At 35.5% G+C, this 110,411-nt stretch overlaps 5 protein-coding genes, 1 long non-coding RNA gene and 3 pseudogenes across 6 annotated transcripts; 4 read left to right on the top strand and 5 right to left on the bottom strand.

Moving 5' to 3' along the window:
* Positions 1-4,655: 4,655 nt before the first annotated feature.
* Positions 4,656-5,030, bottom strand: LOC142644166 (sister chromatid cohesion protein PDS5 homolog D-like). Its single transcript, XM_075818839.1, has one exon. The coding sequence runs from the start codon at positions 5,028-5,030 to the stop codon at positions 4,656-4,658; it is 375 nt and encodes a 124-aa protein (XP_075674954.1).
* Positions 5,031-23,589: 18,559 nt separating this feature from the next.
* LOC142644167 (uncharacterized) lies at positions 23,590-24,129 on the bottom strand. The gene has a single exon (XM_075818840.1). The coding sequence runs from the start codon at positions 24,127-24,129 to the stop codon at positions 23,590-23,592; it is 540 nt and encodes a 179-aa protein (XP_075674955.1).
* A 25,234-nt stretch (positions 24,130-49,363) lies between these two features.
* Positions 49,364-75,807, bottom strand: LOC142644168 (L-type lectin-domain containing receptor kinase IX.1-like; annotated as a pseudogene).
* Positions 62,556-65,866, bottom strand: LOC142642809 (ABC transporter E family member 2-like). The gene is made up of 3 exons (XM_075817239.1): positions 64,637-65,866; positions 63,303-63,513; positions 62,556-62,675 (listed from the first exon to the last, which is right to left on the bottom strand). Exons 1-2 carry the CDS (start codon positions 64,964-64,966, stop codon positions 63,457-63,459), a joined length of 387 nt encoding a protein of 128 aa, XP_075673354.1. The 5' UTR covers positions 64,967-65,866; the 3' UTR covers positions 62,556-62,675; positions 63,303-63,456.
* Positions 75,808-81,105: 5,298 nt separating the features above from the next.
* LOC142644169 (protein FAR1-RELATED SEQUENCE 5-like) lies at positions 81,106-82,593 on the top strand (annotated as a pseudogene).
* Positions 82,594-92,965: 10,372 nt separating this feature from the next.
* Positions 92,966-96,344, bottom strand: LOC142642461 (alcohol dehydrogenase 1-like; annotated as a pseudogene).
* A 4,495-nt stretch (positions 96,345-100,839) lies between these two features.
* Positions 100,840-101,624, top strand: LOC142642422 (uncharacterized). Its single transcript, XR_012845655.1, has 3 exons — positions 100,840-101,054; positions 101,151-101,241; positions 101,412-101,624. It is a non-coding gene; the product is annotated as an uncharacterized LOC142642422 (long non-coding RNA).
* Positions 101,625-101,723: 99 nt separating this feature from the next.
* Positions 101,724-102,955, top strand: LOC142644170 (uncharacterized). Its single transcript, XM_075818841.1, has 3 exons — positions 101,724-101,810; positions 101,939-102,763; positions 102,863-102,955. Exons 1-3 carry the CDS (start codon positions 101,724-101,726, stop codon positions 102,953-102,955), a joined length of 1,005 nt encoding a protein of 334 aa, XP_075674956.1.
* Positions 102,956-104,755: 1,800 nt separating this feature from the next.
* Positions 104,756-108,273, top strand: LOC142644172 (protein PIR-like). The gene is made up of 7 exons (XM_075818842.1): positions 104,756-104,836; positions 105,046-105,123; positions 105,716-105,835; positions 105,923-105,993; positions 106,125-106,217; positions 107,886-107,955; positions 108,148-108,273. Exons 1-7 carry the CDS (start codon positions 104,756-104,758, stop codon positions 108,271-108,273), a joined length of 639 nt encoding a protein of 212 aa, XP_075674957.1.
* The last annotated feature ends 2,138 nt before the right edge of the window (positions 108,274-110,411 follow it).

The following is a 110,411-nucleotide window of genomic DNA, read 5'->3' on the forward strand; positions in this document are numbered from 1 at the left end:
ATTTTTTATATTATATATTTTTTTTATTTCAAATATATATATATATATATATATATATATATATATATATATATATATATATTAGGGAAAATTACGCTTTGCTCACTTGTGGTTTGCTCAAAAAAACACATTGTTTACCTATGGTTTAAAAATTAACACTTTATCTACTTGAGGTTAGCTTCGTTTGTCTTCCATTACCCACCTTTGTTAAAAATATGGGTAAATTTGTATTTTTGTTACCCTTTTATGTCTCTCTCCTTTCAAAACATAAAAAATTAAAAAATCAAGAAAAGAGAAGATCTAAAAGCTAGGTTTTGTAAAAATTAAAATCTAACTTTTATATCTTCTTTTCACATATCAATTTTTAAATCTTCTATTTTAAGCATTGAAAATTGAAATTATGCGTTTTTATGGTGATATTTTCCGGTTCCCAAAGTACAGATCCTTATTTGCTGCTGCCCTTGGTTCTGGCAGCTAATTGTTCACTCTGTAAGGATCTTTTTATTTTTATGTTTTGTTTAGATTCACGAAGCTTAGTTTATCGCATCATTATCCTAAATGCCCTCTTCATTCCTTGTTTGTATTTCTAGCACTGTCTTCATTTTTATGCTTGTGTTGGTTGGTGTATTTTATCCATACAATTGAGGAGCTTTGTTTACTGCCTTGGTAGTTACATATGCACTCATGTCTGGGATTGCAGGATACACATCATCCTCTTTCTATTGTTAGCTTGAAGGAAAGAACTGGATTAGTCTAGATGAATTTTGTGTGTGAATTTAGCTTTAGGCCGTGGTGCTTCTTAGAGTAAGACCCGATAAACTTAATTGATTTTTTTTTTTCCATTCTTTGGTTTAGGTGAGGAAACACATAATTTCAATTTTTAATGTGTTAAATAGAAGATCTAAAAGTTGATATATGAAAAGAAGATATAAAAGTTAAGTTTTAATTTTTACAAAACCTAGTTTTTAGAGCTTCTTTTCTCTTGATTTTTTTAGTTTTTATTTTTTTTATATTTTTTTTAATGTTTTGAGAGGAGAGAGACATAAAATAGTATTAAAAATACAAATTTACCACTGTTTTTAAATAGAGGTGGGTAACGGAAGACAAATGGAGCTAACCTTAAGTAGGTAAAGTGTCAATTTTTAAACCACAAATAGACAAAGTGTTTTTTGGGAAAATCATAAGTGGGCAAAGTGTAATTTCTTCTGTATATTATAAATCAATCAATCATTAATCATCAATATCAATATATATATATATATATATAAGTAGAGACCGCAAGCGAGAGTGTATGAAGTCCTGCCAAGTGGTGCTTTAATTTTTTATTTAGCATTTTTTTAAACCTCTTTCATTAAGTATTTTTTACTATTATCCAAAAGTTCACATTAACTTGTTTAACAGCTTTCTCAACAAACAAAAAAAACTTATTTTACTGTTATCTTATTAATATCTCATTAATTACCTAAGTTTACGCCACATATTTCTCTACTATTTATATCTTTTAGCATACCTACTATTTTAGTATTTTAAAAAAACAAAAAAATAAGTAAGAACTAATAGTAATAACTAACTAGATAAGGCCCTAAAAAGAGATAGAAAGACAAAAATGTTGTGTATTGTTAAATAAAACACACTATTTCACTATATATTACCAAAACAAAAAACCTAAGGCTAAGCATTCTCATCAAAAGTATCAAATGCTATAAATGCTATTTTTTAACATCTAATTTTAAAAAAGCACACTACATCAAAAGTGCTAGATGCTATAAATTTTGACATTTAGCTACAGTTGGTTGTTAGAGATAGCAACCCACTGTAGCAAGATGTTAAAAAAAAATTATTTGTTTAACGAAACACGTGTGCCCCTTTTGCACTTTTCTTCACACACTCCACATTTTCCCTTATCTTTTCTGCCTTTTCGCACCTATTTATTTTTGGTTTTCCCTCATTTTTTTTCCTAGTCCTTTCTTCTCCCACGCCTACGCCTACGCCTCTGCCTCCTCTTTTTTTTTTTTTTTCTTCGTTCTCCCTCAACCCAAGCCGCTAGTTCCCTTCCCTCAACCCACGCCACCAAACCCATCCGCGCTTCCCTGCTCTATTATTCATGTCTTTTAGCATACCTACTATTTTAGTATTTAAAAAAAAAAAAGTAAGGACAAATGGTAATAACTAACCAGATAAGGCCCTAAAAAGAGATAGAAAGACAAAAATGTTGTGTATTGTTAAATAAAACACATTATTTCACTATATATTACCAAAACAACAAACCTGAGACTTAGCATTCTCATCAAAAGTGACAAATGCTATAAATGCTATTTTTTAACATCTAATTTTAAAAAAGCACACTATAACAAAGATGCTAGATGCTATAAATTTTGACATCTAGCTACAATGGGCTGTTAGAGATAGCAACCCTCTGTAGCAAGATGTTAAAAAAAAAAATATTTGTTTAATGAAACACGGGTGCCCCTTTTTCACTTTTCTTCACACGCTCCACCTTTTCCCTTATCTTTTCTGCCTTTTCGCACCTATTTATTTTTGGGTTTTTTTTTGGGTGGTTCTCTCTTCTCCCATGCCTACGCCTACGCCTCTGTCTCCTCTCTTATTTTTTTATTTTCTTTGTTCTCCCTCAACCCAAGCCTTTGCTTCCCTTCCCTCAACCCACGCCACCAAACCCATTTGCGCTTCCCTACTCCCTCTGACCGAACCCACCATCACAAACACAACCTCTTTTCTTCTTCCTCTAACTGAACCCACAATCACAAACCCAAGCATTCTCTCCCTGATCCAACCCACAATCACTAACCCAATCGCTTAGCCCCTGTTTGGATTTTTTTTGGTCACCACTCATCACTCCTCACTCAATTTTCGTCACTCATCACTCATCAATCATCACTTAAAATACCCCAATTTTTCCAAACCCACCTAAACGACACTCATCACTCAGTTCTGTTTCAAAAAAAAAGAAAAAGAAAGAAGAAAAGTCAAGATATGCGGTTGAACAGTGAGAGATATACGGCTGAGATTTGTTTCAAAATAAATAAGTAAATTCCAGAAGTCAATCATTGCGGCTGAACAGTGGAGAGATGTAAGTTTATTTACGAAAATGCCATTGAAAACAGAGTTTTGGAAACTGAAAACACCCAAAATGTGTTTTCAGTTTCCATAACTCATCACTCAAAAATCAGAGAATTGAGTGATGGAAACAAAATCAGGAAACAAATCCAAACAAACATTTTTTTCGTGGGTCCCATTTATTTTGAGTTATAGGTGATGGAAAACACAAAACTAAACAGCCTCTTATCTTCTTCCTTTGACTGAACCCACTTTTCTCTCCTTGACCGAACCCAAAAACCTAGTCTATAAAATTTTGCTAGGGTTGTTTGGTTTGTTCTTGCTTTGTGAATTTTGGTATATTGGTATTGTGATTTTGTGTGTGATTGTTCACTAGGGGTGAGTTGAGATGAAGGAGCAATATGAGCTATTGAAGGACCTTGGTGTAGGGAATTTTGGGGTGGCAAGGTTGGTGAGAGATAAGAAGACAAAAGAGCTTGTTGCAATCAAATACATAAAAAGGGGAAAGAAGGTAATTTCAATTTGGAGTAAAGTTAATTCAGTCATGCTTTGAGTTTTGCAAATGTTGGTGCTAGAAGTTGCAGTGTGTGTCTTCTTTCTTATGTTTTACTTCTTGCTTGATCTTAAATTGTGGTCATTCACTCAATGCATTCTCCATGAAGGTGTATTGCCTGGCTAGATAGGTGTGACCTATGACAAGTGCTAGTGCTACAACCTTTGTCGATGTTTGCAATTGTTAGAAAGGAAACAACTCCTCACAAGGTTATGACCTTATCAATCACAAGATTGTGACTGATGCAGGATAACTAGAACAAAACTGAAACAACAATAAAATAAAGGGATATGACCTAGGAGTTAGCACCTAGGCCTTCCTTGGAGTCAGCACCAAGCGGGGAAACCACTAGGAGTCAGCACCTAGGGTAGACCTAGAGTCAGCACCAGACCAAAGAAAGACCAAACGACCATTTTTTTTCATTCATCAAAATATCAACTAACTCCTCAAGGAGTACAGTAGGTTGCTTATAAAGGATTACTAAACCCTAGTTCTAATTGGCTAGAAAACCCTAATTGCCTTATTACAAAAATAACCTTGCTTCCAAATTAAAATACTAATAGCCCAATAAACTAATAGGACCTAAAATACAAAAATACAATTGATTTGCAAACATAAATAACACTAAATAATAATCTTCTTGCATCTCTTGCATCATTCTCCTCTGGTTGGAGAAAACTCGACCTCGAGTTTTAAAGTATTGAAGGATTAGGATGCTGACAAGTATCACTTGCTTCAAGTCTGGAATCACCTTAGGGAGCATAGGGAAGAGAAAAACCTTGAATTCCACCACATCAAACTCATTTGGAATAACAAAATCAATGTGTGGAATCATTATAATCTCTTCTTGAACCTTATGAACCATAGGAAGCACTGTGGTTTTAACCTCTTCGACTTCACCAAGATGTAGATCTTCAAGGACTGTGAAGGGTTGATCAGAAGCATGCTCATCAACTTCAACTTTTACATCATGTGCACCCTCAAGTTTGTTGGGTAGTTTTTGAGTGGGTGCCATTATCTTTTCTAGTTAGGCATTAATCCTAGTGATTATTTGCTCCCCCAATGTCCATGAAATAGGTGAAACATTTTGATTTTTCTTTCTTATAATAGCAAAAAGTGAACTGAGAAGATCCAAGGAAATGTCTTCACTTTCATCTATGACCAGATTCATAATTGTTACCATGGCTGAAAGTACAGCAGGTGGATAGTTGGACCTAATTATCTTCAAAAAACTTTGAAACATCTCAACAACCAATGAATCACACTTAAGATCTAGCATCACCAAGCATAGCTTGACCTTTGCAATGGTATCAAGAATTGAAACCACCTTCTTATAAGAGTGAGTAGACACATGAGGCATATTTTCAAATGCTGCCACAATCAACTGAAATATTTCCTTCATTTGCTCATATATGGGGCATCTGGTGCTGTTATTCTTGTAATCTCAATAATGCAAGATACAATTGAAACCTTCACATCCATGTCAGCATGTCTCAAAAGTTTATTATTGATTAGAGTCTTTACTGAAGGAAAAAGTGGACCTCACACTGATTTGGATGGTACTTGCTTCATGTATGCTAACAAATTTTCAACTTCATCAAGGAGTGTAAGGAGGTCATTAATGGAGGAAGGAGGGTTAAGGAGTTTATTCCCAACCTCCTTAAGTTGCTTCTCAAGTTCACTATGAAAGGAAGTCATTTTTTTTTTGGGTATACACGTAAAAGAATATATTGACAGTACTAGCAAATTAAACCAAAAGAAAGAAACTTCAAACCCAAAGTTGCGTGGCCCACTTAATGCTGATGGGCTGGCTTTGTAAGTGAACTCATGTGTTTGCCTTGTGCTAAGGTGACTAATAAACACAAACAACAAAACTTGGCTTTGTAAGTGAACTCACGTGTCTGCTTTGTAAGTGAACTCAGGTGAGGCTTGCGCAAGAACAACAGCAGCTTTGGTTAGATCTGCATCGAAGTGTGGTCCGGCAGTGGTGCATGAGATGTAGGGCTTTTGGCGGTGCAACACTGACAAGGATCAGGATCAGGCTTGCGGATTGATGGAGATGGTCTGGCGTCGATTGGAGCAAGTGAGCAAATGGCGGTCTGAAGTCTGGATCGTCGTCGTGGTGGCATTGGACAACGAAATTGGAAGTTGCCGGCGTGATGGGAACACTGCTGGTGATGGAGGCTGGTGGCGGCGTTGATTTCTTGTGGATCTGAATTGTGATTTGATGGGATGAGAGACACGGCAATGATTTTTTTTTTTAAATGCTTTTCTGGTTTTGTGGTGAGGGTGTTGATTTTATGGGTTTTGGCAGCTGGTGAGTGATGGGTCTTGCGTGAGTCTCCTCTTCTTTTTTATTTATTTATTTATTTATTTATTTTTTTTGTGGTGGCTGGCTTTTCTGGCAGCTAGTGTGGTGCTTCAACGGTGGCCAAGATTGACAAATGGGGTTTGTTGGTTGTTGGGTCAAAGGGCTTTGGTTGACGGGTAACCTTCTGGTGGCTTGATGGGTATTGAGATATGGTTTTCTGATGTTGGTCTGGTGGATATGTCGTGAAGGGATTTTGAAGGTGGTGTGGTGGTTGGATTTCTGTTGGTGGAAAATATACGGTGAAAGCTTCCTTTTTTTTTGGTTCTGGATTGACTGCGATGATGCTTCAAACAGATCGGAGTTTGCTCTGATACCAAAATTGATGCAGGACAACCAGAACAAAACTGAAACAACAATAAAATAAAGGGATATGACCTAGGAGTCAGCAACTAGGCCTTCCTTGGAGTCAGCACCAAGCGGGGAAACCACTAGGAGTCAGCACCTAGGGTAGACCTGGAGTCAGCACCAAACCAAAGAAAGACCAAACGACCATTTTTTTTTTCATTCATCAAAATATCAACTAACTCCTCAAGGAGTACAATATGTTGCTTAAAAAGGATTGCTAAACCCTAGTTCTAATTGGTTAGAAAACCCTAATTGCCTTATTACAAAAATAACCTTGCTTCCAAATTAAAATACTAATATCCCAATAAACTAATAGGACCTAAAATACAAAAATACAATTGATTTGCAAACATAAATAACACTAAATAATAATCTTCTTGCATCTCCTGCATCAGTGACCTTGCATGAAGGGATGGGTTTGTGTTTATAAATGAGACACGAGGACTGAATGATAGATTATCAAGCCATTCTAATTCTCCATTTCTAGGACAACATTCCTAGATTTGATTTCCATCCACATAAGACTACCTTTCACAGTCCTTATAATGGGACCAACACTTTCCTGTTCCCATGCTTGTGTGTTTGCAGATGGATATATGCAAAATTCCACGATTTTTCCAGCCAAAAGAACTAGTTAGTTTATGGTGTTTCACTACTACATTATCATATTAGTTTAGAAAAAGAAGAGAAGAAATTTATCTGTGATATTTTCATAATTTATTAACTGATATGTAGCCAGGCCATGGTTAATAACTTGATAATGCATAAAAACTTTTTCCTTCCGACTCATTGGGCTCCTCAATTGTGGATTATTTGTTTGGTCCTGGAATTTCTTTCTTACCTTTTCTTACTTTCTATAGCTTGTTGACTACTTCATATCACAAGATGTAATTATTGATTTAAATGAATAAAGAATAAAAAAAGAATATTTAAATAAAGTGGTAAAATAATAGAATTTTTGACGTTGGGTGTATTGTAAAATAAGTTGTTAAAATAAATAAAATAACTTTTTGATATGCTAAATGCTATATTTTATAGCATTCTTGATGAGAATGCTTAACAAAATATTTGAAAGAGAGAAAAAGAGGAATATGAGGAGTCTCCACCTCCATTTTACTAGCCTTCCACCACCATCAAGACGTCGAAACCCCTAAATATGATTTAGGTTTAAGTAATTTGGTTGGATAGTTTTTGTTTTGGGTATGTAAATAGAGATAATGTAAAGTCATATTCTATCATGATTTAATTTTAAATCATTTATAGGACACATGCATATACAATTGCCCACACCATGTCTTAATGTCGCACTATCAGTGAGCGGAAGATGGTTAGAGAGTTAGGCATACTTTCATTTCATGCTATGAAATATGTGAACATAACACAAATTAGTTGATTTTCATGATCTTGTTACTCTTTTACATTTATTTTTGGTTTCATGATTTGAAAAAAAATTAAACTTATCTTAAGAAGGTTACAAATATTCAGTGAAGTTATTAAATTAATTTTTAATATCTCAAAAATGTATATGTTTCTTTACTCTAATTTAGTTTACTTTTTCTTTCTAATATATGTACAACATTATTAAAAAACGTCTTACATAAAATATCACAAAATTATCCGTATATCGCACGGGCAACTTACTAGTTGTTGTTGTTGTTGTTATTATTATTATTATATACAAACTGAAGTGTACCATTTATTGTTGCTACACTCTAGTTGAGCCACATTATCATCCACATATTTCGTTTCATTTTTTTCCTTTTTTTTTAATCCCTTCCCCTTCCTTTTGTAAATAATGTTTTGCTCTTCTTTGAGTTCTTTCAACTTCCCATTTCTTTTCATTTTTCTCCCTTTTTATTATTTATTTATTTATTTTTATCTCTTCCCCTTCCTTTTGTAATTACTGTTTTGCGCTTCTATGAGTTCTTTCAACTTCCCATTTCAATTATAAAAAAAAAATTTCAATTTGCTTGAACTTTCCCATTTCATTAAAATTTTGTCTCTTCTCTCTCAATTAAAGATTATGGCAATATTAAAATAATATCTTCTCCAAAAAAAATTAAAACAACACTATAACTATGAAATTCAAATCTTTTTATTAAATTACCTCTTTCATACATATACCATTATATATTGCTACTGAAGGAAAATTTTATTATATGTTCTCCCCTTTAAGATTTGGAGAGATGACACTCCACCCCAAACATAAGGGGAAAAAAACATTTTTCCCACTTTGACATCTGTTTGACCAAATTTTATTAAATTAATATTAAAAATATTGTGTACTAACTTGCTCTTTTCTTAAGGGAATGGTTCCAAAATTATAGGAAATTTAATAATTAAAATCCATTGTTTTAAAGTTTTAATTGTAGTGTATTTTAAAATATTAAGTATGACCTTTGCTCCTTTTTTTTCTTATTTTTTTTTCTACGGGTTATGCAAGTGTTTTGGTGCTTAATAAATTTTTATTCTAAATTCATCAGTTGAATTTTTACTAATCATGGTTACATTTTTGTAAAGAGATTCTTATAAAAATTTTAAATATTTCATTACTAATATAAATAGAAAGGGGTGAGTGTTAATTATTTAAAATCTCAAGGGAGGGGAGTGTTTTTTCCCTTCATGTTTGAGGTGGAATGTCATTCCCCCAAACCTCAAGGGAGGGAGAGGGAAATGTAATTACCTTAATGCAAAATACTTTTTTAAAATAACGCATGCACTATTTAACGATTTAACCTATACAATTTATATTATACTCTATTATAATTATGTAACATTTTCCCATGTATCACGTGAATCTACGACTAGTTCTTACTAATTAATAAGACTAATTCACCTAAAGTGAGCTTGCAATACTTACTATGTAGGGTTTAAAAACTGACATATCACCAATAAAAAAAAGTATTCAAAACATTCATTTATTATATAGTTTGAGTGACACCGATCATATTATTGCCATATCAGTTTGTAAGTTTTTCGCCATAAAATTTGTATTAATTTTAGCATTTTTCATTCACTTAATGGTGAATTGGTGATTGTGTTGTATTTCTATTAATTCATATTTTTTTTTTGTGCGGGGAATATGTTAAAATTACTATAAATTTTACTATAAAAAATTTATAAATTGATGTGACATTTCAATAAAAAAAGTAAATGATTATTGAATTACTCATTATGATTGATAACACATCAATTGATAAGACCTTTAATAAAAAAAAAATGCAAGTAACTCATTCTTTTTTTTTTTTTAATGCAAGCCATTCCTTTGTGGCTCAACTCCAGATAAAAATAAAAAGAGAAAAAATCTATTGCACACGTTGCCCAAAACATTGGTCATGGGTATTTGCACATGATGTATGTAATAAACACTATCTAAAGTAAAATTTATATAAAGTTACTAACCCAAATAACAGTGGTAGTTTCAGAAATTTTTTTTCAAAGTAATTGTTAAGAAACTTAAATTAAACAAAACTTAATAAAAATAAACACTTGAATATATAGACATAAAAAAAAAAAAAATCTCAAATACATAAATTTTTAAAATTTCCTTCTATGAATTTTTCATATTTGAAATTTTAGTATGATAACTTTATTATTAATGCTATCAATTACTTCTTTTTCAATATACACAACCAAGTAATCATTAAACTGGTAAAGTCTCTAATAGTTGAATAAGAGATCTGGGGTTCAATCTCCACTTACACCAAAAACTGATTGGTGTCTTGGTGTGATGATAAAGAGCTATCATCAAAAGCGGATGTCATAGGTTGAAACTCTCTAAAAAAAGAAGTAATCATTAAACTACTGATCTCCCATTTAATTACCAAGATCTTGCCTAAATAGGTAACAATGTAAACAAAATGCATAATCTTTTTTCATGATATATATGTTCCAACAAATATTTTATATTTTTTAAACTAGTCCAAATTAAATCAGTGCAATGCTTCAATAATTTCTTTTTTAGGAAAGTCATGGCTAAGAGGTTGACAGGAACATCTTTGTAAATAACCTTTTTTATATTCTCTCCTGATCATTAATTAGGATGAAAAGATGAGACCTTTTCTCATAGCTTAGGATCTGAAAAAAGATTATTCAAGTGAATAAATATTTTCTTAGAAGATAAATTTTGGGATAAAAGTAATTTTATTATAGGAATTTTGTCCATAATGCTAACAAAAGAATAAAGGGTAAACTATAAGTTCATTTAAAATATTCAACTTAGGTATTAAACCCTTATATTAATCATGTTCAATAAAGTATTGAGACATTATTTTAGTGCATGTGTATGGAAAAAATATCACATTAATTCAATAAATTCAATTAAAGACTAAAACAAGCACTAACCAACTAACTATTAGAAAATAAGCATTTTTTTATTTTTTAAAAGTAGCAATTTTAAAATATGCCTTTTAAAATAACAATTTAAAATATCACAATTAAACATTTGATTTGGGGTTTTATGCTAATTTATTTTTTTGGACAATTTTTTAGAAATATTACGTCCACAATATTTTCACAATAAATCCTAGTTGACAATTTCTACCAGTTCTAATTTGCATATTACTGAAACTGTTTTTTTGTCCACCAATTACAACTTGCTATATAGGATTTGTTGTAAAAGTGTTGTGAAAATGTTATGAACATTTCTCGCAATTTTTTGGTTCAATATTCAATTTTTTTTAGGGTGGTTAAGCTTTTATTTTTCATTTTTTTATTTTAGGGTGATCAACAACCCATATTAACTTAAAATTCATTCTTCAAAAGTATAATCTTTTTTTCCAAGTTCAAGGTGGTCCTGTATGTACTCTAAATTGTACATAGGGCGTCCCTGCCAAATAATGATGTTATCTTTTTTTTGGGGGGGGGGGGGGTTAGGCCTTGAAATCTCTCTCTTATTTATTCAATAATTATATAGGCTCACACCGTGATTCCCTTTTAGAGACCCATTACAGCTCTAACTCCACTATTTTGCGGGCCATGTCTTTAATTTCTTAATAATAATAATAAAAATGGCAATACTTACGGATTGCTGCTACCAGTGAAGTTTTCTACTTCGGGGTAGATCAACAAACAAAATAACGTATCCAAGATCTTTTAGTGACTGTTTAGTAGCAGATTTTAAGTATTATTGTTCAAAATGATATGAAAATTGTGTTTTAAAAAGTGTTGTGAAAATCATAAGCCTTTGTTGAGAAAATCACAACTTCGTATAAACTCCTGGACTACCAAGCATCTCTCTATTGTTCAGGATTCAAGGGTACTGGCCTAGGGTTTTCATTCTCCCTAAAAAAGTTATTAAGAGCTCGGACAGTAAGTTTAACAGTTTCTTAGGAAGGAAAAGGATGAGGCAGCTGCACGTGCAAAGTTGCTCGGAGTTTGATGTGCGTTCCAAAGAAAGAAGGGGGCTTGAGGATTGGAATAAAGTTGTCATAATGAAGCACATTTGAAATCTTTTTGTCCTTACCGGGATGAATTTGGGTGGCTTGGGTTAATGACAATTTATTGAAGGATAAAAGCTTTTGGGTTGTTACAACTTAAAGCTCCTGAAAATTGATCTTGGGGTTGGAGGAAGATTTCAAAGTAAAGGGAAGTGATAAGGCTGTTCATTAAGCATAAGGTTAGGCATGACTATAGTATTTTTTTTTTTTTTGGTTGGATAATTGGCACCTAGATGGTGTTTTGTATTCTAAATATGATATATGGGTTATATGATTCAGCAAGTACTTCAGATGCAAAGGCAACTTCAATTCTCTCTCATGATGGTTGGTGGTTTCCAAGATCCAAGCATCTAGTTGCTTGGAAACATTCCAAACTAATCAAAAAAATAAAATAAAAAATTCCAAACCACAACTTTAGTTGTCGGCTTTCCTAGGGGAATAGACTGTCTACAAAGGATAGAATGATTCAATGGGGTTATCAAGGGAATACTTTGCGTGTTTTCTGCAGAAGGAAGCACGAGATCAGGGACTACATTTTATTTGATTGCTCCATATCTAGAAGGATTTGGCATCAAGTCAAAGTTCAGAGTTTGATGGAGGACTTTGGTTATGACTAGGGTGAGGTGCTTCAATGGAGTAACAGCGCTTGAAGAATAAAAGCTTTGAAGTGCTCTGTCAGCAGGCTTGTCTTAGCTGCTACCGTGTACCACATCTGGTTACAGAGAAACACTACACATTTTTAGGAGCAACATTAAATCTAGAGTTAGGTTCCGCATGAAAGTGAAGAATTCTATGAACAACAGGGTGATTTGTTGCAATTGGACGTTAGCTTTTCTGTGTTTAATAGAAGATGGAAGCAGGAATGCTGCTTCCAGTTTCTAGTTTCATTGTTGTAGTCTAGCTGCTGTTTAGCTTAGTTTTTAGTTTTTTTTTTTCGGCTTGTTAGTAAGCTCGCCTGCTTTGTGTAGTGTTTGTAATAGGCTTTCTTTTACTGTGCAGTTTTGGGCTGCTGGGGCTGTAGAATTTCTGTACTTTTTTGCTTTTAACAAAATCTCCCACACTTTTCTAAAACTGAGAATTTGAGATTGCTTGAAACATTGATGAGAATACTGAATGTGAGAGGGTGATAAGAATTGTTTTGCTTCAACGGAGAATTGTTTCGGTGAGTATCCACCATAGGCACTGCGCTGCTTTGGAATATATATAATCTTCAGCTCGCCAGTAATCTTAAAATCAATAATTTCATATATTTTGTAACTATGTATTAACCTATGTTTGCACTAAGTGTATCATTTTATTTGATGAAGAATAAGTGTATCATTTGGTAATTCAAAGAGACAATAAAACATGCGAAAATTTCAATACAAATTCACCGAGTATTTTGATTTAAATGATCTGGAAAATAGAAATTTCAATTCTTTTACAGCACTCTAAAGAGAGACACGAGACTTCGCTCCAAACTATCCTTCAAATAAATTTTTTTTTTTTTTGAAGGTCTATGTGGATTACAAAGTCCACATAGACCTTCAAATTTTTTACCCAAAAAAAAATAAAAATGGATTACAAAGTACAAACTGTGTGAAATTTTATGATTAAGTCAAAAAGTTGCATTATTTCATGCTTTGGGAGAGCATATAATAATTGGGTTGTGGGTAAAAAACATAAGCTGAAAACTAGGGGCCCGTTTGGTATATGTGTTTAAAAACTGAAAATTATTGTTTGAAAACATTGATGAAAATACGTGTGGGTGAAAAAATGTATGAAAATGCATGAAATGTTGTTTAAAAACTGAAAATAGTTGTTTGAAAACAACCACCAAACACCCCTCTAGTTTTCTCTGGCCCAAGATAGTTTGAGAACTAAAGCAAAATTTTTAAAGGGGCTCCCATAAATAAAAAAAAATTTAAAGGGGTCTTTTTTACATCTAAATATTACTTAAATAATATTTGGTTTATTTTTTGTATAATAATTTTTTATTTCAAATCTATTATTAATCTATATATATATATATTATTATCAATATATATATATATATATATATATATATATATATATATATTATATCATTATATATAATCAAAGTTGGGCTTCGATGTTGTGGTTGCGCTTAGTGGCAGCACCAAACTGAAGAAATTTTGTTAGATTTTTAGATTTTAAAAAGAAAAAATGGATATAATTTTTTTTTCTTATCTTTTTCTTCTAAAATTTCTAAGTTGATTCTTAATTTGATTACAATCTTCATCTTCATTTTCATCTAATCCTTTTTTTTTTTTCATTCAAATTACTACACCTATTGCTACACGTAAAAAAAATAAAAATAAAGTGATATTCGTGATATTTAATTGAAAAGTTGAATCCAAGAGAAATTGAATTAAACTAAAACTCTAAGTCTACTAAATGGATATAATTTTTTTCCTTATCTTCTTCTCCTCTTATTTCAAAGTTGATAAAAATCTTAATTTAACTACAATCCAAATTCTTTTCTTTACCTCTATTTCTTTTAATTTGATTACAATCTTCATCTTCATCTTCATCTCATCCTTTTTTTTTTTTTTTTTTTTTTTCATTTAAATTACTACACCTATTGCTACACGTACATATAAATAAATAAATAACTAAAACAGCACCATGATATTTAATTGAGTTAACGTGATTATTTTTTATACCTCCACAAATTAAGTAAAACTCTACTAAGTCTACTCTATTCTACTATTTACGAATTAATTATTAGTATTATTTGTATTTGTTAAACATTGGCATAGAAGAACGGAAGCCCTAGTGGATGATGTATTTACTTTTGGGATCTTTAGTCACATGCATCTACAGAATTGGAGGAGTTTTTGTAAATGATTTGAAGCTTGATTTTTGGCTGTCATTAGAGAGTATGTCATCGTCTCATGGTAATGTATATTAGATTCTTTTAGATTTGCAGTACTTCCACAGAAAGCGGCATCAAGTTTGCTATCTCTTGGCATAGTAATGATGAATATCTTTTAATTTATGAAATTTTTATTTTGGTAAATTTTTTTTCACTGAATCTATTTGGGATGGAACTCATCTACCATATGAAATTAGGGGATTTATGTGAGAAGATATATTCTATTTTTTTTTTGAGTATCTATTTAATAATTTCTTAAATTATATGATTTTTTAAAATTTTTTTTTAGATAATGCAATTCAACTTGATTATTGATATAATTCTTTGATTTGGTGTTCTTAATTGACTAGGCATATTATTTCCTCACTTATGGCAACATTAAAATGACTATGACCGGTTATTTAAAGGTAAACATTTACATTGTAATCTAAATACTTACATTTTTGTAATTTATGGAATTTTTTTTTGGTTATTTATACAAGAAATTTATATATGATTAGCACTTCTACTACTATGCATGCATGTTAGCAAGTATAATGGAAATATTTTCAAGTGCTATATATATATATATATATATATATATAAAATTACAATTTTACTACTAAGAGCTTTTAAAAATTTAAAACTTATCATAATTTTTAAAAATATTTTTACTATTTTTTATTAGATTTGATTATATTATCAATTTTTTTTTAAATTCATATATAATTTTTTTTATTAAGCCGTGCATAAAAGTTGAGATTATACGCCGTGGTTGTGCCAAGTGACTTCACTATATTGCAGATTTTTTTTTAATTTTTAGATTTAAAAAAAAAAAAAAATATATATATATATATAATTTTTCTTCTCCTATGATTTCTAAGTTGATAAAAATCTTAATTTGATTACAATCCAAATTATAGATATCAAAATTTTTTCCCCTCTTTTCATGTGTATAAATATAGTTCATTTTTATAGGATAGCTTTATAACTATCCTTGATGATATTGAAAATTGTCAGTAAGCTACACAGTCCTCACTTGCCCTAGACAAGACCTACACAACACAAAGAGAAGAAGAAAACCTTACGAAGAGTACCGGTGTGGTACCGGCCAAATACCCTCTAAAGGTCAAGTCAAAAAATTTTCACAACTCTAGAGTGCTAGAGCTGGGGTGGATTATGCGTACCTTGATCTCTAAGAGTTTTGAGTTTTTATAGTAGTGTGGAACCGACCTTAGTTTCTTGGTGAAGAGGAATATTTCCATTTAGAGAAAATCCTCATAAATGTGCATATTTTACGAGATCATTTCCATATAGAGATTCTGTTGACTAGGTTTAATCGTAGAGCACAAGTCGTTTCCATTTGAAGTTTCTTGAGGACCAATTAAACCATGTGAGCGTCACGTGGCATTGCCACCATCCACTACATATCCGTCTACCTCCCTATCCGTCCAACAAGGGTAATCCGTCCACATACTACGCGTATCGTCGTGCTGCCTTCTCTTTTTGTCCGTCAACCCACTGTAGTTGTCCAAGGTTGTTTTTGTAAAATTTGACCGTCTATCTCAATTTCATCCTTTTCAGTTGCCCCCTCACTCTATGGGTCCGTCGCCATGTTTCCTAGACGGACCCATAGAGTGACGACTTAACACAACTTTTTAGGAAATATGCCTTGATTAGACAGGCTAGCCAGGTGCATTTAATGTAGTAGGGGCACGTGGCATGTTCCTATTGGTTAATTGCTCGAACCAAAACGTCCCTTTGTCTTCCGTGCCGTTCTCTCTCTCTATATATCTGTTGCTTGCCCTTCTCATTTTTACTTTTAGTAAATTTTCAGAGCTAGAGTGATACCGTCTGCTTCCTATTTTAGCTTTACCTTTTCCATCGCTTCTCTATGACCATTCACTAGTTTCGTTTGTTAGCTGTGTTTGTTTCCTCTTTGAACCGTCAACCGGTAAGCATCCGTTGCCTCTTACTTATTTTTAATTTCATCTTTTAGTTTAAATATTGTTAGCCTGTCATCTTGATAGACCTGTAGAGAGTCTTAGGGGTTTACCCATCACGTGTAGGTGACAAATGTCTAGTGAGGCGTCGAGTGACCAATCGTGGGTCCGCAAAGGAGCGGGCTACAATGAGGTGTACCCGTCTGGTCATGATGACCCCGACACATCTTATGATGAAAGGGATCCGTCTGCTAATTATCCTTCAGAGGAGGATAATGATGTGGACGTGGTCGGATTAGAGGGAGGTTTAGGTGGTGATTCAAATAGTTCCAACATCATCTACATTGATCTTCCCGCTCAGTCTATCGTAGGTCCAGATGGCCTTAGGGAGTTCATCCTCCTTCCCTTGTGGATGGTGAATGATTTCAATTCATCCGTCAAGCAAAGGCATTTCAAAACCCTTAGGGAGAGGTACTAGATCCCCGCCAACATACCCATCCGTCTACCTTTCAAGTCTAAAAAATGTTATTACGATGGGGTCAAGGACGTCGGTATTTATGAGCAAATGTTTAAAGCGGGACTTTGGTTTCCACTAAGTGCTCTTCACCGTCGCCTTCTTCAGTACCTCGAAGTTGTCGTCACCCAAATCTCTCCAATCGCTTGGAGGGCCTTCCTTGGTGCTGAAGTTCTATATGGAATCTTGAGTGACGGGGAGCAAAAGATGATGATGGAGGATTTCTTCCACTATTACCGTTCGTCAGAGATCACCTAGTCTAAAGTTATGTACAACTTCCTACCAAGGAAGCTTGTACTTAAGCTGGTGTGCGACACTCCAGACTTCAACAGGAACTGGAAGAGTCGTTACTTCTTTATGCAGGGTGACAACTGGATGTGTCACCCTAGCGATCAGGAGTTCATGCCTGTAGACAAAACTTAGGGCATAATGCCTCCGTCTGGTGAGAATCTGTCCTCTTTAAATTACATCTTTTATTTACCGTCTCTGGTCTAACCGTCCCTTTCTTTGCAGCTCGAGACCGTCTACAAGTGAGCTTGGAGCAGTGGAGCTTCTTGGAGAAATTTTTTGCAATTAAGTTGAAGAAAAGGATGTGGGCTAAGCTTGTCACCTTGGAGACAATCCATTGATACTACGATAGTCTAGAACCTAGTGAAGCTTCCCGTCGCTACAACAATCAAGCCCGCAGACGTAAGCCTGTCTCTCTTTATATTAGTTTCTTTCTAATTGTAATTTGCCTAACTCTTTCTTTCCATCCACATTGATATAGAAATTGAGGAAGGCAGAAGGAGAGCTTACATAAAGCAGCAAGCTGTTGTGAAGAAGAAACAGGAGGGCACCTTGCCTTCTAAGTCTGCCACCAAAGTTCCTCCGTTAAAGAAAAGATCGTCGAAGAAGTCTGACCGTCCTCCTAAAAAGCCTAAGGTGGCAGAGTCAGCCGTCGGGGTGAAAGCTAAGAAAAAGAAAACGGCGACGCTTCCTGGTTTGGGAAAAGGCAAGGGTTTGATGACGGGTTAGGTCCCCGTCGCCCCAAAGCCACCCATCCTCCTCTACGAGGACCCTCAGTACGCCTTTGAACAACTTTCTTCCATCATCAAGGCGGATGATTATGAGGACTTGAGTAATCATATGATGGAGGCGATGGGGGAGACGGGTCTCTTTAGCGTCGTATAGGTAAGTTTTTTTTTCCTTCCATTTCCTTTTGTTCATCAAAATTGTCTCTGTCTCCCTTTTAAATCCCTTTTTTGGTTTTGCAGGGCTTGGTAATGATGAAGGGTCTAATGGACCGTTGCCTTTCCTATGAGACAGTCTTGGACTAGGTCAGGGCAAGGGCAAAGACGAAGGTAGTGGAGCTGGAGGAGTTGCAAGCTTGGAAGGTAGTCCAGGAGAGAAATCTTGAGGCATCAGAGCAGCTCCGGGGTGAACTGGAGAAATAGAAGGAGGTGTTGAGAAAGGTCCTTGAGGACAAGGAAAAGGAAATCATAGACACCAAAGACCAACTTCGTTAGGCTAAGAAGGATGAGATACAGAAGTATTGTGACTCCGACACCCTCCTAGTGAAGCTCGGCAGCTCGTTTCCTAATGATTTTGATGACTGTTTCTGTCAGGTGAAGGTGTCCTATCTTAACTTGGATCTTTCTCACATCTCCATTGACCTTCAGGCCTAGACACCACCCCAGCCCGTCTACTCCAAAAGCACCAACGAGCTATTCAATGATGACATCGATGCTGACCCCCATGGTGAAGAGGAGACAGCTCCAGCAGATTAAGCCACCCCTATCGGTGATGACGCCCGTCCACTCGATAAGTATAGCTCATCCCTTTAAGATGAACCCGTCCACTTGCGTGGACTCAGTGATTAAAACTCATCCTTTTCGGATGATTCGTCCATTTTTATGGACTTGATAAACATAGCACATCCCTTTTGGATGAACCCGTCCACTTTTGTGGACTTAATAAGTATAGCTCATCCCTTCAAGATGAACCCGTCCACTTTTGTCGACTCAATGATTAAAACTCATCCTTTTAGGATGATCCATCCATTTTGAATAACTCCTCTTATTGTGATAAATATGCAAGTAGAAATCGTCCTTTTGAAAATAAGAAAATCATCCTTTGGGCCACAAAAAGTACTGTAGATAGTAAAAACTAAAAAAGAAATAAACTGGAAAATGAGGAGTGTCGTTGCTTGTGATATTTGTCTACTGGTAGTACTTCTTTAGGAGCTCCATGTTCCATGGGTGGTGCAGCTTTTGCTTGTCCAATGTATCAAGGTGGTAGGTGCCCTTCCTATGCCATGATGTGATCCTATACGGTCTTTCCCAATTGGGCCCTAACTTCCCCTAAAAAGGGTCTTCTATAAGCGCCCGTTACTTCCTTAAGACAAGGTCCCTGACTTGGAAGTCCCTGTGTTTCACCCAGGAGTTGTAGTGTCTGGCCATGAGGTTTTGGTACCGCACTAACCTTTGTTTAGCTGTTGCCCTGACCTCATCCACCATATCAAGCTGCAGGCGTAATGTGTCGTCATTCTTTTTCTCTTCATGGTTCGCCACTCTGTAGCTTGTAAGTCCCACTTCAACCGGGATGATCGCCTCACTTCCATACTCAAGTCAAAACGGTGTCTTTCCTGTAGGCGTTCTTGCTGTCGTCTTGTACGCCTATAGTATGCTTAGCAATTCTTCCAGCCAGATACCCTTTGCTCCCTCCAGCCGGGTCTTGATGATTTTAAGCAAGGATCGGTTCGTGACCTCAACCTACTCGTTACCTTAAGGGTGAGTAGGTGATGAGTAGTGGTTCTTGATCCCAACCTGTGAGAAGATTTCTTTGAATGCGCCATTATCGAACTGCTTCCCATTGTATGAGACCAGCACTTTAGGGATACCATACCTGCAAATGATGTTTCTCTATATGAAATCACGTATATTCTTCTTTGTGATGGTAGCCAAGGCTTCTGCTTCTACCCATTTGGTGAAATAATCTATATCGACCACCAGGAATTTAAGTTGCCGAATAGCCATCGAGAATGGACCCATGATGTCCAAACCCCATTGAGCGAAGGGCCATGGGGCCATCATTGGGGGTGAGTTCCTATGTTGGTTGTTGAATTATGTCGCCAAACCTCTGACACTTGTCGCAAGTTTTGATGTATGCAAGGGCATCCTTCTGCATTGTGGCCAGTAATATCCTGTGCGGATTAGCTTGTGCACCAATGACCAAGATCCGAAATGGTTTCTGCAGATTCCTTCGTGAACTTCTCGTATGGCATAGTTTGCTTCTTCAGGGATAAGGCACCTCAGGTATGGCCGGGAGAAACCTCTCTTGTATAAGATATCTTTGATTAGTACTAATTGTGCAGCACGGACCTTCAACTTCCTTGTAGCTTCCTTATCATTTGGCTGTACTCTGTCCTTTAGGTAGGAGGTAATTGGTGTCATCCAGTTGTTCTTAGAACCTATCTCCTGTACACTGACGATGTTTATCAAAGGTGAGGCCTAAATAAAAAGAAGTACCTGACCAAGGAAGATCATTTGCTCTATTGATGCTGCCTTGGCAAGATGGTCGACCCGCTCGTTCTCCTCCCTTGGGGTTTGAACAAAATTTTCATTGAGGTTGCTCATCCGATTCTTCACCTGCTCAAGGTACTTCTTCATTCGTTCCCATCTGCACTCGTTACTATCATTAACCTGACTGGTGACCACTTGGGAATCGCAATGCATGATCACATTCTTGGCTACTATTGCTTGTGCGAGATCCAGTCCTACTATCAAAGTTTCGTATTCGGCTTCATTGTTTGTTGTGGGGAAGTCAAGTCAGACCATGCACTTGACCTCGTCTCCTTTCGGGCTGCGGAGCACTACACCAGCACCTCTTGCTTGTTCATTGGATGATCTATCCATGTGGACCATCCATTGGGGGTTCTATCTTGCCCCCTATTCATTCGTGTGGGTGAACTTTGCAATGAAATCGGCAATGGCTCACCCTTTTATGGCTATACGTGGGCGATAGTGTATGTCAAACTCGCTTAGCTCAATTGCCCATGGTGCCATTCCTCTGGCTGCCTCCAAACTGTTCATTGCTCTTCGCAGGGGTTTGTCCATCAAGACAACAACAGTATGGGCTTGGAAATATGGCTTGATCTTACGCGCTGTAATTACCAGCGCAAAGACAAGCTTCTCTATAGGGGATACCTCTCTTCTGCGCCTCAGAGCGCTTAGCTCGTGAAGTATACAGGCTTTTGCACCCTATCTTCTTCCCTGACTAAGGCTGTGCTGACAGCGGCTATGTATACAGCTAAGTAGAGAACACAACTCCTCTCCTGGTTTGGATGGGCTCAGCAAAGGTGCGGAAGAGAGATATGCCTTCAAATCCTTGAATGTGCGCTGACACTCGATCGTCCATTCAAAGGCCTTTTTAAATGTGCGGAAGAAGGGTAGGCATTTATCTGTTGCTCTCGAAACGAACCTGTTTAATGTAGCGATCTTGCCGTTCAAACTATGTACCTCCTTGATGGTTTTTTGTGGAGCTAACTCCATGATGGCCCGTATCTTGTCTAGGTTGACCTCAATACCCCTTTAGGAAACCATGAATCCCAGGAATTTTTTCGCCGTTATCCCGAATGCACACTTGTTCGGATTTAGCTTCATGTTAAAGTGCCGAAGGGTTTCGAAAGTCTCTTTGAGGTCGTCTAGGTGGTCGTCCTGCTGTACGCTTTTTATCAGCATGTCATCCACGTATACTTGGACATTCCTCCCAATCTGATGCGTAATCATTTTGTTCATCAATCTTTGGTATGTGGCACCTACGTTCTTAAGCCCAAACGACATTACTCTATAACAGAAGAGACCCTGGCTGGTGAGGAAAGAAGTCTTCTTCTAGTCAGCTTCATCCAGCTTAATTTGGTTGTAACTAGAAAATGCATTCATGAAACTCAGCAGCTAATGTCTGGCCATTGAATCCATCAAGATATCAATCCGAGGAAGCGGGTAGTTGTTTTTGGGGCATGCCTTGTTCAGATCTGTGAAATCTACACACATCCTCCACTTTCTGTTAGCTTTTTTGACCATCACCACATTGGCTAGCCAGTCGGGGTAGTGTACTTCTCGTATAAACCTTGCTTCTTGCAACTTACAAACCTTTTCTGCTATGGCTTTGTCTCACTTTGGAGCGAATATCCATTTCTTTTGCCGGATGAGGGAAAAAGTGGGTGATACGTTCAGTTTGTGGACCATGACCGAAGGACTGATTCCAAGCATGTTCTAGTGGCTCCAAGTGAAGAAGTCCTTATCCCTTATAAATGAGATTAAGGCTTGACGAACTGGCGGGCTAGCGAGAGTTCCTATTCTTTTCGTTCGCTTGGGCTTAGAATCGTTAAGGAGTACTTCTTCCAATTTTTCCACAGGTTTTGCCCTCGTCTGTTGTTCTTCTATGCACATCGTCGATAAATGGTCGTCCATCTCTAGCATGGCGATGTAGCACTAGCGTGCCTCTATTTGGTCTCCTCATACCTCTCCTACTTCATACTCAGTGGGGAACTTGATCATCAGGTGGTAAGTGGAGATTACGATCCTTCACGAATTGAGGGTAGAGCGGCCCAGGATGGCATTGTAAGCGGATGAATAGTCTACTACTAGGAATGTGACATCCTTGGTGATCTGCTGAGGGTAATCGCCAACGGTGACAGGCAAGGTGATCGCATCGAGTGGGTACACTCTGGTTCCTCTGAATCCAACGAGTGGTGCATCAGTTAGAATCAACCGTTCTCTTTTAATCCTTATCTGCTGGAAGGTTGGGTAGTAGAGTATATCAGCGGAGCTGCCGTTGTCCACCAAGACCCTATGGGTGTTGTAGTCACCAATCCGTATGCTCACCATAAACACGTCATTGTGTGGATGATGGAGACGTCAAGCGTCCTCCTCTGTGAACCCTGATTACTGGGTTATCGATGTGTGCTATCTTCAAAACCCAACTTGTCAGCTGGACGTTTTGAACCATTTGGAGATTGGTCTTGCTCAACAGCTGATGTTTGGCTGTTGAATCCACTAAGATATCAATCCGAGGAAGTAGGCAGGTGTCTTTGGGGCATGCTTTGTTTAGATCCGTGAAATTGACGCACATCCTCCACTTCCCGTTGGCTATTTTGACCATTACCATGTTGGTCAGCCAATCGGGGTAGTGTACTTCTCATATAAATTTTGCTTCCTGCAACTTGCGAACCTCTTCTGCTATGGCTTTGTCTCACTTTAGAGCGAATACCCGTTTCTTCTACAGGATGGGGGAAAAAGTGGGTGATACATTTAGTTTGCTGACCATGACTAAAGGTATGATTCCAATCATGTCCTCATGGCTCCAGGCAAAGAAGTCCTGGTTATCCCTTAGAAATGATATTAGGGCCTGATGGACTGGCGGGCTAGTGAGAGTTCCTATTCTTGTTGTTCACATGCTTAGAATTGTCAAGGAGTACTTCTTCCAACTTTTCCACAGGTTCTACCCCTGTCTACTGTTCTTCTATGCACATCATCGATAAATGGTCCTCCATCTCTAGCATGGCGATGTAGCACTCGTGTGCCACTACTTGGTCTTCTCGTACCTCTCCTACTCCATACTCGGTGGGGAACTTGATCATCAGGTGGTAAGTGGAGGTTACGGCCCTCCAAGAATTGAGGGCAAGGCGGCCCAGGATGGCGTTGTAAGCAAATGAACAGTCTACTATAAAGACTGTGACATCCCTGGTGATTTGTTGAGGGTAATCGCCGACAGTGACGGGCAAGGTAACCACACCGAGTGGGTACACTCTAGTTTCTCTGAATTCAACGAGTGGTGCATTAGTTAGAATCAACCGTTCTCTCCCAATCCTCATCTGCTGGAAGGCTGGGTAGTAGAGTATATCAGTAGAGCTGCCGTTATCCACTAGGACCCTATGGGTGTTGTAGTCACCAATCAGTATGCTCACCATAAACGCGTCATCATGCGGATGATGGAGGCATCGAGCGTCCTCCTCTATGAACCCAATTACTGGGTTATCGATGCATGCCATCTTCGGACAGCTGGGCGTTCTAAACCATCCGAAGATTGGTCTTACGTGCCTTTCGGTCAAACAGGAAGTCGTGGTGCCCCCTACGATCATCCTTATGTCTCCTATAGGAGGCTTGGGACGCTCGTTCTCCCTTTGGGGGCCATGCTCTTGCGGTTGTACATCCTGTCTTTGTTAATGAACTTCTGCAACTTTTCTTGTCTGATCAGGGCTTCTATCTGCTGCTTCAAATCGTAGCAGTCGGACATATTGTGGCCATGGTCTTGATGGAAGCGGCAGTACTTGTCTTTGGACTTCTTGTTGGGGTCACCTTTCAGCTTGTCAGAAAACATCAGGGATCTTTCGTCTTTGATCTATATAAGTACCTAATCGATGGGGACGTTCATTGGGGTGAAATTTGTGAATCTTCTAGTAGGGGGTTTGGAGCGTCTATCTGTAGGATTAAACATGGTTTGTATCTCATATAAAACATACGCAGCAAAAATTTAACGAATCTACTTCATTCACAATCGATAACATGCACTATGTAAGTTTCAAAATTCAAGAACAAGAGAGCGTACCTTAGTATGGTGAATTTCAAAATAAAGATCGTAAGCACTTGTGAATACTTTTGATCTTCACTCTAATTCCACTTTACGCCCAAGATGTGTGGTCTCTCAATCAGTTTACAAAGGGAGAATGTCAAAGTGTCTAACACTTTGCATACACACCACTTCTCAATGATGTTCTTGTACTTCTCTACAGAAAATTCTATATGTTTCTCCATTTGTATCTAACTGATTATCTATTCGGGCTAGTCTTTTGGGCCTTTCCAATTGGGCTTAAGTGTGTAGCTTGGAGTGAGACCAAAAGGGACCATCAAGACACTAGCTCCAATGGGCCTTGGGCTTTATTGTCAACTCTTGACAAGTCCAAAGTTACCATTAATTATATTTAATACTACTATATAAATATAATTGTACTCTAGGCCTTATTATAAAATATATCCCAAGACTTTATTGTACATGCAACCCCTTCATAAAATATTCTTAGTAATACAAAGTTATGAATATAGACTGCTACTTTGTAAATTACTACATCTTATCCTTGAGTACTCGATTTAATACTTTAAAGTTATTCAACATATATTTATGAAATCCAATCTCATAAATATATACTTTAATAACTTCTTACCAAAGTGGTTAGGCCTAACTTTCTGAATAACTGAACCCATTCAACTTATCTCAAAAGAATATTTTATATCTCCGTTAAGAGACTATGAATTCCATCTTGAGAATACATGTTCCATCAACACTAAATGTGGCTGCCCAACATACTGAGGTTTTGACCGTTACCTTAGATCTCACTCTTGATATATTAAAGCAACCTACATTTCATCATTAGGTCCAATATTCTCTCAGTATTAAGAGTTCATGTAAATAGAAGTATTGAGATTTATTATTCAATTGACAGTCGTTAGGAGAATAATAAATCTCACAGCGGTCCAGTTCAATATGTCTTAACTCTTAAAATATATCAACACATCAACTAGAAGTCTCCACTTCCATGTCAAGACAAATCATCTTAGTTGATATGTTATAGTCTTCGCAGATGAAATGCCAAATTTCATTACCAACTACGAACTAAAATTCTAAGTTTACAAAGAACTTGTGACTTATATCTTCTGTGACTAAATCACATAAATTACATATTATGCATCTCATGGACTATATGATAATATCCAAATATTCATATTACCATTATTTTAGATTATAATAAAAAAACTTTATTAATCACAACATTAAGTCATACATAATGTCATACATAATAATATACATAGCATCATACAATAGGATTTAAGGGCACTAATCCTAACAATCTCCCCTTTGCCCTAAAGACTATTGTGCATTAATCTAACTCCCATCTCCTCCAAATGTGACTCGAAAGTCTTTTGGGGCAAGGTTTTGGTAAAGGGATCTGCTAGATTCTTTGCACCATCAATATTTGCTACAACCACATCTCCTCGAGCAACAATGTCTCGAATGATGTGGTACTTTCTTTCTATGTACTTTCCTTTCTTGTGATTCCTTGGATCCTTGGATTGTGCAACCGCTCCACTATTTTCACAGAACAATGTAATAGGAATTTGCTCAATTCTCACAACACCAAGATCCAAAAGAAAATTTTTGAGCCAAACAGCCTCCTTTTCCACCTTACAAGTAGCAACATATTCGGCTTCCATGGTGGAGTCAGCAATACAAGATTGCTTAACACTCCTCCAACTTATGGCTCCACCTCCCAAGGTGAAAACACTACCCGACGTGGATTTTCTAAAATCCAGATTCGATCGAAAATTTGAATCTATATAACCAATGGGAATCAAATCCTCACACCGGTAAACAAATGTATAATCTCTTGTTCTCCTAAGATACTTGAGAATATGCTTTACAGCTTGCCAATGTTTAGGTCCTGGATTTGATTGATATCGGCTGACTATGCCAATTGAATAACAAATATCCGGTCTAGTACAAAGCATGGCATACATAAGACTTCCCACGGCCGAAGCATAAGGAACTTGTTTCATCATATTTTCTTCCTCTTGAGTCTTAGGCCTTTGGTCATCAGACAGAGGAACTCCATGTCTAAAAGGAAGTAATCCTTTCTTGGAGTTTTGCCTGCTAAACCGTTCTAGAACCTTATCTATATATCCAGTTTGTGACAAACCCAACATCTTATTCTTTTGATCTCGCCAAAGCTTGATCCTTAGAATATAGTTAGCTTCGCCCAAGTCCTTCATATCAAATTGGCTAGACAACCAAACCTTTATTGATGACATGACCCCTACATCATTCCCAATGAGTAGAATATCATCAACATAAAGTACTAGGAACATTACTACTTTGTCTTGATGTCTTCTGTACACACATGGTTCATCAAGATTTTGTTCAAAACCAAATGACTGGATTGCTTGATCAAATCTGATGTTCCATGACCTAGATGCTTGCTTAAGTCCATAAATGGACATTTTCAACTTGTATACCATATGCTCTTGGTTCTTTGCTATGAAACCTTCCGGTTGCAACATGTAGATTTCTTCTTCAAGGTTGCCATTAAGAAATGCAGTCTTGACATCCATTTGCCAAATCTCATAATTGTAATGAGTAGCAATGGGTAAGAGAATTTTGATAGATTTAAGCATTGCTACTGGTGAAAAGGTTTCTTCATAATCAATACCTTCTTTTTGTGTATACCTTTTCACCACTAGCCTTGCTTTAAAGGTTTCAACCTTTCCATCTATCCCTCTCTTCCTCTTGTAAACCCATTTGCAACCAATAGGTTTAATGCCGTTAGGCACCTCTATAAGATCCTAAACTTGATTGGAATACATAGAATCTAATTCTGATTTCATAACTTGAACCCAATGATGTGTGTCTATATCATTCATTGCTTCATCATAAGTGTAAGGATTCAATTCAGCCTCTTCTGAGATAGCTTCATAAGTTTCTTCCAAACCTATGAATCTTATAGGAGGCCGAACAATTCTCCCACTACGACGAGGCACCTGAGTACTAGGCATCTTATGAGTAATGTCTTGTGGTGTATCTAATACAACCACATCATCCCTAGTTTTATCCAAAGGTTGTTGATTTATAGATTCATTCATTTCAGCCAATACAACTATACTTCTAGAAGTAAAATTATTCATATAGTCATTTTCCAAAAATATTAGCAGTTGTACTAACAAAAACTTTACTATCATTTCGACTATAGAATAAATAACTCCTTGTTTCTTTTGGATAACCCACAAGCAAACACATTTCCGATTTTGGTTCCAATTAATCAAGCTTCCCTTTTAATACATGTACTGGACAACCCCAAATGTGAAAATATTTCATGCTAGGCTTACACCCACTCCACAATTCCATGGGTGTTTTGGGAACAGATTTTGATGGAACTAAATTCAATAGATGCATTGCTGTATCTAAGGCATATCCCCAAAAAGACATTGGTAAAGTTGAGTAACTCATCATGGACCTAATCATTTCCAAAAGAGTCCTATTCCTTCTCTTCGCTATACTATTTTGTTGAGGAGTTCCAGGTGTAGTCAATTGGGATACTATCCTATTTTGAATTAGGTAATTCTTGAAATCCCTAAGAAGGTATTCGCCACCTCAATCAGATCGAATGGCCTTTATGCATTTACCTAATTGATTCTCAACTTCAGCCCTAAACTTTTTGAACTTTTTAAAGGTTTCAGACTTCCGTCTCATTAGGTACACATAACCATATCTTGAGTAATCATTCGTAAAAGTGATGAAATACTCATAACCTCCTTTTGCGTGGGTTGACATAGGACCACATACATCTATATGAACTAATTCAAGCAACTATTGGGCTCTTCTATCTTTTGCATTGAAAAGTCATTTAGTCATTTTACCTTCCAAACAAGATTCGTAAATAGGAAATTCATCAAAGTTCATGAGCTGTAAAAGTACATCTTTGATTAGTCTTTGAATCCTATTTGAATTAATATGACCCAAACGCAAGTGCCAAAGATATGCATCATTTCTAGAAGGAAACTTTCTCTTTAATGATTTTACATGAGAGCTACTATCTAATTTAGAATTATGTAATTCATGCTTATCAGGAATTAAAATATAAAGACCATCTACGATATTGCCAGAACAAATTAACATTTTATCCTTTTTTATTACAACATTGCCCTTTAGGATAACACAATATCCATGTTTACCTAAATAAGTTGCAGAAATTAAATTCCTACGAACATTAGGTACATAAAGACAGTCCTTTAATATTAAAACCCTAGACTTAAAGCACAAATTTACAACACCAGCAGCATCAATCGGAATTCTGCTCCCATCAGCCAAAGTAAGAAACAATTTCCCTTCACTCAGCTTTTTGGTCTCTTAAAACCCCTACAAAGAATTGCAGATATGATTAGTACAACCTGAATTCACACACTAGGAATCTGTGGGATTCTGTACCAAACATATTTCAAGAAGAAAGGAAGTTTTCATACCCTTGTTCTTGACAGCCTTAGACTTTGGAAAATTCTCTTCCAATGTCCTTTCTCACCACAATGGAAACACTTTCCTTTGGTCTTCTTTTCTTTATCAACAACCCTTAAGGTAATTCGTTTACCCTCTTGCTTAGTGAAGTCATTCTTCTTCTTCTTCTTACCCTTGCCTTTCGACTTAGGTTGAGAAGTAGAAGCTTCACCCACATTAGCTTCAACACTAGAAGTACCAAGGATGCCTTCTGCCGCCACTAACTCATTCATTAATTTAGAGAAAGAATAAATATTTTTGTTCATTTTATAATTAAGTCTGAATTCCTTGAATGATTCCGGTAGTGACTAAAGTATATATCCACTTGGGATTCTCCATCAATGTCGGCACCTAAAACCTCTAATGTATTCAGATTAGAGATCATTGTAAGACAATGCTCTCTCACTGAACTATCTTCAGCCATTTTGGTATTATAAATTTGCCTCATGGTTTCTTGCCTTGCTGAACGGCCTTGCTCACCAAACATCTCCTTTAGACTATGCATAATGTTCGAAACTAGTTCTACATCCTGCATTTGATGTTGTAGAACATTTGAGATAGATGCTAGGATATAGCACTTGGCTATCTCATTAGATTTCTGCCAACGATCATATCGTTGTCTTTCTTCAAAAGGAGCATCTAATGAAGGAAAGCTAGGACATGGTTGAGTAAGCACATATTTGTGCTCTTCAGCAGTCAAAATAATGTCCAAATTTCTTTTCCAGTCAACATAGTTGGATCCAGTTAGTTTGTTTTGATTAAGAATAGAAACAAGTGGGCTAAATGATGCCATATTCAAATCTGAAAATAATAAACATGAATATAATAAGTATATTGGACATTATCAATTTAGCATATAAGCATATAATATGGAACCTTAATAAAACCATAAAATAATATATGCAACGACAACCCAATCCCATGTTTAAAATTCCTTGGAAGCAAATAAATTATAAACACTATGATTAATTGAGAACTATTCTCATTATTAGTGCTATCATGATAACTCTTATCAAACACTAATAATATGCCTTTTTCCTTTAGCCTCTAAGTAATAATGACATAGCTTTGAAGGGAGGTTAACATTAAACTTAGTCTAGTGTACACCATTGATTGAATTCTATGTGAGTCATTAAGTAACTCCACGGTAGCGTGGTCGTTCTTAATTTAAAAACACATATTATCCATCATTAAGAAGTTTAACCTGTAGTACCATGAATTAAACACCCTCCGAAGGGAGCAAGGCATATACGCCAAGGCAAGGTGTTTAATTACACTACTATAAACCGACAATGGAGGTCGTGAGATCCAACCCTTGTATTTCTCTCCCACTAGATGTTTTAAAAAAACTTGAAAACACTTTGAAAAATTCAAAATTTCATTCTTTTGATCGATCGAATGTGCCCCTCGATCGGTCGAAAAAAATTAAAGAATTCGAACCTGACTGTCTGCCTTGCTTGATCGGTACTCGATCGCTTCTCGATCGGTCAAAAAATTAAATTTGATCGATCGACTAGCAATCAGGTATCAATTGAATCAAGCAGAATGGACACCAATTCACCCGATTGATCGAAACTCGTGAACTTTGAATTTCTAGAATTTTTCCTGAAGCGTTTTCAACGGTTTTTCATGAACAAACAACCATCATATGAACATAAGAGACAGAGATTGATGTATAAACTGATTTCCATTGATGTTAAAGCCTTAAAGTTCAATTTAACATACTTAATATCAAACTTAAATAACATCAAAACATCAATCTCAGTTTTCATCAAACCATAGTTTCAATCACCATGCTAAAAATCAATCAAATAACTTTCTAACATCATGAAACTATCATTCTTGATTCTAAAACTCACAAACATGTACAAAATGGAAATTGAAGACCGCTCTGATACCAATTGTAGGATTAAACATGGTTTGTATCTCATACAAAACATACGCAATAGAAATTTAACGGATCTACTTCATTCACAATCGATAACATGCACTATGTAAGTTTCAGAATTCAATAACAAGAGAGCGTACCTTAGTGTGGTGAATTTCAAAACAAAGATCGGAAGCACTTGGGAATATTTTTTATCTTCACTTCAATTCCATATTATGCCCAAGATGTGTAGTCTCTCAATCAGTTTACAAAGGGAGAATGTCAAAGTGTCTAACACTTTGCATACACACCACTTCTCAATGATGTTCTTGTACTTCTCTACAAAAAATTCTGTATGTTTTTCTCTTTGTATCTAACTGATTATCTAATCGGGCTGGCCTTTTGGGCCTTTCCAATTGGGCTTAAGTGTGTAGCTTGGAGTGGGACCAAAAGGGACCAATAAGACACTAGCTCCAATGGGCCTTGAGCTTTTCTATCAACTCTTGACAAGTTCAAAGTTACCATTAATTATATTTAATACCACTATATAAATATAATTGCACTCTAGGCCTTATTTATAAATTATATCCCAAGACTTTATTGTACATGCAACCCCTTCATAAAATATTCGTAATAATACAAAGTCATGAATATAGACTGCCACTTTGTAAATTATTACAGCTTATCCTTGAGTGCCCAGTTTAATACTTTAAAGTTATTCAACATATAGTTATGAAATCCAATCTCATAAATATATATTTTAGTAACTTCTTACCAAAATGGTTAGGCCTAACTCTCTAAATAACTAAACTCATTAAACTTATCTCAAAGGAATATTTTATATCTCCGTTAAGAGACTATGAATTCCATCTTGAGAATGCATGTTCCATTAACACTAAATGTGGCTGCCCAACATGTTGAGGTTTTGACCGTTACCTTAGATCTCACTCCTAATATATCAAAACAACCTACATTTCATGATCCGGTCCATTATCCTCTTAGGATTAAGAGTTCATGCAAGTAGAAGTCTTGAGATTTATTATTCAATTGACAATCGTTAGGAGAATAATAAATCTCACAGTGGTCCAGTTCAATATGTCTTAACTCTTAAAACATATTAACACATCAACTAGAAGTCTCCATTTCCATGATCAAGACAAATGATCTTAGTTGATATATTATAGTCTTCGCAGATGAAATGCGCAATTTCATTATCGACTACGAACTAAAATTCTGAGTTTACAAAGAACTTGTGAGTTATATCTTCTGTGACTAAATCACATAAATCACATACTATGCATCTCATGGACTATATGATAATGTCCGAATATTCATGTTATCATTATTTTAGATTATAATAAAACAACTTTATTAATCACAACATTAAGTCATATATAATGTCATACATGATAACATACATAGCATCATAAAATAGGATTTAAGGACACTAATCCTAACACTATCCTCTCGCCCGTCTCCTGTCCTCGTGGCCTTCTGTCCTCTTTCCTGTCGTGTTTCTTCTTATCTTTCTCTTTTCTTGGGCTTCTCTTCTCACACAAGCAGCACATCTTCTGCGTTCATGTATTTGGTAGCCTTGTAAAGTACATCTGACATGGTTTTCAGGTCGTTCTTGTATAGGAAAAACAAAAACTTCCCCTTTCGTAACCTATTGGTGAATGCAGCCACGAGTATCTTGTCGTTAGCTTCATTAATTGAGAGGGCCTCCTTGTTGAAGCAGGTGATGTAAGACCTTAGCGTCTCATCCTCCCGTTGCTTGATGTTCATCAAGCATGCCATTGACTTCTTGTACCTGCATCCCTCGATAAACTGCGAGGCAAACTGGGCACTCAACTCCTTGAAGGTATTGATGGAGTTTAGCATCAACCTACTAAACCATACTCTTGCAAGACCTCTTAGTGTAGTGGGAAAAGCCTAGCACATGATCTCGTTTGCTATGCCTTGTAGGTGCATGAGGGTCTTGAACGTCTCCAAGTGGTCCAAAGGATCCCTTAACCCGTTGTAGGCTTTAACTTGTGGCATATGGAACTTCAGCAGGAAAGGGAGCGAAGTAACGGGTGCAATGAAGGGTGAATCCGTCTGGTGCACCAGTTCATCGAGATCACTTGATACTCATACCCTGAGGGCATTCATCATCAGGTCCATTTGTTCCCTCATCATCTGCATATCTGCGACCAGGTTCGAGGGGGCGATATCTGTGGCTGTCGGCCTATTCACGATGTTGCTGCCTTCTGGCCCTTCCCTATTCTGCCTACCGTTAGTGTGCTGAAGGCTGTCGCCCTCCTACTCCTCTTGATTTCAAGGCTCGGCGTCTCTTTGGCGCAGCTACTCTTCTAAGTCATGGTTTTGCTTGGTGAGGTGTTCAACGGCCGCGGCAAGAGTCTGGATCTGTCTTTCAAGGGTCGCGATATGGAGCTTGTCTCCTTGGTTGTTGGTGGGTGTTGCCATCGAGGGAGTAAGCACCATGCAACTTTTTGTCCGGGAAGCAGTAGTATGGCTTACCTAACTTCTCACATGCGGCGCCAACTGATGATGCTGAAAATCGTCAATAAGCTACACAGTCCTCACTTGCCCTAGACAAGACCTGTGCAACACAAAGAGAAGAAGAAAACCTTACGAAGAGTACCGATGTGGTACCAGCCAAATACCCTCCGAAGGTTAAGTCAAAAAAATTTCACAACTCTAGAGTGCCAGAGCTGGGGTGGATTATGCGTACCTTGGTCCCTGAGGGTTTTGGGTTTTTATAGTAGTGTGAAACAGACCTTGGTTTCTTAGTGAAAAGGAATATTTCCATGCAGAGAAGATCCTCATAAATGCGTGTATTTTACGGGATCCTTTCCATATACAAAATTTTGTTGACTAGGGTTAATTGTGGAGCACAAATCGTTTCCATTTGAAGTTCCTTGAGGACCAATTAAACGATGTGGGCATCACGTGGCATTGCCACCGTCTACTTCGTATCCGTTTACCTCCCTGTTCGTCCAACAAGGGTAATCTGTCCACTTACTACGCGTGTCATCGTGCTGCCTCCATTTTTTGTCCGTTCACCCAGTGTAGTCGTCCATGGTTATTTCTGTAAAATCTGACCGTCTATCTCAATTTTATCCTCTTCAATCCTAAAGGACCTAAACTACATTAAAAGAAACCCCTAAAAAAACTACATAAAAATTTTAAAAAACATTAAACTTACAATATGAGGGAAGGCATAAGTTTGAGTTTAAGTTAAACTCTATCAACTAAAAAATTGCAGTAAATTTTTTAGATAGAAACAACACAACCTAATTATTTTTATCAACTTTCTAAAAAAAAACTATATAGTTATTCTTATCAACTTTTTCTCTATTGTTTTATTAATTTTTTAGATAAATACAAAACCTTAATTGTGGATAAGAAATTTTTTTAGAGATAATTACGTAGCACTACTACCAGAAATATAATTTAATCAGGAAAAAAATATGTAATCACATAAATAGTGTTCTATATGTAATAAGTTTTTCTTTATTCTTATATTCCAAATTGTGAATCCCCGAATCCCCAAGGAAACGCCTCTTCCTCTAGCTACAAAGGTATGTATTTCTTTTCTTTTCTTTTCTTTTCCATTTTTTTTTTCACAAAGCTGCATTCTAGTTCATGAGTAAGGAACAATAAATTCAAAAATGTTGTTTTCTACGAGTGTATGTCTTTGGTACATGTATACATATATATTGAATCTTATATTGTTTATAAGACCTTTTGCTTTCTATACTTTGTGTTGTCTTACTCTTATTATGAGCTAGAAACCTAGAATTTGCATTTTATGAATTTGGAAGGACAAATTTTTAAACTCTTTTAAGAAAGGTAGATTCATATGTTGGCCTACTTTCTAAATCATGAGTTATTCTCTTTTGATAAATAATTCTCTCTCTGTCACTCACACACACACACAAAACACACACACACACACACACACACACACACACACACATATAGACAAATACACACATGTTGTGGTGGTTACCTAATGATGTACAATATTTTTTATTCAAACACACTATATATATATATATATATATATATTATGTATTAGGATAAGTAATTTAGAGTTTCAAGTTTCTCACTACTTAATTGGTAGAGTATTTTATAAATAAACCCCCTTTTTTTACATTCAATTCTAATTAAAACAATTTTTCATTTTTTATAATCTATATTTAACATCAAAATATATATTTTAATTTATATATGATTTTTTATCTAAGACATTTAATTCACATATGATTTTTTTTATTAAACCGTGCATCGCACAGGCATAATACTAGTGTGTATATATATATATATATATATATATATATATATATATATATATATATATAAAAGCAAAGACCGCATGCGAGAGTGTTGTGGTCTTACCAAGTGGCATTCTAATGTGTTAGGTTTAACTCTTAAGTCTTTATCACAAACACTTTGGGAAAGTCACATTGAAAGTGTAAAAGCAATAAAATTCCAAGCTCCACAAATAAGAGGTGCTTTGTTACAATTAGCTCAAACAAGTGAAGATCCTAAAATAAAAAGTGAAGCTAGTTGTATAGCAACATATGAAATTGAAAGCTTTGAGTTCTTATTGAATATGACTATTTGGTATGACATATTATTTGTTGTCAACTCGTTAGTAAAAACTTACAATCAAAAGACATGCACATTGATGTTGCAATAGATCAATTAAAATGTCTCATTTCTTATTTTAAAGAATATAGAGAAAATGGATTTACATCTGCAATGAATTCATCTAAAAAAATTGCATTGGAAATGGAAATAGAACCTGTATTTCGTGAGAAACATATAATTCATAGAAAGAAACAATTTGATGAAAATGTTCATAATGAGACAACACGTTCTGTTGAAGAATCTTTTAGAATTGATTATTTCTTATATATAGTAGATAAAACAATTAGTTCAAGTGAGAATAGATTTGAACAATTTCAAATATATGAAGATATTTTTGGTTTTCTATTTAACTTCACAAAATTGAAGTGACTGGATAATGATAGTTTAAAAAAATATTGTCTTAAACTTGAAAAGTTTCTCAAACATGATGTTTATTATGATATTGATGGTTTAGAGTTATTTTCAGAGTTAAACATTTTAAAAGAAATGTTACAAATAAAAGATTATACTCCAATTGACATACTAAATTATATAAAAAAAATTAGATTCATTTCCAAATATATGCATTGCTTATAGGATTTTACTAACAATACCTGTTATAGTAGCTTCTGCAGAAAGAAGTTTTTCAAAATTAAAATTAATAAAATCATATCTAAGATCGACAATGTCCCAAGAAAGATTAAGTGGATTAGCTATATTATCAATTGAAAAGGAGATATTAGAAGAACTTGAATACAAAATTTTAATTAGTCAATTTGCATTTCAAAAGGCAAGAAAAATAGATTTTAGATGAAATATATTATAATATAAAAATATTAAATAAACATTAATTTAATAAATATATAGGTATAAAAAAGGCTCTACTTTTGGTTCTCGCCTTAGGCCCCAAAATGTCTAGGGCCGGCCCTGCCAACAAGGGACAAAGAGTTGAGATCATCATAATAAATGGTATATTTAAACAACAAAGAAATGGAAAGAAACCCATTGAACAATCACATGACTAAAACTAGGAAACAACAAGAAGATCAACAACAAAGAATGTCAGAAAAAATGAAGACATGTTTTTTTACTTTTCTTCGCTCTTTCTTGACTTTGATTTTTATCACAGACTGCTTTAAATTCGTTATGGAGAGATGGGTATGCTCTATGAGGGTATATATAGCGTTTAGAACACAGAGGGTTCCCATATTTGCCTTCCAATAAGGTTCCAACTCCGGGATTCAAAACCATGATGTGGTACCGCTGGTTTTCAAAAGCCAGCAACCAACAGCTCTTTGTATGTTTCCTTTTCTTTATATTACTTTCTAGCATCTGGTTTTCTCAATTCCCAGCATCTGGTTTTGTCTACAACATGCACTAATTGGTACTTCTCTTTTTCTTTTTCTTTTTTTTTTTGATATGCGATTGGTAATTTGGTACTTCTCTTGAGTCTAAAGTCTAGACAAAGAAATAATACTAAAGAATTATATATGAACCCCGTTGTTTAAGAGTGTTACAGATTAAATAGCATCATTTTAAAGTAGGTCTATCTATCATCTTATCTATGTGGATTATTTGGCCCAAAAATAAAAAATAAAAATTTGAAGGTCTATGTGGATTACAAAGTCCACATAGACCTTCAAATTTTTTACCCAAAAAAAAAATGTGGATTACAATGTACAAACTGTGTGAAAGTTTATGATTAAGTCAAAAAGTTGCATTATTTCATGCTTTGGGGGAGCATATTATAATTGGGTTGTGTGTAAAAACATAAGCTAAAAACTAGTTCTCTCAGGCCGGCTCAAGATAGTTTGAGAACTAAAGCAAAATATTTAAAGGGGCCTTTTTTATATTTAAATATTACTTAAATAATATTTGGTTTATTTTTATATTATAATTTTTTTTTATTTCAAATCTATTATTAATCTATATATATATATATATATATATATACATCATATTATATATAAAAAAACTTGGGCTAAGATGTTGTGATTGCGCCTAGTGGCAGCACCAAACTGAAGAAATTTTGTTAGATTTTTAGATTTTAAAAAGAAAAAATGGATATAATTTTTTTTCTTATCTTCTTCTTCTAAAATTTCTAAATTGATTCTTAATTTGATTACAATCTTCATCTTCATTTTCATCTAATCCTTTTTTTTTTTTCATTTAAATTACTACACCTATTGCTACACGTAAAAAAACGAAGAAGTGATATTCGTGATATTTAATTGAAAAGTTGAATCCAAGAGAAATTGAATTAAACTAAAACTCTAAGTCTACTAAATGGATATAATTTTTTTTCTTATCTTCTTCTCCTATTATTTCTAAGTTGATAAAAATCTTAATTTAACTACAATCCAAATTCTTTTCTTTATCTCTATTTATTTTAATTTAATTACAATCTAAAATCTTCATCTTCATCTAATCCTTTTTTTTTTTCATTTAAATTACTGCACCTATTGTTACACGTATAAATAAATAAATAAATAACTAAAACAGCAACGTGATATTTAATTGAGTTAAGGTGATTATTTTTTACACCTCCACAAATTAAGTAAAACTCTACTAAGTCTACTCTACTCTATTATTTAAGAATTAATTATTAGTATTATTTGTATTTGTTAAACATTGGCATAGAAGAACGGAAGCCCCAGTGGATGATGTATTTACTTTTGGGATCTTTAGTCACATGCATCTACAAAATTGGAGGTGTTTTTGTAAATGATTTGAAGCTTGATTTTTGGCTGTCATTAGAGTATGTCATCGTCTCATGGTAATGTATATTAGATTCTTTTACATTTGTAGTACTTCCACAGAAAGCAGCATCCAGTTTGCTATCTCTTGGCATCAGTAAAGAAGAATATCTTTTAATTTGTGAAATTTTTATTTTGGTCAAAAATTTTTCACGGAATCTATTTGGGATGGAACTCATCTACCATATGAAATTAGGAGATTTATGTGAGAAGATATATCTTCATTTTTTTTGAGTATCTATTTAATAATTTCTTAAATTATATGATTTTTTTTAAAAAAATTTAGATTATGCTATTCAACTTGATTACTTTGATTTGGTGTTCTTAATTGACTAGGCATATTATTTCCTCACTTATAGCAACATTAAAATGGCTATGGTTGGTAATTTAAAGGTAAACATTTACATTGTAATCTAAATACTTACATTTTTGTAATTTATGGAATTTGTTTTTGGTCATTTATACAAGAAATTTATATATGATTAGCACTTCTGCTACTATGCATGCATGTTAGCAAGTATAATGGAAATATTTTCAAGTGCTATATATATATAATTACAATTTTACTAGTAAGAGCTTTTAGAAATTTAAAACTTATCATAATTTTTAAAAATATTTTTACTATTTTTTTATTAGATTTGATTATATTATCAAAAAATATATATATTTTAAAATTTATATATAATTTTTTTTATTAAGCCGTGCATAAAAGTTGAGATTATACGCCGTGGTTGTGCCAAGTGACTTCACTATATTGTAGATTTTTTTTAAAATTTTTAGATTTAAAAAAAAATATATAATTTTCCTTCTCCTATGATTTCTAAGTTGATAAAAATCTTAATTTGATTACAATCCAAATTATAGATATAAAATTTTTTCCCCTCTTTTCATGTGTATAAATATAATTCATTTTTATAGGATAGCTTTATAACTATCCTTCATAATGCTGAAAATTGTCAGTAAGCTACACAGTCCTCACTTGCCCTAGACAAAACCTTCATAAAACAAAGAGAAGAAGAAAATGTTACGAAGAGTACCGGTGTGGTACCAGCCAAATACCCTCCAAAGGTCAAGTCAAAAAATGTTCACAACTCTAGAGTGCCAAATCTAGGGTGGATTATGCATACCTTGGTCTCTAAGGGTTTTGGGTTTTTATAATAGTGTGGAATTGACCTTGGTTTCTTGGTGAAGAGGAATATTTTCATTCAGAGAAGATCCTCATAAATGCGCGTATTTTACAAGATTCTTTCCATATAGAGATTCTGTTGACTAAGGTTAATTGTAAAGCACAAGTCGTTTCCATTTGAAGTTCCTTAAGGACCAATTAAACCATGTGGGCGTCACGTGGCATTGCCACCGTCCACTACGTATCTGTCTACCTCCTTGTCTGTCCAACAAGGGTAATTTGTCCACTTACTATGTGTATCGTCGTGCTGCCTCCTCATTTTGTTCGTTAACCTAGTGTAGTCGCCCATGGTTGTTTTGTAAAATTTAACCATCTATCTCAATTTTATCATTTTCAGTTGCCCCCTCACTTTATGAGTCCGTTGCCATGTTTCTTAGACGGACCTGTAGAGTGACAGCTTAACACAACTTTTTAGAAATGTGCCCTGATTAGACAAGCTAGGTTGGTGCATTTAATGCAGTAGGGGCACGTGGCATGTTCCTATTGGTTAATTGCTCATACTGAAGTGTCCCTTCGTCTTCCGTGCCATTCTCCCTATATATATCTGCTGCCTGCCCTTCTGATTTTTTACTTTACGTAATATCCTGCATGGATTAGCTTGTGCACCAATGACCGGGATTCGGAATGGTTTCTGCAAAAACCTTCGTGAACTTCTCGTATGGCGTATTCTACTTCCTCAGGGATAAGGCAGCTTAGGTATGGCCAGGAGAAACCTCTCTTGTATAAGATATCCTTGCAGCTTCCTTATCGTCTGGTAGTCCTCCGCCCTTTAGGTAGGAGGTAATTGGTGTCATCTAGTTGTTCTCGGAACCTATCTCCTGCACACTGATGGTGTTAATCAAAGGTGAGGCCTGAATAAAAAGAAGTACCTAACCCAGGAAGATTGTTTGCTCTGCTGATGCCGCCTTGGCAAGATGGTCGGCCTGCTCATTCTCCTCCTTTGGGATTTGAACGAACTTTGCATTGAGGTTGCTCATTCGATTCTTCACCTACTCAAGGTACTTTTTCATCTGTTCCCCTCTGCATTCGTAACCGCTGTTAACCTGACTGGTGACCACTTGGGAATCGCAATGCATGTTCACATTCGTGGCTCCTGTTGCTTGTATGAGATCCAGTCCTACTATCAGAGCTTCGTATTTAACTTCATTGTCTATTGTGGGGAAGTCAAGTCGGACCATGCACTTGATCGCGTCTTCTTTTAGGCTACATAGCACTACACCAGCTCCTCCCGTTTGTTCATTGGATGATCTGTCCATGTGGACCATCCATTGGGGGTTCTGTCCTTCTCCCTATTCATTCGTGTGGGTGAACTTTGCAATGAAATCGGCAATGACCTATCCTTTTATGGTTGTATGTGGGTGATAGTGTATGTCAAACTCATTTAGCTCAATCGCCCATAGCGCCATTCATCCGGCTGCCTCCGAATTGCTCATTGCTCTCTACAGGGGTTTTTCTGTCAAGACAACAACAGTATGGGCTTGGAAATATGGCTTGATCTTACGTGTTGCAATTACCAACGTGAAGACAAGCTTCTCCATAGGGGGTACCTCTTTTCTGTGCCTCGGAGCGCTTGGCTCGTGAAGTATATAGGCTTTTGCACCCTGTCTTCTTCCCTGACTAAAGCTATGCTGACAGCGGCAACAAATACGGCTAAGTAGAGAAACAACTCCTCTCCTAGTTTGGACGGGCTCAACAAAGGTGCAGAAGAGAGATATGCCTTCAAATCCCTGAATGCACGTTGACACTCGGTCGTATATTTAAAGGCCTTTTTTAATGTGCGGAAGAAGGGTAGGCATTTATCCATTGCTCTAGAAATGAACTTGTTTAATGCAGCGATCTTGTCATTTAAACTATGTACCTACTTGATGGTTTATGGTTGAGCTAGCTCCATGATGGCCCGTATCTTGTTGGGTTGACCTCAATACCCCTTTGGGATACCATGAATCCCAAGAATTTTTCCGTTGTCACCCCGAATGCACACTTGTTCGGATTTAGCTTCATGTTATAGTGCCGAAGGGTTTCAAAAATCTCTTTGAGGTCGTCCTACTACATGCTTTTTATCAGCATGTCGTCCACGTATACTTGGACGTTCCTCCTAATCTGATGCGCAAACATTTTGTTCATCAATCTCTGGTACGTGGCACTTGCGTTCTTAAGCCTGAACGACATTACTTTATAACAGAAGAGACCCTGGCTGGTGACTAAAGAAGTCTTCTCCTGGTCAGCTTTGTCCAGCTTGATCTGGTTGTAACTTGAAAATGCGGCCATGAAACTCCGCAGCTAATGTCTGGCCGTTGAATCCACCAGGATATCAATTCGGGGAAGCGGGTAGCTGTCTTTGGGGCATGCCTTGTTCAGATCCATGAAATCTACGCACATCCTCCACGTTCCGTTAGCCGTTTTGACCATTACCATGTTGGTTAGCCAATCGGGGTAGTGTACTTCTCATATAAAATTTGATTACTGCAACTTGCAAACCTCTTATGCTATGGCTTTGTCTCGCTCTAGAGCGAATACCCGTTTCTTCTACTGGATGGGGGAAAAAGTGGGTGATACATTTAGTTTGCTGACTATGACTGAAGGACTAATTCCAAGCATGTCCTCGTGGCTCTAGGCAAAGAAGTCCTAGTTATCCCTTAGAAATGATATTAGGGCCTGACGGACTGGCGGGCTAGTGAGAGTTCCTATTCTTGTTATTCGTGGGCTTAGAATTGTTAAGGAGTACTTCTTCCAACTTTTCCACAAGTTCTGCCCTCGTCTGCTGTTCTTCTATGCATATCGTCGGTAAATGGTCGTCCATCTCTGGCACGGCGATGTAGCACTCGCATGCTGCTACTTGGTCTCCTCGTACCTCTCCTACTCCATACTCGGTGGGGAACTGAATCATCAGGTGGTAAGTGGAGGTTACGGCCCTCTACGAATTGAGGGCAAGGCGGCCCAAGATGGCGTTGTAAGCGGATGAACAGTCTACTACCAGGAATGTGACATCCCTTGTGATCTGCTAAGGGTAATCGCCGACGATGACAGGCAAGCTGACCGTGTCGAGTGGGTACACTCTAGTTCCTTTGAATCCAACGAGTGGTGCATTAGTTGGAATCAACCGTTCTCTCCCAATCCTCATATGTTGGAAGACTGGGTAATAGAGTATATCGGCGGAGTTGCCGTTCTCCACCAGGACCCTGTGGGTGTTGTAGTCACCAATCCGTATGCTCACCACAAACGCATCATTATGCCGATGATAGAGACATCGAGCGTCCTCCACTGTGAACTCGATTACTGGGTTATCGATGCGTGCCATCTTCGGAACCCAACCCATCAACTAGATGTTCTGAACCATCAGAAGATTGGTCTTGCACGCCTCCCTAGTCGAACAGGAAGTCGTGGTGCCCCTCACAATCATCCTTATGTCTCCTATAGGTGGCTTAGGATGCTCGTTCTCCCTCCGGGGGCCTTACTCTTGCGGTTGGTCCATCCTGTCTTTGCTAACGAACTTCTGCAAGTTTCCTTGTCTGATTAGGGCTTCTATTTGCTGCTTCAAATCATAGCAGTCGGATGTATCGTGGCCATTGTCTTGTTGGAAGTGACAGTACTTGTCTTTGGACCTCTTGTTGGGTTCACCTTTCAGCTTGCTAGGAAACGCCAAGGATCCGTCGTCTTTGATTTGTATAAGTACCTGATCGATGGGGGCATTAAGTAGGGTGAAATTTGCGAATCTTCTAGTAGGGGGTTTAGAGCGTCTATCCTCCCACCCGTCTCCTGCCCTCTTGGCCTTTCGTCCTCTTTCCTGTTATGTTTCTTCTTGTCTGTCTCTCTTCCTAGGCTTCTCCTTTCGCGCAAGCAGCGTGTCTTCCGTGTTCATGTATTTGGTAGCCTTGTAAAGTACATTTAACATGGTTTATGGGTCAGTCTTGTATAGGGAAAACAAAAAATTCCCATCCCATAACCCATTGGTGAACGCAGCTATGAGTATCTTATTGTCAGCTTCATTAATCAAGAGGACCTCCTTGTTGAAGCGGGTGATGTCAGACCTTAGCGTCTTATCCTCCTGTTGCTTAATGTTCATCAAGCATGCCATTGACTTCTTATACCTATGTCCCCCGATAAAGTGCGAGGCAAACTAGGCGCTCAACTCCTTGAAGGTACTGATGGAGTTTGGTGTCAACCTACTAAACCATACTCTTGCAGGACCTCTCAGTGTAGTGGGAAAAGCCCGGCACATGATCTCGTTCGCTACGCCTTGCAGGTGCATGAGAGTCTTGAACGTCTCCAAGTGGTCCAAAGGATCCCTTGACCCGTCGTAGGCTTCTACTTGCAGCATACGGAACTTCGATGCGAGAGGGAACAAAGTAACCAGTGCAGTGAAGGGTGAATCCATCTGGTGCACCAGTTTGTCGAGATCACTTGATACCCGTACCCTAAGGGCGTTCATCATCAGGTCCGTTTGTTACTTCATCATCTACATATTTGCGACTAGGTTCAGGGGGCGATATTTATGGCTGTTGGCCTACTCACGACGTTGCTGCCTTTTAGCCCTTCCTTATATTGCCTACCATTTGCGTGCTGAAGGCTGTTGCCTTCATGCTCCTCCTCTTTATTTCGAGGCTCGGCGTCCCTTTGGCGCAACTGCTCTTCTAAGTCATGGTTTTGCTTGGTGAGGCGTTCAATGACCCCGGCGAGAGTCTGGACTTGTTTCTCAAGGGTCGCAGTATGGGGCTCATCTCCTTGGTTGTTGGTGGTGGTTTCCATCGAACGAGTAAGCACCATGCAACTTTGTGTTCGGGAAGCAGTAGTATGGATTACTTAGCTTCCCACATACGGCGCCAACTAATGATGCTTAAAATTGTCAGTAAGCTACACAGTCCCCACTTGCCCTAGACAAGACCTGTACAACACAAAGAGAAGAAGAAAACCTTATGAAGAGTACCGGTGTGGTACTAGCAAATACCCTTCGAAGGATAAGTCAAAAAAAGTTCACAACTCTAGAGTGCCAGAGCTGGGGTGGATTATACGTACCTTGGTCTCTAAGGGTTTTGGGTTTTTATAGTAGTGTGAAACTGACCTTGGTTTCTTGGTGAAGAAGAATATTCCCATCAGAGTAGATCCTCATAAATGTGTGTATTTTATGGGATCCTTTCCATATAGAGATTCTATTGACTAGGGTTAATCGTGGAGCACAAATCGTTTCCATTTGAAGTTCCTTGAGGACCAATTAAACCATGTGGGCATCACTTGGAATTGCCACCGTCCACTTTGTATCCATCTACCTCCTTGTCCATCCAACAAGGGTAATCTTTCCACTTACTACGCTTGTCGTTGTGCTGCCTCCTCTTTTTGTCTGTCAACCCAGTGTAGTCGTCCATGGTTGTTTCTGTAAAATATGAGCGTCTATCTCAATTTTATCCTCTTCAATCCTAAAGGACCTAAACTACATTAAAAGAAACCCCTAAAAAAACTACATAAAAAATTTTAAAAAAAACATTAAACTTACAATATGAGGGAAGGCATAAGTTTGAGTTTAAGTTAAACTCTATCAACTAAAAAATTGCAGTAATTCTTTTAGATAGAAACAACACAACCTAATTATTTTTATCAACTTTCTCAAAAAAAATTATATATTTATTCTTATCAACTTTTTCTCTATTGCTTTATTAATTTTTTAGATAAATACAAAAGCTTAATTGTGGAAAAGAAATTTTTTTAGAGATAATTACGTAGCACTACTACCACAAATATATAACACTACTACCAGAAATATAATTTAGTCAGGAAAGAAATATGTAATTACATAAATAGTGTTCTATATGTAATAAGTTTTTCTTTATTCTTATATTCCAGATTGTGAATCCCCGAATCCCCAAGGAAACGCCTCTTCCTCTGGCTACAAAGGTATGCATTTCTTTTCTTTTCTTCTCTTTTCCATTTTTTTTTCACAAAGCTACATTCTAATTCATGAGTAAGGAGCAATAAATTCAAAAATGTTATTTTCTACGAGTGTATGTCTTTGGTACGTGTATACATATATATTGAGTCTTATATTGTTTATAAGACCTTTTGTTTTCTATACTTTGTGTTGTCTTACTGTTATTATGAGCTAGAAACCTAGAATTTGCATTTTATGAATTTGGAAGGACAAATTTTTTTTTAACTTTGTTAAGAAAGGTAGATTCATATGTTGGCCTACTTTCTAAATCATTAGTTATTCTCTTTTGATAAATAATTCTCATATATATATATATAGACAAATACACACATGGTGTGGTGGTTACGTAATTATGTACAATATATTTTATTCAAACACACTACATATATTATGTATTAGGATAATTAATTTAGAGTTTCAAGTGTCTCACTACTTAATTAGTAGAGTATTTCATAAATAAACCCCCTTTTTTTTACATTCAATTTTAATTAAAATAATTTTTCATTTTTTATAATCTATATTTAACATCAAAATATATTTTTTAATTTATATATGATTTTTTTATCTAAGACATTTAATTCACATATGATTTTTTTATTAAACCGTGCGTCGCACGGGCATAATACTAGTATATATATATATATAAAAGCAGAAACCTCATGCGAGAGTGTTGAGGTCTTACCAAGTGGCATTCTAATTTTGCATTTAGTATTTTTTTTACCTCTTTTATTTAGTGTTTTTTACTGTTACCCAAAAGTTCAAATTAACTTATTTTACTATTATCTCATTAATATCTCATTAATTACCTATGCTTACACCACATATTTCTCTATTATTCACGTCTTTTAGCATACCCACTATTTTAGTATTTTTAAAAAAGCAAATAAAATAAATAAAATAAGTAAGAACTAATAGTAATAACTAACTAGATATGGCACTAGAGAGAGATAGAAAAACAAAAATGTTATGTATTGTTAATTAAAACACACTATTTCACTATATATTACCAAAACAACAAACTTAAGACTAACAAAATATTTGAAAGAGAGGAAAAGAAGAATTTGAGGGGTCACCACCTCCGTTTTACTAGCCTTCCACCACCATCAAGACGTGGAAACGCCTATGGGTAATTTTTTTTTCTTTTTTTTTTTTAAATTGGGGGCTTAAATATGATTTAGGTTTAAGTAATTTGGTTGGATAGTTTTTGTTTTGGGTATGTAAGTAGAGATAGTGTAAAGTTATATTTTACCATGGTTTAATTTTAAATCATTTATAAGACACATGCATACACACTTACCCATACCATGCCTTAATATCGCACAATCGGTGAGTGGAAGATGATCAGAGAGTTGGGCATACTTTCATTTCATGGTAAGGGAAAATCCTCTTGAAAAGGTCTGGATCAAATCCACGACTTGCTTGAAGCATATAGCTTTTCATTCGATTATGGGACACCAACACAAAAATTAGTTGATTTTCATGGTCTTGTTACTTTTTTTCATTTATTTTTGGTTTCATGATTTAAAAAAAAAAAAATCTTATCTTAAGAAAGCTAAAAATATCTAGTGAAACTACTAAACTAATTTTTAATATCTCAAAAATTTATATGTTTCTTTATCCTAATTTAGTTTACTTTTTCTTTCTAATATATATACAACATTATTCAAAAACGTCTTACATAAAATATCACAAAATTATCCGTGCATTGCACGAGAAGCTTACTAATTGTTGTTGTTGTTGTTGTTATTATTTTCTATATAATAATAATAGGTGAAGCTAAGAGAAGCTCAAATTAGAATTCCAAATTAGAGTTCCAATTTTGCGTCATGTGTCCTAAATTAATTATTTTTAAAGAGTTTGATTTCTTAATTTTAGAATCAAATGTAGAACCACATTATAAATATTCATCCAAGTGAGTTATTAAGTACAAAAACCAAAGAGTCTAGAATAAATGAATCATAAAAAAAAGTGCTTCACAATATTTTTTAAAAAATATGGACAATTTACATTTTATACCTAATAATATCCTTACAAATTTTTTTAAAGAGTTAACAAAATATAAAAATGACTATCAATAGTATTAAATTATAGGGATAATTACAGATTACCCACCTGTGGTTTAGCACGAATTAAACTTATCCACCCTTGGTTTCATTTTTGACACTTTACCCACCTGTGCTTCACTCTGTTACTACTTCATAACTCACCTCCCTTTCAGACGTTACTCTAACACATATTTTATCAAAAACAAAACTCAAAATAGATCAAACACTCCTCTCTCCCAAAATACACTCCCATCCACATAAGGCAGATCTACTAATTTGATTGAAAATCATGAGTACATACAATATGAACATCTTAACATATCAATAATTATGATAAAGTCAAGAACATCTGAACTGAAAGATGTACCACAGAATCAGCAACTTGCGCAACAACAAAAAGGATAAAAGAAGTCACTAGCCATTGTGAAAGATGGGTTAATGCTCTTAAAATTGAGAATTTTTTATTTTTTTATTATTTATTTATTTATTTATTTCTGTGGTTTTGTTGTTTTCCTTTGAAACTTGGGGTTCTTCAAAAAGACTTGGGGTTTGTTGACAAAAACTATGGTTAAGGAAAAGAAAACTGCAAATCTTAATTCTTAAAGCTGGGTTTATAAACTAAAAAGACCCACTTTCTGAATCTTCAAGATAAAAAAAGAAAGTGGGAATTTGGAAACTGAACTTTCAAAACATCTAAAACACGTTTCAAATTCCAAACTTTTCCCAGAAACCAATCAAAAAATAAGAAAAATTGGAACTAAGATGTTAACTCTTCCATTCTACTCTCTAATTTGGTTGCCAAAAGAAATTGGTAGGAAAAGGAAAGGAAAAAAAGAAGAAAAAAAAAAAAAGAAATTTGAAAGTGGGTTCTTAACCACAAAGAAGAAAGATTATTTCTTTATTAAAACAACCTTAAAACTGGGTTTTACCATTGATCTTCTCAAGGTTTCTAAGAAAACAAACAAAGAAAAAAAAAATTAAAAAAAAAGGAAACTTTGACAACCTAGAAAACGTACTTGGTTTCTGTGAATTGCACTAGTTGATTCCCTAGAAATGGCTTCTCTGATTGTGTGTGTGTGTGTGTGTGTGAGAGAGAGAGAGAGAGAGAGAGAGAGAGAGAGAGAGAGAGAGAAGGACAAAAGATTATGTATAAACGAATCCAAATTGGTCATGTGACATAATTGTGACTTCCTTAAGGTAAAGTGTGAACAACTAAATGACATGTAGTAAGAGACACATTTTATTTCTTAGTTCCAAAGCTATAGTTGTTTACACAAAAACTCTAGGCAGACTTCAGTAAAGGTTCAAGCTCTTCTCCCTCCTCTTTGACAGCTTAAATGCATTATGTTCCAAGAATTAATTTACCTAGCATCAACAAAGTGCGAGTATAGAATTTATTAAGTAGATGCATAAGCTTCAGAATATGCTGTGAACTGTGAAGAACCAGTGTTGCTACCAGGGCTTATAAGAGATTTGCTAAGAATGAAATTCTTATTAACTTGCTTAATGATACACAGGATTGATCCTTATATAAAATCAGAGGCTAAGTAACTAACTTAACAACTATAACAGCTTCTTAACAAAAAAACTAAAAGCTCGCACGTGCACAGTCACGTGCATCACTAAACTATTTACAAGACTAACTAAACTACACACAATTTAAGCTATATACAATACATAGACTAAAACTACAAGTAGCTTAGCCATGTACATCTTCATTGCTCTGCCTCTTCTTGCCCTGAGTCTTGATGCTTTGACCTCTGATAGGGCTAGATGACTAAGCGTCGTGGTTTCCTGAGTTACTAGTTGAAGATGTTGATACAATAATTGGAGGGGTAAGAATAGGTAATGTAACTTCAAAATCAACCGCATGAATGGTTTTTCTTATTGACGGTATGGCATTGTAATCTGGATGAGCACACCAAAGTCCAACAACCATCAACCGTTCCATTTGCAGCTCATCAAAATCTCCACCCAATCTAGGATCAGCTGCCTTAAGAAGATTCCTTGCTCCATAAAGCTCCCAAACCCACTCTAACATAATAATTTCATATTGTTTTGCATAGGGTTTAGCTGGTTTTCTTCCACAAGCTATCTCCAATGCTACAATCCCGAAACTATATACATCTGTCTCCTTGCTGGCCCTGCCCGAGATAACATATTCAGGGGCCATATAGCCTATGGTCCCTGCCAAAGTTGTGGTTTGTGATCCTTTTACATGGTCCACAAGTCTAGCTAAGCCAAAATCCCTAAGCTTTGCATTTAAATTTGACTTGACTTTATGTCCCTATGCAACACGCATTGTTCCCATTCTTCATGCAAGTAATGCAGTGCTGATGCTAGTCTTCGAGCAATATTGTACCTCTCCACCCATGTTAACAAGCTTTTACCTTTGAAAAGATGCAAATCTAAGCTGCCATTTGACATGAACTCATAAATTAGAAGAATATCATTTTTCTCGTGGCACCAACCAATAAATTGCACCAAATTTCTATGCCTTAGTCGACCAATAATCCTCACCTCAGATATATACTCCTTTATCCCTCGTGCAAATCCCCTTGAAACTCTCTTAATAGCAACATAGGAATTTATGAACCTTAAATATCCTTTATAAACCCTACCAAACCTTCCTTGTCCAAGCTTATTTTCCTCTACTTCGTTGCAGAAACTAATTCGTTGTAAGAAAACTTCTTTGGTCCAATACCTTGTTTGAATTCATCATCCATTGAATGATCAAAGCCAAGCTCCTCTTCTTTTTCTCCTTTCCCTTCACGACACTTTTTCCTATACTGTTAAAGCTGCAAGTCCAACTCAGCAACAAAGTACAGGGTAGCAATAGAGTATAAGGTGCGGCATGGCATGCACTAGTCATTAGGACGAGCTGCAATCACGTGTAGCACAAAGTGCACTACATCATCAAAGCAGTGGGCTGTCATGTGCAACACAAGGACAGATACAATCCAGTGCAACATAGCCTATATTGCATCATCAGGTTGAGCCTAAAAGGGTAGTTACAACAGGATTGACATGTGGAATCATAGAGGATTTAATAGAATCAATTCCACACTATGATCAGATTATTAGTTCTATGGTTTGATCTATGTACACGTGTAAGATTAAGTTGGAAGTTAATTGTAATAACTTTACCTGATAATGTGGAAGTAGTTATCTTTCTATTTTAGCTTTAACTTGTATATAAGATAGGATTAGAAGCAAATTGTAAATAATTCATTCATTATCAATAAAGCTCAATTTCTATTTAGAGAGAGAGAGTACATCTTATATATGGTATCAGAGCTTATTCATCTTCTAGAATTTTCTACTTTGTTCGTTCTCTCATCTTTGAGGTCCTTCAATGGCTTCCTCAGAAACTGCTGCTCCATCTGCAACTCACAACATCCAATACACACACACAAATACACATTCTGCCAGTGAATCAAATGCTCCTAATCTATATTTCCTTAATTCTAATGAGAATCCAGGTAATATTCTAGTCACTCAACCTTTGCTTGGTATGCGAAATTATCACTCTTGGTCACAAGCAATGGTGCTTGCTTTCACTGCCAAGAAGAAAATTGGCTTTGTGAATGGCAAGATCTCAAAACCAGAGGATGATCCACCTTTGTATGAGGATTGGGAGAGCTACAACACCATGGTACTTTCATGGTTGATTAATTCCATGCATGTTGATGTCTCTAGTACTATCATTACTGTAAGACAGCAAGGGAGATGTGGCTGGAATTGAAGCGCCTGTTCTCACAAGGAACTGGACCTAAAATTTACAATTTATAGAGGGAAATCTCTCACATTGCACAGAATCAGATGACAGTTAGTGAATACTACACTAAATTCAAGCGATTGTGGGATCAATTGCTGAATTTTAAGCCACTGCCAAAGTGTTCTTGTGGTGCGATGAGGATCTTGAGTGCTTCACATGAGAAGGCCTATGTGATGAAATTTCTCATGGGGTTGAATGAGAATTTTGAGACTTTACGAAGTGAGATTCTCATGTATGATCCTTTTCCCTCAATTAGCAAGGTCTATTCTTTGGTACTTCAAGAAGAATCACACAAGAACATTGGGCATGGAAGCTCAATTGCCTCACAATCCGATTCAATGGCAATGTTTACCAATTCCAGAGGAAATTCAAATTGGAATAAAAGAAATGCTAAGAAAGACAAGCCTTATTGCACTTATTGCAACATGCAAGGGCACACGATTAAGAAGTGCTACAAGTTGCATGGATATCCTCCAGGTTATAAACCGAGAGGGAAGGCTAATGTCAATCAAGTTTCTTGCAATTCTGTCAATGGGGCAGAGCATGCCTTAGTGCCATCCAATCAGTGCCTATCTTTAAGGCACAATGTGAGCAGTTGCTAACTTTTCTCAAATCAGGTGCTGCTGCTGGGGATGGACATCATGTTGCAAGTGTGAGCACTTCTTGTTTAGTCACTGGTAGTGAAGGAACTTCTAGTGCAGCCTCTGAGATGTTTAGAACTTCTGCTCAAAACAATCTCAACTTCAATTTAGCTCTAATGTCAGGTACTAATTCTATTATGCCTTTTGTTCCCAATTTAGAGCATTCTATTTTTTCTTCTAAAACTATTGATAGGAAAACCTTTAGGGAATATTGGATTATAGATACAGGGGCCACTGCTCATATGGTCCATTCTATATCCTATTTTACTTCTATTATTGCCACTCTAAATACCTTTGTTAATCTTCCAAATGGTGAAACAACATTGGTAACACATGTAAGGACTGTTAAAGTGTCCAACACTCTTATACTTACAAATGTCCTGTGTGTTCCCTTTTTTAGTTTTAATCTTCTTTCAGTTAGTCAACTAGCTAAGACCACTCTTTATTGTCTCATTTTCTTTGGGACTATGTGCTTCATCCAGGACCTTGCTCATTGGAGCACAATTGGTCTAGGTAGAGAGTTCAAAGGCATATACTTGCTGGAAGAGAGTTTATCAACCTTAAGAACTTGTTTTCTGCAGCTGGTTTTGTACATAACTTTGTAAATACTCTTGTTGCTCAGCCAAATATTTGGCATCTCAGGTTGGGGCATCTGTCAAATGCCAAATTGGCTTTGATAAGAAATAATAATGTACCTCTTTCAACAAATAATAAAGATGTTTATTGTGAAATCTGTCCTTTAGCTAAATAGAAAAGGCTTCCTTTTCCATCTAGTACTCATGTTTCAATTGATTGTTTGATTTGATCCATTGTGATTTGTGGGGTCCTTTCTCTACTACTATTGATGGTTGTAGATATTTTTTAACCATTGTAGATGATTGCTCAAGGTGTACTTAGGTTTACCTACTCAAGCATAAATCTCAAAGTTTGCACTATGATTGAAACACAATTTTTAAAAAAGGTCAAAACAATCAGGACAGATAATGGTATTGAGTTTATCATGGCTGATTTCTTTGTTAAAAGAGGTATTTTGCATCAATTAAGTTGTGTTGAAATTCCACAACAAAATGCCATTGTGGAAAGAAAGCATCAACACATCTTAAATGTGGCAAGAGCTCTTATGTTCCAATCCAATATGCCTTTGCATTTTTGGGGACATTGTATTCTTACATCAGTTTATTTGATAAATAGGACTCCTTCATCATGCTTAGATCATAAAACTCCTTTTGAGGTTCTTTTTGGTCATGTTCCAAATTATGGTCACTTAAAGGTTTTTGGATGTCTTTGTTATGCATCCACTCTTTCACATAATAGATCCAAATTTTCCCCAAGGGCAAGGAAATGTGTTTTCTTAGGATATCCCTTTGGTGTTAAGGGGTACAAACTGTTGGATTTAGGTACTAGGACTGTTTTCATATCTAGAGATGTTATTTTTCATGAAACCATCTTTCCTTTTGGTACTACTGAACCTACTGCTGTAGATTCTTTTATTTCTGAGGTTGATAACACTTCTGAAGGGTGTTTAGGACATTTTGTTACTCCTTATAGTGCACCTGATATGCATAATGACCAATTTGACATAATTCCTTCTTCTTCATCAGCTCCTATATCTACACCTCATGTTCATTTACTTGATCCTTTGTCATCTGATTCTACTTCTGTTTTACTGGATTCTATACCTTTTGTTAGTACTAACATTGTAGATGAAGATCAACCACTCAAAAAATCCACTAGAGTACATAGACCGCCAACCTACTTGCAAGATTATGCTTACAATGCAGCCTCTGGTTCATCACTTGCTTCTGTAGATTCTCATCCTTCAGGGTCTCCTTATGATCTATTAGCTTGCCTTACATATTGCCATTTGGATCCTCAATACAAATCCTTTCTCATGACTGTTAGCCAAGGTCATTCCACTCCTCAGTATTTTTCTCAAGCTGTCCAAGATCCCTTGTGGAGGGCAGCCATGGATAAAGATTTTCAGGCCTTGGAAGCAACTTAGACTTGGGTTCTTACCCCTTTACCTTTTGGTAAGAGATCCATTGGTTGTAAATGGGTCTATAGGGTGAAGCTTATTCCTGATGGTAGTGTGGAAAGATATAAGGCTCGGATAGTGGGTAAGGGCTACACTCAAAGGGAAGGACTTGATTTTTTGGAAACTTTCTCTCGTGTGGCCAAAACAGTATCTGTAAGGGTTCTCATTGCTCTTGCCTCAACTCAAAAATGGCCTTTACATCAACTTGATATCAATAATGCGTTCCTTCATGGCGATCTTGAAGAGGAGGTCTACATGGATTTTCCTCCTGGTTATCACAGTAAGGGGGAGTGCACTTCATCAGTTCCTATGGTTTGCAAATTGGTTAAATCACTTCACGGATTGAAGCAAGCATCAAGGCAATGGAATGCTAAACTTTCTGCTACTATTTCAGCACTTGGTTTCAAGCAATCACAGGCAGACCACTCACTCTTTGTGCATTCCAGTGGTTCTAAATTTACTGCCTTGCTAATATATGTTAATGACATGATAATCAAAGGTAATGATGCAGCTTGTGTGGCTAATCTAAAACAGGTGCTGGATCAAAAATTTGGTATCAAGGATCTTGGTTCACTCAAGTATTTTCTAGGACTTGAGATTGCTAGAGGTGCTAAAGGAATTAGTATAAACCAAAAAAAATATGCACTTGATGTGCTTAAGGAGGTAGGTATGCTTGGATGTAAGCCAACCAAAACACCAATGGAGCAGCAACTAAAGTTGTCTAAGTTTGATGGAGAGGTGCTCAAAGATGCAGGACAGTATAGGAGATTAATTGGGAAACTAATGTACCTAACCTTGAGTAGACCAGACATAACCTATGCTGTGTAGAGGCTTAGTTAGTTCTTAGCTCAACCTAGAGTACCACACATGAAGGTTGCAACCAGGATTCTCCAATACATCAAAGGCACACCTGGTCAAGGAGTGTTCTTTCCCACAGATTCAGACTTGCAACTTAAAGCATTCTGTGATGCAGATTGGGCAGGCTGCCCTGATACCATAAAATCCTTGACAGGTTATTGTGTCTTCCTTGGTGATGCTTTGATTTCTTGGAGATCAAAGAGACAAGATATAGTATCTAGATCTTCTGCAGAGGCAGAGTACAGATCTATGGCTACAACCACATGTGAGGTGACTTGGTTGTTGTATTTGTTAAGAGATTTATGTGTTCCACATCACAAACCAGTGCTACTTTACTATGATAACTAGACAACATTACATATATCAGCTAATCCAGTGTTTCATGAGCGATCAAAGAATAATGAAATTGACTGTCACATAGTAAGGAATAGAGTATTGGATGGAACAATTAAAACTTTCTATGTTTCATCTAGATCACAATTGGCAGACATTTTTACTAAGGCACTGGGTGTTGAGAATTTCCTAAGGCTGCTTAACGAATTGGGAGTTATTAACATTTTTAGTCATCATATTCAGTTTCCTAATACTACAAAGGAAGCTGGTGAAAGTAAAGAAAATCAACCAAGAGCTTTGCTCTTGAGGGGGAGTGTTAAAGCTACAAGTCCAACTCAGCAACAGAGTACAGGGTGCGGCATGGCATGCACTAGTCATCAGGACGAGCTGCAATCACGTGTAGCACAGAGTGCACTACATCATCAAAGCAGTGTGCTGTCATGTGCAACACAAGGACAGATACAATCCAGTGCAGCACAGCCTATATTGCATCATCAGAAAGAGACTAAAAGGGTAGTTACAATAGGATTGACACGTGGAATCATAGAGGATTTGATAGAATCAATTCCACACTATGATCAGATTATTAGTTCTATGGTTTGATCTATGTACACATGTAAGATTAAGTTGGATGTTAATTGTAACAACTTTACCTGATAATGTGGAAGTAGTTATCTTTCTGTTTTAGCTTTAACTTGTATATAAGATAGGATTAGAAGCAAATTGTAAATAATTCATTCATTATCAATAAAGCTCAGTTTCTATTGAGAGAGAGAGAGAGAGAGAGTACATCTTTTATATATACACAAAGCAAACCAACACCATACCAATAATTAAAATGGGCATTTTTTCATAAATAACTAAAGAATCCAAACTATATCATTAGTAAGCAAAGGTTTGAAACAAATTTGGTTTCTAACAAATCGAGTCCATTGGACTCGATTTTGGGCTTATAAATCAAGTGCCTTGTACTCGATTTCCCTATCGTAGCACCGGCTAACCTGGACAAGGAGTCCACGTAGGCACAAAAATCGAGTTCATTGAACTCGGTTTTTGGTCCGAAAAATCGAGTCCTTTGGACTCGATTTTTAATTTCCAAGTATACCACAATTCACACTTAGGTCACGTGCGCACTTTAAAGGAAATTGAGTCCAGTAGACTCGATTTTTGGTCCCCACCGCTTTTTGGGCACGTGGACATAACTCGAGTAAAGTAGACTCGATTTATATGCTTTTAAAAATCAAGTCTACTGAACTCGATTTCTGTGAATGGTCCCCAGCTCATCCACGTGTCATGTGGGTCCCCAACTGGGACCTTTTTCCCCCCTTACCCGGCTCACACTCTCTCTTCTGCTCTCACACCTCTCTTCTGCTCTCACAGCTTGCCTCTCATCACTCACACAACTTTCCTCTCATCACTCACACAACTTGCCTCTCATCACTCACACAACAATCACACTCAACTTTCATAAACTCTCAGGTAATGTTTTTACAATATTGATAATATTTTTTGTTAGTTAATATAGTGGTTATTTGCTAGGTTATTTTTTTAAGAAACAATTAGAACATATTAGGAAAATTTTTGTTTTTTAGTTTGAAAATTTTTGTTTTTTTGTTTGTTAGTGTAAATATTGTGATTAATTTATTTGTTAGTATATTGTGGGTAGTTTATTTGTTAGTATATTGTGATTATTTGTTAGTCTTTTTTTAATTATTATTATGATTAATTATTGGGAATACTTAGTACTAAATATTGTGATCAATGTTATTACAACATATTTGGAAATATTGTTCTTTTTTTGTTAGTGTAAATATTGTGATTAAATTATTTGCTAAGTTTTTATTAATAAGTTTTTTTAAAAAAATTAATATTGTGATTAATTATTGGGAACTTTTAGTACCAAATATTGTGATTAATTATGTTATTACAACATATTGGGAATATTTGTTTATTTTTTGTTAGTGTAAATATTGTGATTAAATTATTTTCTAGGTTTAAAAAAAAAATTAATATTGTGATTAATTATTGGGAATATTTAGTATTGGGGAAATATTTAGTACCAAATATTGTGATTAATTATGTTATTACAACATATTGAGAATATTTTTTTTGTTAGTGTAAATATTGTGATTAATAATATGATAGGTTTTAAAAAAAATTAATATTGGGAATATTTAGTACTAAATATTGTGATCAATTGTTAGGAATATTTAGTACTTTTAGGTTTTTGTCATTGGTATGAAATGGATTATGAGTTTGATGCCTAAGACACCCATTATAGTCTTTTTAGCATAAATTATTTCAAGATATAGTTGTTTCAGATTTGTAACAAAGATTTTAATGGGTAACTAGTTGCTATAATATTTTTGTTCATCATATCTTATTTGAATGGGTTTTGAAAGTCATGCCTCTAGAATGATTTGGATGTGAGTATATGCAAATTTGGTTGAGGTTAGCATTGTTGGCATGTCATACCCAAAGTTTTGTGATTGATGTTGATTGAGAGTTATAAATTTGTCACTAACACAATTGCACTTGATGATCTATAGGTTGATAATGATTTATATAAATATATACTACGGTGGATAACTTAGCAATGCCAACCCTTATGACGGATTTCCATTTCAGGGTCCGGGTATCCAGTGCTGTTATATGATGATATGCCATAAGTTAAAGACTTTGAGTGATTTGAAGATAAAAATTATGGAAGAGCTGCAACTGAACCCTGCTTTGCATGACATACATATTACTTTCCGTTCTCCACATGAAGTCCTCAATCAATGCATTAATTACAGATATATGGCGATAACAGAAGACAAACATGTGAAGTTCATGTTTCACAAGATGCGTCAATGGGAACAAGTAGCAAATTTTGAGTTGTACGTCACTTTGGAGCTGCGTGCAGAAGTCGGCGCAAAGGATATTGTACAAACAACTACATCTCTACAGTTTGCAGTCTTAGATGATCAATGCACCACGTTGGGAGGCTATACACCCCCTTTTCAAGAGACACCAAGAAAAATTGAGAGCGAACCTGGCAATAGATATGAAGATCAATTTTGTACACATCGAGGTGAATCCTCTACACTTCCAGTATTTGAAGATGAAGACGAACATTGTGTTGGGGAAGATCTTGACGATAGAGATGAGTACGAAGAGAGGATTGAGCGAGGTGACTTTGATAGGGGTGTTGATGACCATGAAATTACTCTCAATCCTAATGTTGATGATATGGATGAACGTGATGAAGATGATGCAAACCCTACTGTTAGAGTTTAACATGATTCAAATGCGACCCCCGTTTATGAACCTCCCGCATTATCATTTTATGAAAATACTTGGGAAAATATGGTTGATCCTAAAGTTGGTGAGCAAGCATTTGCTTCTTCTTGGAATGCAGACATGAATTTTTGTATGGGGTTGATTTTTGCGAATAAAGAAGTGGTGAAACGTGCATTAACAATTTATGCCGCAAAGCATAACAGAAACTTTCTGACTAATAGGTCGACCAAAAGTAGACTGTATGTGAAATGCATGGATGGGTCATGCAAGTGGTACGTTGGTGCAGTCATGAAGCCTAAACAGGGAACATGGATGGTCACATCTTATGGAGGTCCTCACAGTTGTATGACCCTTGGCATGGCTCTTGATGGTAGAATGATGGATTGTAATTTTCTTGCAGTAGAATTTGTTCCAACGTTCCGAGAAAATCACACGGCAACAATTCAACACCTTAGAGATTACATCAAAGGGAAGTATTATGAACATAAGCTTTCTTACTATAAGATATGGGGTGCGAAACAAAGGGCTATTGCAAAGATATTCAGCGATTGGGAAGAGTCTTACGAAAGGTTGAAAAAGTTATTGTTGGCATACTTGGATCAAGAAGTTGGCACCCGGTACTGGTGTCTCATTGAACCGAGGGAGGAAGGTGTTACTATATTGCGATATGTATTTTAGGCTTTCACTCCTTGCATTGAAGGATTTAGACATTATAAGCCAGTAATTAGTATTGATGGGACCCATTTGTATGGTAAATATCGAGGGGTGTTGATGATTGCAATGGCCACCGATGCCAACAACAAGGTTTTGCCTCTCGCCTTTGCTGTTGTGGACAAAGAGTCAGGGCCTAGTTGGAGGTGGTTTTTAGATTGCGTCAGGTTTGTACTGGGGGATGTGATAGCAAACAAGGACATCTGCATAATTTCTGACCGACATAAGGGTATTCGAAACGCAATTGCAAACTGGCCTAGAGATGATCATGGACGAGTACGAGTATACCACAGATATTGCCTTCGACATGTTGCTAGCAACTTCAACACGCATTTTTAGGACGCCACTTTAAAGTCATTGGCCTTGAAAGCGGGGTATGCTACTCAGGAAGCTAAATTTGAGTTGTACATGCAACCTATCAAGGAAGTCGAGATCGAGGCCCTTAGGAAGAAATCAGCCACCGAACAACAGGTAAGTGAACCCGACCCATCCATCATGCCATACACATATCTAATGAAAGAGGATATAGACAAGTGGACCCAGCTACATGATGGTGGATACCGTTATGGGGCTATGACAACCAATGTCTCGGAGTGCTTCAATGGAGTACTCAAAGGTGCCCATGGCCTGCCCATTGCTGCACTGGTTGAATTCACTTGGAGCAAACTTGTCGCGTATTTCCATAATCGACAAAAAAAAATTACTCATGATCTCTTGGAGGGCAAGGTGTGGAGTAAATATGCCTTAGAAATCTTTGATGCAAATCTGAAAAAATCTAAAACACACCAAGTAAGGCCGTTTAATAATGTCCATGGTGTATATCAAGTAACGACTGCGTACAACATCCATAGCTCTGGAGGGGGACAACATAGTCATGAAATAAACATATTGGCCAGAACATGTGGTTGTGGAAAGTGGAAAAATCGAAAGATCCCTTGTTCACATGCAATTACAGTTCTTCATTCCTTGGGGCAAGATGCAAGTGCATATATTGACCCATGTTATAGTTTGGAGAACGCCATTCACACCTACTCACACCAATTTGTGGTGCCAAAGTCAGAGTCATTGTGGAGGGATGTAGAAGGTCCAAAGTGGGTGCCTGACCCAGACTTGTTGCAGGCCAAAGGTCGACCTGTGAAGTCTAGGATACGGAATGAGATGGATGGGGTCCGACGAAAACCGGGAAGCCAAAAGCCAGATTCTGACTTGAGGGAGATTCAACAAAAGCAGAGCTGTGGACTGTGTCATCGATATGGGCATAATCGTAGAAGATGTCCGCTTTCCCGTGGGACTTCGACAAGCAATATTGACCCAACCTAGGTAAGTGATGCTTTTATATAAAATTTCATGATTGTATCAATTATCCAAGTTACATAGATTAGTACCATTGTTTTGGCTGTTGGTATCTAACGACAATATTTCAATTTTTCTCAGGTATACAGATACTCGATTTTGGAATGCCATTGTAGATGTAAATTGTTGTTCTCTTTATTGTGTATTCGAACTTACTACTGGGTTGTATCGGCACAATTATTATTTTCTTTTATCACTGAATGCACTTGTAATCGAAGTATTCTGTATCCAATGTACCTGTTTCTATATTGTGATATTATGAATGGTTAATTTTATCTTTCAATCAGTTGTTAATTATTTCTATTAGCTGTTATACTCATCTGTGTTGGTGCTTCTTGTTGAGACTATAAGGAAAAAAAAAAAAAGGAAAAAAAATAAGAAAAAAAAAACAGAAAAAAAAGTAAGCAAAAAAAAACGGAAAAAAAAGTAAGCAAAAAAAAGGAAAAAAAAAGTAAGAAAAAAAAAGGAAAAAAAAAAGGTAAGAAAAAAAAAAGGAAAAAAAAAGTAAGAAAAAAAATGGAAAAAAAAGAAGGTAAGAAAAAAAATGAAAAAAAAAAGGTAGGAAAAAAAAGTAAGCAAAAGAAAGGAAAAAAAAAAAGTAAGAAAAAAAAAAGGATACGAAAAAAAGTAAGGAAAAAAAAAAAAGGAAAAAAAAAGTAAAAATCAACTTCATAAGGATCGAGTTTGTCCCAACTCTCTGTTTGGAAACTCGAATTTTTGGAAGTCGAGTACTCAATGTAGAACTCGAGTCCATCGATCTATAAGTCCACAGAAATCGAGTTCATAGAACTCGATTTATAGGTTTTTTTTTTTTTTTTTTTTTTTTTTGAGTGGTTTCCTGTCAGGCCCTAACTGAATCCACGTGTCAACCTCACAAAAAAAAATTGCCCCATTCAGTCCTCACTATTATCCTCATAATTTTATTAAAGAATAAGTTGTCCAAAAGGCTGTGTTAGAAAGTGACTTTTTGATGTGCCAAATGCTAATTTTTTTAAAAGTGTTGATGCTAGTGCTTTAATACCTTTAGCATGAACCATGACACCTTTTGTTTTGCACTTAAATGAATATACCGTTTAACCTTCAACTATAACTTCTAGTTGAGTCTTCTTTCATAATCAAAATCAAGAGATCATAGATGACGAAGGGTAGTGCTGAAAAGCCACCAGCTCAAGGCTCACGTTTTTACTTGAGATCATGCCCTCTACATCCAGCTACTCACCCCAACCAATTTTTAGGAACAAAAAATCTTCCTAATTACATTATGTAGGAGAAGAATTAACAACAAGAAGAATTTTCATGGGGAATATATGAAGTACCACAAAGGAGAATTTTCACAAAAACAAACAATAGAAAAGGTCATGAAGCTGTCACAACCCAAATCCACATAATCAAAGTACATAACTAACTTACAACGTCAACTAAAGTTAAACCTCAAATATAATAAAATTCCAAATAATCTCCCATAGCCAATAAATATTCATTACTGAAAAAATCTACTGCTCTCAGTTAAACTTTACACTGAAAGTTATCAATGAAAGCGAGCTACACAGCTCAGTAAGTGATTGACAACACAATGGAAATGAGTCAAGTTACGCACAAATATTTTGAATTTGTATCATATAAGAAGATGTGACATGATTTGGAGGAGCAACCTGTAAAGGGCATGCAGTTTTGATGTCATCCTCCATCAAATTGTGCAAATGCTACCATGATTCAAATCTCACTGCCTTTACCAAAGAATTGCTACTTCCAATGACCCCCCTTGCATCTTGATCATCAGATCAATAATAGCTTTTACAAATCACGCTCTTGAAAGAAAGAAAGGAGGGAGGGATTTAAGTTATTGCCATCAAGGAAGCGAGAAAGCTTTGACAATTATCAATTATAGCTTCAATATTTTTCCCAAAAGAAAAGTACATAGTTTCAATTACCTCTGCACATTTAGCCATTCTTAGTCTTTGTAGATTTCTTTTCTTTGGTACTCCAAAAATGTGCTGGTAGGAGGGCCTTTTGAGAAGGTAATTCAGCAATGAAAAGCATAGTTTGAGCCCAACCAGCATACTTGCCATATTTGCTCTCAAATGCCTCTGACACACGGCTGCAGAGTTTAGGTGTCAGTCGGACACCTGCAAGCTCTGGTAATAGGTCCCTTGTAGCAATCTTCCCAAAGATAACTTGGAAAGATGCAGTTTAGTTATTCAAACTAAAGCTAATGCAAGCTTCTATGTGATACCCATTCCCCCCCCCCCCCCCCCCCCCTTTTTGGGGAGATGGGGGGGCGGTGGGGTGGGGAGAGGAGGGGTTGTCTTGTGGTCTCATACATTTCAATATCTTGATATTTTCTTTTGTCCAATACCATTACAGAAAATGCATTTATAAAAACTGTACCCACATATTAGAAGAAAAATTAATAAACTAAACATTAACAAGATCAGTGACACAGCATTCCATGGTTGCAAATGGCTAAACCTGCAACTTCACATAATAAACTAAGATTTATTTATTTATAACAATCTGACATTTTTGAGCATTCCATATTCTTCTCAATGTTTATATGTGTGTGTGTGTGTGTCACAAAGTTAGGCCAACAAGATACTTAGAAAGTAGGAACTTTAATTCCAAAAAGAATTTGTTGATTTCATTTCAATCAAAATCATTATCTTGGTTATAACACAATATAGCCACATTCCAGGTATTGGTGAAACGTAGAACACAGGACGCATACCTGCCACATGTGTGTGTCAACGGGAATGGCATGGTGTTGATCAAGAGAGAAGAGAGCAATGCATGCTGCCACCTTAGGACCAACTCCAGGTAGAGTAGAGAGAGCATCAATAACCTCTTGAAGATCCATATTACGAAGAGAAGCAAGCCATTCTTCACCTCCACCAGGTTTTGATTGCAAAGCACTTACAGTGCCAATAATGTATTTGGCCCTGCACATGAGCACGTCCAAATCATGAGTGAAATAAAAGGTCAAGATTGTTCTTAGCAGATAAAGCAAACATTATAAAGCCAAAAAAGCTATGCATCAGATCATTGACGTAAGAAAAAAATTCAGAAATGAGCAGGCATGTATTCCAATCCATATAAATATGTAAATGAATATCGTAAACTGATATCGCCGTAATAAGTCAACTGAAGTTCATAGTTATGAAGCACAAGACACATGTCCAGTCCTCAAGGGTAGTGTCAATTTACACCTATCCATTAAAATTTTCTTCTGCCTCTCTATTCTTCTAAAAATACATACTCCACCAGAGTAAGATAACTTACCAAATTCAGGAACTGAATGCAACAAGTCAAAACATCAAGCACCATTTTAATTTTACCAAGTCATCATAATTCACAACCATGCCATGATCAAATTCTATATTTGTTTGTTCCACAACATTGACATACACAATCAATTACTTAGAAAAGCATTTTAAGCCAAAATGCACTAAGAGTTAGTGAAACAATCAAGATACACGCAATGCATAATAATAACAACAACAACCAAGCCTTATTACCAAAAAAATTTCTCAAACTTATTATTTTCTGTTGATTTATTCTATCTGAAGCCTTAACAATAACAACAACAACAACGAGGACGACAGTCATGTCAGCCACACCAAATGTATTCTTTTTTGTGTATCTGAAGTCATACTCTCCTCTCCGTTTATCTGAAGTCAAGTTCCTTTTTTTTTTAACTAACTAAAAAAAGGATTCGATTGAAGAATAACAGCGACCACACCAATGATTATTTGATGAATGATAATAAAAGCCTTTATAATATTGACAACAGAACACATGCAATAGAATTTACCCAGAATTATCTGTGCACAGCAAGCTAAAAAATCTATATATGCTTTTATCGTACAAGCATAGAAATCAAACAAAAAATAATAATGTCTAATCAACAATAGGCCAAGAACCGAAAAACACACAACTGTATACATATTTATTGTACAATAGTTGACAAAAACTACTCAGTTATTTACATTCTAGCACAATTAATAGAAAGTATACATTTTCATTTTTAAAATTAAATAAAAAAAAAAAAAAAAAACTTATTACCTTCCCAAGGCAGAGGCATAATGCAACTCTTTGCAACTCTCCACCAGAAAGATTCACAACTTCTTGATCCATTAATTGTTCAATAAGAAGAGGCTTCATAACATCCGACACAAACCTGTTAGGCCTGAGCAAAGAACGGACAACTTGAGCAGCTTTAAGCCTCTGTTTTACATCAAGGTAACTTGAAGGTTCATCAAACATATATATTTCTGCATTCTGTACAGCAACAACAGCAATAGCAAATCTCTGAAGCTCTCCTCCTGACAAATCCCCTACATTACGGTCTATAACCTGGTTCAGTTGAAGATCAGCGCAGAGTTCTGACTTCATGTCTCTCTCATCCTTTTGGTCCAGCACCTGCCCTACATTACCTTGAACAGCTTTTGGAATGTGATCAACATACTGGGGCTTTATAATGGCCTAATAAAAAATATATATACATTCTTAGTAGAGAGACAAAGGTTAAACAAAGGTATCTAATATCCAACCAAAAGACAACCCACAAAATGATCAAAATCATGGGATCCAAGTACATACAGCATATTAAATTCAGCATTAAACTAATAAAGACAACTTCCTATGCTCGTGAGTCATACCCATCAAACGTTCTTATAATTAATATCTCCATCCACGAAAAAAAAATATAAATAAATAAAAAAGGTCTTTTGCAGTTTCATGAAGTCCATGGGCTTGGTACACCAAGTGGTCAGATACAAATTAACCAAGTTAATGCAAGCATTAAGTTAGACAAACCACACTGCATTCCTGCAGAACTGAGGGTAGGAAAAAAATCAATGGCGCAAATAGGGAAACGGGCCAAACCCTGGGCTTCAACATCTAGGGATGCTAGGAATCACCATCAAGCTGTAGAGCAACATCTAATCAGAAATTTTTCATTCAAAATGCATTGCCTCAAACTATTTCTAAAGCCTCCTTTTAATAGGCTTCTAGGACTACATCAACAAGGAGAGAGATATAATCAAGCCATAATTAAATCCATAAAATCCTCAACCATTATAAAGCCCAAACAAATTCAAGAATGAAATCAACTATCTCAAACAAGAACAAATATAGAACAAATGGTGCCATCAGGCGTTGTTTTGGGTTTCAACAGTGGGTATGGATCATTTGGGTATCAGCAGCCTTGGAGTTTGTTTGATGAGTTCTGGGTGTGGGATTGTGGATTTTGTGTTTCAGGTATGGATTGATACAGGATGCCTTGTCTCCAGTTTGTAGATAAGAGTTGTATTTTCTTTTTGATTGGTACGCTACACGTGCACCTGATCAGCCTTGAACCCACGGCCATGACCCCACCCTCCACCTAAAACTTGTAAGGGGAGGAGGTGCCAGTTGAGCTAGAGCTCATTGAAGATGCTTTTATTCCCAAAGTTATAAACTCTGTCTGTTATGTAGCTAATATAGCAACTACAATGCCATTTCACCAATGCTGGTCTAGACCAGCTACTTTGTAACAAACTCCCTGTTTTGTCCCTTTGAATGGTATCAGAAAAACAAAAAAAACAAAAAAATTGTCAAAAAGAAGAAAAACAAATAGAAATGGGTTCTATTTTTGAGGTAAATATAGTGATTGTTCTTCGCATTTTGGATCAATGCAAAGCTAAATTTCTTCAACAAGAGAGAGGCCTTTTGCACTATCTAGGTGCTCATATTATGTGAGGCCTTTTGCACTATATAGGTGCTCATATTATAAAAACGCTCTTTCTACTTGATTAACTGTTTTGATCGAAAAACAAGTATTACATGACCACAAAGGCTGTGAACTTATTATTACTCATACAATAGCCAAGCATGTAGAACATAACAAAAACTTCAATAACACAAGCTAAAACAAACCCAATTCACATCACCATAAAAGAAAATTTTAATGTATATATGTCCAAGAAACAAACAAAGCACTCATTGTACATTAAAAACAATGTTCATAAAAATTGGGTGTGAAGGGAACTAACTTGTGCACAAATAGTTACATGCCCTGGCCCATGCAGTAACAATCTCGTGACCAGGCCACATATAGTTACATGCTGACTTGTGCATAAATCACCTCTGACAGGACTTGTTTTGGGCAACTGTTTTATCAACCTAAAGCTCAAAGTAAGTTTTAGTTCGATTTCCAAGAAGGTTAATCAAACTTTGATAGAGTTTTCAATTGTTTAATTCAAGATATCTACAGCAGAGTAACACATAAAGCTATATATCATGAACATACCTCAATGACCTAAGCACATACTAGGAGGCTGGAGTGAGGGCAATCGGGTATTGAAATTGCAACTTGGCCTATGCCTTTTCACTCCCTTGTTAAGAGCATTCATCATTTCTGCAAACAAGATCACAGGTTCTTAAGCATAAAGATTCTTAATGCAAGCGAAAACATCAGGCACATGTATGAACAGAATGGCTGAGTTTATCAAAATAACAACAGAATTGCTGCAACTTTTTTTTATAAGCAACAAGAAATTTTGTTGAAAAAAAACTGAGTACAGGAAGAAGTACAATCATACACTTAAATCATAATGCTCAAACATATCTAAAAGAGAAAAAGAATGGCTTGAAACTGTTATTACAATGATGCTGAGTGTCACAATATTTTACTTCCAAATGAGGATCATTTGGATCTTTTTCATTTTTGTTTCCTTTAAATCTTCTAAAAGGTGCAAAGTCATGCATTTTTTTGTAATTGAGTTTGCTTCTAAGTACTTATTGTTTAGATATGTGTAGCAACTCTCAAACAGACTATAAATCGAAGCCTTGAGGCCCCAAAAGACAGAACCCCTTGGAGATTAATAAACTTCGCTACTGAAGCACAACAGTCTGTTATCCATTTTGTTTCTATCTCCTTCAGCTGGGTAAATCAAGAAGGAAACAAGGCAGCCCATGTGTTAGTGACATGATCCTATAGAAGCTTTTTTTTGTTTTTTTTTGGGTCCAGCTTCTGGCCCTCCACATTTTGTAGATGTTATCTTGGTAGAGGGGCTGAGGCTAGGCTGCTTAGATTGTGTTATGGCTGCTGTTTTGTTCTTCTTTAACAAAATCCTTTGCATTCATAAATAAATAAATAAATAAAGCTCCTCCTCATTGTATCTACATCCATAGATGGGGCACAACATGCCACTATAATTTAGTTGTATTTGTTAAATTTAGGTTGCCCATTTTTAACAATTACCTATCTTCATTCAAATCTAACCAACATTTTCCACTTATGCCTCTCCTAGAAACCATGGAAGGTCTTACTGCATTGCAAGATCATCAAAACCCCACTTTAATTGTTTACCAGGAAATAGAAAGGAAATTGAAACATGGACCAAAAAAAGAAAAGAAAGAGGAAAGCAATTGAAACATAGCTACTATATAAAGTTATAAACATGGGGATATTTCGTGGTGTGTGTGTGTGTGTGTAAGAGAGAGAAAGAGAGAGCAAATGGATTAAGGAATTTTTATAACAAAAAAAAAAAGCTTAAAAATATAAAGCACTAAGTAGTGGGCAACTATCCCAACATTGCACCTGAAGTGATATAAAAGGGATTGCATCAATAAAAGCTAACCCTATGGCAGATGGGGTGCTGACCCTATGGCACTTGACGCTTATGCTGTCTTGTATAATGTCTGGTATGTGGGGGAGGGGGTACCGCATCTCCTTGGTCAGGCTCCTTGCGTTGCTGCAAAGACGAAGTTACAAAGAAACAAAGGATCAAATGAATTTTAATACCAACCATAACAGCAGTCACAAAAGTATTCAAAGCTAGTAAATGACCAATCATACCGTGGGGCCAGCCTTGTGTCCTTCTTTGTGACCACCTGTCCCACAAGGAGGTGCTTTTCTTGTGCATTTAGGCCGACCTTGTGGGGGTGAGTGTAACCCAACTACTTGCTCATTCTTGACATGCACAGCTGGCTGATTTGCTTGATTCCCAACAATTGAAGATACTACAACTACAGGGGAGGATGGTTTAGCGGACAAAATGTGAGTGAGGCTCATAGTCGTAGGAGCTGTATGCAATCCAGGAGTGGGCATGAATGACATGGAGTCACTATGGGGTGGTACATGGTGTATATGACCAATACTGTATGAGGGAGATTTAGTGTGCATGATAGGAGGGGTGTCATTGAAATCAATGTCGAGATCAAAGGATGGCGGAGTAAGGGATAGATGAGCGGGGTCAGAAAATGTACATAGGGTGGGTGAAGGGATCTCGGGGTAAGAAGATGCATATGCAGTGGGTGCAAGGATCTGTAGGTCAGGAAATGTGGGAGTAGTACGAGGAGGGATCTCTGGGGAAGGAGATGCATGTAGGGGTGGAGGGAACTCTGGGGCAGGTGATGCATGTGGGGGTGGAGGGGGTTGATTTTGCCGTTGATGGGGTGCAGCACACTGGCCATGGCTATGGCTGGCAGGAGTTGAGCTCATGCTTGGTCGTCCATTATGTTCTGGCAGTTCTGGATTTGCTGTATCGGCATCTTCCAAGGGAAGATGGGCAGCTAGACGGTGAAGGCGATCCACTTTCTTTAGCATAGCTGTAATCAGCTTGTGCTTAGGACTGTCTACTATATAATGCATCAACATCTGCTTGTGCATGGCGATCTGCAATTTTTGTAATACAATTAGTACACCTAATGCAAAAATGGTAATACGCAACAAAAGTTGAAAAGAAAGGTCAAAGTGATTACCGTAATAAGAAGTGAGGCGCTAGTGTGGTCGACAAACCTCCATGTGACTTTACCATACCAGCCGAAGTATGGATGAACACTCGACATAGCACCCTCTAGTCATGCTCCATGACATAGTTTCTGTGCTCTCGTATTCCATACTTGGATGTGGCTAAAATGTCTGACCCTCCAATCCACTTCAATTTTCCCCCTTAGGTCTATCTTATGAAGGGCATTGTCAGTATCAACATCTTCGGGAATTTCTTGCACCATCCCAAACTAATGAAAAACACGATCCGGTGTATGTTTCTCTACTAGCCAGAAACATACAAGCGGCACCCTCGCCGTCCACATGTCCCGTCCTGCTACACAGAACGCAGGCCGGTGGCCTAATTCGACTTCATATGGTTGCCACACCACCTGTTGTAGTAAATAAAAAGCGCATCACATTAAGCAATGTTCCATTATTTTCAACTGACATATTTTACAGTTATAACAGTATACAATATTCATAAACATTACAAGAAACACAATTTGGGTACCTGGTTGGGATACATAGAATCTAGAAGCTGACGGTACCGAACCAAACATATTTCGGCGGGGCTATTCTTCGTGCTCACGACCCAAACCAACCTACAATGAAGAAAGAGGGAATCAATATCTACCAATTATGCAATGTAATAAAAAAGAAAAAGGATATGTATGCTGATGGAAGCTTAAAAAATCTAGCATGTTTATTTTTCCTTAAAATACTACTACTACACTACATAAGCATCCTTAGTTGTAGAATAATACTTGAATAATGCTAAGTTCAATTATTTTGTAATGCTAAGTTCAAAAACTTAAGTAGTTGAATAATGCTAAGTTCAATGTGTCATATCGTTTAAAATGATGGATTCAAAAAAAATAGAGAGAATCGGTCAAGGAAGAGACTTACTTAATAGACAATGGCGAAGATGGTAATGGTGGGCCATATGCACCATCTGGTGGGAGGTCCATCCTTGGGCACAAAAAAGGGAATCTGGATCATGCCCAATACTGAACAAGTATTAAGGCCCCACCAATCTGACTAGCGTTTTTGTCGGTTGCCCTGCATAACTCTCTGTACAACCATGCAAGGCAAGCGCTCCCCCAACTGTACCGAGGTGGATTGTGAAGTAACATCTGCAACCACATCGTATGCACCCTATCGCTAGACTTGTCAGCAAAAATTGTGTCCGCTAGGAGTGCTAGAATATAACACCGTGCATATTGATGCACAGCAACCTCTTCTGCACCATCGGGCAACCCTTGGTCAATTTTTTCAAGTAGCTTCTTGATTTGGATCCTCTGTCCTTTAAGCACCACAGAATTAGTAACAATTCCAAGCATTTGCTGACATTCAACAGCCCACCTCAAGGCACAAGTTCCAACAATTGCCTCACCATTGATTGGAATCCCCAACAGAACCTCCACGTCTTGTAATGTGATCGTCATCTCACCATGTGGAAGGTGGAAGGTGTGGGTTTCAGGCCGCCATCGCTCAACAAAGGTCATTATCAAGTTATGATCAAGCTCTCTAAATGGGGTCCTATACAACCCCTCTAATCCAATTCTCTTGACAATGTCGAGGACGCGATCATCCACCATCGGGCTTCGTTTTTGAAACTCCTCATTACGACCGCGACATTTCAATACCCCCGGATCCTGCACATGATAGAACCATGGTGATGAGATGCAATATGCCATAACCTTTGTATAAATGATTGTAGCTATTGTTGGGAAAATAGACTATAAGTTCTTCAATTGGAATTTCCATGAGTTTATGACAACTTGTTTAACGAAGCGTTTGTAGTCTCCTTATTTTTTTTATACAAAAACAAAAAATACAAAAGCTATATATCAAGATTAAGGTTATGCTCAAGAATAATTACATCAACAAAATCAGGAGTATAGTCTAAAACGAAAATGATAAGAGGTAGATAATTATTTAGAGACCATTTTGCAAGAGCATTACTATGCATTCAAAGCTAGTGATACCATTGACAAACTTAGGATTTTAGAAATGAAAAAAAAAATCAACATAATATAAAAGGATAAGAAAAGAATATAGAAATTCAGCAGATTGTCGATTTTAATTTTACCTGGCCTTCCCAAACAGCGGATGATCGATGTTCTGTTAGAAACCTTACCACCGAAGGAACCCTGGAACCAGGACCGAACTCATCAACCACCTCAGCAACGGCAACCATACTACACAAATTTTAGGGAGTCAAGAGTAATATAAGCCCATGTTCAAGATAAATTGGCAAGGATCTCAATGTATAGCCTAATTTATTGCACAATTCTCCAAATACCACTATGCACACAAGCTCCATAAGAGATAATATTTATGTCAATAAGATAGAATCAAGTGAATAGAAAAACTAGCTAAATAGAAGACATCAACTTAAAACTACTAGGTAAGTTCGGGTGACATTACAAGGAGAAAATTGGCATATAAAGATAATTTTCAAACATATATGTTAGTTAACATCGTTTTCAAACTAATTAGCAAACTAACATTTCAAGTTTTTTAAACTCGATTTCACTGTAGCAACTCGAAACTCAGAAACTTGAGTTCCACGTGAACTCGACTCTTTAACACTCGATTTCCCTAAAACAAAAATAGAACCAAAAGGAGAAAATTGGCATAAGACACCCATTTTCAAACATATACGTTAGTTAATATCGTTTTCAAACTAATTAGCAAACTAACATTTCGAGTTTCTTAGACTCGATTTCACTGTAGCAACTACCAAAACAGTAACACAAAGCATGGGACTTCATCTAAGTTTTTTTCATCGCTCCTTGAAATTTAATTAACAATTGGAGTCTAAAGCTAATTTTGCCACTCTACTTCAAACATCAAAAATCTAAAACATAAGCTCATACTTCCGGGTATTTGTTTCGTTTACAATAATGATGCACTAGAGTTCAAAATTTTTGTGTAGTTTAATGATTTAACCATTGGATTCTTATAGACCTTCAAATCTCTATTTTAAATGATCTAATATTAAAACCAAAAGAAGAAGAAGCAAAGCTGTTTTATCAGCATTGCATATAAAGGTTAACTAATCCACAAGAATAGTGTGGCTTAAGGGTCAAATATTAGCATTACTAAATCTATGATATGAAACCTAAATAAATATCTTTTGGTTCTTCAACAACACTTTTATTTTCAATAGAATCAACCCACCAACTAAAAGGTATCATCATGGGATACAAAATAACTCTTTTAAAATAATGGTATACTGATAGAACTAGAATAGCTAATGATTTTCACAATTTCACCCAGCAATCTTACAAGGTGAGAAGAGCCTATGAACAAACACTTTGTTAGGATAACCATATTTTCAAATTTCTCTTCATTTGCACCGTTTGGTTCATTATATAAGAGGCAAATTAAAAGAAAGAAAGAACTTAAATTTCCACCCATCCCCAAAATTATCTATCGAAACTTGAAATTTGAAAGTAGGAGAGGCACAGAACAAAAAGTAAGTAGAACTTCCATTCTTCCTTTTGTTGTCCCTCCACTTTCCACATAACAAAAGTTATACAGTTTTCACCTTTTTTATTTCCTACTCTCCATTTTCTCTAAATACTAAGTTAAGCAAATGGAATGTAAAATTTATCTAGAAATGACAGTGGGAAGAAATGAGGGATGAATGTATCTTTTGTCCACAAACAGTAGGATTCTTAGCAAGCTTTGAAGTAAACAAAGAATGAAATTTTCTACTTGTCTATGTACTAGGTAAGTTCGTGTTTCATTTCAGTACTTTCAAGGTCTTATTAAAGCTAAAGCCAAATAGGATTTTGCACAGCTCTTCCTTGGATAAGGTCATAGCTGGATGCCATTTCTTCAACACTAAAGTGTTTGTTCTGAAAGTGCCAAGAAGGCCTTTCCAGAATTGAATTCATAGCTTTAAAGTCAATGCATTTGAAGCAGGAACCATTACTTGTAGGACAAAACCACAACTAATCAATCCTTAGTTTCTATGTGCAAGGTTCCTCTATAGATCAGCACTTTAGCCTTTGAATGCCCAAAATTAACTGTTTTGTTTAGTTTTCCAATTTGCACTTCTATCTTATCATTTTGAAATTTAATGGACAAATATGAATTAAATAACTTTGAAATGGAAGAGTTTTGTTTTAACTCCAAGTCTTTGAGCTCCTCCTTCTATAAATAGAGGAAGAATCAACACAGAAAGGCACTCAATTTGCCTACAAGAAGCCCTCCAGAAAAGACTTGAATAAAGAATAATTTTAGTAAAATTGATTAGCATATTCATTACTGTATCAATCTATAGTAATTAAAATTGATAATAATTTTAGTTTTTTTTATATATAAAATTTATGAGTATAAAAATATTGCGCAGACAGTATAGAAATAAGGTATTCATGATTATTATTATTATCTTTTATAGTGAGTCCAAGTGCTATATTTAACGGTTTGGTGCATCACAAAAATAAAAGATAAAAAATCGAAAAATATCACCTAACCCTATTTCTTCTTCTATTAATTAATATAACAAATTATTGTATCACATTGATATTGGATTCCTCCAATCTCATACCTCCTTCTTTTAATAAAAAGAACAAGTTAATATATTACATGAGGGTAGAAAATTCATAGGAAACTAAAATCCTAAAAATATTATACCTAAAGTTCACACTACAATGGCTCCTTTAGACCCCTTCTCTAGTACTATTACCAAGTACCAACAATGCAATTTTATGCTTGCTTTAAACCTAAAACTTTGAAATTAAGATTTGGTTACACCAATCAATCAGTTCAAATAAGCTATATGTACAGAACCCTTTAAACAAAAAAAAAACAAAAAAACCAAGGATGAATCAATTACCTGAGAGTGAGAGAGAGACAGTGAATGACCCAACAAGGCTCGAAAAGATGCTGGGCTCACAGAGATGGTGGGTCAGAGACCGACGACAAGAGGAGCCAACGACGACAGACCGAGCCACCGATGAGGCCGAGCCGCCGATGAGTTGAGAGGAGAATGACAGACTGAGGGAGAGTCTCGTGCTTGAGTGGGTTTGAGCGTCTGTGGTTTGAGAGTGAGAGATGAGGGAGATTTTGAGATTTTGTGATTTTGTGATGTTTGAATTTTTGTGATTTTGAGAGTGAGATCTGAGAGGTGTTTGAGAGTGAGATTTTGAGTGATTTCGAATTTTTGGGAGTTTGAGTGTGATCTGCGAGGTGTTTGAGAGTGTTTTGGTGTGAGTGATCTGGGAGTTTGAGTGTTTGGGACACGTGAACGGCTGAACACAAATTGAGTCTATTAGACTCGAGTTCTTAAAACGACTTCAATGCACTTGAGTTTGAAATCTACGTAGACATTTTGTCCAGCTTAGCCGGTGCCGTGATGGAGAAATCGAGTACAATGTACTCAATTTATAAGCCCAAAATCGAGTCCACCAAACTCGATTTGTTAGAAACCAAATTAGTTTGAAACGTTGCGTAACTAATAATATTGTTTAGATTTTATAGTTATTTAAAAAAAAAATTTCCATTAAAATGCATGCACCTAAACTCAGGGCCTCAGGGCCTCAGGCCCACCACTAATTTTGTCTTTGGCTCATCTTTATTCTTCTCCACAGAAGGTGCTGGCGATAGCTGAATCGTAGAAGGTGCTGTCGATGAAAAAGACCAAGTGGAAAGAATATGCAACTCAGAAATCCATCCTATCGAAGCTGAGAACCCAAATTCAACCGATTCTGGTAAATGATCTGTCAAATTAATTACTAAAGAAAGTTGCTGTTGAATAATGGTGTTATCATAATTGAAACCAGTGAAGGTAACACTCAAATTTTGCGTACTAGAATCGTAATTGATACTTGCACTATATGTTCTATTCTCCTTAATAGTACAATACCATGGTGTGGAGATCTGAGACTTCAAGTTGTTGATATTGATACCAACGTGTTCACGAACTGAATTCAGTGGATCAAATTCTTCATTTGGAAATGTATCAAACTCCACTGCAACAAATTTATTTGCAGCCAAGAAAATGGGTTGTCCCATTTGATTGCGGCTCAAAAGGCCGAGGCCGGCGCCATCTGTTGGGCTAGGAACAGGGTAATTTGGGGTTGAGAGGAAGAACGTGATCCCATCTGAATATCTGTCTTTACCTTGAGAATTGATGATGAAGGAGAAGTTGGAAGTGAAGCTGGCCACTTTTTCTGATTTCTCGTCCCAAAGATGCATCTGCTCTGAATATATGGCTCGACCCCAGTTGTCCACTTCATCTGGCGTGAGTGATATCGTAGCGTTTCCTGTTCGGATTATAGGTTCGTTGTTGATTGTTTGACTGAAATCGGTGTAGTTGAAGAATATCTGAGTTGCACAAGGGTTTATGAGCAAGAGGAAAATGCTTATTAACAAGTAGATGATACGGAGCTTCGGTGCCTGGAAAACCATGACTAGAGAAAGTGGGTTTGGGGCTTAGAGGTTTTTTTTTTTTTGAGAAACTGGGGCTTAGAGGTTTGCCAATTGTTATCAAATATGATACGAATTGGACGGCTACGACATCAACCTGATATTCCATCCTCCTTCAAAATTATTGACTCAACAACAAGTCAATATATTATTATTATTTTATTTTTTTTGATACAAAGTCAATATATATTATACTGCTTATTCTATTTCTATTTCTATTTCTATTTTTTTTAAAGTCTATTTCTATTTATATTACTTATATTAATGTATAACCTTAAAACATATATTAATTATTTATTTTGAGAATATTTTATGAAAAGGCTTTAAAAAAAAAATATATATATATATATATATATATATATTTTACGAAAAGAGCGAAGAGGTCGTATGAATAGCGTCTTGGGCGGCTTAAAAATTTTGGTAAGTCCATTTATTCGCACTGTTTGATGCTTTTGCTAAACAACTCTATTTAGCCAAAACTTAGGGTAAATTACACTTTCTCACCTTAAATTATATTCTAGGTTACACTTTACACCCTAAACTATGATTGCATGTTTTGCACTCTAAACTATAACTTTTGTTACACTTTGCACCCCAAAATTAGTTTTATTGTTAAGTTAGATGACCATCATGTTTTAGAGGAGCAATTGAAGAATTTCAAAAGAAGAGAAGAGTTGTTGGCGGAGAGAGAGGGGAAGAGTTGCTGCTGGGCACGCGTGAGAACTATTGGGGATTTAGGGTTAGATAGAATTTGATTTGGGGATGAGAAGATGCTAGCACGTGAGAGAGAGCTTTTGTTTTTAATTGATTGGAAAGAGGGTGTTTTCGTCTTTAAACTATGTGCCACCTAAGTAAAAATCACATGCAAGTCATGTGTTATAAGTTTCCATTTAACTTAACAGTAAAACTAACTTTGGGGTGCAAAGTGTAACGAAGGTTATAGTTTATGGTGCAAAACGTGTAATCGAATAATTTAGGGTGCAAAGTGTAATCTAGGGTATAGTTTAGGGTGATAAAGTGTAATTTTTCCCAAAACTTATGGTTTTGAACTATACAATATACATCCTTTACAGCTCTATTTAGCCAAAGTTCGATGCATCAATGGTGTCACCATTATTAGTTGCAACTATGACCCCCCGGGCAACTATGTCAACCAGCGTCAATGCCCCACCTTGACAAATCTAAAATCCAACTACTCTTAATGCCACACTTGGTGACAAGCCTGCATTACGAGGCCTGGCACTTCCATCTAGATATGAATGTATAAACAATATGGAAATCATTTGTTAATAAATAACAATATATACGTTGTCAATATGTTTCTCTCCTTTGCTCTCCACATGAACTTCTTTAGTTGTGGTTTTTGTTTTCTCCCAAAAGTGGATCATTTGGCAGGATATATTGTCCAGTAGGGAGTTAAATGTCAAAAACTAGTTTGAAAAACTTATGCAAATATACTGTGCAACTTACAAGTTGCACTCCTTAATTTTGTTCAAAATTAAATCAAATCACTTAACTTTTTGTTTATTTACTATATCAGTCATATAATTTTCATTTATTTTCAATCTAGTCATTTAATCTATTTCCGTTTGATGGGTTACCGTTAAGTGTCTCAAACCACATAGTTTTGTATTTTTGTTCATTTCCAATTATATTGCTTTTAACTTAAGAAAGAAAGTATGAAAAATAGGGTTAATGGAATTGGAGATATTAATTTGAAAAAATAACCAATTCATCTACAAGATTTTATGTAATTACAATTTTTTTTTTTAAAATTATGTGGCAATTACAGTTGTTAATAAAAAAAATGTAAAACATTCTTTTTACCAGGGCAATTACAATAGAGAATAGACTGGATGTTAGAATGACACACTTAATTAGCCAGGAAAAAAAAAAAAAATATATATATATATATATATAATAATTACCGTTTTTTTTTCCCTCTGTTGCAAAGAGAAATTTTGTATAAAGGAAAACAGATTATAGGATCATACGTTGTAGCACGTACACTTCTCTATAATTTTTAATTATTATTGATGCAGCTATTTATATATAATCATATATATTACCAGTAAAAACATAATTTTAATTATAATTGTAAAATTGTGAAATTTAGTTTTAAAAGTACAATTATATAAATTTAATTAAAATAATATTTTTAAGGGTCCTATTAATAGGTACTGTACAGCACCTGTTAAGAAGGTATTAAATAATAAATAAATTACACGTGAAGTCACATTTATTGGAAAGGAGAAACATTTTTGTTAAGTGCTTTTGGCTATAGTTTATTCAAATTTCATAAGCAAAGTTTAGAGAAAATATAATTATATTCTATAATTGAAGTTTAAATTTGCGCCATATTTCCTAAATTATTTAGATCTAGAGAGAGTTTTATTTCTTAATTTTGGAATTAATTGTGGGATCACATCATAAATATCCATCCAAGTGAGTTATTGCATACAAAAACCAAAGAGTTTGGAATTAATGAACATAATTTTTTTTTTAAAATGGACAATTTACATTTTTTACCTAATAATATTCTTACAAGACATTTAAACAATTAAAAAATATATAAGAATGATTATCAATAATATTTAAATTATATATGTAAGAATGATACTATGCATCTCAATGTATATCTTTTAAGTATATTCATGTATATGCATGGGGTTACAAGGGGTTAAAAGCTAGTTATTATTATTAGAGAAAACATTGGGTCAAGCTGTGGTGTAAAACACTGGTTTTACGTTAGCCAATAGAAACTTGGCACGTCACTCTTTTGTATTTATCACTTAAATCCCTAATTAAAACAGAACGAATTAGGAAAAAAAAAAAAAAAAAAAGCTTACGCCCCACAGCTACTTCCTCAAACTTCTGCTTCCTTCCTCTTCCATCCTTTGCTTGCTCAAACCTCCACCACACCACACACCAAAGCACACCACCACACAGCTCGCTGGAGCTGTGCGTGGAGCTTGTAAACATATCGGGGCCGCCGTGAGCCACGATCCAAAGGTTTATTTTTCATTATTTGCCCTTTTCCCTAATTTGGATTTCAAATTATTGATGGATTTTTTTTGGGTTTATGAGTTTTTTTCTAGAGCCTCATGTATTATTTATGGTTTTTGTTTTCTTTCTGTATTTTGGTATCTTGATGGGTTTTGATTAGATTCCTAAGTATTAAAGTTCAACTCGTAAATGAATCTGATTGTAGTTCATGGAGGATTGTAGTTCTTATAAGTTCTAATTTAGTTCCAGGAGTATTAGTTGAAATGTATAAGTTCTAGGAGTATAAGTTCTAGTTGCAAGAATTTTGTGTTAAGAAGAAAGATTGTGTTGAAGTAATTTGTATGATCGGTGTTTATGGATTTCTAGTTAGTGTGTATGAATTTCTAGTGAGTGTGGTTGAAATGTATCCTTTCCTTTCAGTGGGCCATTTATACTAGAGATATGGATTGCACTTCATTTTCAAGTTTTTATTTTAGAATTTTTGTTGTGATTTTTTCTTTGAGGAGAATAGCTTGGATTTGTAATCTATGCTCCTATTCAATAATAAGAAGAATTGTATTGTTCTCATTACATAACATTTTATTCATCTTCTCTTCCAAACATGCCTTAATTTATTTTTTCTCACGTTCATTGCGTTTCTTTCTAGCAGCTTGGCCTATATAAGTATCTGTAACCCTGCTTTAGGTATCAATATGATGGCTTTCAACTTAAATGGTTTCAATTTAAGCAATCTATATTTTTTGCCATAATTTATTCTTTCTCACGTTCATTGTGTTTCTTTCTAGCAGCTTAGCTTGAATTAGTATTTGTAACCCTAATATAGGTATCAATACGATGGCTTTCAACTTAAATGGTTTCAATTTCAACTAATCTGTATTTTCTTTTTCTTTTTCCTTTTAGGGGGAGGGGGTCGTAAAATTGTGAGAATAAGACTGACCCCTAAGCTCTAATTGATAAACTTAAATTCTTGATGTTGATTGTACAAATTAAAATTGTAAGGAAAATTTTGACCATAGTTTCTATTATCTGCTAATGAACACCATGTGTATGTTTGCTCAAATATCTGTATGTTGTCCTTTTTTTTTTTTTTTTTTTTTTTATGCAACATCTTTATGCTGTCCTGTTTGTTGTGTATGGCTTTGATATGACAACTTAATGCTCAAGTCCATGGCATAAGGTGTATGAGATGATTGTCATTTAACATAGATTATGCACAATTTTTTGCTTGACTAAATTGAATCTGATTTTTTTTTTTTTTTGGGTTGGTAGTTACCTAACCCAATTTTAGAAGATTCAAAAGAATGTTACTTCTTGTATGATAGGATTACTGAATTGTTTCCTATATATATTTCTTTCAATTTTTTATATTTCTTTATTTTTCAGTTTGTGTTTCCTTTATTTTTTTTAAACCTTGACTTAAAGTTTTGGATTTGCTTTTCTTGAGATATTGATCAATTAGGAATCCAACACTGAAAAGTTCTATATTGTTAGTCTCTATATTAGTTCAACCACAAAATGAATTTAATTGAATGAGAATCTTGTTTTTTCTTACAGGTGCCTTTTCAACAAGTTTACTTATTGTGATTGCTGAATTCTCCATTATCAACTTTAGCCTTTGAGACACAGCTGGTATCTATATTGTGGTATCATTTATTTAATAGCTATTATAATATTTTTAGTTTCAAATATAATTTACTCCTACTTGTAATGTCAACTTTCTCCTACTTGCAATGCCAATTTGCTCTCTATATGTACCAAAGTGCAATTAAAGATGTAGTTGGAGCTGTTTGACGTAATAAAGTTTATTGAGTTGTTGAGCAGGGTGTTCAAATGCACCCTCCCTTTGTTGTGCTTTTATGGAATTAGTTTGAATTTTAACCAATCAAATTGGTTGTTTGGCTTTGTATTAAGTGGTTGGATTTACTCTTTACTTGTATCCTAAATTGAGTTGAAACATTACCATTTTTCAATGATAATTGTAATATTAACGTAAAATTTTCCAATTAAATTTTAATTTTGTAATAGAACAAGTTTGCCAAATTGGGCAAGTTTAGTATTGTAATAGCACAAAATTTAAATTTATACTTAATTGTTACTTATGAATTTTTCTTCTCTTTTGTTTTTTATAGGTCATATTGAAATTTAAAATTACTTGAATTGAAAATATGAGTGTGAACAACAAAGAACCTAAAACAATCTCACTTTGTGATATGGTGGATGACTTAGTACATGATGAGTCAGAAATAAATGAAGATCAAAATAATGTAGACTTGTCTTTGAATGATTCAAATCAACCTTTAACAGGCATTCAGAACCACATTTTAATATGGTGTTTGATAATTTAGAGGCTGCTCATGCATATTATAATGCATATGCAAGACGAAAGGGTTTTAGTATACTGAGTAAATCATACTCGAAAGAATAAAGATAAAATATTGGTTGGAACTGAATATGGTTGTTCAAAAGAAGGATTTCATCATCAATGTAATGAAGACAATGAAAGAACAAGTCCAGATCATGCAGAAACAAGAGTGGGATGCGAAACAATGATAGGTGTAAAGTAAGTTGACGATACATGGATTGTATGTAAGTTTGTGAAGGGTCAAAATCATAGGCTTCTTCCTCCTAAGAGTACAAGTTTGCTTTGTGGACATAGAGTGATAACAAGTGCCCAAAAGAATCTTATAGATGCACTCAATAAGTCAAGTATAGCCCTAAGCAAGATAATGTTTGTGTTAAGTAAAAAATCTGGTGGTGATTATAATGTTGGATGTATTTCAGTCGATATTCAAAATTATTCGGGTAGTAAAAGAAGAAAATTGCTTCAAGATGGAGATGCCCTGGGAATGTACAAATATTTTTATTGAAGTTAATGTAAAAATCCAAGTTTTGTTTATGCAATTAAAGTTAATGAAAATGGGTGTATGGGTAATTGCTTTTAGGTAGATGCTAGGTTAAGAATAGCATACCAATATTTTGGAAATGTCGTTACCTTTGATGCTACATATCAAACAAATCGTTATAAGATGCCTTTTGTTCCTTTCACAGGGGTTAACCACCATCATCAATCTGTGATGTTTGGATGTGCTTTACTTGTCAATGAAGCAACAAAATCTTATATATGGTTATTGAAAACTTGGCTTCATGCAATGATTGGAAATCTTCCTTTTACAATTATAACAAATGATGACAAGACTAAGGCTAAGGAAATTGCAAATGTATTGCCAAATGCAACTCATAGATTGTGTATATGGCATCTTTTACAAAAAGTTTCAGACTAGTTGTCCCATGTATATAATAAATATCCACATTTTCAGGGAGAATTTCACCATTGCATCCATGATATAGTCACTATTGAAGAGTTTGAGTTAGAATTGAGTAGATTATGGAGAAATATGGATTGAGGGATAATGATTGGTTGGGAAATCTTTATATGCGGTGTGAAAGATGGGTTCCAGCTTACTTATGAAGGTCATTTTGTGCCGGGATGTCTACAACTCAAAGGATTGAAAGCATGAATAAATTTTTAAAGATTATGTTCGTTCAAGTACAACGAAAAGTGATTTTGTGTATCTATATGAGCAAGCTTTGAATGCACGTCATCTCAAAGAGAAAGAACAAGATGTAAAGACAAAAAATTCAGTGCCAGTTTTGAAAATATGTTATAAGCTGGAAGCAAAGATAGCAAAAGTTTATACAAAAAAGATGTTTATGAAATTTCAAGTTATTTTGTAGTAAAAAATACAAGGCATCCAAATATTGTGGAGAAGATATACAAGGTGGTAGCTCATGGGAAAGAAAGTCCATTTTATGAAGTGTCTCTTGATATTGTTGAGACAAAAGCTATTTGTACATGCCATATGTTTGAGTTTGTTGGAATTATTTGTAGGCATATCCGTGCTATTTTTGTGAAGAAATCTCTTGTGCACTTTTTTCCATCACATTATATTTTACAAAGATGGACAATTAATGCCAAGAGCACATTGTACATGACATATTTGGTGATGTCGTATAGGTGAAGCCTCGACTTTCTTCTACCATGATGAGAAATAATTTGATGCTTCAATTTTTGGAAGTTATGGAGGTAGGGTCACAATCAGAGAAGAAATACAAGCACATTGGACAAACTTTACAAAAAGTTCATGAGGAGCTTCTAGCCATGCAAGATGTTTATGATGTTGATGATTTAGGAAGTCCTGATAATACTACATTAAACAATCAAGTATTATCAAATCTTTCAATTACTTTGCGAGACCCCCCACATGTTTCTTCAAAGGGAAGACCTAAAGCTTTGAGACAAAAGCATCCAAAAGAAAAACAATTGACGAAGAAGAGAAAATGTAGCATTTGCAAAGAAACAGGCCATATGAAAACCAATTGTCCAACACATAAACATCCCAGGTAATTACATGACCTTATTGAGTTGTAGTATTAATTTATTATTTAAATTTTTGGTTTATAAAATTACTTCTTGTAGGGATGTTGCAAATACAAGCTTGACACCACATTGGGAGTTAGTGCATCAACAAAGTCAAACTGAGGTTATTTAATTATAATATATTTAGTTTCAAGATAATACATACCTTTGCTGATATTTTAAAAAATAAGCCTTTACTTTTTTAAATTAGGAATTTTCAATGGCAAGGTTGAACCTGTTAGTCATAGCAAATCCATTGTGCTCCACAAGTTTTGTAGAGATATATGATGTATTTGATTTTTTTACTTAGTATAAATTGTTCTGTAATAGATGCTTTTGTTATTTATTCAATTTTTTTCATTTGTTAATCGTCTTTAGGACTCTTTGCCAACTGTGACATATCCTTCTACATTATCATCTACTATGCATATACATCCCAACCAGTCATCATTTACGGTATGACCACTTAGCGTTTAGTTAGAATATATTAAATTTTTTTTAACTGTGTTCATTCTAATTTTATTTTTGTATTTGGTTGTACATTCTTTTATGTAGGATCTATTACAACAATTCTAAGAAAGTTAATGTACAAACAAGTTTTGTGTCCAAAAGAATGGATTGGGAAGCAAATATTTTCTAGTTATATTATATTTAAATTAAGGTGGATAGAACCATCTTCTTCTTTTTTTGTATTCCCAACGTACGGTCGTCTTTTTTTTTTTTTTTTTTAATATTGAACTATGACAGGTTTTATTCTAGATGAATGTGTTCTCAATTAGAAATTTCCCAAAAGAATTGTGACAAATTTTATTTCAAGATGTATGGTCAATCATATGATCTTTGTAAATTGAATTGTGACAGGTTTTATTTTAGGTGAATGTATTCTCAATTAAAAACTTTTATAAAAAAAAATTAAATTGTGACAGGTTTTATTTCAGATGTCTTTGTAATCCTATGATCCTCTTTTTGTATTCTAAATCATGACAGGTTTTATTCTAAATTAAATTGTGACATGTTTTATTTCAGTTTTCATTCTAAATTGAGTTGTTATTATGTCAAATTTTAGTTTATATGGTATAGAAGTATTAGTTGGCTTGTATTATTTGAAAATTCATGACTAGTCTATGAATTTAAACAAGTATCCGTGTAATTTTGATTCTATAAAAGAATTGTTAAAATGTCTTTTATTTTGCTTATTTTAGCAAATTTCGATTACAGTAGGTGCACAATTAATGATACAAAGTCTATCTAGTTGAAAATAAAATTGACAATCAATTTAAATCATCTTGATTATTGAAGATCTGTTCTCGCACAAACCTAACATTGAGCTATTGCAATCATTATAAAAAAATAGTGCTTAGCAAATATAAAAAATGTACAAGACATGTCACATTACAAACATATTTAACAAATAAAAAACCAAGGATTTCAACCCAATGCAAAGGCCATCCAAGACCATAAAACACATTAAAGCTTAAAAAATGCATAAATTTGGGGGTGATGATACAAAAGACTTCAATCCAAATAGGTTTGCTGTAGGAGTTTCAAAAGCTACAAGGGGTCAAGTTTCATTTTTCCCATTCGGATGGGGTCCTCGATATGCATTGGACAACATTTTTCTATGATAGAAGTGAAAATGGCTTTGTCAATGATTCTACTACGCTTCTCCTTTAAGCTGTCCTCATCCTATGCTCATGCTCTGCTCCCAATTATAACCCTTCAACCACAATATAATGCTCACATTATTCTACATAAACTCTAGAAAACTCTAGAATAGAAAATATCAGTTGTCAAAAAAAGATTTGAATGCATAACAAAAGAAACATTTTATATGTATATTGATGCTTTTGGTAAAGAAACATTCCATGCAATTTTGCATATCCACATGTATGCATTTCATTTGCAATAAATTGTATCTGTATGAAGACCAATTTATTAGAAACTAAGTACAATTCACATTCACCAACAATTGAAAGTTTACTGCCACCACTGCTCACTCTTGGTGTGGTGGTCACTCCACAAGTACAAATGCTTGTGAGGTGTGGGGGACAATGGCCGGAATTCAAGTCTCTAGAAGGGAGTTTCACACACATATACACTTAGATAAGGCTAGAGTATAAATTCTATCTTGTATAAATAAATAAATAAATAAAAATTTATTGCCCAGTACTATTATCTCTTCAAGTACAGCCCAACAAAAACAAATCCATGTATAAATCTAGGTATAGCCAATGGAAAGCTTAAAGCTTAAAAAATGGTCTTAACTTCTACCCTAAAGCGAATCCATGCATGTATCCAGGTGTAGTTAAATGCATGTAATTTCCAACAGTATACATGTTGAATGCATGCTCTCCTTCTCCAATTACTCTAATGCACACCATAGCCATTCCCATCTCCAAGCTACTTCGTATGATACTTTGGGACAGGCTGTTCGTCAAGCTGTGCGTCACAATAGGTCTATGAAGTGGATATAAGGAATGTAACACTTCAATTACTTCAACATCTTCTTCATCACGAATTCTAAAATGAAATCCATTGTAGTAATATGTCAGTATGATATGTAATGCAGCGACACTTTTATCAGCCTTGTCATGTATTTAGCAATTGTGTTATTTGCCTTTTGATGGTCATAGATGGCCCTTTGTCTTCTGCTTTGTAAGTTTTGTGCCAACTGAAATGACAATCGTACATATGTGGCACTTAACTTCCTTGAAGTAGCTTGAAGGATTCGATACTGACATTACATATTCTATTACAAGCCAAGTTGCTTGTAAGAAACGCAATGAACATGAGAAAAAATAAATTAAGGCATGTTTGGAAGAGAAGATGAATAAAATGTAAAAGATTATCTAGAATTAAATACTTACAATATCTACAGACCACTCAACTGATTCCAAACTCTTTAGCTCGAAGACAGATCTGAGTAAAGTTTATGTAATGAGAACAATACAATTCTTCTTAGTATTGAATAGAAGCATAGATTACAAATCCAAGCTGCTCTCCTCAAAGCGAAAATCACAACAAAAATTCTAAAATAAAAACTTGAAAATGAAGTGCAATCCATATCTCTAGTATATATGGCCCACTGAAGGGTACATTTCAACCATATTCACTAGAAATCCATAAACACCGATCATACAAATTACTTCAATATGATCTTTCTTCTTAACACAAAATTCCTGCAATTAGAACTTATACTCCTAGAACTAATACATTTCAACTAATTAGAACTTGTACATTTCAACTAATACTCCTGGAACTAAATTAGAGCTTATAAGAACTACAATCCTCCAAGAACTACAATTAGATTCATTTATGGGTTGAATTCTAACACTTAGAGATTTAATCAAAACCCATCAGGATACCAAAATATAGAAGAAAAAAAAAACCATAAATAATTCATGAGGCTCTAGAAAAAATCCTATAAACCCAAAAAAACCCATCAATAATTCGAAATCCAAATTAGGGAAAAGGGCAAATAATGAAAAACAAACCTTTGGATTGTGGCTCACGGCGGCTTTGGTATGTTTACAAGCTCCACACATAGCTCCGGCGAGTTGTCTGGTGGTGTGGTGGAGGTTCGGGCAAGCACAGGTCCAATTTAAAGTCAAACTCATCATTATCATTTTTTTAAAATAAAATCATTTTTGTTTAATCAAAACTTAAGAAAATGAGTGAAACTCTATCTCTCTAACAAGTCAAACTTAAACTTAAACTCAAACGTTGATAATCTATATAAAAGCAAAAATTATGATAGTACTCAAAAAAAAAAAAAAAAAAAACTAACGTTGAAAAAAAAAAGACTCACGTTGATAATCATGGGTTTGGTTTTTGGGTTGAAATTTCTACTATTTATTTTTTTTATTGTACATGGCAGATAAAGCATCTCTATTTTTTTTTTTGGAGAAAAATCAAAGATGCAACATATGTCTTCCAGCCTAGGGAACGATAAATTTTTATTTGGTATGTTATATATAAATTTGTTGAATTTAGTTTGGTTCTGAAGTAAAATTTGGGGATTCTATAAATTTTGAAGTTTTAAGTTTTGGGGTTTTTGGTATTTGCGTCTCAGTAGGTTGATTTTAATTCTTTACCTTAAATGTTTTTTATTTAGATTCATGTGATTTTTTTTTCTTATTAAAATCTACATTTGTGGTTGATTAATTATTTGTTTGGATTAATTTCAATTAAATTTTTTTTTTTAGAATGTCTATTTACTCATTGTTGGATTTTTTTAAAGAGTTAAATAGTTTTTCCATGCATCGCACGGGTTAGCAACTAGTTGTTGTTGTTGTTATTATTATTACTATTATTGCTACGTAGCATTTTATTGTTGCTATGTTCCAGTTGAGCCACATCATCGTTCACACTTTCTTTTTTCATATTTTTTTCTTTTTTTATTCCTTCCCCTTCCTTTTGTAATTAATGTTTGGCTCTTCTTTGAGTTCTTTCAACTTCCCATTTCTTTTCTTTTTTTTTTCTCTTCCCCTTCCTTATGTAATTAACGTTTTGCCCTTCTCTAAGTTCTTTCAACATCCCATTTCGATTATAAAAATAATAATAATAATAATAATAAAAAATTTCCAATTTGCTTGAACTTTCCCATTTCAATAAAATATTTTCTCTTCTCTCTCAATTAAAGATTATGGCAATATTAAAATAACATCTTCACCAAAAAAAAAAAAAAATTTAAAACAACACTATAACTATGAAATTCAAATCTTTTTATTAAATGACCTCTTTCATACATATACCATTATAAATTGCTATTGAAGGAAACTTTTATTATATGTTCTCCCCAGATGACACTCCACCCCAAATATTAAGGGAAAAAACATTTTTCCTCTTTGACATCTATTTGACCAAATTTTATAAAATTAATATTAAAAATATTGTATACTAACTTGCTCTTTGCTTAAGGGAATGATTCCAAGATTATAGGAAATTTAATAATTAAAATCTATTATTCTAAAGTTTTAATTATAATGTTCTAAAAAAAAAAAAGGTTTTAATTATAGTGTATTTTAAAATATTAAGTATGACCTTTGCTCCTTTTTTTTTCTACGGGTTATGCAAGTGTTTTGGTGCTTGATAAATATTCTAAATTCATCATTTGAATTTTTACTAATCATTGTTAAACTTTTGTAAAGAGATTCTTATAAAAATTTTAAATATTTAATTACTAATATGAATAGAAGGGGGTGATTGTTAATTTTTTTTAAATCTCAAGGGAGGGGAGTGTTTTTTCCCTTCATGTTTGGGGTGAAATGTCATTTCCTCAAACCTCAAGGGAGGGAGAGGGGAATTTAATTACCCTAATGCATAATACTTTTTTAAAATAACGCATGCACTATTAAACGATTTAACCTATAAAATTTATATTATACTCTATTATAATTATGTAACATTTTCCCATGCATCGTGTGGGTCTGAGACTAGTTCTTACTAATTAATAAGACTAATTCACCCAAAGTGAGCTTGCAATACTTACTATGTAGGGTTTAAAAACTGAAGTGTCACCAATAAAAAAAAGTTATTCAAAATATTCATTTATTATATAGTTTGAGTGACACTAATTATATTCTTGCCATATCAATTTGTAAGTTTTTTGCCATAAAATTTGTATTAGTTTTAGCATTTTTCATTCACTTAATAGTGAATTGGTGATTGTGTTGTATTTCTATTAATTCATAATTTTTTAATTTTTTGTGCGGAGAAGATACTAAAGTTATTTCAAATTTTACTATAAAAAATTGACAAACTGATGTGACATTTCAATAAAAAGAATAAATGAATATGAATTACTTATTGTGATTGATGAATGAAGACACATAAATTTATAAAACCTATGATTAAAAAAAATGCAAGTCACTCATTCTTTTTTAATTAAAAATAAAAAAAACTTACTGCACCTATATTAATTTGGAGTCTTTCTACGTTTGGGGGCCTTAGGCCATTACCTAAATGGCCTAGGCCTAGGGCCGGCCCTGAGTTCTCCCAGAACTTGACGGTAAAAAAGAGTAGAAAACCACGGCATGGCCAATCCGGCTTACAGGCTTTAGAAGATTCATTTTGGAAAAAGTTTGTGACCTCTCATAATGGTTGGCCATTTGGCACAGCAGAGCCACCCTCGTCCAGTTTCCATGAATTATATATGAAATGCATGTTTTTTACAGCCTAAGTTTGAGACCATCTCAACAAGCCATTTCTTTGTGGCTCCACTCCGGATAAAAATAAAAATAGAAAAATATCTATTGCACACATTGCCCAAAACATTTTTCGTGTGTATTTGCACACGGTGTATGTAATAAACACTATCTAAAGTAAAATTCACATAAAGTCACAAACCCAAATAACAGTGGCAATTTTAGGAATTATTTTTCAAAATGTTCATTAAGAAACTTAAATTAAACAAAATTTAATAAAAATAAAACATGAATATATAGACATAAAAAAACAATCTCAAATACATAAAGTTTTAAAATTTCCTTCTACGAATTTTTCACATTTGAAATTTTTGTGTGATAACTTCATTATTAATGCTATCAGTTACATCTTTTTCAATATACACAACCAAATAGCCATTAAACTACTGATCTCCCATTCAATTACCACCATCTTGCCTAAATAGGTAACAATATAAAAAAAAATGCATAATCTTTTTTCATGATATGTTCCAACCAATATTTTATATTTTTTAAACTAATCCGAATTAAATTAGTGCAATGCTTCACTAATTTCTTTTTTAGGAAAATCATGGCTAAGAGGTTGACAACAACATCTTTGTAAATAAGCTCTTTTTATTTGCTCCTGATCATTAGGATGAAAAGATGAGACCTTTTATCATAGCCTAGGATCTGAAAGAAGATTATTGAAGTGAATAAATATTTGGTTAGAAGATAAATTTTGGGATAAAAGTTATTTTATTTGAGGAATTTTGTCCATAATGCTAACAAAAAAAATAAAAGGTAAACTATAAGTTCATTTAAAATATTCAACTTAGGCATTAAACCGTTATATTAATCATGTTCAATAAAGTATTGAGACATTATTTTAGTGCATGTGTATGTACAAGATGTATTACATTAATCAAATAAATTCAGTTAAAAATTAAAGCAAGCACTAACCAACTAGCTATTGGAAAATATGCATTTTTTATTTTTAAAAAATAGCAATTTTAAAATAACAATTTAAAATATCACAATTAAACATTTGATTTGGGATTTTATGTTAATTTATTTGTTTAGAAAATTCTTGAGAAATGTTACCTCTACAATATTTTTACAATAAATCCTAGTTGACAATTTCTACTAGGTCTAATTTGCATATCACTGAGTTGTTTTTTTGTCCACCAGTAAATATCACTTAAGATTTGTTGTAAAAGTGTTATGAAAATGTTATGAATATAACATTTCTTGCAATTTTTTGGTTCAATATTCAATTTTTTTTAAGGTGGTCAATTTTTTTTTAGGGTGGTCAACAACCCATATTAATTTTAAAATTCATCCTTCAAAAGTATAATTATTTCTTTCCAAGTCCAAGGTGGTCCTGACTACCCTACCGTGATTCCCCATTAAAGACCCATTACAACTCTGACTCCACTATTTTGCAGACCATGTCCTTAATTTCTTAACATTAAAAAATGGCATTACTTACGGATTGCTGCTAAGAGTGAAGTTTTCTACTTTGGGGTGGATCAACAAACAAAACAACAGATTCAAGATCTTTTAGGGCTTGTTCGGTAGTAGATTTTAAGTATTATTGTTCAAAATGATGTGAAAATTGTAATTTAAAAAGTGTCTAAAAATCATAAGCCTTTGATTGAGAAAATCACAACTCGTATAAACTCCTGGACTACCAAGCATCTCTCTATTGTTGGGAGACTCCAACTTATTCAATCTATTTTGTTCAGGATTCAAGGGTACTGGCCTAGGGTTTTTGTTCTCCCTAAAAAAGTTATTTAGAGCTTGGACAGTAAGTTTAACAGTTTCTTAGGTGTTAAGAATATAAAGTGACAGAAAGAAAGACTGAATAATCTGTATATTGATATATATTCTATGCATACAATCATTATACAATAATATTGATGAAGTACAAGTAATATAAGTATATTATAAGTACAGTATTTGGGCTAAGCCCAATGGGCTAGGCTAGACTAAGCTATATACTAACATTAGGAAGGAAAAGGATGAGGCAACTGCAGGTGCAAAGTTGCTTGGAGTTTGATGTGCGTTCCAAAAAAAGAAGGGGGCTTGAGGATTGGTATAAAGCTGTCATAATGAAGCACATTTGATTTCTTTTTGTCCTTACCGGATGAATTTGGGCGGCTTGGGTTAATGAAAATTTATTGAAGGATAAAAGCTTTTAGGTTGTTAAAACTTAAAGCTCCTGAAAATGGATCTTGGGGTTGGAGGAAGATTTCAAAGTAAAGGGAAGTGATAAGGCTGTTCATTAAGCATAAGGTTAGGCATGACTATAGTTTTTTTTTTTTTTTTTTGTTGGATAATTGGCACCTAGATGGTGTTTTGTATTCTAAATATGATTTATGGGGTAATATATGATTCAGCAAGTACTTCAAATGCAAAGGCAACTTCAATGCTCTCTCATGATGGTTGGTGGTTTCCTAGATCCAAGGATCTAGTTGTTATTCAATACAAATGCTTCCAAGGGGAATTTGTATGCAAGCTAATGTAGTGTGATTTTCTTCAAATTCTTCTGTGTTCTCTTGTAAATCTACTTGAGAGGCTAATAGAATGAAATTACCTAAGGTGGACTGGTGGAGATTGGCTTGGAAACATTCCAAACTAATCAAAAAAATAAAATAAAATTCCAAACCACAAATTTAGTTGTTGGCTTTTCTAGGGGAATAGACTGTCTACAAAGGATAGGATGATTCAAGGGGTTATCAAGGGAATACTTTGAGTGTTTTCTGCAGAAGGAAGCATGAGATCAGGGACTACATTTTATTTGATTGCTCCATAACTAGAAGGATTTGGCATCAAGTCAAAGTTAAGAGTTTGATGGAGGACTTTGGTTATGACTGGGGTGAGGAGCTTCAATGGAGTAACAGCGCTTGAAGAATAAAAATTTTAAAGTGCTCTGTCAGCAGGCTTGTCTTAGCTGCTGCCGTGTACCACATCTGGTTACAGAGAAACACTACACATTTTTAGGAGCAACATTAATTCTACTGTTACGTTCCGCATGAAAGTGAAGAATTCTATGATCAACAGGGTGATTTGTTGCAATTGGACGTTAGCTTCTCTGTGTTTAATAGAAGATGGAAGCAGGAATGCAGCTTCCAGTTTCTAGTTTCATTGTTGTAGACTAGCTGCTGTTTAGCTTAGTTTTTAGTTTTTTTAGGCTTGTTAGTAAGCTCGGCTGCTTTGTTCAGTGTTTGTAATAGGCTTTCTTTTATTTTGCAGTTTTGGGCTGCTGGAGCTGTAGAATTTCTGTACTTTCTTGCTTTTAACAAAATCTCTCACACTTATCTAAAACTGAGAATTTGAGATTGCTTGAAACATTGATGAGAATACTGAATGTGAGAGGGTGATAAGAATTGTTTTACTTTAATGGAGAATTGATTTAGTGAGCATCCACCATAGGCACTGCACTGCTTTAGCATATACATATCTTCAGCTCGCCAGTAATCTTAAAAATCTATAATTTCATACAGTTTGTAATTAACCTATGTTTGCACTAAGTGTGTCATTTTATTTGATGAATAATAAGGGTATATCATTTGGTAACTTGAAGAGACAAGAAAACATACTAAAAGTTCAATGTAAACTCATCGGAGTATTTTGATTTAAATGATCTGGGAAATAGACATTGCAATTCTTTTAAAGCACTCTAAAGAGAGACACAAGACTTTGCTCCAAACTATCCTACCAGAAGCTAATTTCATTTGTGAGTAAAAGTTTATTTTTTTCAATTACACTTAGAATACTCATCATTTCAATCCTGTTCTATGCATCCACGCGGATAATGCATCTAAGGCCTTCACCTCTAAGCATTAACTCAAAGGCCTTGTTGATTTCGGAGAAAGAGACTTCATGGGTGATGAACTTCTCTAGCTCAAGCTCCTGCCACAATATAGAACAATTAGACTGACAAAACTAACCAAAAAAAACAAAGAAAAGAGGGTGAAGCGGAATAAATTACTTGGATTTCTAAATAGTAAATACAAGCCATGTAAAGGTAATTCTTGATAAATAATGGAAGAGAAGACATTGAAAGCAAGAACAATCAGACAAGAAGGAAGAATTAAAGGGAAAACAAAGATGCCCTCATTCCCTCTTGGAGTTTAAGCATAATTTCTCTGGACTTTTTAGATTTATATTTTTATCTTTTGTTTATTCCTCAACTCTTGTCGGATCTTGAGGAAGGATTAAAGCATTCAAATGAGTACTTAATTAAGGTATACCAAAGAGGCCACTAGAGTCTTCTAGAGGCCACTGGACCATTTTCTTGATTAAAATTGCTGTCAGTCACGTGTACAGAAACTAGCATTCTAAGTAAAAGAAGTAATCCTATATGCGGATTGCAAAGTGATCTAATCTATACATTCTATTTTTCAATAAGAAATTCAGCTTACCTTATTCATGTACTTTTGAACCACCGAAGGCAAGTCAGACCGTGGTTTGTAGTTGCCAAAGAAGGTACCCTTTATAGTCCTCTCATTCAAGATATTCATTGGGTGAGTTTTAAATGCATCATCTTTGTTTGGGACACCTACAAGTACAGCAACACCCCATCCCTGCAAAGAAACATACCATATGAAAGATTTTAGAACAATGGATTCGAGATAAAATCTATTTATTACATGAACAGGAGCTCGTGGGAAATTACATCATGAACACATTCAAATGCAGAAATCATTGCATTGATACTTCCAGTGCACTCGATACTTCGATCAACTCCACCATTGGTCATTTCAGCAAGCACCTAAAGAAGTCAAAGAAAGTTAGAAAAGCTGTGAAAGTTGTTTGCACCTTCACAATGAAAGTAAACCAACCTCATGAACAGGCTTGTCATGGTCTTTTGGGTTCACAAACTCAGTGACACCAAATTTCTTGGCTGTTGACAAGAACAAGGAAAATGAACATAAAAAACTAATAAATAAAAAACCAGCAACTCAAGCGTTCCATACTATATCATCAGATTTTGATAGCACCAAGTATCACAATACCTTCATCAAATCTCTTTGCATTCAGATCAACACCGATAATCCTTGAAGCACCCGCAATTCTAGCCCCTTCAGCAGCCTAATCACATAAAACCATAAAATCGTGTGTGTGTATATATATATATTTTTTCACTAGAAACAGTAATTCTGCAGTAGTAATTCCAAAAAAGAGCTATATCAAATAAGTCATCTGCATTAGAAGATAGGAGAGACTCACAGCTAGTCCAACAGCCCCGAGCCCAAAAACAGCTACCGTCGATCCCTTTATGGGTTTTGCAACATTCAAGGTAGCACCAAGGCCTACAGAACTCAATTCTCAACAATAAGAGAATTGAACAAATAACTATCATGCAACTTAATTCAAATGGTTTTTAACCGACCTGTTGAGATTCCACAGCTGAGAACACAAACTTTGTCCAGAGGAGCAGCAGGATTAATTTTGGCAACACTACCAACATGTAGCACAGTGTACTCACTAAAGGTAGAGGTCCCAACAAAATGGTAAATGGGTTGTCCATTAATAGAAAATCTCGACTTGCCGTCATTGAGCATCACGCCTCGGTCAGTGTTTATCCTCAGGAGGTCACGCATGTTGCTCTCCTCTGACTTGCAATGCCGACACTCCTTGCACTCCCCAGTGAAGACAGGAAGCACATGGTCACCAGGTTTGAGGTCTGTCACACCCTCACCAACGCTCTCAACAATCCTAAAATACCAAAATCACCAGAAAGACAACTATATAGTTAGATAAATGTATTCAATTGTATATGAAAGGAACTGAAACACAATTAAAACTATTTGATTGTAACTGGTATATTCTAAATCTTTTTTCTTTTTTTGAAATGTCCATACCCCCAGCTTCATGACCAAATATGCGAGGAAACAATGGGGTCTGTCCCTGCGTATTCAAAAATCAATCGGTTTAAGAATATCTAGCACAGAAAATAAGTATTCACCAGAACAATGCATTTCTATACACGCATAAATCATATATATATGATCAAAATGTGATTACCTTGGCTTCCTAGAAGTAAACATCTGTGTGGCAGAGGGAGGTGAAGAGGATCTTGAGACGAACCTCCATGGCCTGCGGTGGCGCCACTTCCACTTCTTCTATCACTAGTGGCTTTCCAGCTTCCCATGCCACAGCAGCTGCAAAGCACATTCATCAAATAATTAATTGGCAACAACAAAAAACAACATAAACTTAAATAGGATGCAGCTTTGACACTGCTAAAACATAAACTGCCTGCTTGGGGAAAGCTAAAAAGTATGACTATTGTTAAGAAGAAAAAAGTAATGCCCTCAAATTTATACTAAAACATTGGACAAACCTGTCTTGTTTGGACTTCATACTGAAATTGCAATGTAAAGCCTAAAATTAGAGAAACTTTATTTACAAACTACAAATGTATCATCCTAAACAAAGACGAAAATAGAAAATGGATGGTCACATTCAGTCAATTCCGGTACCTGCTACAAACTTCTGAAGTAGCCCTGTTCCTAATGGCAACTGTTTTTCCTCGTTATTATCTTGTGTCAAACACATAGGAGTTCAATTTGTATGGGACAATCAAAAGCAAAACATGTTGCTGTATTGAATATTATTTTTGGTACACAATTAGTATATCCTATTCCAAAACAATCTAGTTTTTGGGAATGACAAAAGCTCATGGCAAATCCTAAAACTAGAAACTACTCAAGATTTAGCAATATAACAGAACCCTTTAAAACAAAAGAAAAAGTGACATCCCAACAAGGGAAATAGAGTTGAGATCATCATAACAAATGGTATATTAAAACAACAAAGAAATGGAAAGAAACCCATTGAACAATCACATGACTAAAACAAGGAAACAACAAGAAGATCAACAACAAAGAATGTCAGAAAAAATGAAAAGGTAGTACCTTTGCAACGTATGACTTGGCCAGCAGTGGTTGAAGACATGTTTTTTTAATTTTCTTCACTCTTTCTTGACTTTGATGTTGATCACAGATTGCTTTGAATTCGTTGCGGAGAGATGGGTATGCTCTATGAGGGTATATATAGCGTTTAGAACACACAGGGTTCCCATATTTGCCTTCCAATAAGGTTCCAACTCCGGGAGGCAAAACCGCGAAGTGATGCCGCTGCTTTTCAAAACCAGCAACCAACAGCTCTTTTGCATGCTTCCTTTTTTTATTAGTTCCTAGCATCTGGTTTCTTGATTCCCAGCATCTGGTTTTGAATTTTGTTGCCATTTACCATTAGATATCTAACATTTTCGTTAGTTGTCACTGTTTAAAAGAATGTAGGAAACTAGCATCTCGAGTTTTATAAACTCGAGATCCAAGTAAAAATCGAGCTTTTAAAACTCGATTTGCAGTGTTCGGCAATACCTTGACGTGGACAAATTTTTCACGTGTAGCCACGTAGAAATCGAGTTTATAAGACTCGAAATCTACACGCCCATTTTCAAACCCCTCCCTGAAACAATCACACTCTCTCAACCTCACTCAAACACTCACACTCTCTCAATCTCTCAAACGCTCTCTCTGAAACACTCTCACTAAAAATTCAAACACTCTCCCTCAAACACCCAAAGCAGTCACCCTCAACCCCTCGGCGTGACCCAACTACGCTCAATCGCCAGGTGGGTTTTTCGGTTTTTTGTTGAAATTTTGTTCCTTTTTTGTTTTGGGTGTTCAATTGTGAAGAAATGTGATCTGGGTTTCTCTTATTTTAATTGGTGAAGGTTGATTTCCTGTCTAATGTTGGTGGTTTTGTTTGATCATATGGGGAATTGATGGTTAATTTGTGTTTTATTTGGCTGATTTTTTTCTGGGTTTTGGTTGGATTTATATGAGATTGGTTTTCGTATTTTTATTGGCAATATGTTTAAGCTCTGCTATGTGGACGAAGTTGGGTGTTTGATGGATATAAATTATCTATTATGTTCAGATTTTATTTTAATTTTTTGCTAATTAGCTCTGTAAATGACTCTGATTGTGGTTTTGTTTTTGTCTCCTCTATACATTGGTTTTTTCTTTGTTCTTTTTTGGACACATTAGGGGATTTTTTATTTATTTTTAATCAGATGTTTGTCTGGGATTTCCTGGTTTTGTGGTTATTTTTATTCATTATCATTTAGGACGTGTGTGGCTATTTTTCATCCAAGAAGTCACTGTATAGCTTTGAAGTGTATTTGTTCTGACTATGTGTCTGGCAACTGCTGCTTGATCCTCTTAGTTTAATATGTTGTTATTTACTTATTTTTATCTTTATTTTTAGTTCTGCAGATAGATACAACAAGAGAATAAACTACAGAACCTTCTTTTTAGTTCTGCTGGATTGGTCTCTTAATTTATTACTATTTCAAAAACCATCTTGGCTTTATATTAATTTTCCATTGGATTTTTCCCTTCGCTTTGTTATCTATTTTAGCAAGAGAATGCGTTTTTCCTGTTATGCCCCTGTTGTTGAGCTTCCCTTAGCTAGATACTATTAAGTGTGGAGTAGTCAGATGTATAGCTTTTTTTTCCCTAAATGATTTTCCAAAAACCGCAAAAGCCGACGCCTTATGACCACCCATTTTGATTTCCGTTCGGAGGATTGAGGACGCAGAGAACCCATCATAGAAAGAAGCTTCATTCGAAACAGAATCAATTGACAGGTCATACATCTCATACTCGATGAAGCTAAGTAACAATTAAGTAAATGACATACCACTGCTACTTTCTGTCTATGCTCGCCTTTACTCCCGTCCAAGACCAAATTGCATCCGAAGGTCCCCATGATTTAGATGAATATCACATGAATCTGGATTAAAAAAATGAGTTGCAATGTCCATTGTCACCTGCAAAATAAGCCACGATTATAAAGTAATACAAACCATTTACAGTTTCACTACGGGCACAAAGAAATGTTTTTTTATGGTGAATTCTAACCCATAAGGAAGGGGAAGAGGAGTTTCGAACTAGTGACCATCACTTCTTAGGTGTGATTCCCAGATTCATGTCAACATAAGCCATGTGTCAATCAATGGTAGTTGTAGTAAACCATGACTTTCAAATGCTTAAGCCGAAGGAAGTGGGTAATCGTCTTTCAACCTCATACTGACACCCTCCCTCCCTTATGTGCAAGCATGCTGAATAACCAAATGTGAGCATTGCACATGAAGAACATAAGAAATAACGAAATGGGGTTTCCTAGGATTCAAACTAAAGATCTATTTTTCAAACCAGGCTCTAATACCATGTCTGCTTGCATTTTTGTCTTATATGGACAATATGGTTTGAAAAACATGAGAACTATTGAGGGTGGATTTTATTTTTTTTTAGTAATTTACACATACACATGCACACGTAGTGAGTCTTAAACTCATCACCTCATCCTCTTACTCTTACAAGGATAGGAGGTGCAATTTGAGAGGTGAAGTTTTCTCAAAAGGGCTAAAACTTCAATTTTGAGATTGTCGTCTCATCAGACATCTGTTTTTGGCAACACAAACAGATGTTTTTCTAGATATTTTAGATCCTTTATCTTGCTTTTAATTCTTTGGGAGCTCCTTTCCTATCTAGTCCATATTATCTTTTATATATATATATATATATATATATATATATATATATATATATATATAATGAAAGGAAAAATGTAGGGACTAGTCAACCATGTCCAAAATTGTCAGGTGTTGATAGTGATTTGTTTAGGGAAAAGAAGGTTACATGAAAAATTAAGTTGTTGTATCTTTTTACTTTGGAACAGAAGCTTTTTTTTTTTATGGAAACAAAATATTTACAGCCTAGTAGTGCTATTTAAAAGGTTGTAAAACTCTTAATAAAAGGTTATGAACAGATAATAATGATATTAAATTTTCAATGAAATTTTTTAGAGTGGTCTCATATTGATAAGAAAAATACTACATGCATTGTATTTTTGATCAACTTGGTGTTAGTTTTGGGGTATATAGCTACTATACATAATTTTTTTCACCATGAATTCTTAGTAAATTTTTAATTAATAACATTTCTGTTACCCAAAAAAATTTAACTGATTTTCCATTCTTTTTTGCAACCCATCATGTCAAAATCAACTACAAAGGCTTTAATTATATCAGCAAAAATCCTATTCAAATTAGAATTTTCAAACTGAAATGGAAACTATAGTGGTGAATCTTTGGTATTTTTGAGTCTCCCATATTATGAAAATTTCTTAGTATACTGGGCAAGATAATTCTAACTACTCTTTAAGTTTAACAGACAACATCTGTTAGACTTGTCACATCTTGTCTTCGAGAAGATTAAACAAATCTCTTTGGATTTTAACTTTACCTTAACAATTTGACAATCACCTTAATCTATTCAGTTCATCATGTTGAGCTTGGTTTTCCGGTATACAGATGGGTGCATTGGTGTCATAAAACAGAGTTTGAGTTTCAAGGGCATCATAACATCAAAACACATTTCAATTATAAGTATCCAAAAACTCTTGTTTTAGCATTCCCATTTAAATCATTCCTCCCTTTGTCCCAACTAGTTTTTTCTGTATTCCATTTTGAGATGTTGCAATATATAGTCTTATTTTGAATGGGGATCTATCTCATGTTTAGTCACATTTCCTTGCATGTAGAATAGCATTCCTTTGCCCCCACACTATTAATGATCTCACAGTTGAGTATCTGAGTGTTTGCAGTATGGAGCCTCGGATTGATGACGAGCCACAGGTCTTGCACCCTGGTCCACTTGACGAGTCATTGTTGACGCGACAACGATATCATCGATCAGAGGAAATTTGGAATGGCGAGGTGAAATATCTAGTTCTAACAATCGCTTTAATTTTTATGTTGTCTTTGACTTTTAGTTAGCAAGTTCTTTCAAAACACAATTTGTAGTTGTAATAACCGCTATAATTTTTATGGATTTTGCAGGACCCGGGCCCACTTACGTGCCGTGGTCGCACTAAGGAGATGGCAAGCATTCAGATGGAAGATAATCGGGTGATTGACATTATCAAGTTGCTAAGGTTGGAAGGATTGTTTAGGGCCCATTCCAGAGAGATAGATCATTGCCTAATTTCGGCCCTAGTTGAGCGATGGCGGCCGGAGATGCATACGTTCCATCTTCCACATGGTGAGATGTCAATCACCCTACAAGATGTGGAGGTCATTTTCAGACTTCCTATAGACGGTGAGGTCTTGGTTGGACCGACTGCTATGGTGGATGGGGATTGGCGAGATCTGTGCATGGAGTTGCTTGGTTTTACTCCGGCGAATGACAACAAAACTTTGGTGGGGCAAAGAATTCTCATCAGCCGCCTTGTTCACGCCATTGCAGTGCCACTGCCTCATGACGCAATGGAGATGCAGATACACCAGTATGCTCGGTGCTATATTTTAGCGCTGCTAGGGGATAAGCTTTTCATGGACAAGTCGGGAGATAGGGTGCATTTGATGTTCTTGGCGTTCCTCCGTGACCTTCGTGATCCGCCACAGTATAGTTGGGGTAGTGGTTGCTTGGCCTGGTTGTACAGAGAGTTGTGTCGGGCAAGCGAGAAAGGGGCATCGCAGATTGGTGGGGCGTGCACATTGGTCCAGTATTGGGCATGGGCAAGGTTGCCATTCTTGTGCCCGAGGATAGAGCCCCCACCTGGATGTGATTATGGCCCATGGCCATATGCTCCACTTGCATTTAAGTAAGTATTTTTCTAATATTGTGTGTGCAATGTACTCTTCTTAGTAACTATAACATGGGTATTATCTTATCTTATGTTATTCGCTTCTAACTGTAGGTGGGTGCGGGTGCCAAGCTCGAAGAGTAGGCCATCCGGCATGGCCTTGATCCACTATCGCGAGCAATTAGTTAGAATTCAGCCGGACCAAGTATGGCAAACAAAAATTTTGTTTGATTATGTTAATTTTCCTTAAGAATATGATTGTTTCATCCTTTAACACATCTTTTGTTTTAATTTTTGTTTTTCCCTTTATCTATGTATTCTCCCTTGTTTTAATAAACTTGATGTTATGATAATTGTTTTTTGTTTCTATTGTAGATTGTGTGGCAGCCATACGAGGCAGACTTCGGCCACCTTCCTGACTTTTGCGTTGCAGGGAGGGATACGTGGACGGCAAGGGTGCCACTTGTGTGTTTTTGCATAGTAGAGATACACCACCCAGATCGTGTCCTTCGTCAGTTTGGGTTGGCGCAAGAGCGACCCGACCATGTTGTGTATGATGAAAGACTGCATAGAATAGACTTGCGTGGGAAGGTGGAGAAGAATTGGAGGGAGGAGCATGGACCGTATATCCTTACATGGGATGAGAGACGACAACGACTTTGCCATGCACCTCCTCAGACTGGTGAGATGCCTCGCGATCATGACTATTACCGCTGGTACCGTCCAGTCACTCGAAAGTATGTCGATCACAACAGCGCAAAATTAGATATATCGGTAATGTGTTCTAATTAGATATATCTTAGTTGAGTGTTTAGGTAGATTAATAAGTACTATATTATCCATTCTACAATTGATACGTAAATGTCTCAAATCTAATTGTACTGGTTCTTTCTCGGTTTCAGATTGAAAGCCATTTAGCGCTGTTGGAGATGCTTCCTGTAGGCAGCCGAGCCCACAACCATGTCCGACGCGTCCTAAATGATCTGGCTGGGCTTGGTGGTGGTCCTGCAGCAAATGGGGAGGCAAACAATGAGCATGAGACTGAATCAGCAGCTACTGCAACCCCAAGCACAAGCGCAGCACCCGTAAGTACATCGACCCGTGCTACTGCAACTAGGGGCCGTGGTGGGCCTGTTACAGCAAGCCGAAGCACAAGTGCAGCTAGGGGCCGTGGTGGGCCTGCTACAGCAAGCCGAAGCACAAGTGCAGCTAGGGGCCGTGGTCGGTGTGCAACAACCACTCGGGTTGTAAGTAGTCCTGAGATATCTACACCCATCCCGCATGCATCTCTCCAGCCTGAGGTCCCTCCACCCATGGTAGATGCATCTCCTCAGCCCGAGGTCCCTTCACCCACCCCACCTTCGCAGCCCAGTTTCGATCTCGGTATTCATTCTCAGTTGACCCCTCCTATGCACCCCGAGACACCCTCAAACCCATCCACCAGCTCCAGTGCACCCACTTTGCCCATAGACCCACCCCGTACGGAACCCATGACAATGATCCCCACTCCTGGCCTGTACACAGAGCATCATTACCCACCTACCTCATCCTCATCTGACCCTCTAGGACCTCCAGTTGGGATTGACACTCTTCAGCCAGATACTGATGTACCGGACGAGCATCCCCCTCATCAGCCCTCACCCCCACGAGGTAGACCGCAACGTGCTAGAAGAGCTCCCACTTGTGGGACAGGTGGACACAAAATAGGACACAAAGGCAGCTCTATGGTACGATACCATTAATTACGATGTATAGGCCTATTTTGCAGTTCATTTTATCTTATCATTACACCAAATATTGACTGTATGCATCTAATGTTTTTGCAGCATGATGATGAGCCTAAGGATGATGCCCCGCAGCCTCCTCCCCCGCCCAAACATTACACGAGAGTTAAAAAACGCAAAATTGGTGAACCTTGAAAAAGAGGTTTGTTACAGAGGTAATGTCTAATGTGATCTTTTTTCCTGTTGGGGCTCTTATTTGTTGTGTGTGTGTGTTTGATGCTTCATATTTTTACAGCTTTAAGTTTACAATTTTTACTAGAAGTATGGCATTGGTTATTTGTTAGTGTGTTTGAATATGGTACTCTTTATAGCAACTATTTTTTTTTTTAATAAACTTCTTTATAGCAACTAAGTTGAATGTATGTACGAGAAAACCCAAGTCCTTGATTTCTCCACCCTTCCTCAAAGCTTTGTTTTTGTGTGGTTCTTCTTGTTTGAATTGTTATGCTGTTTTGTTCTTTTATATATGCCTAATAAGTGACGTATACTTCTTTTTACAGTACATACATGGTACGGCTGCTCGAGGAGTTCATTATCTACATCGGCCAGGGCCATTACTTCAGGATATTGGGTTTCTTCTTCTTCCGGTCTGTATCAATTTGTTCTCTTTTTTCTCCCGGTTTGTGTAATGTACTTCTTATTGTAGAATTCTTTTCTTATATTTAATCTTTATGTGAAAATAGGAACTTGGGAAAGACAAAGCTTATATCAGTGAGACTTTATTCACCCTCATTTTTATATCTTTCTTCTTGGTAAGGCTTTGCTGTTGTCTTTGCTATCTTGGTTATATATCTTTGTATGGCTGCATCTCGTAACCATTCTTTTCCTGTTTGAAGTGCTGTATTCTAGAGTGTTGACACTGTTTCCATTGAATTATGTTCTTTCTTTGTTGCATCGGGAATTCGGATTAATGGAAGACAACATGCTAAATTTTGTACATTTAAATTCAGTGCTTACTATTTTTTGATAAGCAACTCACGTACCTCCTGCAATATGCCTTTCTCATTGCCTCCACGAGACTATTGATTTTCCTGTTGCCTTCTTTGTTCTATAAAGTTAGGCAAATCGGTTTATTAGGAATGTGCACTATTTATTTGTAAATTATACATGCACCTAATAAGTTATTTGAACCCATGACCTCACCCTTCATCACATTCTTATAGTTGATGTGCATGCTATGTTATTCTTAAGAAGCGTAGTTCTTGCTCAAAAGGTTTTGTAAAAAATTCCTTTGAATTGTTTATATAAAATACTTTTGGACATTATTTGATTATATAAAGGAGGCTCTTCTGCTATATTATTCTTTTTGAGTTGCTGTTTGGGGGTGGGTTTTCTTTGACGTCTACCAGTACAAAAAGGGCCCTCCTGGCAGGAACTTTTTTGGTTCCCCAGGGCCAAAACAAGATTTTATTCAGTGCAAAAATGCTTTCTGCTTAAGATAGGATTTTGAGTAGAAGTTCTTGTTTTCTATGTGGAACATATGAGCAGTGCTATGCCTTTTATGATTTTGGAAGCAGAGGATTGGAGAATATTTTTTGGACTTGGGAAGTAGTTCTGAAGGGCATGTCTGTGAGGCTTTTAGAGTTCTCAGTGAGGAGTTGTGGTAGGGACAGAATACTATTGCTTGGAGGGCAGTGTTCCTGTTTGTGATGAGGAGCATTTGGTTGGAAAGGAATAAGTGCATGTTTGAATGCAAGGATAATTGTTCGGAGAGCTCAAAATGGGTTTTCTCCAGGAATTTATTCTATTTTTATTTTATTTTTGATTTTGTAAGATCCTCTTTCACAGCTTATTGTTCTTCTTTGAGCAATGTATGTGTCTAGGGACATAGCATGGTTAGAACACACACACACACACACACAGAGGCAGGTTCCCGCACAAACATGTGCTTGTGTGTTTCTAGGGGCATAGTATGGTTTGAACTGTAATTAAAAAATGCTTCCTTTTGTAGAGTACAGTGACGTTTCTGCATACCGCCTATCTTTATCAGAGGACACAAAAGCTCTCAATCAGCTGGTATGCACTTCTTGTTTTCTCAATTTGCTTTGTCTTTTGAAAGCATAGAAGTTATTGTCCAAGAATTTACCTTCTTTTCAGAAAATTGGGATGTTTAAATGTCAGATGTAAATGCAAGTTGAAGTCTATAATTACAATTTGATTCATTCTTCTTTAGAATTTTTCTACTATTGTCATTTTATGGGATAGTGACTCTGTAAGACGTGCAGAATGTCCTTATCCAAGAGGGGAAGGATATGGCATCTGTGCTTTATACATATCGCAGTTGTGTCAAAGCGCTTCCTCAGGTCAGTTTTGGGTTTAGTTTGTAATGCTTTTTTTTTCCTTTTCTTTTCTGGACATCAAGTGTATGCATGGTCATTGTTGCTAATTAGCATTATATGGAGAACTGTGCCTGCAATCATTTATCTAAAACTACTCCTTTATGCTTATATATATATATATATATATATATATATATATATATATATATAAATGTGCGTGCGGCTTAACCTGAAAGAACCTTCCCGTCTGTTTGAACTTGAAGTTCTTTTACATTTTCACAAAAATCTGGTATTTCAAAATGAATGAAGTTCCTAGTTTGTATATTTTCAGTCACTTATATACTTTATCATGGCCCGAGGACTGCTGTATGGTTGGAATATGCATTGAATGATGACTATCAGCTTAGGCTTTTAGGATTGTTAGTAATTTATCATATTTGCATTGCGGGTGGTATTGATTTTGTATCTGTCTTTACTCTATACCTTCTATTTAAGTTAATAAATCTGTGTGTTGGATCCCACTCATTAATATAGAATAAAAATTAAATTTATCCTCTTCCATCAGCATTGGCTTGTGGGATTATGATAATTTATAAATAAAAATCTATATTGGCAGCTTCCTGATTCTATGAAGCAAAGTCAAGCTGACTTGTATCTGGAAACGTATCAAGTTTTGGACTTGGAGATGAGTCGTTTGCGTGAAATTCAACGATGGCAAGCATCGGCTGCATCAAAAGTATGAGCTATTTGTTTACTCTTTTGTTTTCTGTTTTTAAGCTTGATTCAAACTTCCAGTTCCGATTATAGGTGTTTTGTGATGCAGTTAGCTGCTGATATGCAACGCTTTTCTAGGCCTGAGCGCCGCATAAATGGCCCGACAATCACTCATCTCTGGTCTGTTTTATTTATTTATATATTTATTTTTGGTTTGGAACTGATTCCTCGTTTTTCTGTTTTTGATACTACCTCATTTCAAGTGATGATGGCTAGTAGCTATCCCCTTAAGACATCTTTCTCTATTTTAGGTCCATGTTGAAGTTACTTGATGTCTTGGTGCAACTTGATCATCTCAAAAACGCCAAAGCAAGCATACCTAATGATTTCTCTTGGTATAAGAGGTATGGAAATCATCTTTGGTCTGTATTATTTTGCTATATCTTGGTTATATCTCCTAGGCTCCTTGAAATGGGTTTACATACTATTTCTTCTGTTTGTTCTTTTGATCATATTAATTGGGAATGCTCTTTTCATTGGGTCAGAAGATGTTCAAAGCAGAAATCTTAGGCAGGATAGACAATGAGAAAACGCACTGGAATTTTCATTTTCAGATACAAGGAAGTAGGTTTCTATTTAGTAAAACAACAGTGCTGAAGAAATGATGGGATTTCTTTCTTCCTTGATTGGGGATGCATGCTGGTTGACGGGTGCTGAAACTCCCTTTCCTTTCATGGTCTGGGTGTGCTTTTGTATCTAAAAAATAAAAAAATGAATAAGGATAGCAAGAGAAAGTCTATCCTGGTTTCAAGACTCATTGGGTGTCTGTGCATGTGATGTACCAATCAAAAGAAAAGAAAGAAAAGAAGAACAAGAGGAAGCCTAAAGTAGTCACACCTAGAGTTTCCTTAGCATAAAACTAACGAAAGATTCCACACTCTGGCTAGCACTTCATAGTTGACTTTGCTGGTTGAAAGTTGTGGACTCCCAGTAATATAGGATTAGGAATGCCAAGCAGCACACACACACACACACACACATATATAGAAAAGCCAACAGGATCTTGCAATTGTACTTTGAAGAATGAAACTGAACTTAAAGCTATTAAAGACCAACTGTAGACATTATTCTCATTCTTGTTCCTTTTAGCATTTTTGCATAGACATTCTGTTAACCTCCAGCTGAATTTTTAGAAAATATTTGGAACACCTAACGTATTCCTTATTATAATAATAATAATAATAATAATAATATTATTATTATTATTATTTATTTATTTATTTTAATAAATTTATGCTTAGGATAATACTGAATTTGAATTTTTTTGTGCTTAGGAATACAAGATATAGCTTAAGTAAGATCGGCCTTAGTGTCAATGAAACATTATTGTAGTCCAGGCTTAGTCCTTGTAATAGAATTTGATGCCCCAATTATTCAGTTCAAAATTTCTAAATATACTTACAAGAAATTCTCCCCAAATTTCAAGCCTGTGGGGTTAACAAGAAAATAAAACAAAACTGAAAAATAAAAATTCATAAAATGACAAGATTGAGTCAATGAAACACCTTTTACTTCACTGTTAAGTGGCCGAATATTTGGTTAGTTGTGTTTGCTTCATTCTAGGTAGCTTTGTTTATGCCGAAGACTACAATGGTTGCTGGAACACAAGAGTTCCAAGATATGGAAAGCGCTACCATTATGTGTATTTTGGAGAATGAGAGGAGGAATTGAACTTTTGATGGGATTGGACCCCCAAATCACGTTCTAAAGTAATTTAGTTGAAGGAAGGTATGACTGAATGACTATTTTGTGTAGTATCCTTGCATCCTCCTTTCTAGAATTTTTAGATCTTTAGAATCTTAGATTGTAATCACTTAGGGCACATTTGTGTATTTGAAGTAGTTCATCTTTTGAATAAAATTATGTTACTTATCAGAAAGAAAACAAGATTTGCTATTGATTTATTAACCCTTTTGATAAAATTTCTCCACAATTATTAGCAGTTTATTTCTTAAATTTTTTTAATTGAATATTCACACAAGTCAGCATTCAATTTATCTCTGAATATTCAGGACATTCACACAAGTCAGCATTCAGTGGCAAGACACTGATTCAATGAGGGAGGAGTTAGATGATTTACAGGTGTGCGAGTGTGGTTCCCTTTGTTTCTTTACATGTAGATACAAGATGAATTTAATGTATGGCTGTTTTTGTTTGGGAACTTTTTTTTTTTTTTAACCCGGGGGGGGGGGGGGGTTGGTTTTACATTCACAATTGATATTGTGCCATTCTGCTAGTGGATTGATTGCAATTATCTTCTCACTATTTGTGCAGATTTTCTTAAGCACAAGGTGGGCTATCTTATTGAATTTGCATGTTGAGATGTTCCGTGTGAACAAGTATCCTGTCTATGTTACTATTATTTTTGATATATTGACTACTGTGGAAAAATCTATATGATACCTGGAGTGATTACATTTTCCTTGTTTGATAGTTAAATTGATACATGTTTTACAACAAGGATAATAACGACAAATTTGTCTCAAAACACTGGCCACAATATTCTTCAATTATCATGGGACTGTTATTGCTTGGCATAAGTTCAGCTGCAAGTTCATGACTTAAATGTAGTTCTGGCTTGGTGCAAGTGCAACCCAAGGTTGAATAGGAGCCCTAAGGGTCTAGTTGTTGAAACATATGAATCCTTTTTCCATTTAATTCATTGTGTCATAGGGTTTGAAATAAACATTAAGAGAACATGGATTTCATTTTTTTAACAAAATCTTCTCGCTTTATCTTGTTTGATGGAATGGTTTTGCATTGAAATTTTACAGGCCTACCAGTGGAGAAGTTGCAACAGACATCCAAGTAGATGGAGCAGCCTAAGCTCACAGAATGGCCTTCTAAGAAAGACATAGGCCATATGTTTGAGTTTATAGCATGTTATGTTGCATGTGAAAGAGCTAATGTCTCAAAAAGTGTCTGAGTCGATTTTAGAATACTTGACATCACAAAATAATTTTCCAACTAGTGTTTCCTCTCATCACATAACTTCAACAAGAAGGGAGAAGCGGTGCTTGCCCTTCTAGATTTTATATGGTTTGTGGTTTGAAATTTTGTTCAATTGCTGATCTCACTTTTTTTTTAGTTTGAGCCACAAAGCTCTTGGTTGATAATCTCACATTTGGTTAAATTTCCATGATGACATCAATGAGTTATCTGCGGGGTGTTTGGGTTATAGAGACTAGTTACAAAGATTTTATTTTTTACTTTTATAATTTGTAAACTCCTTATATAGTATAAATTGCCTTAATCGGCTCGCAATGGTTTTTCTTTTGGAGATGTTTTTTCCACTTTATCATTTGGTGCATTGCCAATTTGTGGTTAATAATCACAATCTTGCGGAAGACAAAATTGAGATAAATTGATAATTAATCAATAATTTCGGTGGATTGTCAACTAAGGTTAAAATTTGTATCTTATTTAAAATTTACAAGAAAAAGAAAAAGAAAAAAAAGAAACAAAAGCAGAGAGTTAAGGCGTGACGTGTAGGAAATTATTTGATTTGAGAAAAAAAGCTCGGTGGTTTAGTTGTTTCAAATGTTAGATCTGTTCAGTGGGGCTCATGGAACCTTTGGAAGTGGAATGCCAAAGGATGATCAGAGTCTTTGATGACAATGGAGATGGACGAATTGATTTCAAAGAATTTGCCAAAGAATTTAAATAATGACATTCAGTATTACGTTAGAAAAGCGAGTTTTACTCACGTAATATTGAGTTTAGACCGTAATTTTCACCAAGCACTTATAATTCTTGCAAACACTAATACAAGTACATCTTTTCATAACATACCAACAACGAACAACAGGGAAAAAATGAGCAAGTGATTTCCTATAAACTTAGCCAAAAGTAATGAACAATTCATCTTTAGATTTGCAAAAGGTGCACGTACAATAGGATCATTTGCCCTCACGATCAACAACATTTTGTATTGCACAAAACGTGTAGACATCAACAACAACGTTGAATGTTCGTAGGTAGAAATTTTTGGAAGTCAACATTGCTTGAATCTGAGAAGTCTGAAATGTCACTTTCATCATCTAACGCAGTAATTTCATTAATAGACTTTATGGCTCGCTCTTGCGCCTTCCCCTGTAGATGCTTCCTAGCTTTTTGGACTGCATGAAAACGGTCTAACCGCCTTTGCATTTGATTGTTTTCTTGTTCAAGGCGAGCAAGTATGTTGGCAGGCTCATCTCTAGGTAACTCGGCTGAGCGTGCCTTAGGAACTCGTAACCCGTGCCATCGACAATACACCTCCAACTCACACCTCTTCTCGTATAGGGTTGACCATGGTGGTTCTGCTACGGTGAACTCCATTGCGGTGGTATCTGTACTTAGTTTTGTAGGTTTGCCGACCATGATGTGGCTAACGCTTCCAAGACTCTCGTACGTGTATATTGGCATATTTACGAAATCTCTCTTCTTTCCAACCCATTTCCCTCTATAGTGGTCTGTGTATGTTTGTAGTTGTTGATCTGCTGGAACTTGTGATAATTCATTTGTTGAAGTAGATTGAAACTTGTTTCTACGTGTAC

This window comes from Castanea sativa, chromosome 7 (genome assembly GCF_040712315.1).
Source record: "Castanea sativa cultivar Marrone di Chiusa Pesio chromosome 7, ASM4071231v1".
Taxonomy (NCBI): domain Eukaryota; kingdom Viridiplantae; phylum Streptophyta; class Magnoliopsida; order Fagales; family Fagaceae; genus Castanea; species Castanea sativa.

Excerpts from the sequence above, each read along its gene's own strand:
- LOC142644166 (XM_075818839.1), bottom strand. The coding sequence starts at position 5,030 with ATGAAGGAAATATTTCAGTTGATTGTGGCAGCATTTGAAAATATGCCT.
- LOC142644167 (XM_075818840.1), bottom strand. The coding sequence starts at position 24,129 with ATGGCATGCATCGATAACCCAGTAATTGGGTTCATAGAGGAGGACGCT.
- LOC142642809 (XM_075817239.1), bottom strand. The coding sequence starts at position 64,966 with ATGAAGTCAGAACTCTGCGCTGATCTTCAACTGAACCAGGTTATAGAC. Across the intron at positions 63,514-64,636 it reads TATGCCTCTGCCTTGGGAAG|GGCCAAATACATTATTGGCA; the intron begins GTAATAAGTTTT and ends GCTCATGTGCAG.
- LOC142644170 (XM_075818841.1), top strand. The coding sequence starts at position 101,724 with ATGCCTCGCGATCATGACTATTACCGCTGGTACCGTCCAGTCACTCGA. Across the intron at positions 101,811-101,938 it reads GCGCAAAATTAGATATATCG|ATTGAAAGCCATTTAGCGCT; the intron begins GTAATGTGTTCT and ends TCTCGGTTTCAG. Across the intron at positions 102,764-102,862 it reads GACACAAAGGCAGCTCTATG|CATGATGATGAGCCTAAGGA; the intron begins GTACGATACCAT and ends ATGTTTTTGCAG.
- LOC142644172 (XM_075818842.1), top strand. The coding sequence starts at position 104,756 with ATGCTTCCTTTTGTAGAGTACAGTGACGTTTCTGCATACCGCCTATCT. Across the intron at positions 104,837-105,045 it reads CAAAAGCTCTCAATCAGCTG|AATGTCCTTATCCAAGAGGG; the intron begins GTATGCACTTCT and ends TAAGACGTGCAG. Across the intron at positions 107,956-108,147 it reads AGGAGTTAGATGATTTACAG|ATTTTCTTAAGCACAAGGTG; the intron begins GTGTGCGAGTGT and ends CTATTTGTGCAG.